General features: G+C 36.0%; 3 protein-coding genes and 1 non-coding gene across 6 annotated transcripts; 2 read left to right on the top strand and 2 right to left on the bottom strand.

The window, feature by feature from the left end:
• The first annotated feature begins 28,685 nt into the window (after positions 1 to 28,685).
• On the top strand, positions 28,686 to 46,535 carry zdhhc13 (zDHHC palmitoyltransferase 13). Its single transcript, XM_073837344.1, has 17 exons — positions 28,686 to 28,817; positions 29,552 to 29,766; positions 31,494 to 31,616; positions 33,242 to 33,319; positions 33,541 to 33,685; positions 33,784 to 33,848; positions 35,128 to 35,290; positions 37,225 to 37,350; positions 38,244 to 38,377; positions 40,020 to 40,120; positions 40,289 to 40,413; positions 41,898 to 41,960; positions 42,194 to 42,287; positions 42,386 to 42,469; positions 42,812 to 42,969; positions 45,456 to 45,553; positions 45,624 to 46,535. The coding sequence occupies exons 1-17, from the start codon at positions 28,794 to 28,796 to the stop codon at positions 45,766 to 45,768; spliced, it is 1,941 nt and encodes a 646-aa protein (XP_073693445.1). The 5' UTR covers positions 28,686 to 28,793; the 3' UTR covers positions 45,769 to 46,535.
• A 1,376-nt stretch (positions 46,536 to 47,911) lies between these two features.
• On the bottom strand, positions 47,912 to 59,464 carry csrp3 (cysteine and glycine-rich protein 3 (cardiac LIM protein)). Of its 3 annotated transcripts, none has more exons than XM_073837341.1 (5): positions 59,326 to 59,464; positions 54,000 to 54,168; positions 53,065 to 53,197; positions 52,744 to 52,837; positions 47,912 to 48,517 (listed from the first exon to the last, which is right to left on the bottom strand). In XM_073837341.1, exons 1-5 carry the CDS (start codon positions 59,462 to 59,464, stop codon positions 48,444 to 48,446), a joined length of 609 nt encoding a protein of 202 aa, XP_073693442.1. In that variant the 3' UTR covers positions 47,912 to 48,443. The 3 variants fall into 3 exon arrangements, with proteins under 3 accessions (XP_073693442.1, XP_073693443.1, XP_073693444.1); XM_073837342.1 differs by having other exon boundaries at positions 54,009 to 54,168; XM_073837343.1 differs by having other exon boundaries at positions 52,750 to 52,837; positions 54,009 to 54,168.
• Positions 59,465 to 61,267: 1,803 nt separating this feature from the next.
• trnar-ucg (transfer RNA arginine (anticodon UCG)) lies at positions 61,268 to 61,340 on the top strand. Its single transcript has one exon. It is a non-coding gene; the product is annotated as a tRNA-Arg (tRNA).
• Positions 61,341 to 64,943: 3,603 nt separating this feature from the next.
• On the bottom strand, positions 64,944 to 81,493 carry e2f8 (E2F transcription factor 8). Its single transcript, XM_073837339.1, has 14 exons — positions 81,248 to 81,493; positions 80,140 to 80,230; positions 79,059 to 79,304; positions 78,540 to 78,696; positions 77,749 to 78,060; positions 76,415 to 76,576; positions 76,110 to 76,247; positions 75,790 to 75,993; positions 74,406 to 74,490; positions 73,845 to 74,316; positions 71,827 to 72,138; positions 69,980 to 70,115; positions 68,039 to 68,361; positions 64,944 to 65,707 (listed from the first exon to the last, which is right to left on the bottom strand). The coding sequence occupies exons 2-14, from the start codon at positions 80,221 to 80,223 to the stop codon at positions 65,543 to 65,545; spliced, it is 2,796 nt and encodes a 931-aa protein (XP_073693440.1). The 5' UTR covers positions 80,224 to 80,230; positions 81,248 to 81,493; the 3' UTR covers positions 64,944 to 65,542.
• Positions 81,494 to 142,453: the final 60,960 nt, after the last annotated feature.

Here is a 142,453-nt window from a genome sequence, read left to right as displayed (position 1 = left end):
CATTTCAGATATTTAGACAGTTGGGGTATGTCCCATCTCATTCTCTTCTCCAACTTTAAAATCATTTTACATTGCTTTTTTACCTTTTTTTGTAAAGGGCGTTTGACCTTGTTTCACGTTCACTTTGTAAACACTTGGACTGTACTTCAGAGATGTAGGACGATTTTGAAGTTGGAGAAGAAAATGAGATGGGAGTTTTTCAACCTACCCTAACTGTCTTGAACCGGAAAAAAACAGAGTACAAAAAGTATATAAATTGTCCATTCTTTTAGAAGATAACCAATCGTTTCACTAGATAAGACCCTTCTTCTTCGTCTGGGATCATTTAGAACCCTTTGAAACTGCATTTAAACTGCACTTTGGAAGTTCAAACTCGTGAGCACCATAGAAGTCCACAATGAAGAAAAATTCTGAATTGTTTTCCTCAAAAACCATAATTTCTTTAAGACTAAAGAAAGAAAGACAAGAACATTTTGGATGACAAGGGGGTGAGTAAATTATCTATAATTTTTTGTTCTGGAAGTGGACTTCTCTAAAGTTTTTAAGGAAAATATTCCAGGATTTTTCTCCATATAGTGGACTTCAATGGTGGCCAATGGGTTGAAGGTCCAAACTGCAGTTTCAATGCAGCATCTAAGGGCTCTACACAATCCCAGCCAAGGAAAAAGGGTCCTATCTAGTGAAACGATCTGTCATTTTCTAAAAAATAATACAAATTTATATGGTTTTTAACCACAGATGCTCATCTTGCACTAGCTCTGAGATGCGCATCTGTGACTTCTCGCATCCCATAATTACAAAAGGTCACACGAGGTTAGTTCTTCATCTGTGTACTCTGGTTAAAAAAGGTAAGGGCAAAAAATCTCACCTTCACCTCCAACTTTGTCCAACATCGTTGTTTTACCTTTTTTTATAAAGGGCGTTTGACTTTCTTTGCACGTTCTCTCTGTAAACACTGGGTTGGTACTTCAGCCTATGTCGCATGTGATCTTTCCAATTGTGGTTAAAAAGTATATATAGTTTTAAGAAAATGACTGATTGTGTCGCTAGATAAAACCCTTATTCCTTGGCTGGGATCATGTAGAGCCATTTGAAGCTGCATTAGAAATCCAATTTGGACCTTAAACCTGTTGGCCACCATTGAAGTCCACTATATGGAGAATGTTTTCTTTGAAAGCCTTAATTTCTTTTGTGAGTAAATTATCAGGAAATTTTTATTCTGGAAGCGAACTTCTCCTTCAACGTCTTCTTAATAAAAGTTATATTTCATATAGAATTCCATGTAACACAGAAATCTTGCTTGAGTGCATTTTAGTACCAGGATGAAATCTGATGATTTGATGAGTCTTATTGTTTTCAATGGAGCTGTAATCACAAACATCACATGAAAACCTGTGATGCAGCAACAATAGCTCAATCTGACCACATTAAGGGCTGATTACGAGACGACAGGCTGAAGTACACAGGACTGTGTCAAAATGAAGATGAGGGATAATCACAAATTGTTTGGAATTCTGTAACGTGTGTGAATCTAATTTGAATTCATCATGTCGGTTTGTACAGATTGGATGATAATTGGGACTTATTCAATTGACATTAATTTCCACCCCCCTAAAAATCCGAAACAAATGATCTTAATTATGAACATCTTACATCACACCGCCTTGTTGTTAGATTGAATAGAGCCTTAATGGATAAATTAATTTGAAAAAAAAGAAAAAAATGGCTTGAACTGGTGTGTCAACAAGTATAGACAACAGCTAAATAAATATTAGCTTGACATGTATTCATATTTAAATTTAGATAAGTGGTCTTATGTGCAAAAATACTCATTAAAATGGTAATTTCAGAACATAACATAAAACACCTGTACATCTCTTGAAAAGCTAAAATTATTATTTTATTGTCACGGTTTGGTTCATGCAGTCAGACGATGAATAGTCAGTTATAGACAATCAATCTTTATAGCGGGTTTGCATTTATGTCACTGTACTTGAATGTAAACAACAGCATAGATTGTATGGTTAATGTACTACTGAATACGTTGTTTTAATTTATGATGTGTAAACCACGGAAAAAACGCGTAGAAGCTGCTAAATCATATATAGAAGGACTTAATAAGCATGAAAGGGCGCAATATTTTGACAAACTAAAGTTAATAGGTGGTAAAGATACATACAAGCAGTATTCATTAAGATATTAGTCTAATATTTCACCTACATGACTGGAAATGATACTAACAAAAACAAATGTTGTCAAGATTATTGCCCTGGTAATCCTGGTTCTGTTTGGCTAACCACAAATGCCTTTTGTTCCTCAGACAGTTTTTTAAAACGCTTCTACTTGATTTGTTTTAACTTTTGGCAGTTTATAGTACTCTAAATGTTTTTCCCGGTCCGACCGATTAGTACAGCCCAAAACATGACAAATATTTACCATTTCCAGCAGCAATAGTCAGCAAAATATGCTTATAGTTAAAAAAATAAAATAAGTTTTGTTCAGTTCAGTGGCATTGTTAATGTTTAATGCCGCCATAATGGCTAATTGATGACACGTCGTGAAAACACTCCAGAAGGAAAAACCAAGCATTAATAGTTGGGGGTGAAAACTTTTGAACAGAATTGAATTTTTTGCCTTAATATCGTATTTTTTCCTTTTAGTACTGTCCTTCAGAGGCCACAGAAGATAGTTGCATGTTTTCCAGAAGACAAAATAAGTTAAATTTACCCTGATCTTCAAATTAGCTCCTAATGCATGGGTTTTCCTTCTGGAGCATCAATGAGCTTTTGAACCTTCTGAAATAGTTGCATGTCCCTCAGTTGTCCTCAGTGTGAAAAAATTTATCTCAGAATCATACAGTCATTGTTGAAAAGGGTTCAAATACACAAAAATGCTGGAAAACCAAAAAAATTGTGGGACCTGAAGGATTTTTCTGAAGAACAGCAGGCAGTTTAACTGTTCAGTACAAAAAAGGGATGCTTGAACGGGGGTCATTTTTATAAATTCAAATATTATTTTCTCTTATGGACTGTTTGTAAATGTCTTTTATGTGAAATATCTTAGTTTGATCCCTATTATTTTGGTAAAATAATTAATATTTTGCAGATTCTGAAAGGGGGATGTAAACTTTTGACCAAAACTGTATATATATATATATATATATATATATATATATATATATATATACTTTTTTGAAAGATAGAAGGATAGAGAAAAACCATGTAGTTTTCTTTGCAGAGATGTTAATGTCTCAGATTGTGTTGGAAAAAATCAATAGACACTTAGGCCTCGTTTACACCTGGTATTAACATCCATCTCAAACGCATCTCCTGTGACCTCCTGTGATTAGATTTTGTTGAAAGGAGGGTGTCTGATTTTGTGACTACATATTTAACTTACTGTGGCAGTGTGTTACTCCATGTTTTCATGCACAAAGAATTAAAAAGGTCTTTGTTGCATCGAAATGCACTTTTTCTTCAAGATTCTGCTGTTTTACACGTCCATTTGTAATTGGATCACCAGATATATACAAATATCAGGTGCGAACAGGCCATTTGCATTAGCATAAGATGTTTTTCACAACCAACATGACTGAATGCGAAATCCTGTGTTATCTGCAACACTTGTGTGGTATAAATCGTGGCGCTTGCATCTCGCAGCAGAACACAAGTGCAAATCAGTTGATTTAATAGCTGCTGCTGATTTGGGAATTAGTGCCTGGCATATGACGACTAAGTGGCGCCACGACATCGCATCCTCTGGTTTCCCATCCCCACAGCTGCTGCTGTTGGCACTGTCCACGGAGATAATCGAGATGTCCGAATGAAATACATTCACTGTGGAGAATGCATTCTGTGCACCAGGAGAATAGATAGCAGTGTTGCGAAACTTTTTTACTGAGCTGTTGCTTATGCTGGATTTGCGACATTGCACATGCTAGATCACACAAGTTACAATTTCACAAAAGCAGCTTCTTTAACAGAAGAAATTCAGAGTTCATGTAAAATCAGTGAGCATAATTTTTTTTTTTCAAGGGTTGAAATGCATTTATTCCTAAAGCCAAAATCCAAAGACGTCAAGTCACACATCTCAAAATGTTCTTTTAATGAAGAAATCTATTTGAAATGTTTCGTCGTAATGAGTTAGACAGGTACATTAATTACATTTTGATGCTTTTACGCTGTCCGACTCTCATCTGCCTTTCTCTTTCTTTTTCTGTTAATGGATGGAGGTCCATTTGGTTAATTAGTATTAATTTATTTCCTGTGTAATTGAGGCCTTATTTAATTGACTGGCCATCATTGTAATTATAGTTATCGTGAATGTAAAGTGACAGCATAGCAGGGGCTTTTCTTTCTTGCTCCTCATCTTTGTCCTCTATCAGGGGTATGTGGGTAATTAGAAGTGGTGTTTGCAAAATCCTCACTATTACTATTGCTTGTAGGGTTAGTGATTTGAACATACCCTATCCACCAAAATCCTTTAAATGGAACATGTGATGTTTGACAAAATCATATAATTCAGTCAGGATGTAATGATAGAATATGGTGTATGCCGGAGCCATAGGGTGTTTAGCTGGTGTGGACAAAGAAATTCTGATTCTGTTACAGAAGTGCATGCCAAAATTCGAAGACTTGCCAAAATACACAGAAACAGACAATGGTAAATGGGTAAAACAACGTAAATACTGGCCGTTTTTACTAAGATGAATGAATTTGATGGAATGTTTGGGTTTCAGTCAACACAACAAAATTGCTGAGTTTCTTCTCAATAGATAAGATGATTTTAAATGAATAGCATTCCTAAATATGGAACTTTAATTGAAAGTTGATACACAGAGACAGACAATGGGAATGGGCCAAATTTGATGGAATGTTTGGGTTTCAATCAACACAACAAACTTGAGTTTCTCCTCAACAGGTGAGCTGAACTTTAAAAGTATTCCTAAATGTTGGACATTTTATTCAAAGTAGCCTACTTTTATCTTTTGAGAAATGTCAACTTTTATAGACGCAGGAGTATGGAAGGTGGACAGGGCCAAAATTATTTTATTGGAACTTGTGAAGTATTACTTGAAAAAATTGAAAAAGAACAAGAGGGTGGCTAACCGCACACTAATCCACTCAAGAAAAGTCTACAAAACAACTTTTTTATTTTATAAATTGTATTGTGCAAAAAGTGCAAAGCATTAAAAGGAATCACGCAATGCAATTTATTAACATTTGTGCTCGTCAAATTACTGGTATTATTTAACGCCCCCAAAAAAGCATGTCTCAAAGCATGTGGTAATTTGCGCTGCTTTTAGTACATTGCGCTGGTCGTTATAGAAATTGTCTGGCTGCGTTTGTGTTTTTTATAGTGTGCATTGTCAGTAAATTAGAGCCCGACCGATAAAGGATTTTGAAGGCCGATACCGATACAAATATGTGTTGGTTTTAAAATCCGATATTCCGATATATCGGCCGATATTTTTTATTTATTTTTAACATTTTTTACATTTCAGAAACGCGCAACAAAACACATTTCCCTAACATTAGTTATTGTTAGGGATGCACGATATTTATCGGACAGATAAATTATTGACCGATATGGGTAAAAATGACGTCATTTTTATTGCTCCGATAAATGAATGAAACCCGATCCGATAAAGTACTCTTGCTGGTAAATCAATCAATCAGTCTGGTTTATCTGAGATTCATCTGCTTTCCGAGTGCAAGTGACTGCAGCTGTAAACTGCAGTGACTCTCGGCCTTTGTCGCGTTTAATACGTCATCATCTGTGTCGTCATCATCGCCTTCGCAGGTCTGGAAGTTTTTCACGGTGACAGCGGAGGACAATACTACTGCTATTTGCAACACGTTTAGCAAGGATTCCGAGAGGAGGTAAAAAGCCCTTAAGTTTTAACAATCTTATATCTCACTTCAGAGGTCGTCATCGCGGTGAATCTGTTTTAGGGGCCGTTCACATGTCGCGCCTAAAAACGCGTGGAAAACGCTGAAGCGCCGCCTTCTCTTTCTTTCCAAACCCAAAGTCTTTGCCAAACCGCTCTGTAGCCTGCTCTGCTGTGGCGTCTGCCGTTGCTAAGCAGCCATGACATGCGCTCTTAAAGACGCGGAGTTGAGATGTTTTTTATCTCGATTCTGATGTTTTATTCCCCGCCTTGTACGATTTGGCTGCTGCACACATTCATAATATGATCACTAAGAATGGACTGCATGTAAGCTTTACCACAGACATTTGGACATCTGACTTTACTCCATGATGCACTTTTCATTTTTTCCAGGTTGACAAAATGTCAAAGCATTTTATTTTATTTAGAATTGTGGTGCCTTACACAAAAAAATATTTTTTTTTTTGAAGAGTCAGGACTGTTTGCTATGATTGTTAGACCCAGATATATAATATAAATTTCATCAGTTTATCTTAGATTTTGTATTCTCCTGTGTGCACAAAATTATCATATAAAAATATGAATGTATTGGTTATCGGTATCGGCATCGGCATCGGCCAAAAGAAGGACTTAATTATCGGTATCGGTTAGAATTTTTCATATCGTGCATCCCTAGTTATTGTAGTTATTTATAACTAACACGACATGATAATGCATTTTAAAAAGAAACTTGTTTCTTTTATTGTCACAACAGAACAGAGGAACATCAAAATATATTAAAGTTCTGATAAATAAAATGTATAAAAATACAAACTTAAGATATGAAACGTTAAGTCCTTTGAACAAAAGACAAATACAACAACAACCAAATCAAAGTTACCAGTTTTAAAAGACTTGGTAAGCTTCATAAATATAACTTTAAATAGGACTGGAGACAAATTCTGTTAAGTTCTGATTAATAACAACAACAGCAAAATATAAATTGCTAACAGTATATGAGGTAGTGTACTGAATCAGTCAATCCTCAATAGTTCCAGTCCAGCAGAGGCAGGTTTTAGTACAAGAATAGTTATTTGTAGTTATTTATGAGTATTCACTAAAATATTATTGTCACAACGGAACAGAAGAACATCAAAATATATTAAAGTTCTGATAAATAAACTGTATAAAAATAAGCTGCCTTATAATTACTATGTCAGCTTGCTTATCCCTTTACCTGCACTTTTTAAATTCTTTCCACCAAGCTACATCAAACCATTTTCAATCATTAGTTGCTGCCTGCCTTCTAAAACCTACTATTTAGCGATCTAAATCCATCATGTGACTCGTTAATGCTGCGGCTGAACGACAGTCTGCCATCCACACTTGGCGTCATTGGATTTCACACACGTGTAAAAGAAAAGCTAACTTTTATGCACAAGCTACGTTTGATACTTTTTCTCTATGTCTAAATGTTCACTCCTCGCAAGTCTAACTTACATTTTACAATCCAGGGACTGTAACTAGAGATATGCTAGTTATAAATACAGTAATCATTACTTTATTTAGGCAGAATAAGTTCGTTGTGGTTTCCAAGCTCATTAATGTTAACGTTAGCGGTCTTCCACTGATAGTGGCATTAGCTTCCACTGATAGAGTTTGTTACTATTACTCCGATCATCTTTGCCTTTACATTAATGGGAGGGTTTGTTTCATGCAGTTAAGAGATGAAGTAGACACCTGTCTTCCCGTGGGGCTATAAGTTACTTTTATGTGGGCTTTTGCGGGACAAAATAACATATATTCCTTTTGGAGCGGGCGGACGCGGGACTAAAACATCCGTCCCTTGCAGATCTCTAAGATGAAGTTTCTGTGCAGTGGTAGCTTTGTCTGTGGTTCTTACAAAGCGTAGCCACACTTTTGAGCACTTCACGCGATCCATCTTGTAGACTGATGTTTACATTTCCACACAAGGTTCTGGCAGATTGCACGTGCGGAAGGTCCTGGCAGATCACTAGATGAAAAATTGCACCCAGGAATCGATATTTTAATTTTATAAAAAGTATCCGATTCTTTATCTTAAGTATCCGATTCCAGAATCGGAATCGATTTTCGATTCCCAACCCTACCATGAACACACTTCACCGATGATCTCACTCGCAGATAACTGGCTCTCTCTGCCCGACTCTGGCTGGATCAGCAGGTTGCAGGATGTGTGGCGCGTTATACATTTAACCCATCCAAGTGCACACACACAGTAGTGAACACACACACCGTGAACACACACCCGGGAGCAGTGGGCAGCCATTGCTGCAGCGCCCGGGGAGCAATTGGGGGTACAGTGCCTTGCTCAAGGGACTCATCTCAGTCGTGGTATTGAGGGTGGAGAGAGTGCTGGTTATTCACCTTCCCCACCGACAATCAAACCCGCAACCTTTGGGTTACAAGTCCGACTCTCTAACCATTAGGCCACGGCTGCCCCTTAACACAGTCATAATGTTCTTGTTTACAACAGTGCATGTTGACGGTTTTATACACCGTGTTTAAAGGATTCTGGGCCTGTCTGCCTTTCATACTTAAGCGCTGTGTGATGTTTGAGTCGTGATGTGCAAAAAGGCTGTTTGAAAACATGCTTTATTTTTGTAGTTCAGCTAGACTTTAACTGCCTTTATCTGTTCACATTTGAAAAAAGAAATGTAAAAAATATATTTTCCTTCTACAGATGAATCTGTTATATATACAGCAAGTCTTGCTTTGAAATCCTCAAACCCTCTCTGGTGTATTGAGAGAGTTTGATGATGAACATGGTGTTTCAGTGTTGTAGTGTAGGGTTTGTGTTAACACTGATTTCTGTGGTTTGTTGTACGTCAGGGTTTCTGCTGGTAGGGATAAGGGGGTGATGGGGGATCACTCCACAGATGGGTATCACATTCCTTTTGTACTTGGCCTAATTAAAGCACTGCTAATCAAGGCTGTTGATGAGGAGAGAGAAAAAGAGAGAGGCAAAACAGCAGGAGACGCTTTCCACCATTTGTAAGAGTTGCTCATCATGCACACGCGATTAAAGTCATACCAAGAGTTCTCTCCCTCATTCTCGCTCTCTTCCCCTCTCTCTTTCATCTCTGTGGTAGTAAAGTGACATTTGTATTGAACTACATTTCCTCTGTATTAATCTTTCACACAAGAATCATTGCAGGGGATCCAGGAAGCATTGAGATGAGACTGTTTGATATGCCAGCTGCTCTCCACAGCCCGACAGTACAGTACAGACTCTTTTTAAATGAATGTTACAACTTCAAAACAAGTTGGTAGAAATATTAAAATCACTTTAAGACAACCTCTCTGGAATAGCTGCATTACTGTAAACATATAAATGTGAAGTCTTATATATGAGATGAGCATGATGCATTCTCTATACACCTTATTTTTCCTGCAAGAGTGTGTGTGGCCCACCCATAGACTTTTGCATTGAGGTGGATAGGGTAATTGAGAATGAATGGGGGAAAGTTATGTGAGAGGAGGCAATGCTTCCACAACGAGATAATTGGATATGACTTGTTATGATCGGCTGTGATTGGTTAATTCAATAAATCTTGTCTCTTGTGTTCATGCGCGTTCTACATTCACGAATCAGTCTGAATGAACAATAATGGCGTTAATACGAAAACTAATTTTAAAAAGTAAGTAAACATCTCACAAAACTAGATATAACCACTTTGTTGTTTTAAAATAAGACTTAAAATGGCATGAAAACATGATCTGTGAATGTTTTGAGTAATCAGCTTGGAAAGTAAATCTAAGTGTCTGTGACCAATATTTATGGACTGTTGATCTGAGAAAAAAAAAGTTAAAAATAAACTATTAAAAAGAATAGCTGAACATAAGTTAAAAATATAAAAATATATTGTTCACACACACCACTGAAATGGTTATGTTGTTGCCATGACCCAGTTTCATTACAAAAGGCTAATCAAATCAAAAGTTTAGCATGTTTGGAAATTTCATTATTAATGGTTAATGAATGGTTTAGCACTTTTGACCAATGGGTGGTGAATTGATGTCAAGGCTAGGAGATAATGTGTCAGATGCAGTTTGGTGAAAATTGGACCAATAGTCTAGGAGGAGTTCGAAAAAGTAGGTTTTCAACATAAAACAAAATGGTGGACAGGAAGTTCAGCTGACTGTGGCGAAATTTGTATCTATGTTCTCACCATGGCCCAAGGAATATATTGAGATTACTTTCATTACAATAGGCCAACTTATTCAAATGTGACCCTGGACCATAAAACCAGTCATAAGGGTCAATTTTTTTTTAGATTTTTGGGCATCTGAAGTAAATAAGCTTTCCATTGATGTATGGTTTGTTAGGATAGGACAGACTTTGGCCGAGATGCAATTATTTAAAAATCTGAAAATCTCCAAGAAAAGCTAAATATTGAGAAAATTGCCTCTAAAGTTGTCCAAATAAAGTTTTTATATATATATTTACGGCAGGAAATTTACAAAATATCTTCATGGAACATGATCTGTACTTAATATCCTAATGATTTTTGCCATAAAAGAAAAATCTATCATTTTGACCCATACAATGTATTTTTGGCTATTGCTACAAATATACCTGTGCTACTTAAGACTGGTTTTGTGGTCCATGGTCACAAATGTCATTAGCAGCTTTTGAAATTTCTTTATAATTTTTGGCCACAAGGTGGCACTGCCCCCAAACCTTTTGAGTCCTGTCATAGCATGGTTCCAAAGACACATACCAAGTTTTGTAACATACACCAATGCGTTCATAAAATATAGCATCTTATGACAAAATTCAAAATGGCCGACACCCAAAATGGCTGAAATGGAAAAATGTGTTGGTGTGATTTTTGACCAAACCATTTAGAACTTAAAAGCAAAAATAGCCATTTTTCACATCTCCTGACCATTAGATGGTGCTTTTCTAAAACTTTGCAGGTAGCATTAGGTCTTGATTGTTGTAACACACACCAAATTTGGTCTCAATATGTCAAACCATTGCAGAGATATAGCCTCACATCCATTTTCGCGTGCATTTTGTCGAATTCGTTTGGACGTTAGTCGAGAACTGTTTGACTAATCAACTTAAATTCCATAACTTTTTGCCAGCATGGTCTAAAGATGATCTAAGCCAATTTTGGTAAAAATCAGACAAACCGTCTGGGACGAGTTTGAAAAAGTAGGTTTCTTGAACTATTACAAATACTGAAAAAAAAAATTGACTACAGATTCCCTCGCAGCTTTGGTGCTTGGCCCCTAATTAAGGTTTATACTCTCCAAGTGTAAACACTGTGGCTCTGTGACACTTTTAATCTTATGTGTTCAATCTTCCTCAAACTACCAACAATCTGGGACTACCTAGTTGCCCGACCAGTGGTATAGATGAAGGGAAACCCATCTGAAAACAGTATTTTTTACAATTCCATTCGATGCTACAGAAATGGCACACTTGAGCTTTAATGACTCCATGTTCTGGCTTTGACACAAAGAGCCCCCATGCGAATCAGAGATTCTGATTCTAGAATCTCAGCCCCCATAATCCTTTTGCCCACAGTTCCTCAGCAGTCATCTTCACTTTTGAACAGCGAGTGCATATGAAGACACTCTGGGTCTGATGTTTTTCTCACACTGACACATCTCTCCCCTCCTCCCTCTCTCTTCGTCCCTGCAGCTATCTCTCCGTTCCACTGGATCACTATAATCAGAGGAAGACAGCCGCATATATCGTCTGATTCCAGAGAGAATGAGAGAGGGAGCAAATACATGTATAAATTTTGGGAGGTGGCAGAGAATCAGAAATGCTTGAGCCACAGACAGGCAGTAAAAAAAAAAAGTTGGCAGATCTCAAAGCTGTAATCCAGTATCCACAGACCTGTGTGACAGATAAAAGATATAGGGTGAAACACACTCGCACTCCAGACTGAGAGGAAGAGCTTGCCACATTTCATGATGATATTTACACCTGCTTTTCCTTTATACGAGGATGAATACATAGAAAACATAATTTAGTTCCACCTATGTCATCCAAGATGCTCAAGTCTTTCTTTCTTCAGTTGAAAAGAAATTAAAGTTTTTGAGGCAAACATTCCAGGATTTTTCTCCATATAGTGGACTTCAATGGTGACCAATGGGTTGAAGGTCCAAACTGCAGCTTCAAAGAGCTCTACACGAAAGAAAATGTATATACTTTTTAACCTTCGTTTCGTTAGATAAGACCTTATTCCTCGGCTGGGATCATGTAAAGCCCTTTGAAGCTGCATTGAAACTGCAATTTGGAGCTTCAACCCACTGATTCCTATTGAAGTCCACTATATGGAGAAAAATCCTAGAATATTTTCCTCAAAAACCTTAATTTCTTTTCGACTGAAGAAAGAAGGTCATGAACATCATAGATCATAGGGGTAAGTAAATTATTAGGAAATTTTTATTCTGGAAGTGAATGGATCCTTTAAAATCAATGCCGTTTTAATGGCATTGTCTTCATGTTTTTGCATCCTGATGCAAAATGCCTCTTGACTTCTTGAGCGCCTGCTTTTTTCTTATGTATAAAGCTTAACATAAACATGTTTACCAGTGGTCTAAGAGAAGCCCGAATGGAGGCATACTATATATAGGAGCTGTTTATAAGTTCTTTCCAATAGATTTTTCATGCATGCATGTCCCTTCTTTATTTCTGCTTGATGTCACCCCAGACCTCACATCCTTTTTTCAAGGGCTGCTCTCTACAAGGCTAGGAATTGTGAGTTTTCAAAAGCGAGCGAAGTAGAGAAAAGCAAGAAAAAGGAAAAAGAAATGGATTCATGAAAGCCTGAGTGGAGAGTTCACTTCCTCAGAAGAGGAGAGGTGAGTTTTGAATAGATGAATCTCTGAAAGTGCAAGGTTCTCGTGTTATGGGTTGGCAGCCCTGTTGTCAGGAGGCAAGTTCTTTTAATGCATCCTGGGTATTGATTCTTTCCCACTCTAAATGTAGGGGACATGCCTTTTTATTAAAGTAAGCAGCTGGTCAATGTGCCTAACCAGTAATGGGAATTGACTTTCTGCTAATTACCCAAACGCAGAGCATTAATGCAGCTTCATAATGGAAAGAAGCACTTTAAACCTCGAGACGGCGTGTAAAACTCGAAAGATCACTGCTCTTTCCTTTTTTCCCCATGTCTTTGTGGCTCTGGCTTCTGCCAATGGTAAAATCTATCTATCTATAATCCACCATTCAAAAGTTTGGAGTCATTAGGGTTTCATTTTGAAGAAATGGCTATGTTTATTCATCGAAGATGCATTGAAATGATCAGAAGTGACAGTAAAGACATTTATCGTGTTACAGAAGATTTCTGCTTTATATGATGTATCGCATATTTTTTCACAAAAATATTAAGCAGCACAACTGTTTTCAACATTGATATTAACCAGCATATGTGACCCTGGACCACAAAGCCAGTATTTCATAGCCAAAAATACATTGTACTGTATGGGTCAAAATTATCAATTTTTCTTTTGTGCCAAAAATCATTAGGATATTAAGTAAAGATCATGTTCCATGAATATATTTTGTAAGTTTCCAACTGTAAATATATCAAAAAGTAATTTTTGATTAGTAATATGCATTGCTACATACTTCATTTGGACATCTTTAAAGAAGATTTTCTCAGTATTTTTTTTTCCACTCTCAGATTCCAGATTTTCAAATAGTTGTATCTCGGCCAAATATTGTCTTATCCTAACAAACCATACACCAATGGAAAGCTTATTTATTCAGCTTTCATATGATTTTTAAACATCAATTTCATAAAAATTTACTCTTCCAAAGTAGGACGGGTATATTTGTAGCAATAGCTAAAAATACATTGTATGGGTCAAAAAAAAAATTTATTAAGTAAAGATCATGTCCCATGAAGATATTTTGTAAGTTTCCTACTGTAAATATATTAAAATGTAATTTTTGATTAGTAATATGTATTGCTAAGAACTTCATTTGGACAACTTTAAAGGAGATTTTCTCAATATTTTTCAGATTTTCATATAGTTGTATCTCAGCCAAATATTGTCTTATCCTAACAAATAGAAAGCTTGCATTAATGGAAACCTTATTTATTCAGCGTTCATATTGTAACAATCTGGACTCAATGCGTGAATAGATCCAAATGAAAGCTTTATTTTATAGATCATGGTCAAACAGGCAGGATTCAATACCAGCAAACAGGAATGTCCAGGGCAAGACAAAAGAGTAATACAGTAATACAGGCGGGAGTCAAGATCCAAGTGAGCAGTCCAATGTAGCAAAATAAACAAGACAATGAGAGAAGGCGAAACTAAGACTATGACTAAGACTAAGACTAGAAAACAAGGAGCGACTCCTGGCGCTCCAACAAAAGGCAATAAGTCCATGATAGAGGGGGAACAAGGTGCAGAGTCAAGGCGGACAGGGATTTCAGAAACGGCCTCCATAGCCGTGACAGGGCAGACGGGGACTTCAGGAACGGCCTCCATGGACATGACAGGGCAGACAGGGACTTCAGGAACGGCCTCCATAGCCGTGATAGGGCAGACAGGGACTTCAGGAACGGCCTCCATAGCCGTGACAGGGCAGACAGGGACTTCAGGAACGGCCTCCATAGCCGTGACAGAGCAGACGGGGACGTTAGGAATGGCCTCCATAGCCGTGACAGGGCAGCAATCACAATGTGACTTGGCTCTGGCAGATCAGGCAAGACATGGCGTGGCTCTGGCAGATCAAAGAGGACATGGCGTGGCTCAGGCGAGATGTGACATGGCTCTGGGCACTCGGGCGAGACGTGACTTGGCCCTGAAGGAATGACCGTGACTAGACTTGGCGTGACAGGAACAGCTGTGACTAGATTTGGCTTTGAGAGAGCAGCTGTGACTTGACTTGGCTTTGAGGGAGCAGCCGTGACTTGACTTGGCTTTGAGGGAGCAGCCGTGACTTGACTTGGCTTTGAGGGAGCAGCTGCAACTTGGCTTGACTTTGCTGGAGCAGCTGCAGCTTGATATGATTCGGGAGGTATTGTAGTGTCTTGATGCGACTCTGGAAGTGCTGCTGTAACTTGCTTAGATTCTGGAAGTGTTGGGGTGTCTAGACTTGACTGAGGGTGTGAGACTCTGTCTTGACTTGACTCAGGGAGTGCTGTTATGTGTTGACTTGCCTCAGAATGTAAAGTTTTGTTTTGGCTTGGCTCAGGAAGTGCAGCTTGACTTGGCTCAGGAAGTGCAGCTTGACTTGGCTCTGAAGGAACAGCTGCTTGACTTGGCTCAGGAAGTGAAGTGATGTCTTGACTTGATTCGGCAGAAACAGCAGCTGTGACATGACTTGACTCGGCAGGAACAGCAGCCGAAGCGTGGCTTGTCTTGGCAGGAACTACAGCTGTGACATGACTTGCCTTGGCGGGAACAGCAGCTGTGATGTGACTTGACTTTACAGGAACAGCGGCTGTGACATGACCTGACTTTGCAGGAACAACAGCCGTAATGTGACTTGACCTTGCAGGAACAGCAGCCAGGACGTGACTTGACTTTGCAGAAGCTGCTGGATCTGTGTATTGGCGAAGTATTCTGTAACAATCTGGACTCGATGACAGTGAGAATAGATCCAAATGCAAGCTTTATTTTATAGATCGTGGTCAAACAGGCAGGATTCAATACCAGCAAACAGGAATGTCCAGGGCAAGACAAAAGAGTAATCCAGTAATACAGGCGGGAGTCAAGATCCAAGTGAGCAGTCCAATGTAGCAAAATAAACAAGACAATGAGAGAAGGCGAAACTAAGACTATGACTAAGACTAAGACTAGAAATCAAGGCAAAGAAACAAGGAAAACGCTTGGTAGAGTCCGCAAGAGCAAAACAATACTTCGCAGCATCTGTTTGGCATGGCCTTCCTTAAAATGGCTGCCAAACAGGAAATAACCAGCGAAGCAGCAGTGGGAGCAGCAACTGTCTGACTGGGTGAGGGCTCCCTCTGCTGGGCTGGCGTTACACATATGATGTTTTCACCTTTTTTAAACAATTTCGTAAAATTTACCCTTATGACTGGTCTTAAGTAGGACAAATATATTTGTAGCAATAGCCAAAAATACATTGTATGGGTCAAAAAATAAATAAACTGATTTTTGAATTGAAGATCAAAAATCTTTAGGATATTAAGTAAAGATCATGTTCCATTAAGATATTTTGTAAATTTCCTACCATAAATATATATATAAACTTCATTTGGACAACTTTAGAGGCGATTTTCACAATATTTAGATTTTTTTGCACCCTCAGATTTTCAAATTGTCGTATCTTGGCCAAATATTGTCCAATCTTAATAAACCATATATCAACAGAAAACATATTTATTCAGCATTCAGTGTCATCAATGATGTATAAATCTGATTTTTTAAACAAAAGACCCTTATGACTGGTTTTGTGGTTTGGGGTCACATATTAAAATGATTTCTGAAGGATCATGTGACACTGAAAACTGGAGTAATGATGGTGAAAATTTTAAAAAATACTTAAATAGACAGTTACTTCAAATTGTAATACTATTTGACAATATTACTGTTTTTACTGTATTTTTGATCAAATGCTGCCTTGGTGAGCATAAAAATGTATAGTAAACTTACTAAAACATGCTAAAACGCTCTCTAAAAGTTGCATTTCTTAGTTAGGAATTGTGACTAATTTGAAAGAGCATTCAGTTGTAAGATACAGAAGTTTATAGCCTCATGTATGCAGGATTTTCTCACTTCACTTATTATAACTGTTAAAATACAATGTCCATACAATAGGCCTGTATAATACAGTGGTGTGAAAAAGTGTTGGCCCCCTTCCTGATTTTTTATTTTTTTGCATGTTTGTCACACTTTAATGTTTCAGATCATCAAGCTAATTTAAATATTAATCAAATATAACACAAGTAAACACAACATGCAGTTTTTGAATGAAGTTTTTTTATTATTATGAAGGGAAAACAAAATCCAAACCCACATGGCCCTGTGTGAAAAAGTGTTTGCCCTCTAAACTTAATAACTGGTTGGGCCACCCTTAGCAGCAACAACTGCAATCAAGCGTTTGCGATAACTTGCAATGAGTCTGTTACAGTGCAGTGCAGGAATTTTGGCCCACTCATCTTGGCAGAATTGTTGTAATTCAGCCACATTGGAGGGTTTTCGAGCATGAACTGCCTTTTTAAGGTCATGCCACAGCATTTCAATAGGATTCAGGTCAGAACTTTGACTAGGCCACTCCAAAGTCTTCATTTTGTTTTTCTTCAGCCATTCAGAGGTGGATTTACTGGTGTGTTTTGTTTCATTCATTCATTGACCTTCATTTAAAAACTGCATGTTGTGTTTACTTGTGTTATCTTTGATTAATGTTTAAATTAGTTTGATGATCTGAAACATTAAAGTGTAACAAACATGCAAATAAAATCAAAAATCATTAAGGGGGCCACCACTTTTTCACACCACTGTATGTGACCTTGAACCACAAAACCAGTCATAAAGGTCAATTTTTTAAAATTGAGATTTATACGTCATCTGAACGCTGAATAAATAAGCTTTGAAAAGACGAAATACAACTATTTGAAAATCTGGAATCTGAGGTGCAAAAACAAATTGATAAAATCGCCTTTAAAGTTGTCCAAAAGAAGTTCTTAGCAATGCATATTTTTAATCAGAAAGTTTTGATATTTACGGTAGGAAATGTACAAAATATATTCATGGAACATGATCTTTACTTAATATCCTAATGGTTTTTGACATAAAAGAAAAATCGACCCATACAATGTATTTTTGGCTATTGCTACAAATATACTTGTGCAATATAAGACTGGTTTTGTGGGCTAAGGTCACAAGGTCATACTAAATCATATGTTTTGTAAAATTACTAAAGTCTAGTATACTGAATGCTTAACATGAGACTCTTCATATTGCATGCTGAAATAGTAGAACAGCATCAATGAAAATGCGTGAAACTTAAACTAGCGTTGGCATGGTTGCACACATAGACTATTGTGCGTACCCTTGGCCAGAGCATGAGAAGGAGAAATTCAGTGTGAGGACCTTAAACTTCATGTCTGCGATCCACAAGCAGATTAAGTAGGCATTAGCTGTTATTTATTATTTAAACAGGTGTCTGAATCAGGCGAGTGTGTCCTGTGGTTTAGCAGGCTAACATCCCATAGCCGTTCCGTATTAGCATGCATGAAAGCCTGTTAGCTTTGGCAAAGAGACTTTACCTCAAGCAAGTGTACTTTACTGTAGGCATGTTTTCATTTGGTTAAAGGGTCTAAATCTATTGGGAATCAACGTGTTAGTGAATAAGTAAATACATCCACCACTTCATAAATACTTTTAGGAATATTCACATTTGTAAAAAGTACAAAAGAACAAGGGCTTAAAGCACAGTTCACCCAAAAATTCAAATTCTGTCATGAAATACTCACCCTCATGTCGTTCCAAACTTGTAAGACCTCTGTTCATCTTTGAGACACAAATTAAGATATTTTGAATGAAATCCGAGAGCTTTCTGACCCTCCATAGACAGCAATGCAACTGACACATTTAAGGTCTAGAAATGCAGTAAGGACAAAGACTAACACAAAAGAAAATAAATTGTTGAATAAAGTCATTATTGTAGTATTCTCACAGCTTCATAACATTACGGTTGAACCACTGATGTCACATGGATCTATCTATCTAAAAAAATCATGCTAACAATGTGCTAATCAAGCTATAATCGTGCTAGTAACTTGCTAATCATGTTAGAAACATGTTAATCGTGCTAAAAAAATGTGTGCAACTTGCTAATCATGCTAGACACATGCTAGCAATTTGTTAATCATGCTAGAAACATGTTAAAAACATGTTAATCATGCTAGACACATGCTAGTAACTTGCTAATCATGTTAGAAACATGTTAATCGTGCTAAAAAATGTGCAACTTGCTAATCGTGCTAGACACATGCTAGCAATTTGTTAATCATGCTAGAAACATGTTAAAAACATGCTAATCATGCTTGACACAAGCTAGCAACTTGCTAATCATGCTAGAAACATGTTAAAAACATGCTAATCATGCTAGACACATGCTAGCAACTTGCTAATCATGCTAGAAACATGTTAAAAAAATGCTAATCATGCTAGACACATGCTAGCAACTTGCTAATCATGCTAGAAACATGTTAAAACATGCTAATCATGCTAGACACATGCTAGTACCTTGCTAATCATGTTAGAAACATGTTAATCGTGCTAAAAAATGTGTGCAACTTGCTAATCGTGCTAAAAACATGCTAGCAACTTGCTAATCATGCTAGAAACATGTTAAAAAAATGCTAATCATGCTAGACACATGCTAGCAACTTGTTAATCATGCTAGAAACATGTTAACAACTTGCTAATCATGGCAATAACATGCTAGTAACTTGCTAATCATGCTAGTAACACTAATCATGATGGAAACGTGCTAACAACATGCTAATCATGTTAGAAACATACTAGTGACATGTTAATCATGCTAGAAACATGTTAGCAAATTGCTAATAATGCTAACAACATGCTAGTAACTTGCTAATCATGCTAGTAACATACTAATCATGATGGAAACATGCTAACAACATGCTAATCATGTTAGAAACATACTAGTGACATGCTAATCATGCTAGAAACATGTTAGCAACTTTGCTAATAATGCTAAAAACATGCTTGTAACTTGCTAATCATGCTAGTAACATACTAATCATGATGGAAACATGCTAACAACATTCTAATCATGTTAGAAACATACTAGTGACATGCTAATCATGCTAGAAATATGTTAGCAACTTTGCTAATAATGCTAACAACATGCTAGTAACTTGCTAATCATGCTAGTAACATACTAATGATGGAAACGTGCTAACAACATGCTAATCATGTTAGAAACATACTAGTGACATGCTAATCATGCTAGAAAACATGTTAGCAACTTGCTGCTAACAACATGCTAGTAACTTGTTAATCATTCTAGTAACATACTAATCATGATGGAAACATGCTAACAACATGCTAATCATGTTAGAAACATACTAGTGACATGCTAATCATGCTAGAAACATGTTAGCAACTTTGCTAATAATGCTAAAAACATGCTAGTAACTTGCTAATCATGCTAACATACTAATCATGATGGAAACATGCTAACAACATGCTAATCATGTTAGAAACATACTAGTGACATGCTAATCATGCTAGAAACATGTTAGCAACTTTGCTAATAATACTAACAACATGCTAGTAACTTGCTAATCATGCTATTAACACTAATCATGATGGAAATGTGCTAACAACATTCTAATCATGTTAGAAACATACTAGTGACATGCTAATCATGCTAGAAACATGTTAGCAACTTTGCTAATAGTGCTAAAAACATGCTAGTAACTTGCTAATCATGCTAGTAACACTAATCATGATGGAAACGTGCCATCTATCTATCTATCTATCTGTCTATGTATCTATCAACTTTAAGCTTTTAAAACTACTTGAAACTATTTCAGGCTGAAAACAGTCAAACTTTTAAACTTTTTAAAGCTTTCAAACTTTCTGGTCCAACTTTCTCACGCCAACTTAACGTTTGTCTTAACAAACTTTTTTATCTAGTTTAACAATGTCATTACTACCTTTTCCAGGCCTTGAACGTGATAGTTGCATTGCTGTCTATGCATTGTTCAGAAAGCTTTCGGATTTCTTAATTGTCTTAAGTTGTGTTTCGAAGATGAACAAAGGTCTTATAGGTTTGGAACAACACGAGGGTGAGTAATCAATGACAGAATTTCATTTTTGGATGAACTGTCCCTTTAAAATCAAGTCAGATCACAAAATAGCGTTCATCCAAACGTCAGTCGTAATTTATTCCAAACTCACATGATGTTCTTTCTTTTATTGATTTCTTGTGATGTTCCTCATTTGTAAGTCGCTTTCAATAACAGCATCTGCTAAATGACTAAATCTAATTTCCATTCTTAAAGCTACCAAATCAAAGCCTATATATCCCTCTCAACTCTATCCTCTATGCCTTGCCTTGCAATTTCAAAACTGTTAATGTGACATTTCACCCAAATATCAAAGTTTCTTTTTGTCATCTTAGCTAACATCTCTCTGACCAAAGAGGTCTCATAGCAGACTATTTGCATGTCTTTCTCCCAAAAACCTCAGAAAACACTCTCACTTGTACTTCAAATCAATACTGGGATAAATATTGGCAGAAATGTCATTTTAGTGTACTGGGGGATTTCTTTTCTTTCTTTTAGCTTCACTAATCTGATCCTTTCGACAAAGATATATCATGTTGACTTGACCAGATATAGGCTTTTACAATGCATTTTACAGTGCTTTTCCACATATATGACACTGGACCAAAAAAACAGAAAATTATACATTTTTCTTTTATGCCAAAAATCATTAGAATATTAAGTAAAGATCATGTTCCATGAAGATATTTAGTGAATTTCCTACAAAAACTTAATTTTTGATAAGTAATATGTATTGCTAAGAGCTTCATTTGAACAACTTTAAAGGTGATTTTATATATTTACAATATATAGATTTTTTTTGCACCCTCAGATTCCAGATTTTCAAATAGCTGTATCTCGCCCAAATATTATCCTATTGTAAAAAACCATACATGGGAAGCTTATTTATTCATGTAAATCTCAGTTTCAAATTGACCCTAATGACTGGTTTTGTGGTCCAGGGTCCCATATGTGAAAAATATACAGTTTTATGACAGGAATAGCATAACAGACTTACCAAAGCGTAGTGATGCTTAGGCATCAATATTTCTGACACTGACAGTCAGAGATTGCAGCAGATGAATGGACGGCCCAAAGTGGCGCACACGCAAATGTCTTTTCGTGTTTTGTCTGGCTTATTCAGATGTAAATTTCCTTCCTTTCTCTGGGGGTGTGGAGGAGGGTGGGAGGTTGTGGGGGCTGGACTGAAAAATCTAGCCCAAATTGAAATGTCAATAGTAATTTTTGGCATACTGGAACCTTTAAGAGTCAAGGGCTCCTTCCCCAGTGAAGAGAGAGAGAGCGGTCGTCCTCTGGGAGTTGATGTCTTCTTGACGGACATGCTGAAATACCAGGGAATACTACCTTCTTTAATGGATTGATGAATGAGCTTTACTGCCCTTCTCCTCACAAGCATGTCTGGATAGCGGTGAATGCTGATGGTATACATTCATTCATTTAACATTCAGCTGGATGTGGTTCTTATTAGAAGTGTTTGGGGTTTAGGTTCAGAACAAAGACGTATTCTGAAGCATCGCAGTTTAGTCTAAGGCATTCTGCATCAAAATTGTCGAGGAAATGTGTAGTCTTACTTTCCTAAATAATTAGACTTATAATAATAAACCAACTTGGAAAAAATCCTATTGTCTTACAGTGAAGGAGTGAACGCATAAAAACAAGGATATCTTTTAAAGGGGTCGTTGGATGCAAAACTCACTTTTACATGTTGTTTGAACATTAATGTGTGTTGGCAATTTGTGTAAACAACAACCACCCTACAATGATAAAAATCCACCCAGTGGTATTTTTTTAATCTTTAAAAGTAATATCCCATGATAGTTGATTGACATGAGCACCTTACCTTAGACCCGCCCTCACTGAGCTGAAACAGTCCGACTCCGATCGCCATTGTGTGACTCAGGTGCAGGGGAAGATGTCTCCGATTGAGCGATTGAGGTGTTCCGTTGTTGGATGTAATAATGAACATAGCAGTTGTCATTTACTTCCGACATCTGAGCCGCTGAAGACGCAGAGGATTAACGTTACTTTCGTTTTTAAATGAAAGCGCCGATCCCGATCTACATATGCGTCTATGTTTGTGCGAATCATTTGTGATGCAGCTTCACTCACAGCAGAAGTGAGTATAAGGGTTTTTTATGCATCTTTGCAAATGGCCTTTGTTAAAAATGTGTTGATTAGCAGGTTTCGCAGCTAAGTGTGGCTAAAGTAAAAATTAAGGCTCATCGTCCCACGGCAGAGAGGGGCGGGGTGAGCAGAGCTCATTAGCATTTAAAGGAACACGGAACAGAATAGCTTGCTCTAAACAGGGCTGATTTTGACAAGGTAAAAAGAGTGTTTTTAACACTACCATTGAGAAATGTTAATCAAAGTATGTTATAGACTTCTCATTAAGACCCTAAAGAATCATATCAACTTGTGGAAAATGGGCATCCGATGACCCCTTTAAACTTTTAACTGAGGCCAGTAACATTACCTAATAAACAAACTTGCCAAATGGAAAAATATGTATACAAATATTTCTTTAGTTGAAATTAATAAATAATTTTGTCTATAGAGTATATATATATGTATTTAAAAAATCATCTATATTTGTTTTCGTAAAGCTTCCATTAGAAAGAAATAGTTAATTACAATTTACAAAACAATTATTAAAATAAAAATTACATTGGGTCCATTTATTTTTTATTATGAACTATAGTAAACAAGTATATTTGTGTTTTGAATTTTTATTTTTTGTGTGTACTGTACTTGCGTATCTATAAAACTATAAAACAACTTATCTTTGAATAAGATATTTCACATAAAAGACGTCTACATATAGTCCACAAGAGATAATAATAGTTAAATTTATAAAAATGTCCCCTTTCAAAAGTTTAAATACACTTGATTCTTAATACCGTGTTCTTACCTGAATGATCCACAGCTGTTTTTTGTTTTATTTAGTGATAGTTGTTCATGAGTCCCTTGTTTGTCCTGAACAGTTAAACTGCCCGCTGTTCTTCAGAAAAATCCTTTAGGTTACACATATTTTTTATTTTTTATTTATTTATTTTTTTTGTAGCATTTTGTGTATTTGAACCCTTTCCAACAATGACTGTATGATTTTGAGATCCATCTTTTCACACTAAAAGACAACTGAGGGACTTTAGAAGGAAACACAATACATTAAGAGCCGGGGGTGAAAACTTTTGAACGGCATGAGAATGTGTGCATTTTTCTTATTTTGCCTAAATATCTTATTTTTTTTATTTAGTACTGCTCTTTAGATGCTACAGAAGATACTTACGTTTCCCAGAAGACCAAATGGTGATTTTCAAATTCAAAAAGGCTCTTAATGCATTGTTTTTCCTTCTGAAGCATCAGTGAGCATTTGAACCTTCTGTAATAGTTGCATATGAGTCCCTCAGTTGTCCTCAGTGTGAAAAGATGGATCTCAAAATCATACAGTCATTGTTGGAAAGCGTTCAACTACACAAAATGCTAAAAAAACAAAGAATTTCCATAGATTCAGTATGGATTAGTTTGGTCTTGAGGTAATCTTGACTCCCCATGTGCGAATATGATAATAAGTTTATCCTATGTTGTGTTAATGAGTGCATGAATTATCAAGAACATCAACATTTTTTTAACCTAACAACAAAAAAAAGCGTTTGAACTTGAGAAGAACTTGGTGGAGGGGGGAAAAAAATCACTTGAAAGCTTATTGCAGCTTTGGGAGGCCTTGACATTCTTTATTTTCAAGTCCATAGCAAATGGCCTTCAAATATTGATTTTGATGTCTGGGCAAATTGCCCAGAGTTATGTGTGTCCCCTTTTATCAAACCAGCACAGCCCACACAAAACTCTATTCCACATAAAATGGATCACCGGGCTGATTATGGTGAAGTATGAATGAAGAGGGATGATACATCAGGCATCGAGGATACAGATGCACACAAACACTAAACCGAGACGGATCGTTTCGTGTGAATGCGCGTGTATTCGTTTGTTCATTGGTTTGTTTGTTTACATGAGCCTCTCATAAATAAAAAGCAAATCCCCGACAGCCAAGTGTCTTTTTTATATAACACAAGATCACGATTTGAAACAGCGTCTAATAAATATATTTAAGCCTAAAATGAAATGTGTGATGGAATACAGGTATAGATACAAGTTCAAAGTGTGGCGGCCTACTATTTTTCAGCTCATTAGTTCATGATGTCCTCCGCGCGATATGCTCTTGTAAGAGCCCTAAACACACACGAGACAGATGGAGACAAAAGCTCAGCATCATGCCTACAGACATCTTTAACCCCTCTGTACTGCCATTACATACTAATGAGATTACATGAACTGTGCTGGTTTTGTGAGGATTAGAAAAGGAATATGTCTGCTGCGGAAAACGAATATGGTTTTGTTACAGCACACGATTTGCGAGTAGCCACATCGATGTCATCCATACTTGTGTGTTTTGTCATTTCAGTACGGCTGCTCTCCTAAGGCCCTCATAAATCCATAATACATATTTCCTTTATGACAAAAGAGGCCTTGACTTCAGAGATATTTCACAATGGTTTTGAGCGCTGGGTCGCATACATTACCGTTAATGAGGCTAGAGAACAATGTAAATACATCAATCTCGTCAATGTAATTATGTTCTCTCAGCCCTGGAATAAAAAAGAGAGAGATTACACGGAGCCCCTGCTGATTAAATTAATTATGCTAATAAACTGTTGGTCTCCCATAGGTATTAATGAGCTGTATATATGTAGAGTGACTACTATTCTTACTCTAGGTACGATGTCAAGCTCATAAACAGGTTTCTAAAGACGCCTATAATTCAACAGTTCATTCAGTGTTCAAATTAGATTTTTCAATTTAAATATCATTGCTAGATAGATAGATAGATAGATAGATAGATAGATAGATAGATAGATAGATAGATAGATAGATGTGATATCTCTGTTACTGGTTCAGATCCAGTTGAGTGTGGTTTGGAGACAGTAATTCACAGGAGTGTGAGGTGATGGATCTCTTCAGGCTTTGATTGATCTGTGGCAACATGATCAATAGTTCTGTACTGGCAACAAAATGCTATGAGGGTTTTTCCTGGCTGAGGAGCTTCCGTTATTAACTTATAGGAAATGCTGCCATCTGGTGATCACTATACACTCTTTAAGGAGAAAAACTGCAGGCAAAAACAATTTTTCATTCACCTTCAAGTTTGAGATTTTGGGCTTTTTGGTGTTTCATAAAGTGTTTTTTTTTTTTTTTTTTTCTCAGACTAGTGTAAAGAAAACACCCAAAAGACACTGTTAAGTGTTTCTTTTATAGCACTTTATCTATTTGTGTCAATAGATTTCAATTACAATACATATTTTTAAAGGGTTTTTCTCAAAATGAGATTTTTTCTTCAACACCGAGCCATAAATCAACACTTCAGCAGCACTTACACACACCAAACTTTACATTTTTATTCCTGTCTATATCCTGAAGATTTGTACAGAGGGATTTGTTCGTATATACTTTTCTTGATTTTATACAACATTTTATTTCCCAAAAAATGGTAAATAAATAAATACGTTGTTTTCTGTCTGTTCTAAGTTTTTTTCTGAATTATGGAGTGACAAAATGAGATTCCCAAAATCCCCTCTGTAAAAACATTTGACTCTAATATGTCCAAAAAAATTAAACAAGAATGTGTTTAGATTTTTGTACTAGAAATGTATGCAAATTAGCGCATGTTTAATTAAATAATGCCTCATTTGCCTATTTAAAACCAACATTTTTAAAAAGTTGTAATGCAAGAAATGTTTGCAATTATCAATGTAATCAATTACCTGGGCAAGTAAGGTGATAAGTATTAGTTACATTTTTTACCCTATTCACCTGCAGTGTCTCGCCTTAAAATAAAGCTGTTTATTAATTTACAAACTGTATGTTTGTGTTCCACACCTTATAATCTATGCATTTGTTCAAAAATAGCATTGTAAGTACTTCAGACTCCTGTTGCGGGTTATATGATCTCAGGAAAGATCAGTTACTTAGGGGCTAATTAATTATCAAAAATGTTGTGATATTTGATTTGATTAAGCAACAAAAGATAAAACTATAAATCTTGTATTTACATTTTTTTCTTTAACAACGACAAATGCAAATGCAGAGTGACACGTATGTAAAGTGTAGGCAAATATATGTGTATGTGCTTTGTGCACAGCATTTTCACCCGGCCCTTGTCCCGCAGGTCGCATATTGAGTACTTTTTAATGATCATGGTGAGAGAACACGCATGCGTTCTTTTGCATTTTTAAAGGAGTAGTTCACTTTCAGAACAAAAGTGTACAGATAATGTATTCACCCCCTTGTCATCCAAGATGTTTATGCCTTTCTTTCTTCAGTCATAAAGAAATTATGTTTTTTGAGTAAAACAAATCAGGATTTATCTCTATATAATGGACTTCTATGGTGCCCCCAAGTTTGAACTTCCAAAATGCAGCTTCAAAGGGCTCTAAACGATCCCAGCCAAGGAAAGAAGGGTCTTATCTAGCAAAACGATGGGTTATTTTCTAAAAAAAATTACAATTTATATACTTTTTAACCTCAAATGCTCATCTCGTCTAGCCCTGTGTGTGTACTCTGTGTAGAGATTAAAAAGTATATAAGTTGTAAATGTTTTTTTAGAAAATAATCAATCGTTTCGCTACATAAGACTATTCTTCCTTGGCTGGGATCATTTAGAGCTCTTTGAAGCTGCATTTAAACTGCATTTTGGAAGTTCAAACTCGGGGGCACCATAGAAGTCCACTATATGGAGAGAAATCCTGAACTGTTTTACTCAAAAGACAATTTCTTTACAACTGAAGAAAGAAAGACATGAACATCTTGGATGACAAGGGGGTAAGTACATTATCTGTATTTTTTTGTTCTGAAACTGAACTACTCCTTTAAGAAAGCTTTTTATTTATTCTTTTTGCAGCAAAAGATCACCTCTAGCGCCAATGACGGAAATGGTCGAGCGCACACAGAAAAACACGATATTCTCCATTCATTTTAACCAATTAAAACGCTTCAGATTTGACTTAATTCGTATTTAACTAGTTAGTTTGAGGCGGTTTCGGTGGCGTTAGAGCACATTATTGTAACTCGATGGCAAATCAAAATGTACGATCACAAATTTTATTCTTTCGTAGGTGGATTCACAAACAGATACGCTTTCTCGTGCACGCTCAGAAACACAAATAAGCGCACATGATAATGGATGTAAATCAGTATTTACATAGCATAACAGTGGAAAATCTATCTGTCTTACACGTGTCCCACATTGTCCCGCAAAATCACATCTATGCCCTGCAACAGTTATACTGGATATGGGCCATTATACAGAATTGGTGTGAAAATGCTGTCCCACAACCAAAGAACACATTTGCAAAGCAATTCTTCAAATCTTAAATGTTTATTAGGATCTATTAAAACATAATTTCCTTACAACTGAAGAAAGAAAGACATGAACATCTTGGATGACAACGGGGTGATTACATTATTTGTAAATGTTTGTTCTGAAAGTGAACTACTCCTTTAAGTAGCACAGGTAAATATGTAGCAATAGCCAAAATATGAGTCAGAATGGTCGATATTTCAATTATAATGTCAAAAATCATTAGGCTATTAAGTAAAGATCATGTTCCATAAAGATATTTTTGTAAATTTCCTACCGTAAATATATCAAAACTATATTTCTAATTAGTAATATGCATTGCTAAGAACTTTAAAGGCGATTTTCTTAACATTTCGAATTTTTTGCACCCTCATGCTTTTGGCTTTGACGATGTTTCGCAAACTGAACCGGAACAGCATGTTTAACTGGTACATGGCAAACGTGATGTGATGATAATCGACATTTCTAACATACACTGACTCCAGTCCCTGACTGCAGACAGGAATGCGCTCTTGTAGGAAAGGAAATGCAAAAAAGGTGAAGCAAAGCAACGTCACTGAGACAAAGCGGCCAATCAGAGCGCAGGATTTGTCACTCGTATCCAGGAAGTTGAAGATGCGCCGAACGCACGCCCGACTTCACTCTCTGTCAGCGTAAATTCTTCAGGATCAATCACGGATAACCTCACACAGAAGTGATGGACTGGTCAGAAGGAGACGGAGTAAGAGAAAACATGTTTTATATTCTCTGTTGCTCCGTCGTTAAACGCATTCATACGAGCGGTTAAGCTAAGTTAGCATCGATTGCTAACTGATCACCTGTGTCTACGTGTGTACGTGCTGATCGATCAGCTATTCAAGTCGCATTGTAAATTTTAGACGTGTAATTATTAGATTAGAAGCCCTGTCATAAGTATAGCTTTTAATTAGCAATGACTAATAATAAACGCGGGCTAAATATTGAAAATGGTTATGGTCAGCTGCAGTTTTCATATAATTGGGAGGTTAAATCAGCATAATCAAAGTTTAAACCATCACGAGAAGAAAACAAACTAGTTGTTTACTAGCAACATGTTTTGAATTTAACCAAATTTCAGTTTTTTATTTAAATGTGCACTCAGTATTGTTTGCTAATGTAGGAAGTATTACGTTAAAATATTTAATTATTAAATACTTAATTATAATTTGTCATGAAGACCCCAGACCTCTTAGCCTTCTACAAAAACCTGTTTCATTTCAAATGGAGAGGGTCTTCCTCATGGGCACTGCCATGTTGACATCACATGACCAGCCTTGACAGCCACTTGCAATTACTATTTCTCGTAATAAGTTAGCTTTTTCCCGTCAGTGGAGGTGTGGACTTTGATTAATCAAATCTAATTTGTTAATTATCAAACCAGTTTGCTGTACGTTAAAATTACAACCAGAAAATAACCCATGTTGTAATTTTTTACAGTGCCACTCCCACGGTCACATGGGGGACAGTTGTCATGGACATGGTGGAGGCCACTCCCACGGTCATGGTCATGGGGGACCTGGATTTGGTGGTGGTTTCATGCCTGGCGGCTTTCACGGCCAGCTGGTCCCGGGACCTCTTGATTCGACACAGCAGCCGAGGAAGGCCTCACACCCAGAGGACAGCAGTTCCTGGGATATTGTCAAAGCAACACAGTGAGACTTATTCCCTTGACGTGCAATAAACACAATGGGATTACACTTAATAATCAGAGAGGAATGTTTAGCTGCTGGTGATGTTATTAAAAAGCCCTGGAGAGTTTGTCACAGCTGAATACTGAAAGTATTTCTGTGATTGTAGGAATTAGTTTAAGCGTAAATGTCACGAAAATGATGTTCAGGTCTCATTTCACCCCTAAAAAAATATTAGTCAAAAGTAAAAAGATTTTAATGTTTTATAAAGAAGTCACCAAGCCTGCATTTATTTGATTCAAAGTATAGCAAAAATAGTAGAATTTTGAAATATATTTACTGTTTCAAATAAGTATTTTCTATTTGAATGTATTTTAAAATGTATTTATTCCTCTCATCAAAGCTACATTTTCAGCATCATTACTCCAGTCTTCAGTGTCACATGATCCTTCAGAAATCATTCTAAATGCAGTTCTTTCTATTCATTAAAGAAACTTGAAAAAAATTCTACTCGACTGTTTTCAACATAATAAAAAATCATAATATTAGAATGATTTCTGAAGGATCATGTGACTGGAGTAATGATGCTAAAAATCAGTTTTGAAATCACAGGAATAAATTACATTTTATAATATATTCAAGCAGAAAACAGTTATTTTGAAAAGTAAAAATATTTAAAAATTTGACTGTTTTTGCTGTACTTTGAATCAAATAAATGCAGGCTTGGTGAGCAGAAGAGACTTCTTTAAAAAAAAAACATTAAAAATCTTACTGTTCAAAAACTATTGACTGGTAGTGTATATATAAAACATTATATATAAAAAAAAAAATCATACTGACCGCTCAACTTTTGAATGGTAGCCTATTTTTAAGATTTTTTGTATTGAATTACATGAAATGTACTTAACAGACAGTTGAAACTCTTTATCTTCCGAAAAGTGTTATTGAGAGTTTTTCATTGCATTCAGTAAATACTTCATATGTGACCCTGGACCACAAAACCAGGCATAAGGGTCTTTTTTTTTTTTTTTTTTTTAATTTACACATCATCTGAAAGCTAAATAAGCGCTCCATTGATGTAAGGTTTGTTAGGATAGGGAAATATGTGGCCAAGATACAACTATTTGAAAATCTAGAATCTGAGGATGCAAAAAAATCTAAATATTGAGAAAATCACCTTTAAAAGTTCTTAGCAATTCATATTACTAATCAAAAATAAGTTTTGATATATTTACAGTAGGAAATGTATAAAATGTCTTCATGGAGCGTGATCTTTATTTAATATTGTAATGATTTTTGGCATTAAAAAAAATCTATAATTTTGACCCATACAATGTATTGTTGGCTATTGCTGCAGATACACCCGTGATACTGAAGACTGGTTTTGTGTCCCTGGGTCACAATTGTTCTTAATCGTCCTCTCAGATCTAGCTGTTCAGTAGTGAGTGTGTACACAGATTATTCATCTTCCTATTGTATAGAAGCAGACAAACAGGAGTTATGTGAAATACAAATACAGGGTGCTATTGTGCTGTTGTAATATCTGGCTTTCTATTAACTCGAGCGACGGCCATATCTGTATGCTTCACACAGCTCAAATAGTTAATTTCCATTAGACGATGCAGATCTTTTTATCACTTGCTCATGCAGAAAGCCTGCATTGTATGTGGGTATACATGTTCAATCAAGTCAATCCTGATGCAAAAATTAACAACTTTCCCTTATTTGTTTTAATCTGTTTCAAATCATAGGTTTGGTGCTCTTGAGAGGTGTAAAGAACTTATCGAGGCCGGTTATGACGTTAGGCAGCCTGACAAAGAGAATGTTACACTGCTCCATTGGGCCTCCATCAATAATCGAGCAGATATTGTCAAGTAAGATTTGTCTCTTTGTATGTTTCTTTTGTTGAGTTATAAGTTTGGAATATTTAAGATTTTTGAAATGATCTCTTATGCTTACCATGGCTGTATTTATTTGATCAGAAATACAGGAAAAACAGTAATACTGTGAAATATTAATACAATTTTAAATAGTTTTCTGTTTGAACATATTTTAATATGTAATTTATTCCTGTGATGTAAAGCTGAATTTTTTGTATCATTACTCTAGTCTTCAGTGTCACATGATCCTTCAAAAAACGTTGTAATATCTGATTTTGTGCACAATTATTATCAGTTCTTCTTATTATTTTTGTGGATACCATATTACCTTTAAGGATTTTTGGGTGAAAAAAAAACTTGAACAGCATTTATTTGTAAAATAGGATTTTTTGTAATTATAAATGTCTTTACTGTTATTTTTGATAAATGTATTGCATCTTTTCTGAACCTTTGCATGGTAGTGTATCACAGTTTCCATAAAAATATTAAGCATTCAGTTAAATTAAAATTCAGTTTGCTATCACAGGAATAAATTACATTTTAAGAGTACAACAGTACGTTTTTTTATGTTTTTTAAATAAGTCTCTTCTGCTCACCAAGCCTGCATTTATTTGATCCAATGTACAGCAACAACAGTAACATTTTGAAATATTTTTACTATTTAAAACAACTGTTTTCTATTTGAATATATTTTAAAATGTAATTTATTCCTGTGATTTCAAAGCTGAATTTTTAGCATCATTACTCCAGTCACATGATCCTTCGAAATCATTATTATATTCTGATTTGCTGCTCAAAAACATTTAATATTATTATTTGTTTTATTTTATCAGTTTTTTTCAGGTTTCTTTGATGAATAGAAAGTTCAGAAGAACAGCATTTATCTGCAATAGAAATCTCTATTATTATAAATGTCTTTATCATCACTTTCGATCAAATTAAAGCATCCTTGCTAAATAAAAATATTAATTTCTATTAAAAAAATATAATGAATCCAAGCTTTTGAATGCTATAGTGTATAATGTTACAAAAGCTTTTTATTTCAGATAAATGCTGATCTTTGGATCTTTCTATTTATCAAAGAATCCTAAAAAAAACACACTCAACTGTTTTAAATATTGTTAATAATAATAATAAAAATGTTTCTTTGAACAGCATATTAGAATGATTTCTGAAGTATCATGTGACACTGAAGACTGGAGTAATGATGCTAAAAATTCAGCTCTGATCACAGGAATAAATTACATTTTAAAATATATTCAAATAGAAAGCAGACATTTTAAACAATAAAAATATTTCACAATTTTACTGCTTTTGCTGTATTTTGGATCAAATAAATGCAGGCTTGGTGAGCAGAAGACATTTTTTGAAAAAACATTAAACATAATGACTGGTAGTGTATATTCAAATAGAAATCAGTTATTTTAAACTGTAATAATGTTTCACAATATTACTGTTTTTATTGTGTTTTTCATAAACTAAATGCAGCCTTGGTGAGCAGAAGAGACTTCTTTAAAAAGAAAAAAAATCTAACTTTTGGCTTCAAGTGTACATAACTATTAAACATTTACAACACTAATTATTAAACCTGTTCTCATTTTTTTTGCTGTGTTTCATAGATACTACATATCTAAAGGTGCCGTCATAGACCAACTAGGCGGTGATCTGAATTCAACACCACTCCACTGGGCCATACGGTACGCTTCAGATACATACAGCAATACATTTTCAATGACATAGTCGAGCTTGTCCAAGTAAATGTAATGAACTCGAAAAACTGACATCTGTGGTTATACATCCGTTAAAATCACCGAAACACATGGCTTTGAAAAATGTTGCTTCTAGCAGCATTTGCTTGCAAGTGCCACTTGACAGTGTTTTATATCTGCTGATGTTGTTTCTGGTCACCTCTGAACAGACAGGGTCATTTGTCTATGGTCATTCAGCTGATGCGATATGGAGCCGATCCATCATTAGCAGATGGTGAAGGGTATCGGGGTCTCCATCTGGCTGTGCTCTTTCAGCATATGCCCATCGCTGCGTACCTTATGGCCAAAGGACAGGTGTGACACAAACACAAAGTGACATTTTAAATAACGACAGAGGGTTTGAATACTGAGTAATGCAGTTGAATACTTTTCTTGTTCTTGTGTTTTTGTAGGAAGTGGATTCACCAGACATTAATGGACAGACTCCACTGATGCTGGCAGCACAAAAAATCATCGGGTAAGATGACCAATCAGTTCAATCAGGGTCTGAAGTAAAAAAATGTTACTACATCTGGCAATTATTATTTGTTTAAGTAACTATCGAACTGTATTTTATATTTATCATATGTAGAAATTATATTAAATATATTTTCTCTTTATTTATTTAATCAGGGACAGTGCACAAACAACATTAGTCTAAGATAAGAAGAGATGTCATGTGCCAGGTTATAGCAAAAATGCTAATTTCCACCCGCAGTCCCTGGACAGGTTGTTGTTATACTTACAAAAATTGATCAAATATATGCAGAAAAATACATAGAAGAACATATTAACATTTCTATTTAAAATTTCTTCCTATCAAGCACCTGTCAAGTTTGAGATTTTGGGCTTTTTGGTTTTTCATAAAGTGTTTTTTTAGAGTAGTGGATAGAAAACATTCAAAAAACACTGTTAAGTATTTCTTTTATAGCACTTTATCTATTTGTGTCAATAGATTTCAATTACAATGCATATTTTAAAGGCTGTTTTCTCAAAATGAGTTTTTTCTTCTAAACTGAACCGTAAATGTCCACTTCAGTAACACTTGCACACACCAAACGTTATATTTTTATTCCTGTCTATATCCTGAAGGTTTGAAGGGATTTGTTCATATATGATTTGCTTGATTTTATACATTTTATTCCCCAAGAAATGGTAAAAAAAAATAGTGTTTACTGTCTGTTCTTAGTTTTTTTGGAATTATGGCGTGATGAAATGAGATGCCCAAACTTCCCTCTGTAAAAACTTTTGACTTTTGAAGATTTTTGTACTAGAAATGTATGCAAATTAGCGCACATTTGAATAAATAATGCCTTATTTGCATATTTAAACCTAACATGTTTAAAAAATTTTGCAATTATCAATGTAATCAATCAACTTTGTAAGTAAGGTGATAACTATTAGTTAATTTTTTTACCCTGTTCACCTGCAGTGTTTTGCCTTAAAGAACTCAATGATTTTATTCAGCAAAGATGGATTAAATTGATCAAAAGTGACGGTATAGACAAGTAAAAAATGATTTCTGTTTCAGATAAAAAATTGTTTCTACAAAAATATTAAGCACCATAGCTGTTTTCTGAAGGATAATGTGACACTAAAGACTGGAGTAATGATGCTGAACATTCAGCTTTGTATCACAGACATGTAACTCAGATATCGTAAAGTTTGTTCGATTTGAGTCATCTTGTAGCCTGTGGTTTCCTGCCCTGTTATTTCTGTTTTTTCACACCTTGTCGTTTTGGTTTTCTAAAACACAGACCTGAGCCCACAAACTTCCTGATAAAGTGCAACGCTTCAGTGAATGCGGTTGATAAAGTGAACAGAAACTCACCTCTACACTGTGCTGTGCTGGCTGGCAACGTTGATGCTGTCCACATCCTGTTGGAGGCTGGAGCCAGCGTCGATCTGGAGAATGCCAATGTAAGTGGGCACAGATGCTCTTAAAGAGACACTCCATCGTCATCGTTTATTCTCCCTCATGTCATTCCAAATCTGTACGACTTCTTCACAATTCTGACAATTTTTTTTGCAATTGCAACTTGCAGTTTTTCGGAACTGTGTGATTTAACGCGCAATTCTGAAAAGTAAAGTCACAATTCTGAGAAATAAAGTCAGAATTGCAAGGTAATTCAGAATTGTGAGTTTATATCTCACAATTAAAAAAAAAAAAAAAACGTTTCTGCGATTCTGACTTGCAATTGCTAGCATGTGAATAAGCAGAGGGCTGTAAACTCGCAATTGCAAGTCAGAATCGTGGGATAAAAACTTGCAATTAAATCACAGTTGTGAGGAAAAAAGTCAGAATTCAGAGGAAAAAAAGTCAGAATTTTGAAAAGTTTTTATCCTTCAATTCTGATTCTGCAATTGCGAGTTTACATCACAGTTTATATCACAGTTGTGAAAAAAAGTCGGCATTGTGAGAAAAGTAAGAATTCCGAGATATAAACTCACAAAAGCAAGAAAAAAGTCAGAATTCTGTGAAAAAAAAGTCAGAATTGCGAGTTTTTATCCCGCAATTCTGAGTTGCAAGTGCGAGTTTATATCACAGTTGCAAGAAAAAAAAGTCAGCTTTGCAAGAAATTAATTCAGAATTACGAGAGATAAAAACTCGCAATTCTGACTTGCAATTGCAAGTTTATATCACAGTTGTGAAAAAAAGTCAGCATTGTAAGAAAAGAAGTCAGAATTACGAGATATAAACTCACAAATGCAAGAAAAAAGTCAGAATTCTGAGAAAAATAAGTCAGAAGTGCGAGTTTTTATCCCGCAATTCTAACTTGCAATTGCTAGTTTATGTCACAGTTCTGAGGGAATTTTTATTTTTTTATTTTATTCTTTTATTTTTTATTCAGTGGTGGAAACTGGCTTCCATACTATACTACAACCTTGCTTACATCAGAAGAAAACTCATTTCAAAGGAGAATTTTATTACGTTTAGATGATTCATTAAAGATTATGAAAATTATGAAAACTGTGCATAGTAAGACCAGAGACAATTATTAATAAAGTAAATAGAGTCATCATTAGTTTTATGCAGGGCCTAAAATTAAATAATTTCAATAATTAAAATGATGTAACCGTGCTAGTCGCCAGTTGGCAGGTAACACTTTTGCCAAATGCATTGTTATATGAACAACAGTCAGTTTTTAAAGAGATTCGCTGTTTCTGACGTAAGCGAATAAAATAATCTTTTCCAAAGATGAGATCATCGTCCCAATGTGCATACTATCCACCCTATTTGCCCTAAATGGTATTGAAAATTACTACTATCATGGATGGTATGGATGGATAGTATGCACATATAGTATAGAATAGTATATTATGGATGGTATGGAATGCATAGGATGCAGTGCACTTTTGCTGTGCTGGACGCTCTGAATTAAAGTGACAGCTCATTGTTTGCACTAAATATGAACATGGACTGACTTGAAAATGTAGTAATTACACCATAAATGCATATAATTAAAGTAACTGCCTGTTTTTGCAAAAAGAGTGAATTTTCTCACGTCGTCGGCCATTGGCAGGTGTGGCAAAAAGTTAGTTTTAGGCCCTGGATTTGTTCATGTTCGTGATGTAATGACAGCAGTCTGGCCTCAAAACCTGTGTACTTTCTGAAAGTGCTAACCTTCATTCCACTTAAATTTTAAACATCTTATTGCTTGTTATTACATGTCCAGTTGCAAAATCCACAGCCGAAATGATGCAGTTAAAAACCGGCAGAACAAAAGAGTAGAGTTTCTCCTTTGCTGTATAACTGGCTCCAAAGCTCCAGAGCTTCACTCACTTTGACATTCAGTTTGAAAGTTGAGCTTTACTTTGTGTTCTTTCTACTGATGTTTTTGTGTTATTTTCAGGGTCACACTCCTATTGACCTGGCGCACCAGGTGCACAGCCCTCTGCTCATTCACATGCTCGGTGTGGTGAAGACCGAACGAATGAAAGCCAGCTCCACGTGCCTCAAACTGCTCAACAGATACAAGGTACACTCATGCTCAGACATACTCCGCTAAACTTTGTTTTCTAAGCTGAACTTGTTGGCCTTTGTAATGTAGATTTAATGCAGTAAAATCTGGAGTATTATTCAGATTATTTAGGTATTTTCAATTTGAATAAACTTCTAATTTAACATAATGTTATATTAAATGCATTTGTGCAATGCATATGAATTAATCAATCAATCACATAAATAAATAACAATTATATAGAATTTATATATTATATAGAATTATTTAGAATGTGGATTAGAGAATATGATCTCTAATAATATGAAAATAGTAATAATAAATAATAATAGTAATAAAAATTAAATCTAATAACATAATTGTATAATAATAATAGTAAATTTATGTACTTGTGTTTTTATTATTTGACATGTCTAATGTGATTTTATGTCAAAAGTAGGTAAATAAATATATATAAAAAATGAGTAAACAACAAAAAACAATCACATTTCCTTAAGAAAATGAGAAAGTTTAGTAGTAAAAATGATGTTTTATTGCATATGAATCCTAATTTTATTGGTTGAATTTGTAACAACTGTTCCAGCCCAGTAAACACACACACACACACACACACACACACACACTGCTCTCACTAACCTTATTAAGGCAGATGTGAGGCAAGTACTTGAAATCCCAGGGCTGCATTTAACCTTGAATTAAGCTTTCAGAAACAAAAGCAGCCAATTTCTCACATAATGTGTGTTTGGCCCTGGAGAATTCTCCATTTTTAGGCTTTTATTAAACAAGAAAATAACATTCCACTTATTCTCTGACCCACATTCCTTTGCTGTAACCCTGATTTTTCATCGCAGTTGAAAAGACTTCATTATTCAGAGTGTGTGATGGTGTGTGTGTGTGACTGTGTGTTTCAGGTCTGTCTGCTGTGTGTGCTCAGCGTTGTTGTGGTCGGAGCCATCGGTTCCATTTTAGACATGAAGACGGAGTCCTGGTTACTGAAGGGTCTGCTGCTGGCCTGCACCATAGCTGTGATCAACCTCACTTCAAGGTGCCCTTTGAGCATCAACAAACACGTATCATACATATGGATTTAAAAAACCCTGTTGCTACAATATCCACTACCAGTACCTTGTTACAACAAAATTGTTACATTGTATACAATGGGACAGTTTGGATGTCTAAAGAGAAAAAAAACAGTCATAAGGGTCAATTTTTTAAATTGAGATTTATACATAATCTGAAAGCTGAATAATAAGCTTTACATTGATGTATGGTTTGTTAGGATAGGACAATATTTGGTATTTGGAGATACAGCTGTTTGAAAATCTGAAATTTGGGGGTGCAAAAAATCTAAAAATTCAAAAAATTACCTTAAAAGTTGTCCAAATGAAGTTCTTACCTATGCATATTACTAATCAAAAATTAAGTTTTGTTATATTTATGGTAGGAAATTTCCAAAATATCTTTGTGGAACATGATCTTTACTTAATATCCTAATGATTTTTGGCATAAAATTTATAAATTTGACTCAAAATATATTTTGGCTATTGCTACAAATATACCAGTGCTACTTAAGACTGGTTTTGTGGTCCAGGGTCACATGTTTTATGTTTAATATAACATAGGAAATATAATATATGCTGCAAACTGTATTACCATATTGCACTAAGAAACAAATTTTTATTAGTTTGGTATATGTAAGGATCATTGCAGTGATCTAAAAAGAAATTATATATTTAATTATGTATTATATTATTCATATATATTTGCTTGATCAAAAATACAGAAAAAGCAGTAATATTGTGAAATGTTATTACAGTTAAAATAATGTTTTTCTTTTTTAATATATTTTAAAATATAATTTATTCCCATGATGCAAAGCTGAATTTTCATCAGGCATCACTGCAGTCTTCAGTGTCACATGAACCTTCAAGAAATCATTCTAATATGCTTTTTTGATTTATTACTTTTATTATCGATGTTGGAAACTCTTGTGCTGCTTAATATTTTTATTTTTTTTGGAAACCGTTTTTTTTTTTTTTTTTTTTTAGGATTCTTATATGAATAAAAAGTTTGAAAGAGCAGCGTTTATTCAAAATAAAAATCTATTCAACAGCATTCACACATTCTTGCTGAATAAAAGTATTAATTTCTTTCAAAAAAAAAGAAAGAATAAAAATGTACTGACCCCAAACTTTTTACATGTTAGTTTATATTGTTACAAAAGATTTCTATTTTAAAGTAAATGCTGTTCTTTTTAACTTTTTATTTTGTAAAAAAATTCTGATAAAAAGTATCACAGGTTCCAACAAAATATTGAGCAGCACAGCGCTGTTTTCAACATTGATAATAAATCAGCGTATTAGAATGATTTCTGAAGGATCATGAGACACTGAGGATGATCCAAAAATATATGAACAGGTTAACTAAGTGTGCAGTAATATTGACCTCCTCATGAGGGTGCTGTAAGCTCAGTAAAACGTCTCTGTTTAGCCAAGTGGTTTTTAATCCTGGTCCTAGAGACCCACTGCTCTTCTCCACATGACAAGGGTTAAAAACCGCTGGTTTAGCCTGGGAGGGCCGCAATAAGAGTTTAGAACAAAAACCTAAAACATAAAAGAAGAGCTATTGTTCCCACTATTGCAGATGTCCTAACAATGCTGTCCCGTTCATGTGGTTTGTTTCTGTAGGCAGCTGGCGACTGTGGCAGTCCAGTCTTTGATGCCCTCCGCAGGTCTCATGGCTTCTATTTTCTGGATGGTGGTCACCTGGGTCATGTGGTTTCTGCCTGATATCCTTGTATAATACCCAGACTTATGAAACTAATCGTAACTTTCATGCAGAAGTGTTTATATCAGCCATGATTGCTTTTTTTTTTTTTTATATCATCCACATCTTCTACCCAGAGTTATTACAGTTGTACATGTTGTTTGTAATGACCTTAACGTGCACCGTTCACATGACCCAAGCGCTACAGTCCAGATGCTGTTCACGGTTAACATCACAGCCTTACTGTATTACTACATCCGCTCCTGCAGGACAGACCCTGGCATTGTCAAAGCAACCGAGGAAGAGAAAAAGAAGGTAAGAACTGACTCTGACTGTGATTGGCTGGCATGGTACTGCTGTCTGATTAATAAATACATGTGAGATTCTGATTAGATGATCTGGATGCTGCTTCTGTGAGATTTTTGCTGGTTTAAGTAATAACTTTAAACAACTTTAGAAAACTGTAAACCTGTAACTAAAACTGCATGTAGCAGTGATTATATAATATTAGAGATATATGAGGTGAATGTAATAGGCACAAAAAGTCATTAAATTGATTTTGTGAAAAGAAAAAGAAAAAAAATGACGTGGTCCCAAAAACAGGCTTTGTTTTCTCATATATATACACTACCAGTCAATAGTTTTTGAACAGTAAGATTTTTAATGTTTTTTTAAAGAAGTTTCTTCTGCTCACCAAGCCAGCATTTATTTGATTCAAAGTACAGCAAAAACAGTAAATTTTTAAAATATATTTACTATTTAAAATAACTGTTTTCTATTTGAATATATTTTAAAATGTAATTTATTCCTGTGATTTCAAAGCTGAATTTTTAGCATCATTACCCCAATCACATGATCCTTCAGAAATCCTTGTAATATTCTGATTTGTTGCTCAAAAACATTATTATTATTATTATGTTGAGAACAGCTGAGTAGAGTTTTTTTCTGCTTTCTTTGATGAATAGAAAGTTAAGAAGAACAGCAAATCGAAATCTTTTGTAACATTATAAACGTCTTTATCCTCACTTTTGATCAATTTTAAGCATCCTTACTAAATAAAAGTATTGAAAAAATAAAATTATTTAAATAAATAAATACATTTTACTGACTCCAAGCTTTTTAATGCTAAACTATTTTATTTGAGAATAATAATGATAAAAAAAAAAAGTTTATATCAGCATATTAGAATGATTTCTAAAGGATCATGTGACACGGAAGACTGGAGTAATGATGCTGAAAATCCAGCTTTGATCACAGGAATAAATTACATTTTAAAATATATTCAAATAGAAAACAGGTATTTTAAATGGTAAAAATATTTTACAATATTACTATTTTTGGTTTATTTTGGATAAAATAGATGTATAAATATGGATAAATAACATAGCTTAAATTAAAATCAATACAACAAAAACTGATTCATACATATTTGCAGTGCTGATTTTCATTTATATTTTTTTAAATAAATAACTAAAAAATGTACATTTAAATATAAACATTTAAATATTTTCTATTTCTTTTTTTACATATATATATTATATATATATACATTTTTTACACACCACACACACACACATATATAAATATATATATATATATATATATATATATATATATATATATATATATAGCTCCTCATTTGTGCTTGTTGCAATCAGCATGTTCTGATTTTTTCTGGCCATTTAAATTTAAAGAGATTGTTGTGTTGTTTAACCTAATGATTCCTTTAGGTTCTGACACTCTTTCTAGTCTTTTGCATTTTGGGCTGCTTTAATGGATTCATTTCGTCTCTTTGTTAGAATATCGTGGTTCTGGCAGAGGCAGGCTGTCTGGATCCCAGGATATTTTGTACTTCATGTATGGTAAGTTATTATTTCTTTTCACTGACAAGATGAGGGCAAATGATGAGTAGAAACCGGATTGGAAAATGATAAAAGATAAATTCAAACTTGTTACCTCCACAAATAATTTGACCGAATGAATCAAATCATGTACACTAACCGCCAAACCACGGTTTTACCATAGTACTGAGAGAAACCTATACTGTAAACATTCTTCAAAGTTTTCTATAGCTCTTAAAAACCTTGTTTTGCAGATGAGGAAGCCAATGAGAGCAAACCACTGCTTTTCCTGCAACGCCTGTGTCGCTAAACAGGACCACCACTCTATTTGGATCAATGGCTGCATAGGTAACATGCACAAACTAGGATGTTTTAATGCATAGACTTGCTTCTCTCTTATTTTTTTGCTCTCATTACGAGTCACTCATGCTAACCTCTTTTTACAGGGGCCAGAAATCACCCATACTTTGTGCTTTTCCTGGTTGCTCTGAACATCCTCTGCATATGGATCTTCTATGGCAGCATCCTGTGTAAGTCAACACTAAACTCAAGTGCGCACTACCAATCAAAAGTTTGTCTCTTATGCTCACCATGGCTGCATTTATTTGATCAAAAAATACAAACAGTGGAATATTTTTTTAATATATTATTACAATTTAAAATGTATTATATACAAAAAATGAATTTTCAGCATCATTACTCCAGTCTTCAGTGTCACATGATTCTTCAGAAATCATTCTTAAATGCTGATTTGCTTTTCAAGAATCATTTCTTATTATTATCAATGCTGAAAACAGTTATGTTGCTTATTGTTAAGTAAACGGTAATACATTTTATTGTGTGTGTGTGTGTGTTTGTTTCTGTTTGTGTAGACTGGTCCAAACACTGTCCACTGCACTACACAGAGGAAGGCGTCTGGGGGGCAGTGAGTGCTCTGACGAGCTGCTCTCCCTGGGTGCTCTACATCTTCTGCTTTGCTTTCTTAAATGCTTCCTGGGCCTCCATCTTGCTTTTGTTACAACTCTACCAGGTGAGTGACATGATGATGATAAACAGTCAAACATCCCAGATAATGTCAGCACTTCTGGCCAAATATATTAAGACATAAAAATAGAGGTGTATGATATGATGATTTTTGATTGTGGACGATTCAAATGTCTCCACGATCTGCTTTTGAAAAAATATCATAGTATCGTGCTACAGCGTGCCTCTGTCTCGATATACTGTACAACACTGCGCTTATTCGCAATCACACAAGTACATTGTTTGCATGTGCTTTAAAGCCTTGCTGGTTAAATAACGGTATTTTAAAAGCCTTTTAAACAGCGTCTGATTACTGGACTAAGCTATCTTTTGCGTCTGATTTGCTAATACTGTCAAAAACACACAAGGATTACATATAAACACAGTTGGTTATGTCTAAAGTGAAAGGAAACGGTTGAGAGAAAAATGAATGCATGCCTGTATATTAGATGCGTGCAGCTCTTAAAGTGACAGAACTAAACATGCTGCTGATTGTCATTAAAGGGACAATTCACTCACTCACATGTTGTCCCAAACCTTTATTATTTTTTGCCTTGTGCTGAACACAAAAGAAGATATTTTGAAGAATATGGATAACAGTAGCTGGTCTCCACTTACTTTGAAAGTGGGGAAAAATAAATAAAATACTATGGAAGTAACTGCATAATAAAACAGCAGCTTTGAACAAAGTGGTCTAATGTACAAAATTATATTAAAATGATGAATAATTATTAATAAGTGTAACTTAAAATAACAAAAAAAATCTTTCAAATAAATTTGAAATAAAAAAAAATGAAATAAAAATTTTAAAAAGTTGGTAAATAAAGTAATTCTGAAATAAAATATAAATATTAGATAAAATCTTAATCTTAATTCAAAAAAGTAACTTTTTAAAAAAAAAACTTTTATTTATTTATTTATTTATTTATTGTTTCAAACGTATTCATTTCAGTTAGTTGCCAAAGCAGCATTTATCATTTTTAAGTAATGACAAAAAATTCAAGCTAAATATTAAAAAAAAAACACATGAAATTGATTAAACTTGAATTAAATAAAAAAATAGAAAAATAAAAGCAAATTAGAACTTAAAAATATTATAGTAGTATATATACCAGGGGTGCGAGAAAAAATTGATTCTCTGATGCATCGCGATTCTTTCTTCAACGATTCTGAATCAATTCTGAATATTTCTGAATAATCGATTTCTGAATAATTGTTTTAAAAAGTAACCTGCTTCCAACTATAAACAAAAAGCATAGAAACTGCTATTTTATTATTATTTTTTTAATGTAAAGTTGTATTTGCACAGCAGAAGAATTAATTGGGGGAAAAATGTACATCAAGAATCGTTTTGGAATCGGATCATGACTCTCAGAATCGGATCGGAAGTGCCTGAAGATTCCCACCCATAATATATACAACACTAAAATAACACTGATTAATGGTAATATTATTATTTAAAAGAATAGTGCTTATAATTTTGTAAAAAAAAATATTTTTACATTTTTTTTTTTACTTTTAAGATGCATTTAAATGTATAGTTTTTTATGTTCAACTTAAAAGCAGGTTTTAAGTAAAAACGTAATGAAAAATGAAAGTTAGAACTAAAGCTGAATTGAAAATACAGTTAAAAATAAAAAGCATATAAAATTACTTAAACTAGAATTAAATTAAAAATAGAAAAATACTACAGTAGTATATATATATATATATATGTATGTATAACATTAAACAACACTGATTCATGGTAATATTATTTTAAAAGTATAGTGCTAGTAATTTTGTAAAAAAATATTCATTTTTCTTCACCTTAAATTTTCACTTAAGTTTAAATGAAAACTTTTACAATTTATTTAAATTGATAGTTTTTTAAGTTTAATTGTCAACTTACTTAAAAGCAGGTTTTAATTAAAAACAGTAAATGAAAGTTAGAACTAAAGCTGAATTAAAAATAAAGTTAAAAATAAAAAAGCACATAAAATGACTTAAACTAGAATTAATTTAAAAATGGAAAAATAAAATTAAAACTTAAAAATACTATAAAAATGTGTATATATATATATATATATATATATATATATATATATATAACACTAAAATAACATTGATTAATGGTAGTAATATTTTAAAAGTATAATGCTTGTAATTTTACAACACTTTAAATTTCCACTTAAACGTTAAAATTAAAACTTTAAAAATGTATTTAAATGTATCTATTTTTTTAAGTTTAAATTTCAACGCTTAAAAGTAGGTTAAAATAATACAAAAATAATTGTGTAAATCTTTTAAAAGGTGTAAATAATTACCTTCTATGTCTGTAGTGTTTCAGCAGGAGGTTGAATTTGTCAAGGTGTTCTCACATGATTAATTCACATTACCATCATAATGCCCTGACTTCCTGTCGGGAGTTTGAACAGGTTAATAGTGATCAGTAGTGTGCTCTCACACAAATACAAAAACACACTCTTCACAGTTTGATTTGTTTCCTCACAGATTGCGTTCCTCGGGCTGACGACGGCTGAGAGAGCCAACCTGATGCACAGACAGAGAAAACTCCCACAAACCTACTCTCTCAGACAAAACCCTTTCAAGTAAGAATGTTTCCACTAGTTTAGAGTTGAAAACACTTTCTATTTTTTAATTGTGTTTCTTCTCTCATAGTCTTGGAGTGGTGAGGAACCTGGTGAACTTCTTCCAGTGGCGTTGCTGCGGTCTCTGTAAGCCAATGGTGCTGGACTGGACTCAACAGCATCCCATGGGTCTCAGCAGAGACCATCCCATGTTCAGCGGTCCCGATGCCGTTTGACCCCCAGCGAACAGTCACCCACTCAGGGAGATGGACGTCCCCGGTTTGATTTTAATGCCTTTTTAAATGATGGAAATGAAGAATAGACTGAATGCTAATTTGGATAATCATTTGTTCTCGTTGCAAGAACATCCTTCCTTTTCTATTTGAGCGAAATATATACGTGATGTGCGTTCCAGGTTAGATTTTGCCTTACAGCTTACGTTGTACATAAGGATGAAAACATGTTTATAAGCATACTGATATATTTTGAACAAAATATTTTGTAAGGTACGGTAAGATCACGTTTTGGTTTTTACTCCAAGTCCTTTTCCAGGAAGTGACCACTATACGATTTGTAAATCAGAGCAATTTTATTTCTACAAAAAAATTGATTTTCAAAAAATGTTCACCTGAAAATTTGATTTCCTGCCGTTTTGAGAACCGTACATCCCTCAGCGAGTCAAAATGCATTTGAAATGACTTTACGCTATGGTCAGATGCATCACAAACACAGCATTTATAGCATTATACGTAAAGGACGAATCATATAATTTAATATATTTTATTAGCTATTAGTATCTTGTTACACAAAGGCAGTTGATCTTTTATTTATGCCTTTTAATAACCACTGTGTTGCAAAGGGCCTTGTCTGATAGCATCAGCTTGCTCTCTACTGCAGCTCTCAGTTCTGTTCATTATACTTTATTACGCAGTGTGTCATAGGGGAAAAGTGCTGTTCTTGAATCCTGCTCTTTGCTTTGGAATAAATCAGATGACTTTTGTAATTTGCTGGTCAGAGTGTTTCTAAATAAATGTATATTTGTTGCTGAGCTAACAGAAAACAAACACAAAAACACACAAACACCCACACTGCCAGTCAAAAGATTATTAATGTTTTTTTTTTTTGATCTTTTGTACTCTAACCTTGCATTTCTTTGCAATGTACAGCAAAACCAGTATAATTTTGAAATATTTTTACTATTTCAATTTACAGCTTTCTATTTGAATATATTTTAAAATGTAATTTATTCCTGTGATCAAAGCTACATTTTCAGCATCATTACTCCAGTCACGTGATCCTTCAGAAATCATTCTAATATTCTGATTTGCTGCTTAAAAAAACATTTATTTTTTTTATTATGTTAAAAACAGCTGAGTAGATTTTTTTTTTTTTTTCAGGTTTCTTTGATGAATAGAAGGTTCAAAAGAATGGCATTTATTCCAAATAGAAATCTTTTGTAACGTTATAAATGTATTTGTCATCCCTTCTGATCAGTTTAAAGCATTCTTGCTAATTAAAAGTATTAATTTCTATAATATAGTGTATAATGCTACAAAAGCTTTTTTAATTTTAAGATAAATGCTTTGGATTTAGTCAGCTGTTTTAAATATTGATAATAATAATAATAAATATGTTTTTTGAACAGCAAATCAGCATATTAGTATGATTTCTGAAGGATCATGTGACACTGAAAACTGGAGTAATGATGCTGAAAATGTAGCTTTAAAATCACAGGAATATATTACATTTTAAAATATATTAAAATAGGAAACAGTTATTTTAAATCTTAAAAATAATTCAATTTTACTGCTTTTGCTGTATTTTAGATCGAATAAATGCAGTCAGAGTGAGCAAAAGAGAATTCTTTAAAAAACAAAAAATCTTAACTGGTAGTGTATATAAAAATTATATAAATATGACAATATAGTTTTTGTTTAGTCTCTTATGGTCACAGGTGCTGCATTTGTTTGATCAAAAATACAGTAAAAACGGAATTATTGTTAAATATGATTTCAGTTTACAATAACTGTTTTCTCTTTTATTAATTTATATTTATTCCTGTAATCAAAGCTGATTTTTCAGCATCATTACTCTAGTCTTCAGTGTCACATGATCCTTCAGGAATCATTTTAATATGCTGATTTTATAAGTGTTTTTTCTTTGTTACAGATCATCTTTGAATCCATGTAAAATGACACATCTTTTATCTTTTATTTACTCTTTATTTATGTTTTTATGCTATGACATGATATTGAGTTACAGTAGATAGGATTCATATAATTGTAATACATTTCTTTTATCCAGCATAGAATCAAGCTGAAGTGTGTTCATTTTTATTTTTAATCCTAAAATGCTTTCCCCTTTCCCTTATCATCAAGAGGTAAATAAGCTGTTGGTTGGATGCGGTTCTCAAGAAGTGCAAACATTTTGTACTATCACAACATTACCAGTCCCCACACAGGGACATTGGTTCAACCAATGGTGTGAGGTTTGGTTGGGATTTATTTATTTGTTTATTTGATCTGATTAGTGTCAAAAAGTAAAGTGATTGGGGAAAAGTACACTAGTGTTTGGAACTGACACACTTTAGCTTAAAGTCTAAAACTGCCTTTTCACTGCACACAACAACACATTTGCAGGAAGTCAATAATTTGCATTTTCTGGCATTTTCTGACCCAAATTGAGCTTTGAATGCATTAAACGTATTGCTAGTAGAAATACATTATTAATTATACTCATTTATTCATTCCACCATGGTAAATGTTCATAGGGGTAAATGCTCTTGTTGTGCTTTCACTGAATAATAAAAAAAAAATAAAAAATAAAAATTATCAAACTGCCACTAGAGGGCAGTCATATTTTGATTCTGTGTGCAGTGAAAAAGCAGCTGTATTAGGTTAGTCTGAAGTTGTCAATCATTCTCCTCGACCACGCCCAGGTTCCCCAGGCCACGCCCCTTTGGACCAAAGTTTTTGGCATAGCAAACTGGAAAGAAAAAAATATATAGAAATCTGTTGACAAATTTTAGTTTTGAATAATAAAATATGTGATAGCTTATATTAAATTACACTCTCAGGATAAAAAGTACAAAACTGTCACTGGACCGATAGCTTCTAGAGGTACAAAGATGTTCCTTTTAGCTTTTGTACCTTAGGATACCAGCCCAGTGACAGCTTTGTGGTATTCAGCAATATTTTCAGAAACACTAGTGTGTATTTATTTTTAAATATTAATGCAAATTTCTGTGGAAGCCCATTTCTGAATACTCTGAGAATTGTGAGAGATAAACTCAAAATTCTGACTTTTTCTCAGAATTTTGAGATATAATTTCAGAATTGTGAGAAAAACAAAAAAAATTAGACTTTTTTCTCAGAATTGTGAGAAATATATTCAAAATACTGACTATTTTTTCAGAATTGTGAGATATAATTTCAGAATTGTGAGAAAAACAAAAAAAATTAGACTTTTTTTTTCTCAGAATTGTGAGAAATATATTCAAAATACTGACTATTTTCTCAGAATTCTGAGATATAATTTCAGAATTGTGAGAAAAACAAAAAAAATAGACTTTTTTTTCTCAGAATTGTGAGATATAATTTCAGAATTGTGAGAAAAACAAAAAAAGACTTTTTTTCTCAGAATTGTGAGATATAACTTCAGAATTGTGAGAAATAAAAAAATTGACTTTTTTCTCATAATTTTGAGGTATAATTTCAGAATTGTGAGAAAAAAAAAAAAATACTGACTATTTTCTCCGAATTGTGAGATATAATTTCAGAATTGTGAGAAATAAAAAATGTGACTTATCTCATAATTTTGAGATACAATTTCAGAATTGTGAGAAATAAATTCAAAATACTGACTATTTTTTCAGAATTGTGAGATATAATTTCAGAATTGTGAGAAATAAATTCAAAATACTGATTATTTTTTAAGAATTGTGAGATATAATTTCAGAATTGAGAAAAACAAAAAAGACTTTTTTTCTCAGAATTGTGAGATATAATTTCAGAATTGTGAGAAATAAAAAATTGGACTTTTTTCTCATAATTTTGACATATAATTTCAGAATTGTGAGAAAACAAAAAAAAATACTTTTTTTCTCAGAATTGTGAGAAATTATTTCAGAATTGTGAGAAATAAAAAAATGTGACTTATCTCATAATTTTGAGATACAATTTCAGAATTGTGAGAAATAAATTCAAAATACTGACTGTTTTTTCAGAATTGTGAGATATGATTTCAGAATTGTGAGAAAAACAAAAAAAAAATACTTTTTTTCTCAGAATTGTGAGATATAATTTCAGAATTGTGAGAAATAAATTCAAAATACTGACTATTTTTTCAGAATTGTGAGATATAATTTCAGAATTGTGAGAAATAAATTCAAAATACTGATTATTTTTTAAGAATTGTGAGATATAATTTCAGAATTGAGAAAAACAAAAAAGACTTTTTTTCTCAGAATTGTGAGATATAATTTCAGAATTGTGAGAAATAAAAAATTGGACTTTTTTCTCATAATTTTGACATATAATTTCAGAATTGTGAGAAAACAAAAAAAAATACTTTTTTTCTCAGAATTGTGAGAAATTCAAAATACTGACTATTTTCTCAGAATTGTGAGATATAATTTCAGAATTGTGAGAAATAAAAAAATGTGACTTATCTCATAATTTTGAGATACAATTTCAGAATTGTGAGAAATAAATTCAAAATACTGACTGTTTTTTCAGAATTGTGAGATATGATTTCAGAATTGTGAGAAAAACAAAAAAAAAATACTTTTTTTCTCAGAATTGTGAGATATAATTTCAGAATTATGAGAAATAAATTCAAAATACTGACTATTTTCTCAGAATTGTGAGAGAATTTCAGAATTGTGAGAATTTTTTTTTTACTTTTTTCACATAATTGTAAGATGTAATTTCAGAATTATGAGAAATAAATTCAAAATACTGACTATTTTCTCAGAATTGTGAGATATAATTTCAGAATTGTGAGAAAAACAAAAAAAAAATACTTTTTTTCTCAGAATTGTGAGATATAATTTCAGAATTATGAGAAATAAATTCAAAATACTGACTATTTTCTCAGAATTGTGAGAATTTCAGAATTGTGAGAATTTTTTTTTTTACTTTTTTCACATAATTGTAAGATGTAATTTCAGAATTGTGAGAAATAAATTCACAATACTGACTATTTTTTCAGAATTGTGAGATATAATTTCAGAATTGTGAGAAAAACTAAAAAAAATTGACTTTTTTCTCAGAATTGTGAGATAATTTCAGAATTATGAGAAATAAATTCAAAATACTGACTATTTTCTCAGAATTGTGAGATATAATTTCAGAATTATGAGAAATAAATTCAAAATACTGACTATTTTCTCAGAATTGTGAGATATAATTTCAGAATTGTGAGAAAAACAAAAAAAAAATACTTTTTTTCTCAGAATTGTGAGATATAATTTCAGAATTATGAGAAATAAATTCAAAATACTGACTATTTTCTCAGAATTGTGAGAATTTCAGAATTGTGAGAATTTTTTTTTTTACTTTTTTCACATAATTGTAAGATGTAATTTCAGAATTGTGAGAAATAAATTCACAATACTGACTATTTTTTCAGAATTGTGAGATATAATTTCAGAATTGTGAGAAAAACTAAAAAAAAATTGACTTTTTTCTCAGAATTGTGAGATAATTTCAGAATTATGAGAAATAAATTCAAAATACTGACTATTTTCTCAGAATTGTGAGATATAATTTCAGAATTATGAGAAATAAATTCAAAATACTGACTATTTTCTCAGAATTGTGAGATATAATTTCAGAATTGTGAGAAAAACAAAAAAAAAAAACTTTTTTTCTCAGAATTGTGAGATATAATTTCAGAATTATGAGAAATAAATTCAAAATACTGACTATTTTCTCAGAATTGTGAGAATTTCAGAATTGTGAGAATTTTTTTTTTACTTTTTTCACATAATTGTAAGATGTAATTTCAGAATTGTGAGAAATAAATTCACAATACTGACTATTTTTTCAGAATTGTGAGATATAATTTCAGAATTGTGAGAAAAACTAAAAAAAATTGACTTTTTTCTCAGAATTGTGAGATAATTTCAGAATTATGAGAAATAAATTCAAAATACTGACTATTTTCTCAGAATTGTGAGATATAATTTCAGAATTATGAGAAATAAATTCAAAATACTGACTATTTTCTCAGAATTGTGAGATATAATTTCAGAATTGTGAGAAAAAAAAATTGGACTTTTCACATAATTGTAAGATGTAATTTCAGAATTGTGAGAAATAAATTCACAATACTGACTATTTTTTCAGAATTGTGAGATATAATTTCAGAATTGTGAGAAAAACAAAAAAAAAATTAGACTTTCTCAGAATTGAGATAATTTCAGAATTGTGAGAAAAACTAAAAAAAAATTGACTTTTCTCAGAATTGTGAGATATAATTTCAAAATTGTGAGAAATAAACTACACATTCTGACTTCTTTTCTTAAAATTGTGATATAATTTCAGAATTGCGAAAAACTACACATTCTGACTTTTTTCTCTTAGAATTGAGATGTAATTTTAGAATTGAGAAATAAACTCAAAACTCTGACTTTTTTCTCTGAATTGTGAGATACAATTTCAGAATTGAGAAATAAACTACAAATTCTGAATTTTGTTCTCTGAATTTAGATATAATTTCAGAATTGCGAAAAATATACTTAATACTATGTTTTCTCAAAACTTAGATATAATTTCAGAATTGAGAGAAACTCATAATTGCAATAAATAGACTACACATTCTGACTTTTTTTGAGAGTTGAAAAATATAATTTCAGAATTGTGAAAAACAAACACAAAATTCTTTCTGAGTTTACATATCACATTTCTGACTTTAATCTTGGAAGCTTTTTTTCCCTTTGATTTTACGTCTTGCAGTTCTGTTTTTTGTTTTAACCGTAGAATAAATAAAACATGATCAAAAACACTCAGCATAATGCAGATCATCAAATAAACATCATTCAGGCTTTAATCACTGCAGTATTTGTGCTCTTGATTGCATCATTTGGCTTGTAACGACTGTTAAACAATAACTAGGTGTATCTGAAACAGAGCCTGTATTGATTGGTTAAGTGATATTAATGAGATTGAGCTGGCAGAGATCTTGCGCTCTCATTTGATTGATTGTACCTTTACAGTAGAGCTCTCCATCTTTATCCGTCACCGTGGTGGATTCCAGACTCTTCCCACACAATAAACAGCGGAAGCAGGTTTTGTGCCAGGGCTGTTGGATCAGAACCAGTCACAGTCTGATAAATTACTACACTAAAATATGCTTTACACAGCGCTGACCTGTGACAGCAGCATATTGCAGAAGTGCTGAGAAGAGAACGCGCTCAAAATATGCTTATATTTGTGTTTGAATGGTTTAATATATTTCATGTCGTAGCACAGTATAATGTATTAAAACTCTGAGTCAGCGTCTTGCTTTAATTTTAGCTGTAGTTTTACCTTTCCAGCACCCATGATTTTCTCTGCGGCATAAACGGCTTTAGTGCAGCGAGCGCAGCGATCCGTACTCCCAAACTTCTGAGCAAACTTGTTTGGGTTTGAGTTACCAGATGCAGGACGGGGAGCTTTGGGCCTTAACATGTTAAAAACACACGTATAAGAAATACGAAACAACAATAATTCTTCTAAATGCTATTAAAGTGGAAATTTAAATAAATAGTTGAGCCAAAAATTTTAACTTACTCAAAATTGACTTACCCTCGGGCCATCCAGGATGTAGATGAGTTTGTTTCTTCATCAAAACAGATTTGGAAAAATTTAGCATTATATCACTTGCTCACTAATGGATCCTCTGCAGTGAATGGGTGCCGTCAGAATGAGAGCCCAAACATCTGATAAAAACATCACAGTAATTCACAAGTAATCTAAACAACTCCAGTCCATTATTTAAAGTCTTGTGAAGTGAAAAGCTGTGTTTGTAAGAGACAAATCCAAATCTTCTATCCATAATATTGCTTTTTCCTATGAAAAAGTTGTCTCATCTGAATTAAAAAAGAAATATCCAGAGATCAAGCATTGTTTACAAGTGAAAACCGTCTAAAAAAAAGTTATATACAGACTAGAACAGAATCGACTGGAGTTTGTGGATTGCTTGTGGATTATTGCGTTTATATGTTCTAATCAGCTGTTTGGACTCTCATTCTGACGGCACCCATTCACCGCAGAGGATCAATTGGTGAGCAAGTGATGCAATGCTAAAATTCTCCAAATCTGTTTTGATGAAGAAAGAAAACTCATCTACATCTTGGATGGCCTGAGTACATGGATGGGTGAGTACATTTTAAGCAAGTTTTCATTTTTGGGTGAACTGTTCCTTTAAGAATATAAATAAATATATATATAAAATATATTTTAAAGCAGTTTTCAGGACATACTCTTGAGACTGAAGTTCTTCTTCATTGATGGGGTCAGAACTCAGCGCTCCAGCACCCTGGCCGTACCCATAACCTTTTGGACCATATTTCTTGCCGTAGCAGGATTTGCAGTAAATCTCAGACTCGTGTGCTGCAACTGTTGTGCTGTCCAAACCTTTACGACAAGTCACTAGAGATCAGAAAGACAACTGTTACAAAATATTACTGTAAATATTAAATATTATAAATATATACCATTTAAAAATTCCCTTATGCTTACCAAGCTTGCATTTATTTGATCAGATATCCAGTAAAAACAGTAAAATTGTTAAATATAATAACATTTTAAATAACTGTTTTTTTTGTTTTGTTTGAAAGCTGAATTTTCAGCGTCATTATTTCTTTAGTATCATGATCCTTCAGAAATCATTAATTATTTTACCAAAATAAGAGGGATCATACAAAATGTTATTTTTTATTTAGTACTGACCTGAATAAGATATTTTACATTAAAGACATTTGCATATAGGTCACAAGAGAAAATAATAGTTAAATTCATAAAAAATACCCGTTGAAAAGTTTACATCCCCTTGATTCTTAATACTGTGTTGGTACCTGAATGATCCACAGCTGTGTTTTGTTTTTGTTTTTTAGTGATAGTTGTTCATGAGTCCCTTGTTTGTCCTGAACGGTTAAACTGCCCGCTGTTCTTCTAAAAAAAAAATCCTTCAGGTTCCACAAATTCTTTGGGTTTTCAGTATTTTGTGTATTTGAATTCTTTCCAACAAAGACTGTATGATTTTGAGATCCATCTTTTCACACTGAGAACAACTGGGGGACTCATATGCAACTGTTACAGAAGGTTCAAAGACTCACTGATGCTTCAGAAGGAAACACGATGCAGTAAAAGCTGGGGGTGAAAACTTTTTGAATTTGAAGATCAGGGTAAATGTAACTTATTTTGTCTTCTGGAAAACAAAAAATGATCTTCTGTAGCTTTAGAATGGCAGTACTAAATTAAAAGAAAAGGGTACTTAGGCAAAATAAGAAAAATGTACACATCTGTATTCTGTTCAAAAGTTTTCTCCCCTGGCTCCTAACACATAGTTTTTCCTTCTGAAGAATCAGTGAGCATTTGAACCTTCTGTAATAGTTGCATATGAGTCCCTCCGTTGTCCTCAGTGTAAAAAAGATGGATCTCATACAGTCATTGTTGTCAAGAGTTCAAATACACAAAAATGCTGAAAAACCAAAGAATTTGTGGGACCTGACGGATTTATCTGCAGAAAAGTGGGCAGTTTTGACTGTTAAGGACAAACAAGGGACTCATGAACAACTAAAAAAAAACAGCTGTGGATCAATCAGGTAACAACACGATATTAAGAATCAAGTGTGTGTGAACTTTTAAACATGTTATTTTTATAAATTCACTTATTATTTTCTCTTGTGGACTATATGTAAACGTCTTTTATGTGAAATATCTAATTCAGGTCAGTACTAAATAAACAATAACATGCATTTTGTAAGAACTCTCTTATTTTGCTAAAATAATTAACATTTTGCAAGGTGTATGTTAACTTTTGACTTCAACTGTGAAAGACAGGGGGAGTCTAGATTTGGAACGTCATTTCACGGCTTCTCCAGAGGGCTGTCAAATCCTGTCTGCGTTCGTCAGCTGCTGCACTTTCAGCCAGGACGGCTCAAGAGGCTCATGGGAGCTTGGCTTTGAGTCTAATTTTGGGCTGGATGAACAAGAGGCTCTGGGAGACCAAAGCATCCCAGCCGATGTCATCCACAGCAGATGGAAACAGCTCTTGAATGGTGGCGAACTGCAGGGGTGTTTGTGTTACCAGCCTCAGACTGACTATCACCACCCTTCCTGGCACCATTCAGGCTTTTTAGCATTAATGCTGTGCCACTGAAAACTGTCCGCTCACTGGGAGACATTTCAAAGAGGATTTTTGCTTTTGATGGCATTTCATTTTTTTCCCCCCATCATTATGATTAGCTCTATTTGCATATATTAACTGTGACCCTGGACCACAAAACAAGTCCTAAGTAGCACGGATATATTTGTAGCAATAGCCATTGTATGAGTCAAAATGATGGATTTTTCTTTTATGCCAAAAATCATTAGTATATTAAGTTCCCTGAAGATTTTTTGTAAATTTCATACTGTAAATATACCAAAACTTAATTTTTAAGTAGTAATATGCATTGCTAAGAACTTCATTTGGACAACTTTAAAGGCAATTTTCTCTATATTTAGATTTTTTTGCACCCTCAGATTCCAGATTTTCAAATAGTTGTATCTCGGCCAAATATTGTCCTATCCTAACAAACCATACATCAGTGGAAAGCTTATTTATTCAGCTTTCAATTTCAAAAATTGACTCTTATGACTCGTTTTGTGGTCCAGGGTCACATGTATTAAATATTCAGATTTTTGAGTTTTCTGACATAACCAGATGCATCAAGAAGAAGTAGTAATTAGCCATGGTTATCATTAACTAAAACTAATACCATAAAAAAAACATTACTTGAAATAAAATAAAATAAAATAAAAATACAAAAAGACCCAACAGCCAAAGAATGCACATGTTTGTATTGATTTATTTTTATTTGTTTAGTTTATTTTGCTCCTCTTCATCCCATTGGTATTTCCTTTTATTTATGTATTTTTAATTTATAAGCCCTTTTTCACCACAAAATAAAAAAGTGATTTATCTCACAGATATAAACTCACAATTGCGAATTATAAAGTCAGAATCACGTGATATAAAGTTGCAATTTTGTGAATATATCAATCTTTTTTTTTCTCCTCAGAACTGGACTTTATAACTCACAATTGTGAGTTTACATCTTACAATTCTGAGAAAAAGTGATAATTGCGATATACAAACTCGCAATTGCCAGAAAAAAGTCAGATTTGCAAGATACAAACTCGCAGTCGCCAGAAAAAAGTCCGAATTGTGAGTTTATATCCCGCAATTCTAACTATTTCTCGCAATTGCGAGTTTATATCCCGCAATTCTGACTATTCCTCGCAATTGCGAGTTTATATCTTGCAATTCTGACTATTTCTCACAATTGCGAGTTTATATCTCGCAATTCTGACTATTCCTCGCCAATTGAGAGTTAAAATCTCGCAATTCTGACTATTCCTCGCCAATTGAGAGTTTAAATCTCGCAATTCTGACTATTCCTCGCAATTGAGAGTTTAAATCTCGCAATTCTGACTATTCCTCCCAATTGAGAGTTTATATCTCGCAATTCTGACTATTCCTCGCCAATTGAGAGTTAAAATCTCGCAATTCTGACTATTCCTCGCCAATTGAGAGTTTAAATCTCGCAATTCTGACTATTCCTCGCAATTGAGAGTTTATATCTCGCAATTCTGACTATTCCTCGCCAATTGAGAGTTAAAATCTCGCAATTCTGACTATTTCTCGCCAATTGAGAGTTTAAATCTCGCAATTCTGACTATTCCTCGCAATTGAGAGTTTAAATCTCGCAATTCTGACTATTTCTCGCCAATTGAGAGTTTAAATCTCGCAATTCTGACTATTCCTCGCAATTGAGAGTTTATATCCCGCAATTCTGACTATTCCTCGCAATTGAGAGTTTATATCTCGCAATTCTGACTATTCCTCGCCAATTGAGAGTTAAAATCTCGCAATTCTGACTATTCCTCGCAATTGAGAGTTTATATCTCGCAATTCTGACTATTCCTCGCAATTGAGAGTTTATATCTCGCAATTCTGACTATTCCTCGCCAATTGAGAGTTTATATCTCGCAATTCTGACTATTCCTCGCAATTGAGAGTTTATATCCCGCAATTCTGACTATTCCTCGCAATTGAGAGTTTATATCTCGCAATTCTGACTATTCCTCGCAATTGCGAGTTTATATTTCGGAATTCTGACTATTTCTCGCAATTGCGAGTTTATATCCCGCAATTCTGACTATTCCTCGCAATTGAGAGTTTATATCTCGCAATTCTGACTATTCCTCGCAATTGCAAGTTTATATCCCGCAATTCTGACTATTCCTCGCAATTGAGAGTTTATATCTCGCAATTCTGACTATTCCTCGCAATTGAGAGTTTATATCCCGCAATTCTGACTATTCCTCGCAATTGAGAGTTTATATCTCGCAATTCTGACTATTCCTCGCAATTGCGAGTTTATATCCCGCAATTCTGACTATTCCTCGCAATTGAGAGTTTATATCTCGCAATTCTGACTATTTCTCGGAATTGCGAGTTTATAACTCGCAATTCTGACTATTCCTCGCAATTGCGAGTTCATATCTCGCAATTCTGACTATTTCTCGCAATTGCGAGTTTATAACTCGCAATTCTGACTATTCCTCGCAATTGCGAGTTCATATCTCGCAATTCTGACTATCCCTCGCAATTGCGAGTTTATATCCCGCAATTCTGACTATTTCTCGCAATTGCGAGTTTATATCTCGCAATTCTGACTATTCCTCGCAATTGAGAGTTTATATCCCGCAATTCTGACTATTCCTCGCAATTGAGAGTTTATATCTCGCAATTCTGACTATTCCTCGCAATTGCGAGTTTATATCCCGCAATTCTGACTATTCCTCGCAATTGAGAGTTTATATCTCGCAATTCTGACTATTTCTCGGAATTGCGAGTTTATAACTCGCAATTCTGACTATTCCTCGCAATTGCGAGTTCATATCTCGCAATTCTGACTATTTCTCGCAATTGCGAGTTTATAACTCGCAATTCTGACTATTCCTCGCAATTGCGAGTTCATATCTCGCAATTCTGACTATCCCTCGCAATTGCGAGTTTATATCCCGCAATTCTGACTATTTCTCGCAATTGCGAGTTTATATCTCGCAATTCTGACTATTCCTCGCAATTGAGAGTTTATATCCCGCAACTCTATTTCTCGCAATTCAGAGTTTATATCCCGCAACTCTGACTATTTCTCGCAATTGACAGTTTATATCTCGCAATTCTGACTATAACTTGCAATTGTGCATTAATATCTCACAGTTCTGAGAAAAATCTCACAGTTCTGAGAAAAAAGTCAGAACTGCAAGTTTATATGATGCAATTCTGAGAGAAAAAGTCAAAATAACGAGATGTAAACTCATAATTGCGAGAAGAAAAGGCAGAATTGTGATATAAAAAGTCGCAATTACCTTGTTTTTTTATTCAGTGGTGGAAACGGGCTTTTGTGTTTCAAATGTTTCAAACCCATAAGGAAAATCTTAACCCCATCTTTTTGATTCTGAGATGGACCCCTTTGTTTTTACTTTTACTGTAAGAGCAACATTCAGTTTACTAATGTTTTGTGAACTTACTACAGATGAAGCAGGTTTTGTGGAAGCTCCGGCTGTTGCATTGGATCTCCTCAGCATGGTAAACCGTCTTCTCACAGGCCGCACATTTGGCTCCTCCACCCCAGTTTGGCATCTTCGGCTCTGGCAGAGACTCTGACATAAACAGGGATGGGAAGAGAGACAGTCATACCAAGATTGCCAAAAACACTGACTAGAAAGAATGAATATTCAAATCATTTAACTAACAGCTAAAAACCAGTCTGTTAAGGCTGCCTACCTTTATTTAAGTGTTATGTGACAGGTCAGGTATAAAAATAGAGGTATCCTATCTCAAAGTAATATGTCTCTTTCTATCTCATCTCTCTGAGCAGCAGAATATCACCTCACTAGTGTGGAATGCAATGATAAGGGTCCAGAAATAGGACTTTTAGTAGTGCCAGAGCTAGCTTACAACAAGTGACTGCTTTGTAGTGTGAATAAAAGACTAACAATTCTCATTAAAGTAAAATCTATAAATGTTATAAAAGAAATCTCTTTACTCAACAAGGCTGCATTTGTTTGATAGTAAATGCAGTAAAAACAGTAATATAGTGAAATATTATGGCAATTTAATATAGATGTTTGCTGTTTAAATATTTAAATTTAAATATATAAATATATTTTACATTTTAATTTATTCCTGAGATGCAAAGCAGAATTTTTGGTATCATTACAGTCACATGATCCTTCAGAAATCATTCTAATATGCTGATTTGCTACCCAAGACAAATTTCATATTATTATGTTGAAAACAGTTGAAAACTACTTAATATTTTTGTGGAAACTGTGATAATCTTTTTTTTCTTTTTCTTTTTTTAATCCGGGTTCTTTGATAATGTTTCCTAGCTTAATAAAAGTAGTAATTTCTTTCAAATAATAAAAGCCCAAACTTTTGAATGGTAGTGTAACTTTATTTACCTCAGATTGTTTGACATTATACATATTTTACTTCTACTTTGTAAGAAATGTGACACTGGACCACAAAACCAGTCTTAAGTAGCATGGATATATATTTTTTTGCACCCTCAGATTTTCAAATAGTTGTATCTTGTCCAAATATTGTCCTAACAAACTACACCGATGGAAAGCTTATTATAACTGTAAAAAATAATGTTATGTACATTCAAATGTAAATACTGTATTTGTTACATGATGTTCTATGAATGTACTATTATTATCTGTTATTATATTATTATATGGTGCAATTTCATTTTTGTTGATTTCATTTAAGGAAAATCATGAGTTACCCAATCATCATTACTTATCAAGCCGTGGATAGACATGAAAAAGCAAACGTTTAAATTGTACTTACACAGTCACGGGTTATATAAGAAATGATGCTTTCACCTCTGTGCAGCTCAGGCTCCCTGATGATGTCCATTTCTGACCCTCTTTGGCGGGTCTTTATATACTGGGCATCACTCCCTCACCTCCACACCCATTCACTCATAATTTCAAGAGGACCAAGAGGCCGTGCTGACATTCAAATTAGTCCATCCTCCTAAATTAACTGCTGACAATACACAAATGCAATGTAGCTGCAGTGGCCTCCAATCCTGAGCTCAGATATTCTACAAGCACCACAGCATTTGTCTAGCACTTTAAAGGCTTGAGTGCTCAACTCAAGTTTAACAACTGTACACAATGTGAGAAGTTCACAGGCTGAATGTGCAATCCTTTTTCTGGATGACTGAATATTAAAGCCGATAATGACAAACATTTGTTTGAAACCATTATTTCTTTTTCTGTTTGCCCAGTTGCAGTTACTTTTCATTTCATAATATATGGCAACAGTTCTCAATCTTTTCCTTCATTTTTTGTTGTGAAAGAATTTAATTGGAAGATCGAAATACATTACACAAAGAATGTAGATGTGATTCCTTAGGCGTTGTTGAATTAGCATGACATCAGTTGATCACCCACCGGCCTCGTGGCCTAATGGATAAGGCGTCTGACTTCGGATCAGAAGATTGCAGGTTCGAGTCCTGCCGGGGTCGCATCTTTAGTAACCTCGTTATTTAACGCCAAATAATATTAGAAAAACCCACTCCTGCGTGCTGGATAAATACCCCAGAACGGAGTTTAGCGCCAATACTCACCTAACGCACCTCAGCCTGAAACACTTTATACTCAGGTGTTCTAGATTGGCTAAAAATCACAGATGTGTGTTGAAGCAGGATCGAAACAGAAATGTGCAGGTAGGTAACTTAGCTTTCCAGGAGCAGTTGTCCCTGATATAGTGAGGAACAGACTAAATGTGTGACTTCGCAGATATATAGTCGTAGGCTAAAGCCTTCATGCAATAATGGGCTGTGACTGATCAAGCATCCCACTCTTACGGTGCGTTCACACTGGCACGTAGCGAGCGGGGCGAAGCGAGCGTTTTCAATTCATTCATGTGCAAGTTGAGCGTAAACGGTCGCGTGGTGCATTTTGGGATTGGAAGCGGCGCGGAGAAAGCGTTGAGAGCGGCTGAGAGCGTCAAAAGGTTGGGCATTCCTCAACTTTATGCAAATTTAGAGCGCAAAACGCCGGCGACAACCAATCGCTGTGAAGAGTAGGCAAGGCAAGATTATGACGCGTGTTTCTGAAACTGGTGGATTACTGAGCTGAAATCACATATTATTGAACAAGTCAAGCAAAAGTAAATGTACTTTGCATGTTTTCATTATATGCTACAGTTTAGTTTTCGAACCGCCGTTAAAAGAAGACAATGGAACATAAATAGGTTGTGAACATTGTTTTTCAGAGGCGTGCTCTGCCCTAAATTTGACACTCCCCAAAGCAGTGGCGTTCAAAGCAGTGGCGTTGTAGCGTTGCCAGCGGCACTGAGCGCGGATTTGACGCTGTAGTGTGAACGCACCGTTACGGTGCGTTCACACTGGCACGTAGCGAGCGGGGCGAAGCGAGCGTTTTCAATTCATTCATGTGGAAGTTGAGCGTAAACGGTCGCGTGGTGCATTTTGGGATTGGAAGCGGCGCGGAGAAAGCGTTGAGAGCGGCTGAGAGCGTCAAAAGGTTGGGCATTCCTCAACTTTATGCAAATTTCGAGCGCAAAACGCCGGCGACAACCAATCGCTGTGAAGAGTAGGCAAGGCAAGATTATGACGCGTGTTTCTGAAACTGGTGGATTACTGAGCTGAAATCACATATTATTGAAAAAGTCAAGCAAAAGTAAATGTACTTTGCATGTTTTCATTATATGCTACAGTTTAGTTTTCGAACCGCCGTTAAAAGAAGACAATGGAACATAAATAGGGTGTAAACATTGTTTTTCAGAGGCGTGCTCTGCCCTAAATTTGACACACCCCAAAGCAGTGGCGTTGTAGCGTTGCCAGCGGCACTGAGCGCATATTTAACGCTGTAGTGTGAACGCACCGTTGACACGTAGCGAGCGGGGCGAAGCGAGCGTTTTCAATTCATTCATATGGAAGTTGCGCGTAAACGGTCGCGTGGTGCATTTTGGGATTGGAAGCGTCAAAAGGTTGGGCATTCCTCAACTTTATGCAAATTTCGAACGCAAAACGCCGGCGACAACCAATCGGTGTGAGAAGTTGGCAAGGAAAGACTATGACGCGTGTTTCCGAAACTGGTGGATTACTGAGCTGAAATCACATGTTATTGAAAAAGTCAAGCAAAAGTAAATGTACTTTGCATGTTGTTAGTATACGCTACAGTTTAGTTTGCGAACCGCCGTTAAAAGAAGACAATGGAACGTAAATAGGGTGTGAACACTGTTTTTCAGAGGCGTGCTCTGCCCTAAATTTGACAAACCCCAAAGCAGTGGCGTTGTAGCGTTGCCAGCAGCACTGATCGCATATTTAACGCTGTAGTGTGATCGCACCGTTAACGTAAGGCCGGTTTCACACCGCAAGCGTGAGCAGAGCGTGAGCTGCACATGAATGAGGTAAAATATGGGTAGCGCTAGAGCCTACATATGTGTATTTTTTTTTTTTTTTTACAATTACTTTTTTCATTTATTATTATTATTATTATTATATTGTATTATTATATTTTAGCTTTATTTATATAGTGCTTTATACAATCCAAGACGCCCACGTTAACAAATGAGTGCATTCACACCGGCAGCAGGAGCAGCGCGTGAGCGTCAAGCAGGAGCGTCGCGTGAGCAGCGCTGCAGCGATGGTTTCGGCGCCGAGTCTATTTTTGCTGCGCTGCTCACGCTCAAATAATGGGACAGTACACTTTTGATGGCCAAAATAAATATGATTTCACACAAAAAAAGTTCTATAAAATGCATAGAACACGCTTAAAATAAACATATGATAGGCATGTCTAGTGAGTTTAACAAGAATCGTTGTCAAAAGCAAAATTAATCCAAAATATGTAGGCCTAGGCTACAAAAGATATAAATGTGTTTTTAATTATTCAGTTTGGGTGCAAGCATGGTGTATTAAAAAAAGCCAAGAAAATTACAAAATACGGCAGTATTTTTTTCTTTTATTTATTTATTTCTTTTGCATCGAGAAAAAGCTGCTTTGATTGAGTCTTGGATTGTACAAAAAAAAAACACTATATAAATAAAGGTAAAATACAATAATATAATAATAATAATAATAATTAATAATAAATGAAAAATGTAATATATAGGCTCTAGCGCTACCCATATTTTACCTCGCTTATGTGCAGCTTTATGATTAGGGGAGCACAACATAGCACTTTTTGCATTTCTCAGTTTGTGTAAATGTTGTTTGTCCCCTTTATTTCATAATTACAGTGTATACATTTTTTTTTTGTTATTTACCTCAAAAGAAAGGAAGTGAAGTGTGACAACATGCCAAGCGGATGGGATACAATGTAACACGTGAGGAGCATGTTGTAACATCACCAAATGACAGCTTAAAATGTTATCTGATCGAATGAAAAAAATATACACGACAAACTAAAATCTCAATTCTCAAATAATATCTCATCTCTCTGAGCAGCAGAATATCAGCAGTGCTGCTGTTAAAGGGGGAAAAAACATTAAAATGTCTATAAATGCACAGCCATTTGTCCTATCAACATGAAAATTGGTGTGCACAGTCTTGGTCCGAAGTGCCGCAACTTAGTAGCTGTGTTTCCATTACCTTTTAAATTGCACAAATTGAAATTGCGAATTGAAAATACGCCTAATGGAAACGAGTCAATTGCGCAAAAACTCCCATTTATCACAAAAAGGTTTTATGCTTACATGAGGAGGTTTTTCAGGCAGTTCAAAAGAGGAATATTTTGCAAAACAGCAATGGAAAAGTTTTTTTTTTCTTTTTCTCGCATTTTCAGGTCACATTCAATAAATATAGCCAAAATCCCACAAAAATCTGTTGCTATGGCTAAAAATTTAACATTTTGTCCAATAACTTTTTTTGCCGTGCTAAGACTGGTTTTGTGGTCCAGGGTCACATATAGCAATTCTTAGCTGCCTCTTATATTTTTGTTATTTTTTTAGGATCGCAAATTTTAACTATATTACCACCCGAACGTATAGGAACTTTGATTCATTAAAATAAGTAATGAACATTTCCATATCACCAACAATTAATTACACACAAAAGTAGAGCACAATCATTTATCTTTATTATAAGAAATCAGATTGTAAAGGTAGTTCAAATAAATGATGTGCAGATAATATTACTAGATTTCATTAACATAAAATACATCTACAATATTAATAAAACCCTTAATCTAACATTCTCCCATATTAATACATCAATAACACAATGCCAAGTTATGGCAATTCAATATACTGTGGTACTTTAACACTTAAAGGTGATGCCACTCAACAATTTAAAAAAAATCATACAAATTTGGCAATTCCTAGAATCCCTGAAATTAGATTTCCTGTTAACATTTCACACAATCTTTGACCATTTTTTGTTCTTTCTTTCTTTGCTTAACCCTACATTTACAGCATGTTTAAAACAAAACCCTGAAATGTGCTTTCATTTTGCAAATAATAAACCCTCAACTGTTGTCAAATAGCATAGCACCATGTTTGCCATCCTGCCTTCCTCCATAAGTAAAAGCAGTAAAAAGCATCAAGCACCACAGATTCTCGTGAGGTTAATGCAGATCCGACAGTAAAGTAACAATATAAAAAGGAAACATAAAAACGCTCAAAGACAAATAACAAGCACACACAATGGCTCAAACAGAACAGTGGTTTTTAGCAGCGTAAGGACTGCGGGTGTCACGATCGTCAGTGTGAATTTGAAGTGTCCTCTGGACTCACATCAAGCTTTCTCTGAGGGATGTAGATGTTTTTAGGAGCTGCGGTGTTGGTTACAGTAGGGAAGGAGACGGGTGTGTGAAAGAAACTCTGCTGAAGGTGTTGACCGGCGCCTTTAGGTGTGGTTACTAAACCCTGCAGGACAGAGAAAGATTAAATATGTAAATGCAAATCTTAAACAACAAAAGGCTATTCACACAGACCCAGGAAGGCTCCAAGAAAATGGAAATTACACTGCTGTTTAAAAGTTTGGAGTTTTTAAATGCTCTTCAAAGTTCTGTATGTTCACCAAGGCTGCATTTATTTGATCAAAAATCCAATAAAAACAGTAAAATTGCGAAATATTATTACAATTTTATAGAACTGTTTTTATTTTAATATATTTCAAAATGTAATTTATTCCTGCGATGCAAAGCTGAAGTTTCAGCATCATTACTCCAGTCTTCAGTGTCACATGATCCCTCAGAAATCATTTTAATATGCTGATTGTCTGCTCAAGAAACATTTAATATCAATTTTGCTGCTTAATATTTTTGTGAAAAACATGATACGCATTTTTTCAGGATAAACTGATTAATAGAACTTTGAATGAAAAAACAGCAATGTTTTCAAACAGAAATCATAACATTATAAATGTCTTTACTTTCATTTTTGATCAATTTGTTGCATCCTTACTAAATAAAATTAATAATTTATTTAAAAAAATATTGAACACACACACACACACACACACACACACACACACACACACACACACACACACACACACACACACACACACACACACACACACACACACACACGTTGGGTTTACATGTTTTATGGGGACATTCCATAGGCGTAATGGTTTTCATACTGTACAAACCGTATTTTCTATGCCCCTACACCTACCCCTAAACCTAGCCCTCACAGGAGATTGTGCACACTTTTACTTTCTCAAAAAAACTCATTGTGCATGATTTATAAGCCTGTTTCCTCATGGGGACCTGAGAAATGTCCCCACAAGGTCAAAATCTACTGGTATTCCTATCCTTGTGGGGACATTTGGTCCCCACAACGTGATGAATACCAGGTACACATACACACACACGCACGCACGCACGCACGCACGCACACACAAAAAAAAATCTTACACACATCAAAACTTTTGAACAGTAGCGTAGGTCAAACTTTGTTTACCACTCATTTTTTTAAAGCAATAGGAAAAATAGTTTTAATGTGACTTGAACGATTGTATGCTACAAACATAACAAAATGCATTTTTTTTAAAAGTCCTTGATATTTTAATAACTGAAAGCCAAAAAGTCTTAGATTTTATTTTATTGTCCTAAAAAACTAAAACAAAAAACTAAGTAGGTACTTACATACACACATTAGTTATTTTGTCTAATGCAGATTATAAAATTCTAATAAAAAATAAAAACACATAATTTCAATTAAACTATGTAAAACTACCTTTTTTTTTTTTGTTTTTTTGTTTTTTACAGTGGATTACTGACTATTCCTTATTAGGGATGTAACAATATAAAAATATCACGATATGAAGTTCACAATATGATATTTATTGCGATATTAAAAAATATATATATATTCATCTTAAGCATTTTGAAAGTTCAAAATGAAGTGCTCCAAACCATGTTCCTAAAAAACTTCCTAAAAAAAAAGTCAACCCTCTTTTTAGTGGTATACTGTCTCAGTCTAAATTGCATTCACTCTGGTGTTTCAGAAGCCGAACAAATTAGAATATAATAATACTAATACTACTAATAATAACAATTTTATATTGGTTAATCCTATGACAGCAATAGGTATATTATTTTTGCTCTACACTACAGCAGGGAAATTACAATACTTCTTTCCTAATTTCTACCCGTGAAAGAGATATTTTGAATTTGGACTGCAGTAACGTTTTGATGGAAACGGCAGTAGAGCTTTTATATTAAAGGAAAACTCCAGCTTAAGTGAAAACAGGCTTATAAAAACACGTCTCACTACAAATCTAGTGAAATGCTGTTATCATCTGCTGTGAAAATAAAGCATAACTGGCTGTTGCATTTCCAAATGTCCGCTAAACTCACAGCACATGCAATAAACAAGTTCACTGCATTGACTGTGAACGGAGCCGTTCTGAGGTGTGGAAAACACCGGATCATAAGATGATCGCCTGAACAAGTGCACACTTTGTTTTGAAACGCGCAGTGAAAACTGTCTTGATGAAGAGAATAAGCCATATTGTGTTTTCGTTTTTAGTTCATTTAATACTGTGCTAAAGCCGTTTTATGTTCGAATATTTACATTCTAAATTTTACATATTTATATTCAAAATTTTTTGGCCGGAAGACCTATTGTTTCATATTGTCATGTGACCACGATAATATCGCGATACCACTGTATTGATAATATCGTTACATCCCTATTCCATATGCTATACTTTTTTGTATTGTTGCATAGTTGCAGTGGCTGTACCTGTGGTATGCTGATGAGGGTGAAGGGCTGTCCGTGTATGGAGGCCGGCTGCAGAGCTCGGGCAGGTGAGAGAGGCTTTACAAAGATCATGCTCTGTGGAGGGAGTCCTGGGTGGGGAGACGGAAGCGTGCTGGCCTGCTCAGGAGTGGAGTTTGGTGTGCTTGTGCCAGGGATAAGGCCGAGGTTCTGCAGGGTAAAGTTGAGAATAGCAGGACTAGGGCTATGGATGCGATGTCCTTGAGAAGGGAAGGGAGAGACGGCCGGTATCCGGTGGAGAGGGAGCCGGGTGGGGGTGACTTCTTGAGGAAGAGGAGGTCTGGAACCTGGAAAAATTGATACATCAGTGATTGTTTGATTCATTACAAGCATGTTTAAAAGGATAGTTCACCCAAAATTGAAAATTATGTCATTAATCACTCACCCTCATGTTGTTCAAAACCTGTAAGATCTTCGGAGCACAAATTAAGATTTTATTTAGATAAAATCTGAGAGCTTTCTGATTCTGCATAGACAGCAATAGTACCACCACATTCAAGGCACAGAAAGGTAGTAAGACAGTAAAATAGTCCATGTGACATCAGTTGCTCAACTGTAATTTTATGACACTATGAGAACACTTTATGAGAATAACTTTATTCAAAAATTGTTTTCTTTGCACATAAAAAGTATTCTTGTAGTTTCATTAAGATTGAACCACTGATGGCACATGGACTATTTTAATAGTCAGTTGCATTGTTGTCTATGCAGGGTCAGAAAGCTCTTGGATTTTAATCAAAAATATCTTAATTTGTGTTCTGAAGATGAATGAAGGTCTAACGGGTTTGGAACGACATGAAGGTGATTAATTAATATCAGAAATTTTATTTTTGGGTGAACTATCCCTTTAAGTGCGTTTCATCATTAACACATAAATAGTACTCATGATGTTGCCATATTTCACAAATTCACATTTTTGTAGTTTACACAGATGAAATAATAGTATTATTTTCAAAAACTTGCACTATGAAACCCATTTTCCATTACATTTCAAAATGCTGTTAATGTAATAAACGACCAAAATGCATAAAAAGTTTGAAAATGGTTTAATGTAAATGCTCCCTAAAACTAACACAATTTACTCAAATTGAATCATACAAATAGGTTTTACTCTACCTAAAATCAATATTTTGTCAAATAAATATAACTAGAAGGTACAGCTAGAATAATGTACTTTTTATCTCCTTCTATACAGATGTGGCCAAAATTATTAGAACACTAGTATTTTCATCACTTAAAAATGGTTTTAAGTCAGTTATTCGTATCTTTTGCTGTAGGAAATATCAGTTTACATTTCCAAACGTTTATTTTGCCATTAATTGTAATAATCCAGAATGACATGAAACAGAACAAACTGAGACAGACTAAATCCAGAAGAACTGTGGCAACGTCTCCAAGATGCTTCAAGAAACCTGCAAAGCTACAGTACTGTTTTAGGTACTTGTGTAAAAATGCTGTAAAATGAGGATGCTGTCAGATTTTTTTTTATCAATTAACTAAATTAAATCAACATTTGGTGTGACCATCCTTTGATTTTAAAGCAGCTTTTGCCCTAGGTGCACTTGCGCATAGTTTTCCAGGTAGCTTTGCAGGTAGGTCTCTTGAAGCATCTTGGAGACGTTGCCACAGTTCTTCTGGATTTAGTCTGTCTCCGTTTGTTCTGCTTCTTCATGTCATTCCAGACAGACTGGATGATGAGATCAGATCCCTGTGTGGAGCACTGGTTGTTGTCAGACTCCTTGTGCAATTTCCTTTGATTATTATAATTAATGGCAAAATGAATGTTTGGAAATATAAACTGATATGTCCTACTGACACACTGCAGCAAAAGATAGAAATAACTGACCTAAAACCAACACTGTAGTAAATATAAAATTTATGGTATAACCTTGGGTGCTGGCATACCTGCTGTTGGGGTGTGATAGATGTTGTATGTTGGTGTGGAGGCTTTACAGCTTTCTCCAGTGGAGTACTGTGGATCTCTAAAGTTCACGATGGATTGCTGGGAGATTGGAATCAAATAACCTGCGGGGATCAAAGTCTGTGGCAAACATGAGAAATGAGAGTCAAGACTGAAACTCTTGTGAAAATATAACCACGTAAAACAATTTCAAAATGAGGATTTTTGAAGATCAGCTAAACAAGGTGCACACGTGTAGCATATGGTGTAATATTAGGGGTGGGAGAAAAAATCGATGCATCGATGCATCGCGATTCTCTCTTCAACGATTCTGAATCGATTCCTAATATTTCAGAATCGATTCTGAGCTTTTTTTTGTTTGTTTTTTTCTGCATATGGCACGTGTGCGCGCTAGAGACGCGGCTGGCTACAGCGCACATAATCTGCACTGTGCACCGTGCGCATTGCTTGACAGTGTGCTTCCATCCGCCGTGTTTTACTTTAGATATGCGTTCATTTCTGCCGTCTGGAACGCAAGAAACTGTTGCACAGACAGACTCACGTGCGCTTTGTGTTTGTTCGTCCTAAAGCTCGATTGCGGACGCGGTTAAATGCACTTGCATTTTGGAATAGTTTCAAACGAAACTGTACATACAGTCAGTTATGTTTACAGAGCAGGACAAAACATCTGATATATTGAAATAGATCTGTGCATCAGTGGCGTTCCGTCCATATACAGTAAGCTGCTAATGCTCTGCATATCCAGGCTGTCAGAGAGAATGCGTTCACGTGTTAAATAATATAAACATGCTTATAAATGAATCCCTTATTTGAATCTTCTGGGCAAGCAGATTCTCCGCATCTTCCTTGACTCCTCAGAATGAATGCGCATTCTGTTTTGCTGGCGTGCGCGTGATTACATTCGTGGGGTAAGCTGTCCGCGAAGCGCTCGCCCAAGCGGAAAAACGCGCTGTTGCTGCCAGATCCTGATTGCCAAAAATGTATTGTATTTTTGTATATTATATATAATATGTATATTTTCATAATTTCTCAACAATTCAAAAGTTTAAAGTCCACAGAAAAAAATAGCCTATATAAAATGGATATATATATTTTTTAAAATAATAATAAACAGGAAAAAGAGGAAATATTAAAATATGATTTCGTCTCTGATTTTATTGGTGTCTAAATAATGTAAAGATATTATTATTTTTGGTATTACTGGTGGTTTTAGCACTCAGCATACCTGGTAAATAAAAGTGTCACCTCTCGCCACTGCTGTGCATTAGTTTGAATGCAGCCTGTTAAAGTTCCCTTTCTATGATCTCATCAGTAATAATAAAATGGCAGTAATGCTGAGGAAAAAATAAAAAATATTGTCTGTAAACTTTCGGATACCTGAAGAAAACTTATTTTAAATAAGTAATTGTTTTAAAAGTACCTTGCTTACATAATTTAAAAAATAAAGTAAAGTTGGCCCAAATTAAATTTGATATAAAACAAATATGAAAATGTAGCCATGTGCAGTACTATTGAAAACTGAGAATGTGACCATAGTGATATTTAGTTGTTAATGAAAACAGGAATTAAATTAAATTGAATCTTGAAACCAGTGAAGATTGACACACCTACTTTTACAGAGATTCCAACTATAAACAAAAAGCATAGAAACTGCAATTTTACATGTTTTTAAAATTGTAAAGTTGTATTTGCACAGCAGAAGAATTAATTGGGGGGAAAATGTAGATCAAGAATCGTTTTGGAATCGGATCGTGACTCCCAGAATCGGAATCGGATCGGATCGTGAAGTGCCTGAAGATTCCCACCCCTATGTAATATATCGTATTCCTACCTCTGTATGTATGGGTCCAGAGGGCAGCATGATGTCTTGAACGCTGACCTTCTGGGTTTGTGATTGTGGTGGTCTGACTGGTGTCAGTCCAGCCTCATTGTCTGAGGTCTGAACCTTCTCCTCCTTCTCCAGGAAGGTCTCCACGCTGTGCTCCAGAGGTACTGTGCTGGTGATTAATGAGGGAGGCTGGTTCTCAGAGGGTTTGGAGAACTCCAGGTGCAGGGCTCTCGGGGAAGGCCGGTTGGAGGCAAAAGCCCCTCTACGGGCCTTTAGGCGAGCTTGCAGAATCTCACACAGCTTTGGAGAAACGCTCTAAAAAGGAAAAGCACACCAGAAGGTTAAAACGGTTACTGTAATGTAGTCTCGCGTAGCCAGACCTTCAGACTGACGGCTGAAGGTCTGGAATTCATGGCAGCTTTAATTGGCCAAGGCCCGCCCATAAGGCCGTTTGACCGACATGTTAAACAACCAATCACAGTTCGTTTCGTTCAGCGTCACGTTTCGGGGTGTAGAAATGTCCCCACAACAACAGACTGGCGTGCAACAAGGCAGTCATTGAAATAACCAGCATTGAAAGTTAACGAAGAAGAGGGAGAACAAGCAGTAAGTCAGTAATTTGTTGGCGAACGTCGCAAATGTGTTTAACAACAACGACATCTGCATAAGCACCTTTTAGCAAAACGCGAATAAATAGTCTGCGCTTTGTTTCCCGGCGGACTGAAAATAAACGCGACACTCGCGTGTTCCGGATATCCGATCAAATTCAACTAATCAGATCACGACTTCGACATTCCTGAAGTGTTTCCAGTTAAGTGTACCATATGCATCAGACGTTTAGCCAGCGTTCCGTGGGCGTGACGTATGAGGCTGAGACTACATGTAATGTAATCACATTAAATGCAGGCACTGAGCAGTTTATTTAAAACAACTCAGACTTAAAATGCCCATTTAAATGTTAAATTTATGACATAATTCTTTAAAATGTTAAACATTGATTAATTGATTTATTTCTTAAAAAAAAAAAAAAAATCAAAGTTTTTCAAAATAATTTGAGATTTTTTTTAAGTTAATGGTATTCAAAGATATGGTAATTTATTGTATTGTTTAAACAATAAAATATAAACTAAAGTAAAAAAGTAGATGAAATGTTAAATAAATATTTAAAATTTAAAATAATTGTTAATGCAAAATTATTGTATATTTAGTCAGATGCATGTTTTGTTTAAATGTTTTGTGTATTTGCACAATTAATAAAACATGTAAAACAAAATATGTAATCAACTAAAACATAATTTTACATAAATGATTAATACCATTGAATATAACCATAAATACTAATTGCTTTTGTGTGTGTGGGTGTGTGTGTGTGTGTATATATATATATATACACACACACACACATGGGTCAAAGATGAAAAAGGGTTTAAGCATAAAAACAAGTGTTATACTGCTTTAAATTGTTGCTTCCCCCCAAAAAAATATTAAAAAGTTTAATTTAATTGCTTCTATTTTTGTTTTTCTGAGCAAAAATAAATATAATCCATTTTCCCCTAATTTACAGAAGACACCCACTAAAATGCCACTTAGTATAACAATCTTGTCAGGCATATTTACAACAAAAATCAATTTATGACATTAAAAGACAAATTACTTTCACCCCAAATACTAATTAGGTGTAATTCCACATTTTAAAAAAAATTGGCACTATACTGGGTTTTGCCCATTTGGCAGTAAAAATGTTTTACTCACTTAAAACACAATACAATTTAAAACGCTTCCTCATTCTTTTATAAATTTTAATATGTACAATAAGCATGTTGTTTGAGTTTTTACATAAATACTTACACTGAATAACAATGTAACAGTATTTCAACCATATTTTGACATTTTATTCTCCAACTGTATTTGAAACCTTAAAAGTAGACACTTTACTTACATTTAATGTGCTTTCTATGGACATAAAATCTTTTTTGTTAATTTATTTTGAGGTGGACATAAATAAATGTAAATAACCTCACCTTTGGCTCTATCCGCTGCAGTTTAGATGGACTTCCTGCTAAGCTCTTTTCTCCACATACACGTTTAAGGCTTGAGGGACTTGTTGGCTCTTTACTGTGTGATGACTGTAGGTTGGTTTGGTTACTGCTATTCGTGGTAGCAGGTGATGTCTTTGTGTTTGCACTTCCTGGGCTCTCGAATGTCATTGAACGGACTGCTAGACTGGTGGGCTGAGGTCTGAGAGAAGTGTGGTGCATGTAAAGAGCGTATGGCCCGGCTGCCTGATGCTGAGGTATCAGAACCGGGATGATTGGAGAGCACTTGGTAGAAAGGTATGGAATCGCCCCTGCGGGAATAACTGGGATTTGCATTCCCGAAGGCCCGTGAGACTGGTGATTGCTAGCAGATGTGGATTCAGGTAGTTCGGATACTTGTGAAGTGCTTCCATTCAGAGCGTCTGTCACCTCATTATTAGGCTGAATACGGCGGCCCCTGGAAGACATGTTCATAGGTGTTATATCGGAAATGGGTAGTTCATTGTGTGTTTTTTTTTTTTGTATGAAACACAGGAAGTTACTTACATTGATTGTTCATCTAGTTGCTTTTTGCAGATAGCAGCCAGATGAGCCATTTTGTTTGTGTAGAACTCACCATTTGCAGAATCGCCTATAAAACAAGAGATGGGACATGAGTTTTCAGGTGCAGTAAAAGTCTAGGGTTGTTAATAAATCTATACATTTGGGGGTTTTGATCAGTGGTGTTACGTATAAAGTACCTGAAAGCCATACTTAAGTAAAAGTACAGATATGTAGAAGTTTAAGTCACCATTTAGAATATTACATGAGTATAAGTCTTAAAGTATGTGATATTTATTGTACTTACGTAGAAAAAGTATTTTTTTAATCTTAAATGTAGTTAAGTATTGATAGTAAAAGTACAAGTAAATGCAATTTTTTTCCGCAATTGCGAGTATATTTTACATTTATGAGAAAAATGTCTAAATTATCAGTTTAGATTGCAATTCTGACTTTATTTCTCACAGTTGTGAGTTTATATCACCCAATTTAGAGAAAAAAGTCAGAATTGTGAGATACAAACAATTCGCAATTGCGAGATACAAACTTGCATTTGTGAGGAAAATTATTTCTCACAATAGCGAGTTTATATAATAAATTTTTGAGATCAATTTGGGGGGAAAAAAAGCCAGAATTTGCTGAAAAGAAGTCAGAATTGCGAGATACAAACTTGCATTTGCGAGAAAAAAAGTCATAATCGCAAAACAAATTTTTTTTTTTTGAGAAAGGCAATATTTTTGTGAGATATATTTTTTTTTTCATACAGTTTTGCAAAATTAAGGAAAAAAACTTTTTTCTCAGTTGCGAGTTTACATCCCCGCAATTCTGACTGAGATCCTGATCCTAACCAATATGCTTCGGGAAATGTATCGGAGTAAAAGTAAAAGTGGGCTGAAAAATAAAAACTCAAGTAAAGTACAGATACTCCCAAAAATACTTAAGTACTGTAACAAAGTATTATTACTTTGTTACATTACACCACTGGGTTTGATAGTCTCTTATGCTCACAAAGTCTGCATTTGTCCTTGTAAATTCATTTTGAAGCTTTTATTTGATCAAAAATACATTAAAAAAACAGAAATAATTTTACTATTTAAAAAACTGTTTTCAATTTTAATATATTTTAAAATGTAATTTATTCCTGTGATGGCAAATCTGAATTTTCAGCAGACATTACTCCAGTCTTCAGTGTCACATGTTCTGTGTCAGGCTTTTAATTGTAACAAACTCCCCCAAAATAATTAAGTTTGTGTAGTCAGATTTCAAAAAGATAATCTCAAGCTGGGAAGCAAACTCGAGTCTTGAGATTTCTTGAAACTTAAGGTTTAAACCACCTAAAAATCTGAAAGTAGAAAACCCTTAAAGAAAACAGAAGCTCATTATAGCTCACCAGTCATTTTAATTGGACTAGAAGGTGCTGAGTTGATTTTTCTGCGGTCGTCTTGTATGCTCTTAACCAGCTTGACTAAGGAATGATGGCGAGTAAAACCTCGCTTTGTTCCGGGTGAGGAAAAGAGATTTTTAGCGCAGTTATCAACAGAGGAACGAGATTCCAGAGGTCGTGATGTTGATGATGAAGTTGAGGTCCCCAGATCTGTACAACAAACATAACCAATAACAATAAATGACATATGAACATATGCAGAATGCTAAAAATAATCACTGCAAGTAGGATAATGAACCATTTCATGTGAAACATGGTACACTTACCCTTTGGAGATGGTAGGTCTTCTGGCCCAGTCCATTTGAAAGCAGGCTTTCTTCCTCTATCTTCAGTCACATGCACTTTCTTTATCAGCTCTAGGCTGCTCAGAACATTTGCAATGTCATAAAGTCTCCGGATCTTAGCTGCCAACAAAAAAGAGATCATTTAGATAATCACCTTCATCATTGCTGAGTAGACAGTTAAATTACAGATGAGTTTTAGACTCAAGCATTAATAAAATGAGTTTCTTCAAAGCAGGTTTTATTGGCTGAATAGTGCTTTTTGTATGTACGATGAGAACAGCACTCACTTTTGAACTTGTTTTTGTCCTGATCCACCACGTGATCTTCACCGATGAGGATTTTGGCAGCTATTTCGAGACTGACCACAGGAGGGCTGGACACCAGGAACAACATGACAAACTTCTGACTCATCACTCTCAGGGATTTGTCTTTACGACTGTTTGCCGAAGCTGTAGGAAAAAAGCAAGGTCAATGGTCTGCGTACAAACCTTTTCATGAACAAATCATGATCAAATCAAGAACTTTCATACTACAGTGTATTCTATATGTACAAAAAAATTGGAACAATTGAAATCCCATATATGTAGAAATCACATACAGTGGGCAGCCTTATAATCCTGTTTGGTTAAATTTTATACATGAGTATTTCATCTGAAATATTTCATCATATTCAGTAAAGAATAAGAAAAGCTGCATTTAAGATGCATTAAAAAAAAAAAGTTTTTCAAAAGTTTTTGAACAGTAAGATGTTCAATGTTTTTTAAGAAGTCTCTTCTGCTCACCTAGCCTGCATGTACTTGATTCAAAATACAGCAAAAGCAGTAATGTTGTGAAATAATTTTACTATTTCAAATAACTGCTTTCTATTTGAATCTATTTTAACATGCATTTCATTCCAGTGATCAAAGCTACATTTTCAGCATCATTACTCCAGTCTTCAGTGTCACATGATCCTTCAGAAATCATTCTAATATGCTGATTTGCTGTTCAAGAAACATTTAATATTATTATCAATATTTAAAACAGCTGAGTACATTTATTTCAGGATTCTCTGATGAATAGAAAGACCCAAATATCAGCATTTATAGGAAATAAAAATCTTGTGTAACATTATACAATATACCATTCAAAAGCTTGGAGTCAGTTTTTGGGGGGAAAAAATTATAGAAATTAATACTTTTATTTAGCAAGGATGCTTTAAATTGATCAAAAGTGAGGATAAAGACATTTATAATGTTACAGATGATTTTCGTTCTTCTGAACTTTCTATTCATCAAATAAACCTGAAACTATTATGCTGTTAATAATGTTTTTTTGAGCAGCAAATCAGAATATGAGAATGATTTCTGAAGGATCATGTGTCTGGAGTAATGATGCTAAAGATTCAGTTTCAGTTTTGACAGGAATAAATTACATTTTAAAATATATTCAAATAGAAAACAGGTATTTTAAATAGTAAAAATATTTCATGATATTACTGCTTTTGATGTATTTGGATCAAATAAATACAGGCTGAAGAGAAAAAAAAAAACATAAAACATCTTCCAAAGTGACATAACGCAATTATTATAGATAAAATAATACAGTATTGCCTAAAGCAGACAGTCAGACATGGCATTACCTGCTTTAGGATCTGCTCCCGAAAGCTCTGCTTGACCAGAATCTCCATCCATATCAAAAGTGGATATTTCTTCATTCTCCTTCTCCTCTCCATCCAAGTCGAACTCTCTCTCCTCTCGCTCTAGGCTCCTCTGACGGATCTGCTGCATCAGTTGGTCGTAGCGGTTCTCTTTGCCGGCCCGTTTCAGTGTAGCAAGTGTCTGTGCAAGTTTCACCCGGCCATGCCATGTGTAACGGTTCTTAGCCAGTCGGCTGACCATGTTTAAGCTCTCAAGAACGTTCATGATGTCGTAGATGCGACGTCGCTCCACATCTAAAAGGTTAGTGACAATGGAGGCAATAGGGGTTATGCCCAACAGGCTTCCGTTTTCTGCTAAACAGGTCTCGTTGCTTCCGGTTCACGCATTTTGCATATCCCTCTTTAAATATGAACATGATTTACTCAAGATTCATTCAAAGTAGACACTAAAAATGATCATAACCAATGTCCATCACATATGTGGATTGATATATAAAAGTTTTAAATTTTTATTCTTTTCACTAACATTTATATATAAATATCGAATGAAACGTCCACAATAAACAGCTGGCTTGTTTAACTGATTACCTTAAAAGTCCGTCGATATCGCCATTATTTATTACGGCTATTAACACGTTCTCCGACAAGCGGAAGCAATGAGACCTGTTTTCCGGGGTTGGTCATGTGACGTTCGGCATAAAGCCTATTAGGATTGATGAAACATGATTTGAGGACTGAAATAAGCAGTTTTGTTTGACCACTGAATGACTTACTCAATTCTGTCGCCACATCGTCGAGGCTGATGTCGTTGTTCACAGCAGGATTGGGGTAGTTTGGGTACCTTGCGAGAAATTTGTAACACAGCAAACCCAGGCTTTTGTCCTTACGACTAATCTGGAGCTTTTCTACTTCCTCTCCTTGTTCAGGCTCCTGTGTGGCACGACAATGGAAAACACAGATATGTGACCACAAAAGCAGTTTTAAGTAGCATGGGAATGTGTAGCAATACCCAAAAATACATTGTATGGGTCAAAATGATTGAATTTTCTTTTATGCCAAAAATCATTAGGATATTAAGTAAAGATCATGATATTTTATACATTTTCCACCGTAAATATATCAATACTTAGTTTTTGATTAGTAATATGCATTGCTAAGAGCTTCATTTAGACAACTTTAAAGGTGATTATCTCAGTATTTTGATTTGTTTCCACCCTCAGATGCCAGATTTTCAAAGTTGTATCTCAAGCAAATATTGTTGTTAGTAAATCAACAAATAGTGGGACTCATACCTGTGAGTTTTCCGATTCGCCGCTGTCTACGACTCGTTCTTTCTCGCGGTTGCGGATCTCAGGACTAGCTGCGCTGATGAGCATCTTCAGGTTGGAGGTGGGTGTCCAGGGCTCGCTTGACGATGCCTCAAGGCCCTTAGTAGGTGTTGTCAGGGGCCCCATGTTCTTATGGCTCTCAAGTAAAGCAGCTTCTGAAGCCCTACTTGAGTTTTTTAGAGGTGTTAGTGGTTCCACAAAAACATGACCCTGTTTCATAAAAATAAAAAAAACACATTAGGTCTTTAGTCACACTCCTTTTCAAAAAATACTTTTAGAGCAGAGTTTCCAAACCTTTTGTTACAAAAGGGCTAAAAACTAAACTAAAATGTTGCAATATGTGACCCTGGACCACAAAACAAGTCTGAAGTAGCACATGTGTATTTTTATTGAGTAAAAAAGATCGATTTTTCTTTAATGCCAAAAATCATTAGGATATTAAGTAAAGATCATGTTCCATGAACATATTTAGTAATTTTCCCACTGCAAATATATCAAAACTTAATTTTCGATTAGTAGTATGCTTTGTAAGAACCTTATTTGGACAACTTTAAAGGCGATTTTCTTAATATTTAAAGTTTTTGCACCCTCATATTCCAGATTTTGAAATATTGTCCTATCCTAACAAACCATACATCAATGGAAAGCTTTTTAATACTGTAAGGTTGCTTTGACACAACTTGTATTGTAAAAAGCGCTGTATAAATAATCTTGACTTGACATACATTATCCAACTGTATTAAACATATATATTTTTTAATTTTCTATATTTCAGTGCTGAAACTAAACAAAAATCTTAACACAGAAGGAAAAAACAAATGAAGATATGCTATATATCAATGGCTTGTTTTTTCTTCCTATTTTCTTTCCTCTTGTGATATTATATGGCAGGACATATCAAAGGTCAACACAGACCAACTTTGGCCCACAGGGCCTTGTTTAGACATGTTTGCTCCAGACTATGACAATAGTGAATTGTATAAATTCTTGAAATCACTCTTTTGCTGACAATAAAACCTCCCAAGCCAAAAGATTGATAACTGACCTTGTCATTTGCTGATCTTTCCTTGAATGGACTTATTAAAGGCTTCCTGATCAATTTTTGACCTTCTGATAATGTACTGGACATTTTCCACCTAAAGAAAAAAATCACGAAGCAACGTTACATCAACGTTCATTTAATATTAATTACATTTAATAAATCAGTCCTACCTTTTCTTTACAGCATTATACATTCTTGGAGACAACATTGTAAAGATCAATCCCGGGTATAACGTTCAACTATTCTCTCTCAGCTAAAACTGATTTTTTTAAACTTAACAGATGGAAATAAATGTGCATATATTAAAAAATATTATGATTTCAAATTACAGTGTTGATTTTTTGCGCTTAGCAATAACTGACACGCATTCCATCGAATAGCAACGCAGAACTCGTACAAAAACACGCCCCCAACTGCCAGCAGCCAATAAGTGCGGCGCGGGGAGGCGGGACTTCACCTCGTCCCGCGCGCCTCCACACTTTTTGAAATCTTGGCGCGGAATCTCGCCGATTGCAAAATATTTAATCCGGAAGTTACTAACTTTATTACAACTTTACGGAATTCGTTTAGCTGGCCAATGTTCGTGCGCTTTGACTAATTCAAACAGTCTATGAAAAACTATTAAGCAGTTTTTAAAATCAGCAGAGTATCAGCGGAGGTAGCTAGTAACACGTTTGCTTGCGTACTGTTTATTAGTGTTTATTTAGTATAAAGTGCATGCTTATCGCTCAGGAACTAATTATATAGATATACGTAGGTAATTAAATCAAAACTGTAGTAATGTTAGCTGATAACACTACAAAACTAGCGGTTTCACAGTCAGTTAGCGCGGGTTCAAACTAGTTACCAAGAGCCGCCAGTCTGGCGTGTGCCCTAACGTTAAATGTGATATTGAATGAAATTAACGAATGTATTATATTATATTATACGTACTAATATGACCTGACAAATAATTTTATTAACTAAAGCGGATATGTTAAACCAAAACAAGCCTGAAACTAGCTAGTCCGCGTAAACTAAGCTTACAGCCGAGACAACCACATAACATTACACTTCTCTCTAGTCACCATAGAGTAAAACCATAATGTAATCAAATAGAAAAGCTGCTCACCTGAGAAGAGAAATGTATCCCTTTTACATACTATTCGACATCAGTCGTGCCCATAAATCCGCAGGAATAATGTAACGTTACAGGTAACGTTAAGTATTACACGTATACACTTCCAGTTCTCCAATAATAAGTTAACCGGATCCAATACTTCTGTAAATTAACCTTTGAGTCACATTAAAGTAATCGAAAATGACTAAAAACAGAAAACAACCCGCTTTTGGTTCATAGCTGTGGAAAAGTTGTATGTGGCCGTTTTCTACAGAGTAAAAAAGTTTATTTGATCAGTCTGACCATTTGTCCCGCCTAGATACTGGACGCAGCGCGCTACACCCTCACCCCGCCTCCGCTCTACTCTCTACCAATCACAGCCGGAGGAACACACACTGGAGGCGGAGTCAGACTTCCGGCTGCTACTACCACAGGAGGTCATGGGGGTAAAAACTCAGTGAACTAGGGCTGTTACGTGGACCTACACACATCACAGTAAAACAGCAGTTTGACGACTTCCTTCTTATTTCAGAAGGCAAATGTACTCAAATGAGAGAAAAATGAGTTTTCAGTTTGGTTGAAAGCTTATACATTTCCTGTCAAAAGTTTTGGAACAGTCAGATTTTAGAAGTATTTCTGCTCACCAAGCCTGCATTTATTTGATCGAAAGTACAGCAAAGACAGTAACATTTTAAAATATTTGTAATTGTTAAAATATATTTTTTTATTATTTTAATTTTTATATATTAAAATGTTATTTATTCCTGGTTTCAAAGCTGAATTGTTACCATTGTTACTCCACTCACGTGATTCTTTTGAAAATCATTCTAATATTCTAATATTCAAAACATGTATTATTGTTATGTTGAAAACAGCGGAGGTGTATTATTTTTCAGGTTTTGATGAATAGAAAGTATTATACTGAAAAGCTTTTGAATGGTATAATGTTACAAAATATTTTTAGTTCAGATGAATGCTAATATTTGGATCTTCCATTCATTAGAGAATCCTGAAATAATGTACTTAACTGTTTAATCAAATATTGGTTTAAATATTTTTAAAAACGTCTAATGTGTATATACATACACTGATGTTTTTTTTAAAATGTTTTTGTAAGCGGTCTTTTATGCTCAGCAAGGCTACATTTATTTGTTAAAAAATACAGTAAATTTGTGAAATATTATTACAATCTAAAATAAAGTTTTTATATGAATTATGATTTAAAATGTAATTTGTTTTAAGAACTGTTAAATTTTTACCAGTCTTCAATGTTACATGATCCGTTAGAGTTACAAGATCCTTAGAAATCATTCTAATATGCTGATTTGGTGTTTATTTACATTTAAAACACTTTAATAATAAATAAAAATAGCACAATTGTTTTCAACATTGTTGATAATAAGAAATGTTTCTTGGGCATTAAATCAGCATAATATAATGATTTCTTATGGATTATGTGAGTGATAGCTGCTGAATGAATACAATATTAAAATGTTTTAAAACAGAAAACAGTTATTTTTTATTTATTTAGGTATTAGTTATTATTTACAGTTAAATATATCTAATATACAATAATATACATATGTTGTATATATGTGCTGTGCAGAAGTTTGGGATCAGTAGAACTTGTAATGTTTTTTTAAAGAAGCCTCATATTCATCAAGGCTTTATTTATTAGATTAAAAAAATAGAGAAAAAACAGTAATATTGCAAAATGTTATTACAATATGAAACAATGGTTTTCTATTGTAATACTCTTTTAAATACAATTTATTCCCATGATGCAAAGCTTCATTTTCATAAGCCATTACTCCAGTCTTCAGTGTCACATGATCCTTCGGAGATCATTCTAATATGCTGATTTGGTGTTTATTAACATTTAAAACACTTTAATAATAAATAAAAATAATATATATATATATATATATATATATATATATATATATATATATATAACTGCTGAATTAATTTTAAAATATATTAAAACAGAAAACAGTTAATTTTTATTTAGGTATTAATTATTTTTTTATGCAGTTAAATATATCTAATATACAATAATACAATTATATAAATATTGTATATATGTGCTGTGCAGAAGTTTGAGATCAGTAGAACTTGTAATGTTTTTTAAAGATTTTTCTTTTGCTCATCAAGGCTTTATTTATTAGATTAAAAACACAGAAAAAACAGTGATATTGCAAAATGTTATTACAATATAATAGTCTTTCAAAAAAGAAAGAATAAATATTTACTGACCTCAAACTTTTGAACAGTAGTCAATATTTCTATTTTGAATAAATGCTGTTCTTTTTAAATTTATATTTATCAAAGAATCCTGAAAAAAAGGTATCACAGGTTCCAAACAAATAGGTTTCCAACACTGATAATAAATCAGCATATTAGAACGATTTCTGAAGGATCATGTGACATTTAAGACTGGAGTAATGATGCCGAAAATTCAGATTTGATCACAGGAATAAATATTAAGATGCTATTTTACATTGTAATAATATTTCTCAAACTTTTTTTCGGTATTTTTTAAGAAGAAACTTTTTTAAAAATATTTAAAAAAAAAAAAATCTAAATGTAACACCAGCCTAGGCCAATCATGTTATTTTTGCAGCACAGTGTAGGCTTATATTGTTGATGCATCAAATATCGCTAGCGACAGTGCCTTCGTCTGCCGCTAGGTGCCAGTGTGCGTATTCGCTGTGGACGTTTCCATGGAGACGTTCACCGGTATGAAGCGGCGAGAAAGACTAGTGTGCGCGGAATGACGTAATGTGATGGATTGAAGCTGCTGTAGCGCTGGTCCCGCGTGCACTGCCTGCCACTGCTGCTCCGCTCCGCATCCCTCAGCGGACACTCTGCGCTCTTGTTTGGGGTGAGTTGTCTCTTTTATTTTCTGCCTATCGTCATTAAATAGACGCTTCGGAATTGAATATGCTTTATCACACCTTATCTATAAGCGTTCCGGTGTAAATTATTGCTCAGTGTTACATTTTTATATTGAATCCCGTAAGAACCAGAGGGTTTTGACTACAATGCGAGTGTTATGAAGGAGGGGCTGCATGGCAGGGATATGATTGTTTAAATTAAGAGTGTTTATCCATATTTATGCATAAAAAGTCAGAATAGTGTTTAAAAGTATTTTAAAACAAATTTTAAGATGGTTGTTTGTTTGTGTGTCGCTTGCGTATGAGCAAATTGTTATCGAAATCAAACTTGGACAATATGTCAATTGTAGAATTTGTATTTAAGGGTGAAAAGTTGATTAAATCAGCGCTTTTGGTTTATTTGTGAATGCTTTATGATGAATTGTGATATAACTGTAACTAAAATACATAAATATCAATGTATGCATGCATGTATCATGCTTGTTTAGCACCTAATTTCTAATTGAAGTTTTAGTTAGAACTAAAAAAAAAAATTTTGGACAGTAAGATTTTTTTTTTTTTTTTAAGAAGCCTATTCTGCTCAGCTAGTGTGCATCTATTTGATCCAAAGTACAGCAAAAACAGTACAATTTTGAAATATTTTATTATTTACAACGTGTAATGTTGTAATTTTTAGCATCTTTACTCCAGTCACAAGACCCTTCAGAAATTATTCTAATATGCTGATTTGCTGCTCAAAAACATTTATTATTATTATTATTATTATTATTATTATTTTGAAAAAAGCTGAGAAGAATTTTTTCAGGTTTTTTTGTGATGAATAGAAAGTTTAGAACAGCATTTTTCCGAAATGGAAACAACATAAATGTCTTTATCGTCACGTTTGTTCTATTGAAAGCATCCCTGCTAAATTAACAACCAAAACAAAATTAATAAATAAAACCTTTTTACTGACTCCAAGCTTATATTATGTATATATGTGTATAATGTTATTAAATCTTGATAATAATATCAAATATTGATTTGCTGTTTCTTGAACAGCAAAACAGCATATTAGAATGATTTCTGAAGGACCTTGTGACACTGAAGACTGGAGTAATGATGCTGAAATTGTAGCTTTTTTATATTTTAAAATATATTCAAATAGAAAGCAGTTATTTTAAATAGTAAAAATATTTCAAAATTTTACTGCTTTTGCAGTACTTTGGATCAAATAAATGCAGGCCTGGTGAGCAGAAGAGACTTCTTTCAAAAACATTAAAAATCTTACTGTCCAAAAACTTTTAACCGTATATCTGACAATATTATGACAAATTGCCTGTACTGTATTAAGTTTAAATATTAAGTAACATTTGATTTGTAAGTTATTTTGCCATGACTTTGTCCTTTTTATATCAAAATTAAATGAAATTTGCTTTGTTTTGTTTCTTCTGACCCACATGCACCTGTTTATATAAAGAAAACCAGTTCTGGGGCAAAAATACCATCTCTGGATTCACACTTTGTGAGGATTATACAAATCCCGTCTATGATGTAAAGCTGCAAGAACATGCCGCTGCATCATTTGCAAGTTTTCAGATCATCAGGAAAATGACTTTGTGAATACAGCGATGTGTAATTATGAAGTTGGGGTCGCCGGTCACAGGGGCCCTTCCCCCTTCCCGATGCCTGTCACAGAGCAGCCGTGCTGGGCTTCATCTGAAGGGATGCACCATGGTGTGATCACACGTCTGTCCTACCCCAGACTCAATGAATCGCACGAATGAATGGACATTACTGTGGCAAAGGGAATTAGCTCGGTCGCATAGGGACTTCGGATTTGGGAATACTGGAACCGGTCGGAGAGCGTTGGATTTTTATTTGAAGAAGTGCAGTGGATACTTCAAGGAGTGTTTTCAGAAGATGTCTGAGAAGGGAGCCGAGGCGTCTGCATCTCAGTCCGCAAAGCGGAAGCAGGTGATTCACGGCCTGGAGGATCAGAAAAAGGTTAGTGCTTTGATTTAAGATGTTTAAATGGCTTGATCTTTTCCTAAATTTGCTTTCGAACATCCAGTTTGCAAATAGGATTGTGTCTGTTTGCAACTTTTCAATCTTAGAGTTTATTTTCATGCTTAAGGAGAAACTTGGACCACTTTCACCTTGGCCATGCTGCACATTATCCAGTGATTTATGGTCAGCTGAGGCCGTGCACGTCCCTTGGCATATGGCCCAATAGCATAGCACCAGGTGCAATGGCCGCTTAATTGACTTGTGCTGAGATTTGTGTGTCTACTTTATGACTGCTTGCAGATGCATGTGCTGACCACAAAGCTTGGAAATAATTTTAGACTTTATAGCAGTGCGGCATGAGAAAAATGATACCAGAGTCTTGGTGGAGTGTGATTTGCTTAGTTTAGTTTTATTTGAAAGCAAATTGTAAGCCTCTCAGTGCCGATTACCGCTCATGCAAGTTTTATAATAAGATAAACAGCTAGTAATGCATAATAACTTCAGGGCAGGCATCACAAACCTAAGCGTTCTTTGCATCCGATCCAGTTTCAGGCGCATTCTGCTCTCAAGAGCCGAACTAATTGGCTTAGAGATTCCTCAAGGCCCATGTTTCACTTCCGTCTTCGGGAATCTGATTTTACATGTAAACGGATACCCATTTGCTTGCCTGTCCAAGTATGACATGTTTTGCTTGGTGTAAATCCTAGCGTGAAGCGAGTAGATGAGGCTTGGGCTTCCTGGTTGCCCAGCTGGATCCTTCAGGGGCATTTTGGTTACTCGCCCAGGAGAGTCTTGGTGGACTATTAAAGTATACAGACTCATTTTGCTGGAATTCTTGGTGGATGGGCTCTTTTTTTTTTTTGTCGTCCTCTTTGGTTTGAGTCGATTAGATATGCAAAATTGATCACCTGGGATTCTAGTAGAACATGAATTAATTAAAGTAGCAAAAAGCACAGCTGCTGTTTTCCAATTTTCCAGCATGATGAACTCTTGTTAGGACACTAAGACGAACACACACCGTTCATGACAAAGAATAACTTGATAACTGCATATTCAAGTTATTAAAAGGATTATGAATGAGTAATTTGCTCAGTTCAAACATGGCACTGGATTTTCTATTGCACAATAGTCTCTGTCAACCGAAACCGGTGGTTTTGAATAGATCTATTCGTCTGCTAGTATATGATCCATTGTTTGTGGAATAGCAGGGGTCTCCCTGGATCTGACGCTAGGTGTTTCCCAATTACCTCACTCTATATAGATTTTCCTGAGAGAGCTGCTCCTGCTTTTGGTTAATTGGATTTTCTCCCACTATTCGTCCTGATTTTTTGATTATGTGTGTTCATCAAATGACATTTCCTGGGAGAGATGCAGGTAATGCACTTCATTGTGGAATTGCTCATTGATGTGAAGCTTACATCATTTTTTTTCAAACCGAAGCTATGAATTTTAGATTAGGACCTAGTAATGACAAAGAGCCAGTGAACTTCAGTCTTCCTTTCATTGAGAGCAGGAAGGGTGAGTCAATGAAGAGGCTGAATAATACATTAATGAAATGGGTATAATTGAAAAAGCATAGTGGCTTATTTTGAGTAGCGTCTTTTTATTACTACTTTTAGTAGCATTTATTCTCATTAGTGTTGCATTGCTTTGTTTTGCTTCAGTAGAAACTAAAGTGCATTCTGTGTGTGTATTCTGCAGGCCTAAATGCATAAACACAGTTAGAGGGGTTTCTTTATGGATAGGTTTTTGGTAGCTTTTCCATTTTGGGAAGACTTTTGGGAAGCTTGTGCAATAAGATATTTGCAATTATTTGTTGTTTGTATTTATTTGTCTGAACTATTGACTACTTTTGAATGCTCATTATGGGAGCTAAGCCATTCTGTAAAAGGATAAAAATGAACCTAAAATAAAAATTCTGTCATTTACTCACCCACTGGTTGTTCTAAACATGTACACTACCAGTCAAAAGTTTTTGAACAGTAAGATTTTTCATTTTTTTTAAGAAGTCTTTTTTGCTCACTAAGCCTACATTTATTTGATCCAAAGTACAGAAAAACAGTAAAATTTTGAAATATTTTTACTATTTAAAATAACTGTTTTCTATTTGAATATATTTTAAAATGTAATTTATTCTGTGATTTCAAAGCTGAATTTTTATTATCATTACTCCAGACACCTGATCCTTCAGAAATCATTCTAATATTCTGATCTGCTCATTTATTATTAAAAATTTATTATTATTATTATTATTATTATTATTATTATTATTATTATGTTGAAAACAGTGGGGTAGTATTTTTTTAATTGAACAGAAAGTTCAGAAGAACAACATTTATTTGAAATACAAATCTTTTGTAACAGTATAAATTACTTTATCATCACTTTTTTTATTAATTTAAAGCATCCCTGCTAAAAATAGTATTAAAGTGTATAATGTTACAAAAGCTTTTTATTTCAACTGTTTTAAATATTCATCATAATACTAAAAATGTTTCTTGAGCAGCAAATCGGCATATTAGAATGATTTCTATAGAATCATGTGACATTTAAGACTGGAGTAATGATGCTGAAAATTTAGCTTTGTTCACAGGAATAAATTACATTTTTAAATATATTCAAATAGAAAACAGTTATTTAAATAGTAAAAATATAATTATTTTTTTTTACTGTTTTTGCTGTACTTTGGATCAAATAAATGCAGGCTTCTTTAAAAAAAATTACTTTTGTCTGGTAGTGTATGAGTTTTTTTGTTTATATGTTGAACACAATGGTACCCATTAACTTTCACAGTACATAAAAATATAATGGAAGTTAATGGCTACTGTCAACTTTAGGTGAGTAAATGATGAAAAGTTTATTTTTTGAATGAACTATCCCTTTAACTTGAAATATTTTAGTTTTTTTTTGTAATAATGGCTAATGTAAGAAGCTTGTTTTTTTTTTTAGTAAAATGTATGGTAAAATGATGGCGTGGATGTTGCTCACAATGTTATTGGTGTGTGAATTAGGTCTATGTTTTTTTTCTGTAATTTTAGAGTGCAATCATGTTTTTGTGATATGTCAATATATGATGAAGTGATATGTATTCAGTATCAATTCAGCATTGTTTTGTCTAACTTGTAATCTTACTTTCATGGTTACTGAATTGTCATTTGTAAACTTTGTTAAAACATACTCAAGCAAAAAGAATATCTATTTTTAAGACCCCTAAAGCCTTTGTTTTCACTTTTTTACGTAAGCCTAGATAAATAACAGATCATGCTTTAATGTATTCATACTTGCCTACTTTTTATTTTTCCTCTTGCTTTGATTCTTAATTTAGGAAGCAAAAGAAACAATCTCAGAGAAATTATAGGTTTTCCAAAATCTCAGGTTCATCTTTTGCTTGTTTTATCAACCGCTGAAACTTACTGACTCTCTGACCGCTGAAGAACCTGAGCTCTTTTCTTAAGCAATGGTTAGTTACTAACACAAACAGACGTTTTTTTAGAAGAATGTTTTTATTCTTTTCAGCATTTCTGCCCTGTTGATTCATAACCAAAAGCCAGTATGAACTTTTGAAATTTTAACTCTTCTCAGGTTGACATGACTACTATGTTAGTAGTGTATAGACCTAATGCTGTGTTTGTTAAGGCCACACACAGTGGAAACAGACAGAGCCTGTAAGTGCTGTAATATTTCTTCCAGTATTTTATACATGTTTATACATGCTGTTTATACATGTTGTGACATGTTAACATGTGAAAAAAAATGATGAATAAATGCATTTTAATTGTATTTCAATTGTTCCTTTTTTGCTATGGGAGGTTCTAGAGCAGTGCAACAGCTTTGACACCGATCAGCAGTTGCTTGCGATTCCCTGTCAAGAGAAACTGTTTCTTCTGAAACATGTCGGGAGAGATTCAGTGTGCTATTGGGAATGGGAGAGTGACGCTAATTGTAAATCAAACTGTTTGGCTGTGACATCTTGGACATCAGATTGCTCTCATTAGGATGAGAAGCATGTGTGTGTTTGTGCTTGAGCTGAAAGACTGTTTGTTTTGATCTTCTTCACTTTGTCATATTGTGTGAAGTGTTAAAGTGCTTATTAAGGCCACTGCCTTTCCTTTGATATTGATGCTCTTTGGGATCATTTTGACAGTAAAGAGAAAGTGATGGCATGCTTTAACATTTCTGATGCAAGATAACCCCAAAGATGATGATTACTATCTGTATTATTACATACCCATTTATGCTGTGAACTATTTTATTAATTATTAATATTGTTTGTTTTAATAAATATTACTATTAGAATAAATGTTAAATTAAATATTAATAAAAACATGCTGTTTCCTAAAGAAAAATGAGCTTTTTATATATTGTTAATTTACAAAAGTGAAAAATATTAAAAAATGATCAATAAATTAAAAGTAAATAGCAGTATCTTGATTCTAATTTGTCTTTAAAATGCAAAAACAAACAGTACATATTAAAATGTATTGTATTAATGTATTATACGGTTTAATTATCTTATTGTAATGTTATTATAATAATGCATTAATTCCAGAATTTATATTAATTCTAATATATATTAATATTTAATAGGGCCCTATTGAATCTGTTTGATCCCCCCTGCCTCATTTCTTTGTTTTTTTTTTTTTTTTTTTTTTCAGTTAAAATTTTTCTTGATTCAATTTTTTTTTTCATTTGAATTTTTCTAGGCTCAATTTTAATGGTTAAATTAAAATATATATATATTAATACATTTTTAATGTGCCAAAGAATACTGGCTTATTATAAAATTAAAATGTAAATAGCAGTATCTTGTTCCTAAAAAAACAAGTACCTATTAAAATGTATTGTATAAATGTATTAGAAATCATGTATTAAGTCATAAAAAAATTACAGCAATTTATTAAAAATCTAACAAAAATTAAATTTTACGGCCCTATGAAATTGTTTTTTTTTTCCTTATTTTTTTTTTTAACCAGATCCCGTGTTTTCATAAATTTTCTGGATTTAATTTGAATGGTTTCATGTAAGTTTTAATAATCAATAGCATTTCTAATTAATTCATTTTAAATAAAAAAATATTATTTTATTTCTTTTTTTTTTTCCTCCAGAAATACCATGCTGTGTATTTACATTTTGCTAAATAAATTCTGTTAAAAAAATCTGGTAAATATTCCTTAAAAATTAAGTTTGAATAACTTTAATTGTATTATTATTATTATTATTATTATTATTAGTAGTAGTAGTAGTAGTAGTAGTAGTAGTAGTAGTAGTAGTTATATCATTATATTAAGTAATACTTTTCTGTCACAGTTTCTTTAAGTTAAAACAAACTTTTATTTTGGCAAGTTGCTGTAAAGAACAGAATATACTGAATTTATATTTAAATAGTCTTTTTGCGGCTTAATATTCACAGACACTAGTCTATATCGTGTTTTCATTTAAGCGTACTTACGTACTTTTGATTTATTCATCCAAAGTTTGGCAAATTCTGTCACATTATATTTTTATGACTGTGTTTTCCGCAATGCTGAAATAATAGGGCCTAATTTAATTAACCTGTTAACTTTGGCAATATTGGCAAAAATGTTAAGATTAATACACTTATGGAAAAAGCCATCTAAGGTTTTTTAATTAAGTCCTAATTCAATATAAACACTCAAAATCAACTGGAATAAATAAATGTTGGTGCATGGTGTTGTATTGCATTGCATGGGACATGCCAAAAAAGCAATATCTCTTGCCTTCCACTTCTGTAATTATTTAAATCTATTGGCAGTAATGTTCTGGCTGTTACAGATTTAACTGAAGTGCTAAAACTGCATCAAAGACACTAATAACCATTTTGAACATTATATCTCCATGCACCTTTCCTTAGTAATGTTGGCTTCCTTCCCAGAGAGAGAGGGACCGCCGACAGCCTTGATTGATCGTTCGCCACTGGCCCATTCTAGAAATATCTGAGCCTAATTGAACATAATATCAGTGAGGCAGGAAAGCTCATTGAAAAATGAATGTCACAGCCTCTTTATTTACAGCCAGCCATTATCACCATAATCAGGTTTTCCTTCCCCTTCCCCCCACCAGAGATTCTCCACTGGAGATAAGGAGAACTGTGTGCTTGGCGCTCTCTTTACACCTCTTTGACAATTCATCTCAATAACTCCAGCGAGGAACTGTTCATCCGTAGAGGAAGGTCTTACTGTCGGCCGGCAGAGATCTGAGCGGACACATATGGTTTTTGACTGATGATGACAGTACAGGTCAGAGTAGTATTGGATAGTAGTGCAATGGTAATGTAAAATACTGTGTAATATAACATTATATAGTCTAGTCCAGCCATATTGTAGAGTTTTAAAGTAGTAGTGAAGTATATAAATATTTTTGGCCTCTATATCTTAAATTTTGGAGTGCAATAGACTTTCTTTCATCCTGGTCTGTTGGATTCTCCATGAGGGAGAAGTGTTTTTGTTGGACAGGGCAGGTGGCACTGATGAGCCGTCGAATGTGACGTGAGGGTGGAGAGTGGAAAAACCAGCTTCTGACTCTCTGAGGCCCCGAAGCACCATCTGTCAGTCCCCTCTTCTTCCTCACGGAGGGACGGGTGGGAGGGGACAGGTGGTCAGACCCAGTTGGAAGGTTGAAGCTGAGCACGACCAGTCTTGAATCTGTAGGTCTCGTCTATGTCTTTTAATTAAACTACACTAGTGCTTAGATCTTGGATGCAACCTATAAGATTCTCACTGTGCTGCTATAAGCCTCTGATTTGAGCCATCGTTCGGACATACGGGATACTGGAGTCACATAATGGACTTGACAAGCCATGCATGTTACAGGATTAATTAGATTGTCATATGCCATCTGTATGTGCATAATCTGCACATTACAATACCTTTAAGATGGAATGAACTAATGACTAAACCATGTCCACTTTCTGTAGACAATCCATGTAGGATTTAAGAGAGGTAGTGTGTATATACTGTGGTTGGTTGGGGTGTTATACACTGATATAATGTAGTAATCTTATGGTGTTTTTTTATGCAGATCATTACCATTACTGGTGTTTGCTAAAAACAACTAACTATAGACCAGTTTCGTGTTTGCGAACAGTGATGTTTTTTTGTGGGCGGAGCCTATCTGGTGGCAGTCTGTGGAAGCAATGGAATTAAAGAAAAAAAGGTAAATTTGTTACCTATTCTCACAATTCCAATATATATAAATATTAATAATAATATTTTTTTTGTAATACATTTTCAAAATTTAATTTATTATTGTGATGGCAAAGCTGAATTTTCAGCATCCATTACTCCAGCCTTCAATGTCCGGTCTTCAAAGTTCCTTCAAAAATCAATCTAATATGCTGATTTGATATTCAAGTTTCTTATCAATATTAAAATGATGAAAATATTCAGATTTTGAATATTTTTGTGAAAACCATTATATTTTTTCAGCATTTTTTGATGAATAGTAAGAATAAAAATACCAGCATTTAATAACTAGGGGTCGGCTGATTAGCTGCCTAGCTAATTATTAGCACAATAATAAGCATTTTCATGGTTATCAGTATCGGACATTTTAAAAACTGATATGCAGATAAAATAATTTAAAAGCATTTAAAGATTTTTTTTTTTTTTTTTTTTTGTCAGAGCCCTTGTTATTCCTAATTTTGACATTTTTACACCAGACATTGGTTCAAAATATCAGTTATCGGTCTACTTGATCTAGATTTAGTTGATCTTGCTTTAACCAGTAAGTCTGTAATGTAACTCAATAGGGTTTGTGCTATGGCTGTCTGTTCACTGGTGGGTGATATTTCATATTTGTTGAGCTTTGATGATAATACAGTTCCAGTGCAAAAAACTTTTGCTAAACCTCCCTTGTTAATTTCATTTAGGAATAAATTCCTAAATTCCTAAATTGTTTTTCACAAATAAAGTTCCCCAAGATCAAAACTTGTCAGAGACACACAAGCTCAGGTGTATCTTTAAAAGAAAAAAATGGTTGTTTTTCTGCCACAATAGTATTAAAAAAACTGAACCACTGCAATATTGGACTCTTTAATAATTTTCATAATAGTGCTAAATGATTTCCAGTAGGGTTGGGTCGATAGACGATGCCATCGCCGATGGCCCATAGACATCACGATCCTCCGCCCCGTCCCCGCCGCAGCAGCAACTTGCTCGCGAAAAACACACACCGAATCACACTATATAGCCAAATGAAATGCATGCTTTCAATTTCCGCATCTTTACTTATTTTATTATTATTATTATGAGGAAATAATAACAAGGAAGTTGTTAGCGATCACAATACAAATTACAGCAGAGCTGCTCAACCCTGCTCCTGGAGATCTACCTACCTGCAGATTTTTGTTCCAGCCCTGCTCCAATACAGCTGTCTGTAATTATCAAGTGCTACTTAAGAGATTAATTAGCTGGTTCAGGTGTGATTATTCAGGGTTGGAGCTGAACTTTGCAGGATAGTAGATCTCCAGGAACAGGGTTGGGCACCCCTGAATTACAGTGAACTCCAAACGAATTACACGAACTAGTTTGTTTACATTAATAAATGAGGCATACAAAAACAGCAGAAAAAAATCGAAATAATTTTAATTAAATTAGATTAAGTAAACTACACCAAATATGCCTTTTTATAGTTTACCATAAGGAACAGAGCTTGGAACAAAAAACAAGAGAATATATTTTTTTCCATCGAAATACGAACATACAGTACAAAGCCTAGTATACACTATAAATAACAGTTTATCATTCAATTACATTGGGAATATGAAAACACTTGGATTTGTGCCGAATTACAGAGGTACGTGAGCCCAACGCCTGGTGTTGTTAGTTTCGCTTTGTTTTGGTATCTTAACTTTATATATTTGTTTCATTCCTGTTCTGTTCTGAATACCGTTACATTTAAATGATTCATTTTGGAGTCAGGGTAACTTATAGCTATGTTTATAGTGTTTATAATGTTAATACATTATAATATTTTGCTTGATTTGGTATTATTTCTGATATTACACTTTCTCTCTAAACATTCCGCTGCTCATTAAATGCGTTTGGAGAGAGTGGGTTAAGCAGTAAGCAATCAATCAGAGCGATTTTGAACTTAAAAATGCTGATTGGTCGAAAATATTTTAAGGACCAACACACATCCTCCAAATACATCTACATAAACCCACGCTTGTTCTGTCTCGTATGCCCGCACGCACTGTCACGATCTAATGCACTTGTTAATGCCGGATCTTTAAAAACAAATACCGGAACGCAAAAATCCAAAATCTGACATTCCCCCGCCGCCTACGACGACGATGCCATCGTCCATCGCGGTGTTTCACATTAGACATCGTACAATGTCAAATTGGTCGACATCGCCCAACCCTAATTTCCAGTGTAATTTAAGTATTAAGAGTCTTACTAATAGAGTTGTGTGGCTATGTAGTATAAAAACATTTATTTGTCCCGTGTGAGTGACTAAATAAGAAACTAGTAGTTCGTAAGGAAATCAGAGTATGAGACCACATCTTAAATCCATATTGTATTTTCACACTCCAAATAGATTAGTAGACCCATAACCTGCTTACGAGATTCCCAGTTTTAATTTATTGTATGACCTTTGTCACTGGCACCCAGGCTCCGGTAAACACAACGTTAATGGTAAATGAGATTTTGCGCACAGAGATAAATAGCCATACATTCTGTCATTCATCACGGCACATCCGCCCAAACACGCCTGAGGCGAGAGTCGCCTGCTGATCTTGACTAACAGTTCTCCCCACATCAGCACGAGAACGAACTGCCTTCCCAGTGTGCCTGGAAGCTGTTTTTGAGGCTGTTATCTCCAGTCTCTCGCGCAGGGGGCTGCTCCGCTGCAGATATACGGTACCTGCTTCAGTATTCTCCTTTAAGCCCTCATCCACTTCCCAAACTCTTCCCTAATGTCCCCCCTCAGCTCTGGCAAGGCATATGATCTCATCAAAATTCAATTTTACACTCTAGGAGCTTTCCCGCCGATAACGAAGGATAAAGGAGTTTTTTTCCCTCTCTAGCCATCTGTAACCTGCAGCGTAAAGCCGGAGAATCCCGTTTCTGCCACCGTTCGGAAGAGCAGTTTAAGTACTGAATCCTAATCGGCAAGGCTACAGACAAGCACAGGGACAAAGAGGGGTGGGGAGGCGGCAAAGGAGAACACGGAAATGCACTTCACGGAAAACCCGCAGTTGTTGCTCTAGGTCAGGACGGCGTGTACGTGTGTCCGTGTGCACTGTGACATATGTTGTGTAAAAAATGTCGAGCTGCAGTTTCCTCGAGGGCTGCGGGAAATGGCTTTGCCGAGGTGACAATGAGCAATGGCACAGACTTCGCTGGCCTTTCTCGAGCCAAATGGAAAAGTGGTTACTTGTTTTCTCACTCCGTTGTATGAAATCCTTATAGATTTTCTACATTGTTACAAAATCGATCCTCGTGCTGAAATAACATAAATCTTCTGTGGTGTTTACTTTGGTGCTTTTAACAACATTTTTCACTCTTGTCTGGTTAAAGAACTAAATGGTTAACATTATAGGGGCAGTTCAATCAAAAACAAACAATTCTGTCATCATTTATTCACCCTCACAAGCTTTCCTTCTTCTGCAGAGCACAAAAGAAGATATTTTGAAGAATCTTTTAAAGGGATAGTTCACCCAAAAATGAAAGAAATTGTTGCAAACTCGTAAGACCTTTGTTCATCTTTGGAACGCAAATCAAGATATTTTTGATGAAATCCGCGAGCTTTCTGACCCTGCATAGACAGCAATGTCATAACCACGTTCAAAGCCCAGAATGGTAGTAAGGACATTGATAAAATAGTCCATATGAGATCAGTGGTTCAATCGCTATGAGATGACTTTTTGTGCGCAAATAAAACAAAAATAACCACTTTACAGTCTTTGATGTTCGTTCACTAGAGTACACTAGAATGCATGTGTATGGTGCTACTGATGCAGGAGCCTGGAATCTGGATGCACTGGGCCTAGTTTACATGCAGAGTAATGCACACACATGCATTGTGGTATTTGTGTCGGTAAAGAAAGAGAAGAAATTGTTGAATAAAGTCATTATTGCAAACGAAAAATTTTTATAAAACTACAAGAACATAAGGTTGAACCACTGATGTTATGTGGACTATTTTAACAATGTCCTTACTACCTTTCTGGGCCTTGAACGGGGTATTTGGGCTGCTGTCTATGCAGGGTCAGAAAGAGCTCTGATTTCATCAAATATCTTAATTTGGGTTTTGAAAATGAATGAAGGTCTTATGCATTTGTAACAACATGAGGGTGAGTAATTAATAACGATTTTTCATTTTTGGGTGAATCCATTAAATTTGTATTAAAATTATTCTTAGAAGTAATGGTAGTAGTAATTTTAATATACAGGGTTTTGCCAAAATATTCATACCCATTCTTTTTTTCCACATTTTGTTATGTTGCTGCCTTATGTTAAACTGCTTGAAATTATTTTTTCCCCACGTCAATCTACATTCCATACACCAAAATGGCAAAGAAAAACAGGTTTTTAATATCTTTGCAAATTTATTAAAAATGAACATCTTAAATGATTCCATTGCATAAGTATTCATACCCTTATCTGCAACAGTTGAAATTTAGCTCAGGAGCATTTATATTGCTTGTAGATGTTACTACACTTTTAGTGAAGTTAACCTGTGGCAAATTTAATTGAATGGGTATGATTTGGAAAGGCACACACATCTTAATAAAAGGTCTAACAGCTGAAAATGCATATTAGACCAAAAACTAAGCCCTGAGGTAAAATAAAAAACTGCATGTAGATCTCAGAGACAGGACTGCATCAAGCCACACATCTGGGGAAGAGTTCAGAAATAAAATAATGCATTGAAGGTTCACAGAAGCTTGTAGTCTCCATTAACCTTAATGAAAAAAAAGTTGGAACAACCAGGACAAGAGCTGGCCTTCTGGCCAGACTGAGCAATTGATGGAGAAGGGCTTTGGTTGGAGTGGTGACCAAGAACCTGATTGTTAGTCTAGTTGATCTCGACGATTATATATGCAGATGGGACAAACATCACTGCAACACTCTACCGATCTGGGCTTTATGGTGGTGTGGCAAGACTCAATCCTCATGAAAACACACTTGAAATTTGCAAAAAAGCACCTAAAGGACCCTCAGACTGTGAGAAACAAGATTCTCTGGTCCGATGCACCTCAGTTCCAAGCATCATGTTTAAAGGAAACCAGGCACAGCTCATCACTTGAATGGAGTGTAGATTGATTTGGGAAAAAAAAAATTAAGGCAGCAAAACGTGAAAAAAATGAAAGAGTATGAATATTTTTGCAAGGCACTGTATGCCATGGTATTGAATGAATACATATACCAGTGGTGTTAACATTTATTTATTTATTTTTTTGATTAATAGGCACAGAGTATGTGACGAGCATATACTCTTTTGCGATCATCTACCCATCTGTAGAATTTTCGGTTCTGCTTTTCTTAGCCATTTCAGATGTTTTCACCCCTATCATCAGTCGTTTATGTGAGCTCCCTCCACCGTGTAATCTACAGAGAATGAGGTGGAATGAATCACTGAATGATTTTCCTGTCACCCCATTGGCCTCTGTTCTACCTGAGAGACGTGCAGCATTATAATGTACCTCTGCTGAGGTGGGAGAGCGTGTGTGTGTGTGTGTGTGTGTGTGTGTGTGTGTGTGTATTTGTGTGAATGTGAATGAGTGGGAACCTTGAGAGGTCGTACCTGAGGGCCAGATTCTCATGTTGCAGACGGGCTTGAAAAGCACTCATTGATTCCTCTGTCTAGAAAGAGGCATTTATGGGTAAATCCATTAAAATCCTTCTGTTAAAAGCTGTTCCACCTGTGTTAGTGACCAAGAATAGAAATATAGAGGAGACATGGGACATAAACACACATCTGATGCTGCATATGGGCATGTTAAAGCAACAGTTCACCTAAAAATTCAGATTTTGTCAATATTTACTCTGCTTCATGTTACTCCAAACCCTTATGTTTTTCTTTCTTTGGTAGAACACAAAAGAAGATATTTCAGAATGCCCAAGAGTGTTTGCTTTTATAATGAAAAGAAAAAGATAAAAAAAGAAAGAAAATTGATTTGTGGAGCTTACTGGTTATCTCGGAGCTTAGTTCACTCAGTCTGTTCTTGTTAAAGTGAAAGTGAAATGGAAAAATTGGCACTTTATTTTTTTAATGAATGCCTGTGGCCTTAATATCCTCAATTTATATATATATATATATATATATATATATATATAAAACATATAATCAACATTCCTACAAAATCTGAATACTTTGCCTTTGAAGTAAATGTTCTTTTCCTCTGATGTGACTAGGGCCATGTAGGCAAGGACAGATTGACCCAGAAACATTAGTGAATGTACACAAACATTTAAGAAGATTTTTTTTAAATCACTTTTGAAAAAATTCGCTTATGCTCACCAAGGCTGCATTTATCTGATCGAAACAGGAAAAAAAAAAACTAAAAAAATAATATTATGATTTTAAATAAAATGTTCTGTTTTAATATATTTGGAAACATATTTGAAATCTGTACTGATTAATATTTTTCAAAGAGCATTTATTTGAAATATTTTTTTAACATTATAAATGTTTTCACTTTCATTTTTGGACAATTTAATACAATTTGTTAAATTTAAGTGTTGTTTCTTAAAAAAAAAAGTAGTGACCCCAAACTACTGATCGACACACTACCAGTCAAGTTTTTAAACAGTAAGATTTTTAATGTATTTTAAAGAAGTCCAAACCTGTGATTATTTTGATCCAAAGTACAGCAAAAACAGTACAATTTTGAAATATTTTTACTATTTAAAATAACTGTTTTCTTTTTGAATATATTGTAAAATGGAATTTATTCCTGTGAGTTCAAAGCTGAGTTTTTTGCATCATTAATCCAGTCACATGATCCTTCAGAAATCTTTTTTTAATATTCTATAGAATTTTTTTTCTAATAGAATTTTAATATTCTAATTTGCTGCTCAAAAAACATTTATTATTATTACGTTGAAAACAGAATAGAATTTTTTTCAGAGTTGTTTCGAAGAAAAGCATTTATCTGAAATATAAATCTTTTTTAACAGTATAAATGTCTTTATCATCACTTGTATCATTATCCTTGTTAAAAAAAAAAGCAGTTACAAAAGCTTTTTATTTCAGATAAATGCTGATCTTTGGATCTTTCCTTATCGTCAAAGAATCCTGAATAAAAATTTACTCAACTGTTTTAAATATTGAAAATATTACTAAAAATGTTTCTTGAACAGCCAATCAGCATATTATAATGATTTTTGAAGGATCATTTGACACTGAAGACTGGAGTAATAATGCTGAAAATGTAGCTTTGATCACAGGAGTAAATTACATTTTAAAATATATTCAAATAGAAAGCAGTTGTTTTAAATAATAAAATTATTTCACAATATTGCTGCTTTTGTTGTATTTTGAAACAAATGTAGGCTTGGTTATCAGAAGAGACATCTTTAAAAAACAAATATCTTACTGGTCGTGTATACTGAAATTATATTTTTTGAGCATCCTAAACTCTTTTAAAACGCTGTACACTCTGATTAGTTGTTTTTGATAGCCTGATAGCCATTATTTCATACTGAATATTCAGTATCACTTAGAAATATTCCTTATTCTAGAAGTTAAATGCATTGTGAGTACCGTTTTATGCTGTCTGTAATCATAACAGACATTTTGGCAAAGCTTGGTCAAGACTGCATATAGGCCGTGCACATGATCTCACAAACCTTTGCCTGAACTCAGAGCGTGAGATTGAGTTTTACTTCATAAAGCACCTGTAACCTCTCTAACCTGATCCAAATTCCAGTTGCCTCTTGGCAGGTGTTCCCTGTTCACCTACTTTCATCCAGTCCATTACTCCTGAAGAGCATCTGTGCGTGTGTACCTGATCTCCTCTGGCATGCTTCACCCAGAATCCCTCTCCCTGGGGCTTTCTCCCCCACCCAAATCCCATAATTGATGGAATTTCCCTAGATGAGAGCGAGTAACTGGAAGTATCACATATGGAGCAGTCAAAAGACAACACACGGGGGATTAATTAGCTACAGTAACCCCGTACTGCCTTCACGTGAGCTCCATTCTATTCTCATTACCTCCAACCCCCAACGGCCTGTAACCCTGCTCCTCATAAAACACACACGTAATCAATATTCACATTCTGCTGCTATTGATCACAGCCTTGAGCGGGTCTGCTCGGCCATTGACGCTGTTGCCTGAGGACCGTTGATGTCCACAGTTGGTTCCTTCCCCATATGGTTTATTGAATTTGATTGTGTATTAGCAGGATACTTGAACTTTTGAACAATTTGAGATTATAGTCAGCGGTTATTGTTGTGTTCAGGGATAAATTAGTGCATCTCTGTATTCACGGAGGCAATTTATCTACTTCTCCATTTAAATGTTGTTTTGAGTGCTGGTGGGATGAATGCTAATGATTCTAATTAATTGCAGATTTGATATGATCTAATTTGTCACAACATGCACAAACAAATCCATTCGATTTCCACTGGGAGTCAAGTGTATTTGTTTCTAATTGATATTACTGTTTTGAGATCTTAACTGAGTAACATGTCCCATAGACCCAAGCCTTATCTTGAGATCAGAATATTCTAGACTTGGGAAATGCCCTAGCAACCACCCAGAATGCCCTCACAACTGCATGGCATTTAAGGTTGTGTGGCATTCACAATTTTTATTTAAAAATGTCTTTTATGGATAGATGGATAATGGATGGATAGACTCATCTTTAGACAGATGAAGGGATAGATTGATAGACTGATTTTTGGACAGATCGAGGGATGGATGGATAGACTGATTTTTGGACAGATGGAGGGATGGATGGATAATGGATGGATAGATTCATCTTTGGACAGATGGAGGGATAGATGGATAGACTGATTTTTGGACAGATGAGCGATAGATGGATAGACTGATTTTTGGACAGATGGAGGGAACAGATGGATAGACTGATTTTTGGAGAGATGGAGGGATGGATGGTTAGACTGATTTTTGGACAGATGGAGGGAACAGATGGTTAGACTGATTTTTGGACTGATGGAGGGATGGATGGATGGATGGATAGATGGATAGATGGAGTTTGGATGGATAGACTGATTTTTGGACAGATGGAGGGAAACAGATGGATAGACTGATTTTTGGAGAGATGGATGGTTAGACTGATTTTTGGACTGATGGAGGGATGGATGGATAGACTGATTTTTGTACAGATGGAGGGATAGATAGATAGATAGATGGATAGATGGATTGATTTTGGATGGATTGATTTTTAGAAGGATGGATGGATGCATAGATTTCTGGATGGATGGGTGGATGCATGGATGATAGAGAGATTAATGGATGGATGCATGGATGGATTGATTTTGGACGAATGGATGGATGGATAGATGCATGGACAAAAGATAGATGATTGATGGATAGACTGATTTTTAGAAGGATGTATAGAGAGATTGTTGGATGGATGGATAGGTTGTTATTAGATAGATGGATAGAACACTTAATTTTTCGGTATGCGCAGCCTGTGTTAAATTTCTTTAAATTGCAATTCAGTAAATTCCTCGTCCTGTCAACTGCAAAGCAATTCCTTGGCAACCATCCATCCTTCATTTTGTTTTTCCTCAGAATATGTACAGATCATGTTTTCATATACTGTGGGGTCACATGACCTTAGTGTTGTTGGGTGGTCAGTGGAGATTAGTTGTATTGACTGCATGCATGATCAAGATTTTATGCTATATGTGATGTATATATGTGGGTGTGCATGCGTGGGATGTTGCTTAGGGCAAATAAGAGCACATGTATGATTGCTATCAACACCCACTTTTTTAAAATCAAGTCATGTAAGTCATGCTGACATACATGTTGAACTCTAAGCAAAGACGTATGTGAAATGAAGCCTTACCATCCACCCACCATCTCCAGAGCGGTTTACACCAGTTTACATGATCATAGCATGGCCCAAACCTGTATATTCGATTTCTATACCTTTAGATCTGTAATAGAAAACCCTTTGAGGGTGAAGGGTCAAATAGGTTCTCTGTTTTCCCAATGCCTCTTCTGAGCTTTTAACAATAGGCTTTGGCCACACCGATCTGCAGAACAGGTCTGTCATGTCTTAATCCAGGCCATTTTCTTGCTGAGAAGAGCTTGTCTTCGCACAGAGAGGAGGGGCCATCCTGCTGGGAGCTCAAGGACGTTGCGGTGCTGTAATGTTAACGGTTAATAGCCCTCCACAGCAGAAAGACAGCAGAAAAGGAATGGAGGAGAGTCTGGTTATTCGATCGTACAAACACCGACAACATTAGCTGCAAATACAAGCGAAAACAATGCTTAATTAAAAACTCATATGACAGATGTTATCTCTGCTCTGATGCACTTGGATTTAATCCACCGCAGACCTTAATGGCATTTTAAAGGGCAAATTGATTCCATGATGCATTGGTTAACATTTGCTTGTGTTATTTTTCCACGGTGAATGCTTTATTATAAAATGAATGATTCTAAATTAAAATAGGATAAGCCACATTTGAAGCCTTCACTTCAAGTGGCAACAATATTGTTGTTATAATTGTTACCATACTGTGTAGATTGCTTCACTGATTATAACGGGAGTTTTTTAAAGTGCATAATACTCAAGCTAGGGCTGGGCGATTCTTTCGGTTTTTTCGATTAATTCGAATTTACGTTTCAAGACGATTTAATTTTTTATTAAATCGAGGTATCGCAATTTTTTTTTAATAAAAAAAAAATATATATATATATATGTATTCAGAACGGAAAACAATGCGTTCTGGTAAAATAACGCCAGTCACTAAGGGGACATGATTAGCTGCTTGCTAGCAAGTTAGCCTGTTACATTACAGTACATACAATTTCACTTACCACATAATAGGGGTGGGCGATATGACCTAAAATTAATATCACGGTATTTTTCATCTTTTGAACGGTGACGGTATAATATCACGGTATTACTTTTTTTGGTACATTTTGGGAGGAGTAGCCTGTCCTGTCCCTTTAGTATTTGAATAAAGTTAATATTTTTATATTATAATAAGTAAATGGTAGGTATCCTTATCAAAAAGAGACATGGGACAGTATGCATTCTTAACATATTGATTTTGCAAAAAACCTAAAGATCTTACTTAACAGTGTACAACAAAACAAAAAATATTTTTATTGAAATTTAATTTCTGCAATATTTAAAACCTTTAAATAACGGGGAAATCAACCCATGGCAACAGTTTAAAAGTAGACCAATTCTGTGGGGAAAACGCGGACTTGGCAACCCTGCATCCGACGAGCTGCTGGAGTTAATGTCATTGCACACAGGAGTTCGAAATTTTCGTCCGAGATTTTTCCACTTTAAAAAAAATACAGGTTATGTTAATCGAGTTTACACACTGCCTCTGAAACTTTCGTCCGTCATAAAAAAATCGGATCGTGTTTGATTTTCTGCATTTTCGCATCCATAATAAGCATTTTGATAAGGATGGCGAATATGAGAAGAAAAAAAACGCACACGAAAATCGGACTCACTGTACAATGACCTTTAGATTTGAATGATCACGGGTCGAAAGTAAAGAGAGATAACAAACATAGACTGGAGGATTTGCTGCAATCTTGTACTCACTGACAAATATCTATTAACGTTATAAGATGTGCTGCTCCCTTTACACAGTGTGCATTATCGCAAAATCGAAAGTAAAAGTAAACAGCCCGGTCGCGTTCGCCCCGCGCCCGCTCAATTTGTGATCTGCTGTGTAAATCCTTCGGCCGGCCACCGGGAAAAGTCCCGGTCGTCCCGATTGCCACTCCGCCCTAGTATAGGCTACAGACTCGGCCATTCTTCACGGTGTTTCACCAGTCGTTTAATGGCCACTCCCTTTTTACCTACCACCTGCAAAGCTGATACGAATATGTTTTACTTTTTTATTTACAACAAGATATATAGTATAAGGACAGGTATTCTGACCACAAGTGAACGTTTGAAGAAACGTTTGCCTTATTATTTAGAATTAGCTATTATTGATGTAAATGCAGCCGTTCCAGGCACATAATTGATTTATTACGGTATTGACGGTATTAGAAAATCCATGTCGTGGCGCAATGTCACACCGGTGCTGACTATGACAATCACATTATTAATAATAATTTTGTCAAACATTAAAACTAAAATAATATTACAAACACTACATTATTAGTAAAATATTTACAAAAGTGTTTATTAACAACAGTTGTACTAATTATAATCTTTTTTTAGAATTGTTTATTTTACATAAAATGTATTTATTTATAATTTTTTAGTATTAATTTAAAATGTATTTGGTGGGGCACAATTACTAATTGTATGCATTGTATGTCAAATTGCTGTAATTTGAAATCAGGGTCTCCACTCAACCCATAATTTTATGACCCTTTATATGGTGATGTGCCTCTGGGCCCTTACCATTTTAACCAGCTGTGGGACGGGACTTTGGGGTACCGTTTGTCCTGATCATTGTGTAATGTAAGGTAACGTCTGATATTTCAGTGCTCGGGTTTTTTGAGATTTTTTGACCGGCAGTAACTTCCAGGATTGCAAAGGTGTCTGCAGTCGCCTGCAAACACTGGTCGATATTATAACCGTGGGGTAATAGTGGAGATCAATAAGCATCAGGACCGGTCTGTTCCGCTGATAAAATATTAATCAAGACAGACGGAGCCGAGTGGTGTCTTAAAGGGTCTGTCTCCCTGTTGTAGATCAGCGTCTCGATTGCCTTTGATGGGGGCAAACTAGGACTTTTCATTAAAAATAAATTCTGATTTTTCTATTCTCAAAGAAAAAGATTCAGATGATATGGAGATTCCTTCTAATCAAATTACAAGGGCTGGACGCTCTGGATAAATGCTTTAAATTGTTCATGGTAATTGAATGTAAAATTATGTTAATTTATTGGCTGTTAGAAGTTCTCACCCGTCCTGTAAGAGACATGTGAATGATTGTGTTATAATCAGAGGTGACAGAAATTCATACGGAGGTGTTTACATTTTACAGCACTTCATTCTGATTGTGGGAGATTGCCGTTCACAGTTTTGTATTCTCGATTAAATGCATGTTAAGCTTTAATAACATAGCATTAGAAAATTAATTCCACTTGTACAAGGTAATTTGTAAGTAACCCATGCATTGTGTGCAGTCTAGTTCTAAATGTTTATGTGCATGGTTAGGGATGCTCATATCTTCCAGTGCCAGTGAACTTGATGTTAAAATCCTGTTCAACCGCTTTTCTCTCTCATTGAGCTTCTATTCATGTGCATGGATATAACAGCTTCAGAAACGCTTAGACTGGCAATGTTCATACGTGTGTGTGTGTGTGTGTGTGTGTGTAAGGTTCTTGTCTTCTGGGAGAACCCAATTCCGCTCCGGTTCAGATGGTGATAAGGAAATGATAGTGTCTGCAACCCTAGTACAGGATGGAGTGTAAATGATTTGTCGATAAGAGGCAGACTAACTTTCTCTCTCTCTCCCTGTTCCAAATTATTGTGAGCTGCCTATCTAAACAGCATTTTAAGGCATCATAGATGCACTTCTAGGAAAAAAATGAAGCTTTCTATATATCTTGTTTTGACCAAATTCTAATTGCATTTTAGAGAAAATGCATTGCGACAAGCTTGGTGTACAAAGTTGAGACTTCAAATGTAGATTATAAATATATTTTATTCAGTGCCAAAAGTTATTGATAGAGTAGCCCATTCTAATTAAAAATTGACAATTTTACCCAACATTTCTGTTTGCTATGTATTGATGTTTATACGCTACCATCCAAAATAAAAAAAAGTAATTTATTTTAACAGTTGCATCTTTCTTCGATGAAAAATATGACTAATTAGTCTCAAAATAAATGCATTTTCAGTTATGATGCTACCTATGTAGGCAACAGACACCAAGGCAGTGCACTAGCTTTTGAAACCTATTAGGGTTCGACCGATATATGTTTTTCAGGGCCGATACCAGTTATTACAGATGAAGACCGAGAACTGATTTTGAACCGATATACAGTATATGTGTGGTGTAAAATAGAAAATTAATGTCAAAATTAAGAATAATAAGGGCTCCGACAAAAACTTTCTTTTAAATTGATCTTATCGTCAAATTGATTTTGAAAATGACTGACACGATAACGATAAAAATGCTTCATATCGGCGCCGATAACCGGCCAGACTGATATATATTAGATCGATATGTGTTTTTCAGGGCTGATACCAATTATTAAAGATCAAGTAGACAGCTAATCAATATTTTGAACCGATATATATGTCTGGTGTAAAATAGAAAATTAATGTCAGAATTAAGAATAACAAGGAGTCTGAAAATTGTTTTAAATGCTTTTAAATTATTTTATCTGCAAATTTGTTTTGAAAATGACTGATTTCGATAACCATAGAAATGCTTAATATTGGTGCTGATAATTGGCCTGGCTGATATATATGTTAGAGGTCAACCAGTTGTTCAGGGCCGATACCGATTAATACAGATCAAGTAGACCGATAACTAGTATTTTGAACCAATCTATATGGCTGGTGTAAAAATAAATACGAATATCAAAACTAAGAATAACAAGGGCTCTGACAAAAACCTTCTTTAAATGCTTTAAAATCATTTTATCAACAAATTGGTTTTGAAAATGACCGATACCGATAACTCTGTACACTCGGAACACTTGATATCGGCACTGATAATCGGTCAGGCCAATATATATATTAGAGTTTGAGATGTGCTTTTCAGGCCCGATATCAATTATTACATACCAAGTAGACCGATAACCGATATTTTGAACCAATATACTGTACATGTCTGGTGTAAAAATAAAAAGTAATGTCAAAATTAAGAATAACAGTGGCTCTGACAAAATTTTCTTTAAATGCTTTTAAATGATTTTATCTGCAAATCTGTTTTGAAAATGACCGATACCGATAACCATAAAAGTTCTTAATTTCTGCACCAATAATTTGTTGACCCCTAAAACATATGACAAGAATCACCCGTTTACCATTCTACTGTTTATATCACTGCCTTAGTTTAAATATCATGGGCTATATATTCTAGCTAAAACATGGAATTTGAAGTATATTGCTGTATTATTATCTTATGTAGCCTACCATTTAAAAAAAAAAGTAAAACACTTGAGGCCATGCTGTGTTGTGAATGTATAGACCGAATGCTGTCAGACCTCACAGTCTCTGATACTCTGTATGCGCGTGTGTGTGTGTGTGTGTGTGGTTATTAGAGCTTGGAGGTCACCTTCAGGCTCTGCACAGCAACTCGCCAATCTGAGACTGTGATCTTTGAAAGCGATATGTCCCCTATTCCTCTCCTCCACACTCCCATGCGCTCTGATACAGACACACTATCTCTTAAAAGTAAGATCCTGTAGTGTGGGAATGCTCCTCTGTGTGTGATTTATTACAGAGACGCTCAGCACACTTACATGGTGAGGTTCAATGAGTCAGTGTGTCTGCAGACAGAGATCCTGCTCCATATTCCTCCATGAGACTTTCAGCCTTGTCTGAGTGCAGCAACAGCACACAAACCACAGAGGTTACCCCAGGACACCAGTGGATACCACGGTATACACTATTACATTGCTCTCTCTCTCGATGAGAGAGAGAGAGTAAAAATATTGAGCTATGCAACACAAACACACACACATGATGTTTAATATACAAATATGTGGAGTAGGATTTTGGACCAGTGAGATTTCGCTGTGGGTGGAGCTTTTTCATTGTTTTTAAAGCAGGTTTAAACCATGAAAACCATGGCATAGGTGCACTTGTGTGACACATTTAATGCAATCTAATAGTTAACTAAACCTTAACGGATGTATTATTGTATGCTTGACTTAATTCTTGTCATATTAATCAAAGCATTGGACTGTTTATGTTGATATTTAGGGCCCGAGCACCGATGGTGTGAGGACCCTATTGAATCTGCTCCGTTTATTATTAGGGCCCGAGCCCAAAAGGGCGAAGGCCCTATTGTTCTTCTAAGGATTCTTATTAGGGCCCGAGCCCAAAAGGGCGAAGGCCCTATTGTTCTTCTAAGGGTTATTATTAGGGCCCGAGCCCAAAAGGGCGAAGGCCCTATTGTTTTTCTAAGGATTATTATTATTATTATTATTATTATTATTATTATTATTATTTTTTTTTTTTCAATGTTTTGGGGGATTTCGGGGGCCTTAACATACACGAAAACTCTTGAAACTTTGCACACACATTGGAACCTGCGGCCATCAGGGCCGGACAGACTTTGACATGGGGGGGTCACCTGGGGGGGGCATGGCACAGCGTTAAAAATTGCGACTTTTGAAGGGCTCTGGAGCGCACAACGGTTGACCTACAGTCACCAAAATTCATACACATATAGACCTTATCGGGCCGAACAAATTTCACACTCATAGTCCGTGCTTCGCCAAACAGGAAGTCGGCTATTCAGGGATGTCTAAAAAGTGCATGCAATGGAATTTGAAATACTCCTACTAGGCCTTTCCACCGATGGCCACCAAACTCGGTCAGCATGATCTCAAGACATTGGGGACGCAAAATTGCCAGGGGATTTTTGATATCTCGAACGGTTTGACCGTGACGGGGCGACAAATTTATGGCAAGAAATGAGAAACAGGAAGTGCCTAATAACTTTGACATACTTTGTCTGATTTTGACCAAACTTCAGCAGTTTGTTCATCGTCTGATGCCGATCACAGAGATGTGACTATTATGAGTCAAAGTTATAGCGCCACCAACTGGCAGCAGAAAGCGTGACGTTTTTGAAACGCTTTAAACTCAGCCTCTTAATTTTACTCAATTTGCTTCAAACTTCATCACAATAATGTCAAAACACGACCGATAAGAATCTGTGAAGGGCGTTATCCATAACTTTTATCATGTTGCCATGGCAACGTGTCAAACTTTAACTTTAGTTTTTTGTGTTTTTGAGCCACTTAAAATGCTTAGAATTTCATGAAACTCAACACACACATCTGTATTAATGACAGTTAAACACTGATAAAAGCCCATAAATGGGCGTGGAGCAGGCGCTCCATAGCGCCACCTTTTGACAAAAGTTGGGGGGTTACTTTGTCCTACAGTCACCAAACTCGGTACATATATTGGACTCATCAAGCCGGACAACTTTCTAATTTACACCCATTAGCTACGACCAACAGGAAGTCAGCTATTTTTATTTAAATATGGATTTTTGGAAAAATCAAGCTGTGGAATTTGAAATACTCCTCCTAGACCTTTCCACCGATGGCCACCAAACTCGGTCAGCATGATCTCAAGATATTGGGAATGCAAAATTGCCAGGGGATTTTTGGTATCTCGAACGGTTTGGCCGTGGCAGGGCGACAAATTATGGCGAGAAATGAGAAACAGGAAATGTCTAATAATTTTGACACACTTTATCTGATTTTGACCAAACTTAAGCAGTTTGTTCGTCGTATGATACCGATCACAGAGATGTGACTATTATGAGTCAAAGTTATAGCGCCACCAACTGGCAGCAGGAAGTGTGTTGCTTGCAAAACGCTTTTAAATCAACCTCTTAATTTTACTCAATTTGCTTCAAACTTCATCAGAATAATATCAAAACACGGCCGATGAGAATCTGTGAAGGGGTCCTTGATACATCAAATGCTGTTGCCATGGCAACATGTCAAACTTTAACATTTGTTTCCTGTGTTTTTAAATATAGCTGTGAATAAATTCATATCACTCATAGCAGAATCAGACAGTTCACACCAAACTTTGTCAACATGATGCCAAGATACTGAAGATGTTAAATTGTGAACGGCTTTGGGACATCTTGAACGGTGTTGATGTGGTGATTTATGAAAGTAACAATAAAAAAGATGAAGAGTTATTTTCATATATCTTTAAATTGCATTATTCTGACTCATCAAAACTTTTTACATATAAAGAACAAGAAATTCTTAGGAAATACGTGTAGTTTCAAAATGTTATCATGCTCAGAGGCCCCAAAAACATTAAAAGTGTCACATAAATTTGTCAGATTAAAGCTCTAATACCAGGGATGAACACTAGAGGTCCTCATAAGATAAGGAATCGTTTGACCTCTAATGCTATTTAGCTCATTCTCAGTGTATAAGAATGAAAATAATCCATAGAATCAGTTGATATAGACTGTACTGTCAGTGTACTTTTACATAATTATTTTGTATAGGTGCTTAAAGAGCATTAAAATCTTTTTTTAATCTTTTAAGGAAAAATTATATGATTTATATACATATATACAATCTCACTGATAGAATAAAAAATCTTATAAGTATGACACTATACTGCTCAGTTCACTTAATTAGAATGAGAAACAAATACATCAACTAAGTTAATATGTATTTATTTTTAATATATTTGTTTATAATTATTTCACAGATGCTTATAGATCATTAAAATAATATTAAAAAATTGATGTAGATCATAAAACATGGTAACTATTTAAAATAGGGTCTCTTTTGTTAACATTGGTTAATGAACTAACACACGAACGAACAACGAACAATATTTTTGTACTCGATTTTCTTCAAACTTCATCAGAATGATGTAAAAACACGGCCGATAAGAGTCTGTAAAGGCGTCCCTGATGCATCAAATGCTGTTGCCATGGCAAATAAATAAAAATACAAAATACATTCAAATATTTGTTTCCTGTGTTTTTGAGGCAGATAGCGTGCCTAGAATTTCATTTTCCATTTTCAATTTTCAATGATTTATTATATATTTAAAGTGCAGCATCCTAACTCTTTGAAACTTTTTTCATACAAATAACTATTCATTCTGATTAAACACAGTTCATTTCATAATTATACAAAACTCCACGAATGAAAGAAAATTAAAAAACAAATCTGATCTCACTCTGCTCTGCACTCTATGTGTGTATTTGTGTGGTAAGTGGCTGAGTGTGAGGAGGTGGGATGGGTGGTAAGAGAAAGAGTCAGACAGGAGGAGAGACAGTTAGGGTTAGTCCAAAGGGTTATTGTGAATGCATGTGCCAACTGGGCACCGTTTTCCTGATGCTATCGGGATGGCGACTGCCAGACGGCGAGGGCCCGGTCAACGCTGCTTGCAGCTTTAATTATTTTTTTTTTTTTTTTTTTCAACCTTCCGGGCACTTTTGGGGGCCTTAACATACTCAAAAACTCTTGAAAATTTGCACATACGTCGGAATCTGCGGCCATCAGGACGCCACAGAGGCTGGGACCCGGGCGTGGTTCAGGGCCTCTACAGCGCCCCCTGGAACACAGTTTGAAAACTTGATGTACTGCGCACACATACTTGCATGTATTGATATGAAACTCGGTACACATATAGATCTCACTGAGCCAAACAACTTTTGTACTCTATGTCATAGGCTCCACCTGACAGGAAGTGAGATATTTAGGGCTGTTTAAAAAGCGCATGCTCTGGAATTTAACGTACTCCTCCCAGGAATTCCATGGGATTGTCACCAAACTCGGTCAGCATGATCTCAAGACATTGGGGACGCTAAATTGCGAGGAGATTTTTGATATCTCGAACGGTTTGGCCGTGGCAAGGCGACAAAGTTATGGCGAGAAATGAGAAACAGGAAGTGTCTAATAACTGTTGACCACATTGCCTGATTCTGATGAAACTTCACCAGTTTGTTCGTTGTATGATGCCGATTCCATAAATGTGACTATTATGAGTCAAAGTTATAGCGCCACCAACTGGCAGCAGGAAGTGTGTCATTTTCAAAATGCTTTGATATCAGCCTCTTAATTTTACTCGATTTTCTTTAAACTTCATCAAAATCATGTCAAAACACGGCCGATAAGAATATGTAAAGGGGTCGATGATAAATCGAATGCTGTTGCCATGGCAACATGTCAAACTTTAAAATTAGATTCCTGTCTTTTCGAGGCAGATAACATGCTTAGAATTTCATGAAACTCAACACACACATCAATATTTATGATAGTTAGACACTGGCAAAAGGTCATAAATGGGCGTGGAGCAGGCACTCTATAGCGCCATCTTTTGACAAAAGTTGGGGGGTTAGTTTTTCCTACAGTCACTAAACTCTGTACATATATTAATCTCATCAATTTGGACAACTTTCTAAATCAAACTCATTAGCTGAGACCAACAGGAAGCCGGCTATTTTGATTTGAATGTGGATTTTTGGAAAAATCAGGCTGTAAACAAATGCACACTACTTCTAAGAACAACCAGCTGTTCACACCAAACTTTTTTAACATGAAGAGAATATTCTGAAGATGTTAAATTGCGACCGGATTTTGGATATCTTGAACGGTGTGGACGTGGTGATTTTTTAAAGATATAGTAAAAAATATTTTTATATCTTTAAAGTGCAGCATCCAAACTCTTTAAAACTTTTTTCACACAGAGATCTAATCATTCTGAGCAAGTGCTGGAAATAAAAAATGTATACAAGCTTCTATGAATTAAAGAAAATTTAAAAAAGAACTCAGAAACCTGCTGTCACTCTGGTGAATGTCTCTACAGTATGTGTGTGCGTTCAGTCAGGCACAGAGAAGCTCATTATTGCAGGGGGGAGGGGTGAGAGGCAGAGAGGGTGACAGAGTAGAGAGCCATCCTACAGACCATCTTTGAACAAAATGCACATACTGTATGTAGTGTAATTACATAAATATGTCTGATCTTTGAGAGTCTGATATTTTGAGAAAATATAAAGGGTCACTAAGTCTTTCATTGTTCATTTTTTGCAGTTGTTGTTTTTTATTTATTTTTTACTTAACTGTACCATGAACTTGTCCTATTCAGTCACATAGCAAAAGATTTTAAAAAATACAACTTTTTAGCATGATCAATTTATCTTCATTGATAGACAATATTTACATAGTGTTATTTATTGAATATAAAATCATAATAATAAAAAATTAAGACAAACTTTGACAACAAAACAAACTTTACTGTTATCTCTTCAAAACATCTGAAAACCATAATTTTAAGATCAGTTATAAATATATATATCACCCCGTTAAAATACTCAACTTGATTTTTAAAGATATTTTGAAAGAATGAAGAGTTTATAGAGCACTTTATTGTGTATTGCTGTACACCCACATGAACTGTGTTCATGTTCATGCTAATTCACAGTACATAAACTATATATGAATACTTTTTTTTAGCTTAATATTAATTAACATTAATAAATGCTATTTATTTATTGGTCATGTTAACTAATATAGTTAATGCTAACAAATAAAACTGAATGGCAACATTTTATATTTTGTGTGTATGTGTCTGTGTGTTGATTTTAAAGTCTAACCCTTTCAATTCTGTAAACTTTAAATCCAAACTAGCAGAGGGTTACTTTGAATGCATGTGCCAAGTGGGCACCGTCTTCATTATTGATTCTTAGTAATGTAGCGCTTAAGAGTGATGTCTTATAACAGGAGTCACCAGCAAAGCAATATCCACACAAAAATTGTACAGATAGGTAACGATGACATTTCAGCAGAAGTGGTGGACGTAAAGCAAGCAATAATAACATTTTGTTATCATGAATCTTGTTCTTACTTGTTAGCAGCAGGATATATCATATCTTTCACTAACTCAAACATACCAAGGTCAATCTGCACCAAACTTCATATGTTTGATAATAGTGCTGGCCTGAACACATCTACATGCCAATAATTAGTTACAAGCATAGCGCCACCATCTGGCAGCGGCAAGTTTGGCACATTTAAATGACTAATGACTTTTTTCTATATTTACTGTATTAAAAGCATACTGCCCACCGTTTGCTGATTTCCTGAAGCCACCGGTCGGCGGTGAGCCCAGGTGCGAGGGCCCGTTCATCGCTGCTCGCAGCTTTAATTAGGGCCCGAGCACCGATGGTGTGAGGACCCTATTGAATCTGCTCCGTTTATTATTATTATTATTAGGGCCCGAGCACCGATGGTGTGAGGACCCTATTGAATCTGCTCCGTTTATTATTATTATTATTATTATTATTATTAGGGCCCGAGCACCGATGGTGTGAGGACCCTATTGGATCTGCTCCGTTTATTAGGGCCCGAGCACCGATGGTGTGAGGACCCTATTGAATCTGCTCCGTTTATTATTAGGGCCCGAGCACCGATGGTGTGAGGACCCTATTGAATCTGCTCCGTTTATTATTATTATTATTAGGGCCCGAGCACCGATGGTGTGAGGACCCTATTGGATCTGCTTCGTTTATTAGGGCCCGAGCACCGATGGTGTGAGGACCCTATTGGATCTGCTTCGTTTATTATTAGGGCCCGAGCACCGATGGTGTGAGGACCCTATTGGATCTGCTCCGTTTATTATTATTATTATTATTATTATTCTTCTTCTTCTCCAAAATGAATCGCATTTTAGAGGACCTAAACATTCCCGAAAACTCACAAAACTTTGCACACACATCAAACCTGGCGAAAATTTACGTCTGATTTGGGTTTCAGAAGTGGGTGTGGCAAAATGGCTCGACAGCGCCACCTTTAGACGTTCAGCGGTGTGCGCTTTCAGCTTTGATTCACGTACATGCACGGAAATCGGTACACACATGTAACACATCAAAACCTACAAAAAAGCCTCTTGGAGCAAAATCCGGAACCCAACAGGAAGTCGGTTAATATTAATATTCTCAACAAAATTTGTGTCATTTTTGCCATTTTCAGGCGTCGTACTTGAACGAACTCCTCCTACAGATTTATTTGGATCAACGCCAAATTTGCAGAGTCTAGTCTAAAGCCCTTTGTGACGTTAAATTGTGAAGATCTAGAGTTTTCATCGGAGGGCGTGTCCGTGGCGGGCTCGCAAATTTCGATGTTTCGCCATGAAAAAGGAAGTTGCTATAACTTAGGCATAAAATGTCCGATCTGTCCCAAACTTCACATGTGTTATAACACTCCTGACCTGAAGACATCTACATGCCTATATTCAGTTATAGTCATAGCGCCACCTGCAGGCAACAGGAAGTGTCATGCTGTACTCTACAACCAACTCCTCCTAGAGATTAATGCAGATCAACACCAAAATCGGTCAGTCTAATATAAAGGCCTTAGTGATGTTAAATTGTGAAGATCTTGAGTTTTCAGTAAAGGGCGTGTCCGTGGCGGCCTGACAAATTTCGAGGTCTCGCCATGGGTATAAAACTTGTTATAACTCAGCCATAAAATGTCCGATTTGCCTCAAACTTCACATATTCGATAAGAGTCCTGGCCTGAACACATCTGAAGGCCAATATTCTATTATAATCACAGCGCCACCTGTTGGCAACAGGAAATGACTTGTATCAAACTCCTCCTAGATATTTAATGATATCAACATTATATTTGGTCAGTCTGATCTACAGGTCTTAGAGATGTTAAATTGTGAAGATCTTGAGTTTTCGTTAAAGGGCGTGTCTGTGGCGGCGTGACAAAGTTTGATGTTTCGCCATGGACATAGAAGTTGTTATAACTAAGCCATAAAATGTCCGATCTGCCTCAAACTTCACAGGTTTGGTAAGAGTCCTGGCCTGAAGACACCTAAAGGCCAATATTCAGATATTATCATAGCGCCACCTGTTGGCAGCAGGATATATCATATCTTTCACTAACTCAAACATACCAAGGCCAATCTGCACCAAACTTCATATGTTTGATAAAAGTGCTGGCCTGAACACATCTAAATGCCAATAATCAGTTATAGGCATAGCGCCACCAGCTGGCAGCAGGAAATTTGGCACTTTTAAGTGACTTTGACATATTTCTCCTATTTTTACTGTATTAAAAGCATACTGCCCACCATTAGCTGTGTTCCTAAAGCCACCGGTCGGCGGTGAGCCCGTGTGCGAGGGCCCGTTCATCGCTGCTTGCAGCTTTAATTATTATTATTATTCTTCTTCTCCGGAATGAATCGCATTTTTGAGGGCCTAAACATACCCGAAAACTCATGAAACTTTGCACACACATCAAACCTGGCGAAAATGGATGTCTGATATGGGTTTCAGAGATGGGTGTGGCAAAACGGCTCGATAGCGCCACCTTTACACGTTCCGCGGTGTGCGCTTTCAGCTATGATTCACGTACATGCATGAAAATCGGTACACACATGTATCTCACCAATACCTACAAAAAAGCCTCCTGGGACAAAATCCGAAACCCAACAGGAAGTCGGTTATTATTAATTTTCTTAGCAAAATTTGTGTCATTTTTGCCATTTTCAAGCGTCGTACTTGAACGAACTCCTCCTAGAGATTTACTCCGATCAACAGCAAATTTGGTGAGTCTAATCTAAAGCCCTTTGTGACGTTAAATTGTGAAGATCTAGAGTTTTCATTAGAGGGCGTGTCCGTGGCGGCCTCGCAAATTTCGATGTTTCGCCATGAAAAAGGAAGTTGCTATAACTTAGGCATAAAATGTCCGATCTGTCCCAAACTTCACATGTGTGATAACACTCCTGACCTGATGACATCTACATATCCATATTCAGTTATAGTCATAGCGCCACCTGCTGGCAACAGGAAGTGTCATGCTGTACTCTACCACCAACTCCTCCTAGAGATTTATACAGATCAACACCAAAATCGGTCAGTCTAATATAAAGGCCTTAGAGATGTTAAATTGTGAAGATCTTGAGTTTTCGGTAAAGGGCGTGTCCGTGGCGGCCTGACAAATTTCGAGGTCTCGCCATGGATATAAAACTTGTTATAACTCAGCCATAAAATGTCCGATTTGCCTCAAACTTCACATATTCGATAAGAGTCCTGGCCTGAACACATCTGAAGGCCAATATTCTATTATAATCACAGCGCCACCTGTTGGCAACAGGAAATGACTTGTATCAAACTCCTCCTAGAAATTTATTGATATCAACATTATATTTGGTCAGTCTGATCTAGAGGCCTTAGAGATGTTAAATTGTGAAGATCTTGAGTTTTCGTTAAAGGGCGTGTCTGTGGCGGCGTGACAAAGTTTGATGTTTCGCCATGGACATAGAAGTTGTTATAACTCAGCCATAAAATGTCCGATCTGCCTCAAACTTCACAGGTTTGGTAAGAGTCCTGGCCTGAAGACACCTAAAGGCCAATATTCAGATATTATCATAGTGCCACCTGTTGGCAGCAGGATATATCATATCTTTCACTAACTCAAACATACCAAGGTCAATCTGCACCAAACTTCATATGTTTGATGAAAGTGGTGGCCTGAACACATCTACATGCCAATAATCAGTTATAGGCATAGCGCCACCAGCTGGCAGCAGGAAATTTGGCACATTTAAGTGACTTTGACATATTTCTCCTATTTTTACTGTATTAAAAGCATACTACCCACCATTTGCTGTGTTCCTAAAGCCACCGGTCGGCGATGAGCCCGTGTGCGAGGGCCCGTTCATCGCTGCTTGCAGCTTTAATTATTATTATTATTATTATTATTCTTCTCCAAAATGAATCGCATTTTTGAGGGCTTAGACATACCCGAAAACTCATGAAACTTCGCACACACATCAGACCTGGCGAAAATTTACGTCTGATATGGGTTGCAGAAGTGGGTGTGGCAAAACGGCTCGACAGCGCCACCTTTACACGTTCCGCGGTGTGCGCATTCAACTGTGATTCACGTACATGCACGAAAATAGGTACACAGATGTAACACACCAATACCTACAAAAAAGCCTCTTGGAGCAAAATTTGACACCCAACAGGAAGTCGGTTATTTTTAATTTTCTCAGCAAAATTTGTGTCATTTTTGCCATTTTCAGGCCTCGTACTTGAACGAACTCCTCCTAGAGATTTATTCGGATCAACGGCAAATTTGGTGAGTCTAATCTAAAGCCCTTTGTGACGTTAAATTGCGAAGATCTAGAGTTTTCATCGGAGGGCGTGTCCGTGGCGGCCTGGCAAATTTCGATGCTTCGCCATGAAAAAGGAAGTTGCTATAACTCAGGCATAAAATGCCCGATCTGCCCCAAACTTCACATGTGTGATAACACTCCTGACCTGATGACATCTACATGTCCATATTCTGTTTTACTCATAGCGCCACCTGCTGGCACCAGGAAGTGTCATGCTGTACTCTGCAACAAACTCCTCCAAAAGATTTAATCAGATCAACACCAAAATCGGTCAGTCTAATATAAAGGCCTTAATGATGTTAAATAGCGAAGATCTTGAGTTTTCGTTGAAGGGTGTGTCCGTGGCGACCTGGCAAATTTCGTGGTCTCGCCATGGATATAAAACTTGTTATAACTCAGCCATAAAATGTCCGATTTGCCTCAAACTTCACATGTTCGATAAGAGTCCTGGCCTGAACCAATCTGAAGGCCTATATTCTATTATAATCACAGCGCCACCTGTTGGCAATAGGAAATGACTTGTACCAAACTCCTCCTAGAGATTTAATGATATCAACATTATATTTGGTCAGTCTGATCTCGAGGCCTTAGAGATGTTAAATTGTGAAGATCTTGAGTTTTCGTTAAAGGGCGTGTCCATGGCGGCCTGACAAAGTTTGATGTTTCGCCATGGACATAAAAGTTGTTATAACTCAGCCATAAAATGTCCGATCTGCCTCAAACTTCACATGTTTGGTAAAAGTCCTGGCCTGAAGACATCTAAAGGCCAATATACAGATATTATTATAGCGCCACCTATTGGCAGCAGGATATATCATATCTTGCACTAACTCACACATACCAAGGTCAATCTGCACCAAACTTCATATGTTTGATCAAAGTGCTGGCCTGAACACATCTACATGCCAATAATCAGTTATAGGCATAGCGCCACCAGCTGGCAGCAGGAAGTTTGGCACATTTAAGTGACTTTGATCTATTTTTCCTACATTTACTGTATTAAAAGCATACTGCCCACCGTTTGCTGTGTTCCTAAAGCCACCGGTCGGCGGTGAGCCCGTGTGCGAGGGCCCGTTCATCGCTGCTTGCAGCTTTAATTATTATTATTATTATTATTATTATTATTATTCTTCTCCAAAGTGAATCGCATTTTAGAGGACCTAAACATTCCCGAAAACTCACAAAACTTTGCACACACATCAAACCTGGCGAAAATTTACGTCTGATTTGGGTTTCAGAAGTGGGTGTGGCAAAATGGCTCGACAGCGCCACCTTTAGACGTTCAGCGGTGTGCGCTTTCAGCTGTGATTCACGTACATGCACGGAAATCGGTACACACATGTAACACACCAAAACCTACAAAAAAGCCTCTTGGAGCAAAATCCGGAACCCAACAGGAAGTCGGTTAATATTAATATTCTCAACAAAATTTGTGTCATTTTTGCCTTTTTCAGATGTCGTACTTGAACGAACTCCTCCTACAGATTTATTCGGATCAACGCCAAATTTGCTGAGTCTAGTCTAAAGCCCTTTGTGACGTTAAATTGTGAAGATCTAGAGTTTTCATTGGAGGGCGTGTCCGTGGCGGCCTCGCAAATTTCGATGTTTCGCCATGAAAAAGGAAGTTGCTATAACTCAGGCATACAATGTCCTATCTGTCCCAAACTTCACATGTGTGATAACACTCCTGACCTGAAGACATCTACATGCCCATATTCAGTTATAGTCATAGCGCCACCTGCAGGCAACAGGAAGTGTCATGCTGTACTCTACAACCAACTCCTCCTAGAGATTTATTCAGATCAACACCAAAATCGGTCAGTCTAATATAAAGGCCGTAGCGATGTTAAATTGTGAAGATCTTGAGTTTTCGGTAAAGGGCGTGTCCGTGGCGGCCTGACAAATTTCGAGGTCTCGCCATGGATATAAAACTTGTTATAACTCAGCCATAAAATGTCCGATTTGCCTCAAACTTCACATATTAGATAAGAGTCCTGGCCTGAACACATCTGAAGGCCAATATTCTATTATAATCACAGCGCCACCTGTTGGCAACAGGAAATGACTTGTATCAAACTCCTCCTAGAGATTTAATGATATCAACATTATATTTGGTCAGTCTGATGTAGAGGCCTTAGAGATTTTAAATTGCGAAGATCTTGAGTTTTCGTTAAAGGGCGTGTCTGTGGCGGCGTGACAAAGTTTGATGTTTCGCCATGGACATAGAAGTTGTTATAACTCAGCCATAAAATGTCCGATCTGCCTCAAACTTCACAGGTTTGGTAAGAGTCCTGGCCTGAAGACACCTAAAGGCCAATATTCAGATATTATCATAGCACCACCTGTTGGCAGCAAGATATATCATATCTTTCACTAACTCAAACATACCAAGGTCAATCTGCACCAAACTTCATATGTTTGATGAAAGTGGTGGCCTGAACACATCTACATGCCAATAATCAGTTATAGGCATAGCGCCACCAGCTGGCAGCAGGAAATTTGGCACATTTAAGTGACTTTGACATATTTCTCCTATTTTTACTGTATTAAAAGCATACTACCCACCATTTGCTGTGTTCCTAAAGCCACCGGTCGGCGGTGAGCCCGTGTGCGAGGGCCCGTTCATCGCTGCTTGCAGCTTTAATTAGGGCCCGAGCACTACAGTGCGAGGACCCTATTGGAATTGCTCCGTTTATTAGGGCCCGAGCACTACAGTGCGAGGACCCTATTGGAATTGCTCTGTTTATTATTATTCTTCTTCTTCTTCTCCAAAATGAAAAGTCTTTTTGAGGGCCTAAACATGCCCGAAAACTTACGAAACTTTGCACATGCATCAGACCTGGCGAAAATTTACATCTGATATGGTTTTAAAAAGTGGGTGTGGCAAAATGGCTCGATAGCGCCACCTATAAAATTTCAACGGAGTGCGCCTCGAGCTGCGTTTTACGTACATGTACGAAACTTGGTACACACATGTAACACACCAATACCTACAAAAAAGTCTCCTGGTGCAACATCCGAAACCCAACAGGAAGTCCGTTATATAGAATTTCCTGTACGATTTTTGTGCAGTTTTTGCCATTTTCAGGCCTCGTACTTTAACGAACTCCTCCTACAGTTTTTATCCGATCATCTTCAAATTTGCTGAGTGTCATCATAAGGCCTTTGTGATGTTAAATTGCGAAGCTTTAGAGTTTTCGTCAAAGGGCGTGTCCGTGGCGGCCTGACAAACTTTGATGTTTCGCCATGAAAAAGGAAGTTGCTATAACTCAGGCATACGATGTCCGATCTGCCTCAAACTTCACATGTTTGATAACAGTCCGGTCCTGAACACACATCAGTGCCCATATTCAGTTATAGTCATAGCGCCACCTGCTGACAACAGGAAATGACATGTTTAACACTGTTACGGACTCCTAGAAACATATTGAAAAGCGTTAACTAGTCTTAAATAGGCTAGCAACATGCTACAAACATGCTAAAACATGCTAGCAACACTTAGCTAAGAGCTAAAGCATGCTATTAATACAAATACAAAAGGAAATTGCTGTAACTCATGTATATAATGTTGAATCTGACCCAAACTTAATATTCAACATGCTACAAAAATAATAAAGCATGCTAGCAACACTTAGCTAATATGCTAAAGCATGCTAATAATACAATGAAACAGGAAGTTACTCTAACTTAGGCATACAATGTCTAATCAGCCCCAAACTTAACATGTTTGATAAGAATCCTGGCCTAAACACACGCCCATGCCCGTATTCAGTTATAGTCATAGCGCCACCAGCTGGTAACAGGAAGCCACCTGTTTAATATAGTGGTGGATGCCTAGCAACATTTTAAAAAAATTCAACAACTGTTAAACAGGGTAGCAACATGCTAGAAACATGCTATAACATGTTAGCAACATTTAGCTAAGTGCTAAAGCATACTCTTAATGCAATGAAACAGGAAGTTACTGTAACTCAGGCATGCAATGTCCAATCAGCCCCAAACTTCACATGTTTGATAACAGTCCTGGCCTGAAGATATCTACATGCCAATATTCAGTTATAGTTATAGCGCCACCTACTGTCAACAGGAAGTGACATGTTTAACACTGTGACACACTATTAGCAACACACTAAAAAAGCCATTGAGTGCTAAACTAGTTTAAAACGTACTCAAACATGCTAGCAACACTTACTTAGTGCTAAAGCATGTTGTTAAAGACATAAAACAGGAAGTTACTGTAACTCAGACATGCAATGTCCAATCAGCCCCAAACTTCACGTTTGATAAGAGTCCTGGCCTGAAGATATATACATGCCCATATTCAGTTATAGTCACAGTGCCACCTGCTGACAACAGGAAGTGACGTTTAATGGTGTTACGGACTCCTAGCAACATATTAAAAAGCGTCAGCAAGTTTTAAATAGGCTAGCATCATGCTAGAATCATGTTAAAACATGCTAGCAACACTTAGCTAAGAGCTAAAGCATGATATTAATACAAAGAAAAATAAGTGTAACTCATGCATACAAGGTCCAATCTGACCCAAGCTTAATATGTTTGATAAGAGTCCTGGTCTGAACACAAGCCCATGCCCATATTCAGTTATAGTGATAGTGCCACCTACTGGCAACAGGAAGTCACATGTTTAATACTGTTGTGGATGCCAAGCAACATTTTAAAAATATCAACAAGTGTTAAATAGGGTAGCAACATGCTAGAAACATGCTAGCAACATTTAGCTAAGTGATAAAGCATACTCTTAATGCAATGAAACAGGAAGTTACTGTAACTCAGGCATGCAATGTCCAATCAGCCCCAAACTTAATATGTTTGATAAGAGTCCTGGCCTGAATACATTTAAATGCCAATATTCAGTTATAGTCATAGCGCCACCAGCTGGCAACAGCAAATTACTTGTTTTACACTAACTTCAACATGCAATGTACAATTTGCACCAAACTTGACATGTTTGCCAATAGTCCTGGCCTGAAGACATCTAAAAGCCAATATTTCGTAATAGCACCACCTGTTGGCAGCAGGATATGTCATGAATTACACTCAAGCATGCCATGTTCAATCTTCACCAAACTTCATATGTTTGATAAAAGCGCTGGCCTGAAGACATCTGCATGCCAATATTCAGTTATAGGCATAGCGCCACCAGCTGGCAGCAGGAAGATAGGCACATATCAATGACTTTGACATATTCCTCCTACATTTACTGTGCTAATAGCATAGTGCCCACCATTCGCCACCGATCAGCGGTGAGCCCGAGTGCGAGGGCCCTACCATCGCTGCTTGCAGCTTTAATTATTATTCTTCTTCTTCTTCTCCAAAATGAAAAGTCTTTTTGAGGGCCTAAACATGCCCGAAAACTCACAAAACTTTGCACACGCATCAGACCTGGCGAAAATTTACATCTGATATGGTTTTCAAAAGTGGGTGTGGCAAAATGGCTCGATAGCGCCACCTATAAAATTTCAACGGAGTGCGCCTCGAGCTACGTTTCTCGTACATGTACGAAACTTGGTACACATATGTAACACACCAATACCTACAAAAAAGTCTCCTGGTGCAACATCCGAAACCCAACAGGAAGTCCGTTATATTGAATTTCCTGTACGATTTTTGTGCAGTTTTTGCCATTTTCAGGCCTCGTACTTTAACGAACTCCTCCTACAGTTTTTATCCGATCATCTTCAAATTTGCTGAGTGTCATCATAAGGCCTTTGCGATGTTAAATTGCGAAGCTTTAGAGTTTTCGTCGAAGGGCGTGTCCGTGGCGGCCTGACAAACTTTGATGTTTCGCCATGAAAAAGGAAGTTGCTATAACTCAGGCCTACAATGTCCGATCTGACTCAAACTTCACATGTTTGATGACAGTCCGGTCCTGAACACACGTCAGTGCCCATATTCAGTTATAGTCATAGCGCCACCTGCTGACAACAGGAAATGACATGTTTAACACTGTTACGGACTCTTAGCAACATATTGAAAAGCGTTAACAAGTCTTAAATAGGCTAGCAACATGCTACAAACATGCTAAAACATGCTAGCAACACTTAGCTAAGAGCTAAAGCATGCTATCAATACAAATACAAAAGGAAATTGCTGTAACTCATGTATATACTGTTGAATCTGACCCAAACTTAATATTCAAGATGCTACAAAAATAATAAAGCATGCTAGCAACACTTAGCTTATATGCTAAAGCATGCTAATTATACAATAAAACAGGAAGTTACTCTAACTCAGGCATACCATGTCCAATCAGCCCCAAACTAAACATGTTTGATAAGAATCCTGGCCTAATCACACGCCCATGCCTGTATTCAGTTATAGTCATAGCGCCACCAGCTGGTAACAGGAAGCCACATGTTTAATACTGTTGTGGATGATTAACAACATTTAAAAAAAAATTCAACAACTGTTAAATAGGGTAGCAACATGCTAGAAACATGCTATAACATGTTAGCAACATTTAGCTAAGTGCTAAAGCATGCTCTTAATGCAATGAAACAGGAAGTTACTGTAACTCAGGCATGCAATGTCCAATCAGCCCCAAACTTCACATGTTTGATAACAGTCCTGGCCTGAAGATGTCTACATGCCAATATTCAGTTATAGTTATAGCGCCACCTACTGTCAACAGGAAGTGACATGTTTAACACTGTGACACACTATTAGCAACACACTAAAAAAGCCATTGAGTGCTAAACTAGTTTAAAACGTACTCAAACATGCTAGCAACACTTACTTAGTGCTAAAGCATGTTGTTAAAGACATAAAACAGGAAGTTACTGTAACTCAGGCATGCAATGTCCAATCAACCCAAACTTCACATGTTTGATAAGACTCCTGGCCTGAAGATATATACATGCCCATATTCAGTTATAGTCACAGCGCCACCTTCTGACAACAGGAAGTGTCGTTTAAAGGTGTTACGGACTCCTAGCAACATATTAAAAAGCGTTAGCAATTTTTAAATAGGCTAGCATCATGCTAGAATCATGTTAAAACATGCTAGCAACACTTAGCTAAGAGCTAAAGCATGATATTAATACAAAGAAAAATAAGTGTAACTCATGCATACAATGTCCAATCTGACCCAAGCTTAATATGTTTGATAAGAGTCCTGGTCTGAACACAAGCCCATGCCCATATTCAGTTATAGTCATAGTGCCACCTACTGGCAACAGGAAGTCACATGTTTAATACTGTTGTGGATGCCAAGCAACATCTTAAAAATATCAACAAGTGTTAAATAGGGTAGCAACATGCTATAAACATGTTAGCAACATTTAGCTAAGTGCTAAAGCATACTCTTAATGCAATGAAACAGGAAGTTACTGTAACTCAGGCATGCAATGTCCAATCAGCCCCAAACTATGTTTGATAAGAGTCCTGGCCTGAATACATTTACATGCCAGTATTTAGTTATAGTCATAGCGCCACCAGCTGGCAACAGCAAATTACTTGTTTTACACTAACTTAAGCATGCAATGTACAATTTGCACCAAACTTGATATGTTTGCCAATAGTCCTGGCCTGAAGACATCTAAAAGCCAATGTTTCGTAATAGCGCCACCTGTTGGCAGCAGGATATGTCATGACTTACACTCAAGCATGCCATGTTCAAGCTTCACCAAACTTCATATGTTTGATAAAAGCACTGGCCTGAACACATCTGCATGCCAATATTCAGTTATAGGCATAGCGCCACCAGCTGGCAGAAGGAAGATTGGCACATATCAATGACTTTGACATATTCCTCCTACATTTTCTGTGTTAATAGCATAGTGCCCACCATTCGCCACCGATCGGCGGTGAGGCCGAGTGCGAGGGCCCTACCATCGCTGCTTGCAGCTTTAATTATTATTATTATTCTTATCCGGAATGAATCGCATTTTTTAGGGCTTAGACATACCCGAAAACTCATGAAACTTCGCACACACATCAGACCTGGCGAAAATTTACGTCTGATATGGGTTGCAGAAGTGGGTGTGGCAAAATGGCTCGATAGCGCCACCTTTACACGTTCCGCGGTGTGCGCTTTCAGTTGTGATTCACGTACATGCACGAAAATCGGTACACACATGTAGCTCACCAATACCTACAAAAAAGCCTCTTGGAGCAAAATTTGACACCCAACAGGAAGTCGGTTATTTTTTATTTTCTTAGCAAAATTTGTGTAATTTTTGCCATTTTCAGGCGTCATACTTGAACGAACTCCTCCTAGAGATTTATTCGGATCAACGGCAAATTTGGTGAGTCTAATCTAAAGCCCTTTGTGACGTTAAATTGCGAAGATCTAGAGTTTTCATCGGAGGGCGTGTCCGTGGCGGCCTCGCAAATTTCGATGTTTCGCCATGAAAAAGGAAGTTGCTATAACTTAGGCATAAAATGTCCGATCTGTCCCAAACTTCACATGTGTGATAACACTCCTGACCTGAAGACATCTACATGCCCATATTCAGTTATAGTCATAGCGCCACCTGCTGGCAACAGGAAGTGTCATGTTGTACTCTGCAACAAACTCCTCCTAGAAATTTATACAGATCAACACCAAAATCGGTCAGTCTAATATAAAGGCTTTAGTGATGTTAAATTGCGAAGACCTTGAGTTTTCGTTGAAGGGGATGTCCGTGGCGGCCTGACAAATTTCGAGGTCTCGCCATGGATATAAAACTTGTTATAACTCAGCCATAAAATGTCCGATTTGCCTCAAACTTCACATGCTCGATAAGAGTCCTGGCCTGAACCAATCTGAAGGCCAATATTCTATTATAATCACAACGCCACCTGTTGGCAACAGGAAATGACTTGTAGCAAACTTCTACTAGAGATTTAATGATATCAACATTATATTTGGTCAGTCTGATCTAGAGGCCTTAGAGATGTTAAATTGCGAAGATCTTGAGTTTTCGTTATAGTGCGTGTCCGTGGTGGCGTGACAAAGTTTGATGTTTCGCCATGGACATCGAAGTTGTTATAACTCAGCCATAAAATGTCCGATCTGCCTCAAACTTCACAGGTTTGGTAAGAGTCTTGGCCTGAAGACACCTAAAGGCCAATATTCAGATATTATCATAGCGCCACCTGTTGGCAGCAGGATATATCATAACCTTCACTACCTCAAACATACCAAGGTCAATCTGCACCAAACTTCATATGTTTGATAATAGTGCCAGCCTGAACACATCTACATGCCAGTAATCAGTTATAGGCATAGCGCCACCAGCTGGCAGCAGGAAATTTGGCACATTTAAGTGACTTTGACATATTTCTCCTATTTTTACTGTATTAAAAGCATACTGCCCACCATTTGCTGTGATCTTAAAGCCACCGGTCGGCGGTGAGCCCGTGTGCGAGGGCCCGTTCATCGCTGCTTGCAGCTTTAATTATTATTATTATTATTATTATTATTAGGGCCCGAGCACCGATGGTGTGAGGACCCTATTGGATCTGCTTCGTTTATTATTATTATTATTATTATTATTCTTCTCCAAAATGAATCGCATTTTTGAGGGCTTAGACATACCCGAAAACTCATGAAACTTCGCACACACATCAGACCTGGCGAAAATTTACGTCTGATATGGGTTGCAGAAGTGGGTGTGGCAAAACGGCTCGACAGCGCCACCTTTACACGTTCCGCGGTGTGCGCATTCAACTGTGATTCACGTACATGCACGAAAATAGGTACACAGATGTAACACACCAATACCTACAAAAAAGCCTCTTGGAGCAAAATTTGACACCCAACAGGAAGTCGGTTATTTTTAATTTTCTCAGCAAAATTTGTGTCATTTTTGCCATTTTCAGGCCTCGTACTTGAACGAACTCCTCCTAGAGATTTATTCGGATCAACGGCAAATTTGGTGAGTCTAATCTAAAGCCCTTTGTGACGTTAAATTGCGAAGATCTAGAGTTTTCATCGGAGGGCGTGTCCGTGGCGGCCTGGCAAATTTCGATGCTTCGCCATGAAAAAGGAAGTTGCTATAACTCAGGCATAAAATGCCCGATCTGCCCCAAACTTCACATGTGTGATAACACTCCTGACCTGATGACATCTACATGTCCATATTCTGTTTTACTCATAGCGCCACCTGCTGGCACCAGGAAGTGTCATGCTGTACTCTGCAACAAACTCCTCCAAAAGATTTAATCAGATCAACACCAAAATCGGTCAGTCTAATATAAAGGCCTTAATGATGTTAAATAGCGAAGATCTTGAGTTTTCGTTGAAGGGTGTGTCCGTGGCGACCTGGCAAATTTCGTGGTCTCGCCATGGATATAAAACTTGTTATAACTCAGCCATAAAATGTCCGATTTGCCTCAAACTTCACATGTTCGATAAGAGTCCTGGCCTGAACCAATCTGAAGGCCTATATTCTATTATAATCACAGCGCCACCTGTTGGCAATAGGAAATGACTTGTACCAAACTCCTCCTAGAGATTTAATGATATCAACATTATATTTGGTCAGTCTGATCTCGAGGCCTTAGAGATGTTAAATTGTGAAGATCTTGAGTTTTCGTTAAAGGGCGTGTCCATGGCGGCCTGACAAAGTTTGATGTTTCGCCATGGACATAAAAGTTGTTATAACTCAGCCATAAAATGTCCGATCTGCCTCAAACTTCACATGTTTGGTAAAAGTCCTGGCCTGAAGACATCTAAAGGCCAATATACAGATATTATTATAGCGCCACCTATTGGCAGCAGGATATATCATATCTTGCACTAACTCACACATACCAAGGTCAATCTGCACCAAACTTCATATGTTTGATCAAAGTGCTGGCCTGAACACATCTACATGCCAATAATCAGTTATAGGCATAGCGCCACCAGCTGGCAGCAGGAAGTTTGGCACATTTAAGTGACTTTGATCTATTTTTCCTACATTTACTGTATTAAAAGCATACTGCCCACCGTTTGCTGTGTTCCTAAAGCCACCGGTCGGCGGTGAGCCCGTGTGCGAGGGCCCGTTCATCGCTGCTTGCAGCTTTAATTATTATTATTATTATTCTTCTCCAAAATGAATCGCATTTTAGAGGGCCTAAACATGCCCGAAAAGTCACGAAACTTTGCACACACATCAAACCTGGCGAAAATTTACGTCTGATATGGGGTTCAGAAGTGGGTGTGGCAAAATGGCTCGACAGCGCCACCTTTACACGTTCAGCGGTGTGCGCTTTCAGCTGTGATTCAAGTACATGCATGAAAATAGGTACACACATGTAACACACCAATACCTACAAAAAAGCCTCTTGGAGGAAAATTTTACACCCAACAGGAAGTCGGTTATTTTTAATTTTCTCAGCAAAATTTGTGTCATTTTTGCCATTTTCAGGCTTCGTACTTGAACGAACTCCTCCTAGAGATTGATTCGGATCAATGCCGAATTTGGTGAGTCCAATCTAAAGCCCTTTGTGACGTTAAATTGCGAAGATCTAGAGTTTTCATCGGAGGGCGTGTCCGTGGCGGCCTCGCAAATTTCGATGTTTCGCCATGAAAAAGGAAGTTGCTATAACTTAGGCATAAAATGTCCAATCTGTCCCAAACTTCACATGTGTTATAACACTCCTGACCTGAAGACATCTACATGCCTATATTCAGTTATAGTCATAGCGCCACCTGCAGGCAACAGGAAGTGTCATGCTGTACTCTACAACCAACACCTCCTAGAGATTTATGCAGATCAACACCAAAATCGGTCAGTCTAATATAAAGGCCTTAGTGATGTTAAATTGTGAAGATCTTGAGTTTTCGGTAAAGGGCGTGTCCGTGGCGGCCTGACAAATTTCGAGGTCTCGCCATGGATATAAAACTTGTTATAACTCAGCCATAAAATGTCCGATTTGCCTCAAACTTCACATATTCAATAAGAGTCCTGGCCTGAATACATCTGAAGGCCAATATACTATTATTATCACAGCGCCACCTGTTGGCAACAGGAAATGACTTGTATCAAACTCCTCCTAGAGATTTAATGATATCAACATTATATTTGGTCAGTCTGATCTAGAGGCCTTAGAGATGTTAAATTGTGAAGATCTTGAGTTTTCGTTAAAGGGCGTGTCCGTGGGGGCCTGACAAAGTTTGATGTTTCGCCATGGACATAGAAGTTGTTATAACTCAGCCATAAAATGTCCAATCTGCCTCAAACTTCACAGGTTTGGTAAGAGTCCTGGCCTGAAGACACCTAAAGGCCAATATTCAGATATTATCATAGCGCCACCTGTTGGCAGCAGGATATATCATATCTTTCACTAACTTAAACATACCAAGGTCAATCTGCACCAAACTTCATATGTTTGATGAAAGTGGTGGCCTGAACACATCTACATGCCAATAATCAGTTATAGGCATAGCGCCACCAGCTGGCAGCAGGAAATTTGGCGCATTTAAGTGACTTTGACATATTTCTCCTATTTTTACTGTATTAAAAGCATACTACCCACCATTTGCTGTTCCTAAAGCCACCGGTCGGCGGTGAGCCCGTGTGCGAGGGCCCGTTCATCGCTGCTTGCAGCTTTAATTATTATTATTATTATTATTCTTCTCCAAAATGAATCGCATTTTTGAGGGCTTAGACATACCCGAAAACTCATGAAACTTCGCACACACATCAGACCTGGCGAAAATTTACGTCTGATATGGGTTGCAGAAGTGGGTGTGGCAAAATGGCTCGACAGCGCCACCTTTACATGTTCCGTGGTGTGCGCTTTCAGCTGTGATTCACGTACATGCACGCAAATCGGTACACACATGTAACACACCAATACCTACAAAAAAGCCTCTTGGAGCAAAATCCGGAACCCAACAGGAAGTCGGTTAATATTAATATTCTCAACAAAATTTGTGTCATTTTTGCCATTTTCAGGCGTCGTACTTGAACGAACTCCTCCTAGAGGGTTATTCGGATCAACACCAAATTTGCAGAGTCTAGTCTAAAGCCCTTTGTGACGTTAAATTGTGAAGATCTAGAGTTTTTATCGGAGGGCGTGTCCATGGCGGCCTCGCAAATTTCGATGTTTCGCCATGAAAAAGGAAGTTGCTATAACTCAGGCATACAATGTCCGATCCGTCCCAAACTTCACATGTGTGATAACACTCCTGACCTGATGACATCTACATGCCCATATTCAGTTTTACTCATAGCGCCACCTGCTGGCAACAGGAAGTGTCATGCTGTACTCTGCAACAAACTTCTCCAAGAGATTTTATCAGATCAACACCAAAATCGGTCAGTCTAATAAAAAGGCTTTAGCGATGTTAAATTGCGAAGATCTTGAGTTTTCGTTGAAGGGCGTGTTCGTGGCGGCCTGGCAAATTTCGAGGTCTCGCCATGGATAATACACTTGTTATAACTCAGCCATAAAATATCCGATTTGCCTCAAACTTCACATGTTCGATAAGAGTCCTGGCCTGAACCAATCTGAAGGCCAATATTCTATTATAATCATAGCGCCACCTGTTGGCAACAGGAAATGGCTTGTATCAAACTCCTCCTAGAGATTTAATGATATCAACATTATATTTGGTCAGTCTGATCTAGAGGCCTTGAAGATGTTAAATTGCGAAGATCTTGAGTTTTCGTTAAAGGGCGTGTCCGTGGCGGCGTGACAAAGTTTGATGTTTCGCCATGGACATAGAAGTTGTTATAACTCAGCCATAAAATGTCCGATCTGCCTCAAACTTCACAGGTTTGGTGAGAGTCCTGGCCTGAAGACACCTAAAGACCAATATTCAGATATTATCATAGCGCCACCTGTTGGCAGCAGGATATATCATATCTTTCACTAACTCAAACATACCAAGGTCAATCTGCACCAAACTTCATATGTTTGATGAAAGTGGTGGCCTGAACACATCTACATGTCAATAATCAGTTATAGGCATAGCGCCACCAGCTGGCAGCAGGAAATTTGGCACATTTAAGTGACTTTGACATATTTCTCCTATTTTTACTGTATTAAAAGCATACTACCCACCATTTGCTGTGTTCCTAAAGCCACCGGTCGGCGGTGAGCCCGTGTGCGAGGGCCCGTTCATCGCTGCTTGCAGCTTTAATTATTATTATTATTCTTCTCCAAAATGAATCGCATTTTAGAGGACCTAAACATGCCCGAAAACTCACAAAACTTTGCACACACATCAAACCTGGCGAAAATTTACGTCTGATATGGGTTTCAGAAGTGGGTGTGGCAAAATGGCTCGACAGCGCCACCTTTAGATGTTCAGCGGTGTGCGCTTTCAGCTGTGATTCACGTACATGTACGGAAATCGGTACACACATGTAACACACCAATACCTACAAAAAAGCCTCTTGGAGCAAAATCCGGAACCCAACAGGAAGTCGGTTAATATTAATATTCTCAACAAAATTTGTGTCATTTTTGCCATTTTCAGGCGTCGTACTTGAACGAACTCCTCCTAGAGATTTATTCCGATCAACAGCAAATTTGGTGAGTCTAATCTAAAGCCCTTTGTGACGTTAAATTGTGAAGATCTAGAGTTTTCATCAGAGGGCGTGTCCGTGGCGGCCTCGCAAATTTCGATGTTTCGCCATGAAAAAGGAAGTTGCTATAACTTAGCCATAAAATGTCCGATCTGTCCCAAACTTCACATGTGTGATAACACTCCTGACCTGAAGACATCTACATGCCCATATTCAGTTATAGTCATAGCGCCACCTGCAGGCAACAGGAAGTGTCATGCTGTACTCTTCAACCAACTCCTCCTAGAGATTTATACAGATCAATACCAAAATAGGCCAGTCTAATATAAAGGCCTTAGCGATGTTAAATTGTGAAGATCTTGAGTTTTCGGTAAAGGGCGTGTCCGTGGCAGCCTGACAAATTTCGAGGTCTCGCCATGGATATAAAACTTGTTATAACTCAGCCATAAAATGTCCGATTTGCCTCAAACTTCACATATTCGATAAGAGTCCTGGCCTGAACACATCTGAAGGCCAATATTCTATTATAATCACAGCGCCACCTGTTGGCAACAGGAAATTACTTGTATCAAACTCCTCCTAGAGATTTAATGATATCAACATTATATTTGGTCAGTCTGATCTAGAGGCCTTAGAGATGTTAAATTGCGAAGATCTTGAGTTTTCGTTAAAGGGCGTGTCTGTGGCGGCGTGACAAAGTTTGATGTTTCGCCATGGACATAGAAGTTGTTATAACTCAGCCATAAAATGTCTGATCTGCCTCAAACTTCACAAGTTTGGTAAGAGTCCTGGCCTGAAGACACCTAAAGGCAAATATTCAGATATTATCATAGCGCCACCTGTTGGCAGCAAGATATATCACATCTTTCACTAACTCAAACATACCAAGGTCAATCTGCACCAAACTTCATATGTTTGATGAAAGTGGTGGCCTGAACACATCTACATGCCAATAATCAGTTATAGGCATAGCGCCACCAGCTGGCAGCAGGAAATTTGGCACATTTAAGTGACTTTGACATATTTCTCCTATTTTTACTGTATTAAAAGCATACTACCCACCATTTGCTGTGTTCCTAAAGCCACCGGTCGGCGGTGAGCCCGTGTGCGAGGGCCCGTTCATCGCTGCTTGCAGCTTTAATTAGGGCCCGAGCACCGATGGTGTGAGGACCCTATTGGATCTGCTTCGTTTATTATTATTATTATTATTATTATTATTCTTCTCCAAAATGAATCGCATTTTTGAGGGCTTAGACATACCCGAAAACTCATGAAACTTCGCACACACATCAGACCTGGCGAAAATTTACGTCTGATATGGGTTGCAGAAGTGGGTGTGGCAAAATGGCTCGATAGCGCCACCTTTACACGTTCCGCGGTGTGCGCTTTCAGTTGTGATTCACGTACATGCACGAAAATCGGTACACACATCTAGCTCACCAATACCTACAAAAAAGCCTCTTGGAGCAAAATTTGACACCCAACAGGAAGTCGGTTATTTTTAATTTTCTTAGCAAAATTTGTGTAATTTTTGCCATTTTCAGGCGTCATACTTGAACGAACTCCTCCTAGAGATTTATTCGGATCAACGGCAAATTTGGTGAGTCTAATCTAAAGCCCTTTGTGACGTTAAATTGCGAAGATCTAGAGTTTTCATCGGAGGGCGTGTCCGTGGCGGCCTGGCAAATTTCGATGCTTCGCCATGAAAAAGGAAGTTGCTATAACTCAGGCATAAAATGCCCGATCTGCCCCAAACTTCACATGTGTGATAACACTCCTGACCTGATGACATCTACATGCCCATATTCAGTTTTACTCATAGCGCCACCTGCTGGCACCAGGAAGTGTCATGCTGTACTCTGCAACAAACTCCTCCAAAAGATTTAATCAGATCAACACCAAAATCTGTCAGTCTAATATAAAGGCCTTAATGATGTTAAATTGCGAAGATCTTGAGTTTTCGTTGAAGGGTGTGTCCGTGGCGACCTGGCAAATTTCGTGGTCTCGCCATGGATATAAAACTTGTTATAACTCAGCCATAAAATGTCCGATTTGCCTCAAACTTCACATATTCGATTAGAGTCCTGGCCTGAACAAATCTGAAGGCCAATATTCTATTATAATCACAGCGCCACCTGTTGGCAACAGGAAATGACTTGTAGCAAACTCCTCCTAGAGATTTAATGATATCAACTTTATATTTGCTCAGTCTGATCTAGAGGCCTTAGAGATGTTAAATTGCGAAGATCTTGAGTTTTCGTTAAAGGGCGTGTCTGTGGCGGCGTGACAAAGTTTGATGTTTCGCCATGGACATAGAAGTTGTTATAACTCAGCCATAAAATGTCCGATCTGCCTCAAACTTCACAGGTTTGGTAAGAGTCCTGGCCTGAAGACACCTAAAGGCCAATACTCAGATATTATCATAGCGCCACCTGTTGGCAGCAGGATATATCATATCTTTCACTAACTCAAACATACCAAGGTCAATCTGCACCAAACTTCATATGTTTGATGAAAGTGCCAGCCTGAACACATTTACATGCCAATAATCAGTTATAGGCATAGCGCCACCAGCTGGCAGCAGGAAATTTGGCACATTTAAGTGACTTTGACATATTTTTCCTATTTTTACTGTATTAAAAGCATACTTCCCACCATTAGCTGTGTTCCTAAAGCCACCGGTCGGCGGTGAGCCCGTGTGCGAGGGCCCGTTCATCGCTGCTTGCAGCTTTAATTATTATTATTCTTCTTCTTCTCCAAAATTAATCGCATTTTAGAGGACCTAAACATTCCCGAAAACTCACAAAACTTTGCACACACATCAAACCTGGCGAAAATTTACGTCTGATTTGGGTTTCAGAAGTGGGTGTGGCAAAATGGCTCGACAGCGCCACCTTTAGACGTTCAGCGGTGTGCGCTTTCAGCTGTGATTCACGTACATGCACGCAAATCGGTACACACATGTAACTCACCAATACCTACAAAAAAGCCTCCTGGGACAAAATCCGAAACCCAACAGGAAGTCGGTTATTATTAATTTTCTTAGCAAAATTTGTGTCATTTTTGCCATTTTCAGGCGTCATACTTGAACGAACTCCTCCTAGAGATTTATTCGGATCAACACCAAATTTGGTGAGTCTAATCTAAAGCCCTTTGTGACGTTAAATTGCGAAGATCTAGAGTTTTCATCAGAGGGCGTGTCCGTGGCGGCCTCGCAAATTTCGATGTTTCGCCATGAAAAAGGAAGTTGCTATAACTCAGGCATAAAATGCCCGATCTGCCCCAAACTTCACATGTGTGATAACACTCCTGACCTGAAGACATTTACATGCCCATATTCAGTTTTACTCATAGCGCCACCTGCAGGCACCAGGAAGTGTCATGCTGTACTCTGCAACAAATTCCTCCTGGAGATTTAATCAGATCAACACCAAAATCGGTCAGTCTAATAAAAAGGCTTTAGCGATGTTAAATTGCGAAGATCTTGAGTTTTCGTTGAAGGGCGTGTCCGTGGCGGCCTGGCAAATTTCGTGGTCTCGCCATGGATATAAATCTTGTTATAACTCAGCCATAAAATGTCCGATTTGCCTCAAACTTCACATGTTCGATAAGAGTCCTGGCCTGAACCAATCTGAAGGCCTATATTCTATTATAATCACAGCGCCACCTGTTGGCAACAGGAAATGACTTGTACCAAACTCCTCCTAGAGATTTAATGATATCAACATTATATTTGGTCAGTCTGATCTCGAGGCCTTAGAGATGTTAAATTGTGAAGATCTTGAGTTTTCGTTAAAGGGCGTGTCCGTGGCGGCCTGACAAAGTTTGATGTTTCGCCATGGACATAAAAGTTGTTATAACTCAGCCATAAAATGTCCGATCTGCCTCAAACTTCACATGTTTGGTAAGAGTCCTGGCCTGAAGACATCTAAAGGCCAATATAAAGATATTATTATAGTGCCACCTATTGGCAGCAGGATATATCATATATTGCACTAACTCACACATACCAAGGTCAATCTGCACCAAACTTCATATGTTTGATGAAAGTGCTGGCCTGAACACATCTACATGCCAATAATCAGTTATAGGCATAGCGCCACCAGCTGGCAGCAGGAAGTTTGGCATATTTAAGTGACTTTGATCTATTTTTCCTACATTTACTGTATTAAAAGCATACTGCCCACCGTTTGCTGTGTTCCTAAAGCCACCGGTCGGCGGTGAGCCCGTGTGCGAGGGCCCGTTCATCGCTGCTTGCAGCTTTAATTAGGGCCCGAGCCCAAAAGGGCGAAGGCCCTATTGTTCTTCTAAGGGTTCTTATTTTTTTTTTTTTTTTTTTTATTTTTTTTCAACCGTTGGGGCACTTTTGGGGGCCTTAACATACTCAAAAACTCTTGAAAATTTGCACACATGTCGGAATCTGCCGTCGTCCGGACGCCACAGAGGCTGGGACCCGGGCGTGGTTCAGGGCCTCTACAGCGCCCCCTGGAACACAGTTTGAAAACTTGATGTACTGCGCACACATACTTGCACGTATTGATATGAAACTCGGTACACATATAGATCTCACTGAGCCAAACAACTTTTGTACTCTATGTCATGGGCTGAACGCAACAGGAAGTGAGATATTTAGGGCTGTTTAAAAAGCGCATGCTCTGGAATTTAACGTACTCCTCCCAGGGTTTCCATAGGATTGTCACCAAACTCGGTCAGCATGATCTCAAGACATTGGGGACGCTAAATTGCGAGGGGATTTTTGATATCTCGAACGGTTTGGCCGTGGCAAGGCGACAAAGTTATGGCGAGAAATGAGAAACAGGAAGTGTCTAATTACTGTTGCACACATTGCTTGATTCTTATGAAACTTCACCAGTTTGTTTGTTGTATGATGCCGATTCCATAAATGTGACTATTATGAGTCAAAGTTATAGCGCCACCAACTGGCAGCAGGAAGCGTGTCATTTTCAAAATCCTTTGAAATCAGCCTCTTAATTTTACTTGATTTTCTTCAAACTTCATCAAAATAATGTCAAAACACGGCCGATGAGAATATGTAAAGGGGTCGATGATAAATCAAATACTGTTACCATGGCAACGCGTCAAACTTTAAAATTTGATTCCTGTCTTTTCGAGGCAGATAACATGCTTAGAATTTCATGAAACTCAACACACACGTCAATATTAATGATAGTTAGACACTGGCAAAAGGTCATAAATGGGCGTGGAGCAGGCACTCTATAGCGCCATCTTTTGACAAAAGTTGGGGGGTTAGTTTTTCCTACAGTCACCAAACTCTGTACATATATTGTTCTCATCAATCTGGACAACTTTCTAAATCAAACTCATTAGCTAAGACCAACAGAAAGCCGGCTATTTTGATTTGAATGTGGATTTTTGGAAAAATCAGGCTGTAAACAAATTTATACTCCTCCTAAGAACAACCAGCTGTTCACACCAAACTTTTTTAACATGGAGAGAAGATTCTGAAGATGTTAAATTGCGAGCGGTTTTGGGATATCTTGAACGGTGTTGACGTGGTGATTTTTTAAAGATGTATAACCGTCATTTTCTATATCTTTAAAGTGCAGCATCTTAACTATTTAAAACTTTTTTCACACAGAGATCTTATCATTCTGAGCAAGTGCTGTAAATATCAATTTAATTCAAGCTTCTACGAATTAAAGAAAATTAAAAAAAGAAATCAGAAGCCTGCTGTCACTCTGCCTTGAGTGTCTGTGTTCAGTCACCATTGAGTGACTACCATTGAGTGACTGAAGAGAGACTGAAGGGGGAGGGGTGAAAGGGAGAGAGGGAGAGAGAGTAGAACATGCTGTCTTGCTAAAGACCATCTTTGAGGAAAAAAAGCACATTGATGTTACATAAATATGTTTGATCTTTGAGAGTCTGATATTTTGAGAAAATATAAAGGGTCACTAAGTCTTTCATTGTTTGTATTTTGCAGTTGTTGTTTTTTTATTTATTTTTTACTGAACTGTACCATGAACATGTCCTATTCAGTCACATAGCAAAAGATTAAGAAAAATACAACTTTTTAGCATGAGCGGTTTATCTTCATTGATAGACATTTATTTTCATAGTGTTATTTATTGAATATAACATTTTAATTAACAGTTTCAAGACAAACTTTGTCAACAAAACAAACTTTGCTGTTATCTGTTCAAAACATCTGAAAATTTTACCATTTTAAGATCAGTTATATATATATCGCCCCATTACAATACTCAACTTGATTTTTAAAGATATTTTGAAAGAAAGAAGCGTTTATAGAGCACTTTGTGTATTGCTGTACACCCACGTGAACTGTGTTCATGTTCATGTTAATTCACAGTTCATAAACTAATGTTAAAATATACTTTTTTACCATTAAACAATATATGAATACTTTTTTTAGCTTAATATTAATTAACATTAATAAATACTATTTAATTATTGTTCATGTTAACTAATATAGTTAATGTTAACAAATGAAACTGGTTGGTAATTTTATATATTGTGTGTATGTGTCTGTGTGTTGATTTTAAAGTTTAACCCTTTCAATTTAGTAAACTTTAAATCCAACTGACTGAGGGTTACTGTGAATGCATGTGCCAACTGGGCACCGTTTTCCTAATTGATTCTTTCTTAGTTATGTAGCACTTAAAAGTGATGTCTTATAACAGGAGTCACCTGCAAAGCAATATCCACACACAAATTGTACAGATAGGTAACGATGACATTTAAGCAGAAGTGGTGGACGTAAAGCAAGCAATAATAACATTTTGTTATCATCAACCTCAGAATATAGGGAAAATGTTCCCTATATTGTGAACGGCTTTGGGATATCTTGAACGGTGTTGATGTGGTGATTTGTTGGAGACACTCTATAGCGCCACCTTTTGACAAAAGTTGGAGGGTTAGTTGTAGCTACAGACATCAAACTTGGTCGGTATATTGGTCTCATCAAGCCAGACAACTTTCTAATTTACACCCATTAGCTACGACCAACAGGAAATCAGCTATTTTGATTTGAATGTGGATTTTTGGAAAAATATAGCTGTGAATAAATTCATATCACTCATAGCAGAATCAGACAGTGCACACCAAACTTTGTATACTGAAGATGTTAAATTGTGAACGGCTTTGGGATATCTTGAATGGTGTTGATGTGGTGATTTATGAAAGTAACAATAAAAAAGATGAAGAGTTATTTTCATATATCTTTAAATTGCATTATTCTAACTCATCAAAACTTTTTACATATAAAGAACAAGAAATTCTTAGGAAATACGTGCAGTTTCAAAATGTTATCATGCTCAGAGGCCCCAAAAACATTAAAAGTGTCACATAAATTTGTCAGATTAAAGCTCCAATACCAGGGATGAACACTAGAGGTCCTCATAAGATAAGGAATCGTTTGACCTCTAATGCTATTTAGCTCATTCTCAGTGTATAAGAATGAAAATAATCCATAGAATCAGTTGATATATACTGTACTGTCAATGTACTTTTACATAATTATTTTTTATAGGTGCTTAAAGAGCATTAAAATCTTTTTTTAATCTTTTAAGGAAAAATTATATGATTTATATACATATATACACTCTCACTGATAGAATAAAAAATCTTATAGGTATGACACTATACTGCTCAGTTCACTTAATTAGAATGAGAAACAAATACATCAACTAAGTTAATATGTATTTATTTTTAATATATTTGTTTATAATTATTTCACAGATGCTTATAGATCATTAAAATAATATTTAAAAATGGTTGTAGATCATAAAACATGGTAACTATTTAAAATAGGGTCTCTTTTGTTAACAATGGTTAATGAACTAACAAACACGAACGAACAACGAACAATATATTTGTACTAGATTTTCTTCAAACTTCATCAGAATAATGTAAAAACACGGCCGACGAGAGTCTGTAAAGGCGTCCCTGATGCATCAAATGCTGTTGCCATGGCAAATAAATAAAAATAAAAAAAACCTTCAAATATTTGTTTCCTGTGTTTTTAAGGCAGATAGTGTGCTTAGAATTTCATTTTCCATTTTCAATTTTCAATGATTTATTATATATTTAAAGTGCAGCATCCTAACTCTTTGAATCTTTTTTCATACAAATAACTATTCATTCTGATCAAACACAGTTCATTTCATAATTTTACAAAACTCCACGAATGAAAGAAAATTAAAAAACATATCTGATCTCACTCTGCTCTGCACTCTATATGTGTGTTTGTGTGGTAAGTGGCTGAGTGTAAGGAGGGGGGATGGGTGGTAAGAGAAAGAGTCAGACAGGAGGAGAGACAGTTAGGGTTAGTCCAAAGGGTTACTGTGAATGCATGTGCCAACTGGGCAACGTTTTCCTGATGCTATCGGGATGGCGACTGCACAGACGGCGAGGGCCCGGTCATCGCTGCTTGCAGCTTTAATTTGTTTTTGTTTTTTTTATTATTTTTTTTTTTTCAACCGTTGGGGCACTTTTGGGGGCCTTAACATACTCAAAAACTCTTGAAAATTTGCACACACGTTGGAATCTGCCGTCGTCCGGACGCCACAGAGGCTGGGACCCGGGCGTGGTTCAGGGCATTTACAGCGCCCCCTGGAACACAGTTTGAAAACTTGATGTACTGCGCACACATACTTGCACGTACTCATATGAAACTCGGTACACATATAGAACTCATCGAGCTGAACAACTTTTGTACTCTATGTCATGGGCTCCACGCAACAGGAAGTGAGATATTTAGGGCTGTTTAAAAAGCGCATGCTCTGGAATTTAACGTACTCCTCCCAGGAATTCCATGGGATTGTCACCAAACTCGGTCAGCATGATCTCAAGACATTGGGGACGCTAAATTGCGAGGAGATTTTTGA

This window comes from Garra rufa, chromosome 3, assembly GCF_049309525.1.
Source record: "Garra rufa chromosome 3, GarRuf1.0, whole genome shotgun sequence".
In the NCBI taxonomy this organism is placed as follows: Eukaryota; Metazoa; Chordata; class Actinopteri; order Cypriniformes; family Cyprinidae; genus Garra; species Garra rufa.
The sequence above is the reverse complement of the archived record's forward strand: the minus strand, read 5'-3'. Positions and strand labels throughout refer to the sequence as shown.

Excerpts from the sequence above, each read along its gene's own strand:
- csrp3 (XM_073837341.1), bottom strand. The coding sequence starts at position 59,464 with ATGTCAGAGTCTCTGCCAGAGCCGAAGATGCCAAACTGGGGTGGAGGA. Across the intron at positions 54,169-59,325 it reads CAAAACCTGCTTCATCTGTA|TGACTTGTCGTAAAGGTTTG; the intron begins GTAAGTTCACAA and ends TCTGATCTCTAG. Across the intron at positions 48,518-52,743 it reads TGGAGAGCTCTACTGTAAAG|TTTGCTATGCCAAAAACTTT; the intron begins GTACAATCAATC and ends TTTTCTTTCCAG.
- zdhhc13 (XM_073837344.1), top strand. The coding sequence starts at position 28,794 with ATGGACTGGTCAGAAGGAGACGGA. Across the intron at positions 28,818-29,551 it reads ACTGGTCAGAAGGAGACGGA|TGCCACTCCCACGGTCACAT; the intron begins GTAAGAGAAAAC and ends AATTTTTTACAG. Across the intron at positions 40,121-40,288 it reads GGTCATGTGGTTTCTGCCTG|ATGACCCAAGCGCTACAGTC; the intron begins ATATCCTTGTAT and ends TGCACCGTTCAC.
- e2f8 (XM_073837339.1), bottom strand. The coding sequence starts at position 80,223 with ATGTCCAGTACATTATCAGAAGGTCAAAAATTGATCAGGAAGCCTTTA. Across the intron at positions 75,994-76,109 it reads AGACCTACCATCTCCAAAGG|ATCTGGGGACCTCAACTTCA; the intron begins GTAAGTGTACCA and ends TTTGTTGTACAG. Across the intron at positions 72,139-73,844 it reads TGCAGCGGATAGAGCCAAAG|AGCGTTTCTCCAAAGCTGTG; the intron begins GTGAGGTTATTT and ends TTTCCTTTTTAG.